The 136340-nt window shown below is 36.8% G+C and overlaps 11 protein-coding genes and 3 pseudogenes across 12 annotated transcripts; 9 read left to right on the forward strand and 5 right to left on the reverse strand.

Annotated features, from left to right (window-relative positions):
* The first annotated feature begins 81 nt into the window (after positions 1-81).
* On the forward strand, positions 82-3442 carry LOC147849420 (protein NRT1/ PTR FAMILY 2.9-like). Its single transcript, XM_087337540.1, has 3 exons — positions 82-721; positions 1679-2219; positions 2845-3442. Exons 1-3 carry the CDS (start codon positions 177-179, stop codon positions 3166-3168), a joined length of 1410 nt encoding a protein of 469 aa, XP_087193666.1. The 5' UTR covers positions 82-176; the 3' UTR covers positions 3169-3442.
* An 8303-nt stretch (positions 3443-11745) lies between these two features.
* Positions 11746-16828, forward strand: LOC147849421 (uncharacterized). 2 transcript variants are annotated; one of them, XM_087337532.1, is made up of 9 exons: positions 11746-11945; positions 12023-12093; positions 12480-12575; positions 13379-13462; positions 13562-13659; positions 13761-14125; positions 15410-15641; positions 16060-16270; positions 16432-16828. In XM_087337532.1, the coding sequence occupies exons 2-9, from the start codon at positions 12052-12054 to the stop codon at positions 16516-16518; spliced, it is 1215 nt and encodes a 404-aa protein (XP_087193658.1). In that variant the 5' UTR covers positions 11746-11945; positions 12023-12051; the 3' UTR covers positions 16519-16828. The 2 variants fall into 2 exon arrangements, with proteins under 2 accessions (XP_087193658.1, XP_087193657.1); XM_087337531.1 differs by lacking the exon at positions 11746-11945 and having other exon boundaries at positions 11957-12093.
* Positions 16829-19935: 3107 nt separating this feature from the next.
* On the forward strand, positions 19936-23189 carry LOC147849422 (ras-related protein Rab11A-like). Its single transcript, XM_087337537.1, has 2 exons — positions 19936-20487; positions 22552-23189. The coding sequence occupies exons 1-2, from the start codon at positions 20273-20275 to the stop codon at positions 22988-22990; spliced, it is 654 nt and encodes a 217-aa protein (XP_087193663.1). The 5' UTR covers positions 19936-20272; the 3' UTR covers positions 22991-23189.
* A 4873-nt stretch (positions 23190-28062) lies between these two features.
* LOC147849423 (protein TIC 100-like) lies at positions 28063-34462 on the forward strand. The gene is made up of 11 exons (XM_087337535.1): positions 28063-28667; positions 29863-29934; positions 30035-30124; positions 30239-30409; positions 30871-30961; positions 31069-31131; positions 31321-31387; positions 31499-31602; positions 31691-31817; positions 32282-33054; positions 33826-34462. The coding sequence occupies exons 1-11, from the start codon at positions 28063-28065 to the stop codon at positions 34168-34170; spliced, it is 2508 nt and encodes an 835-aa protein (XP_087193661.1). The 3' UTR covers positions 34171-34462.
* Positions 34463-45757: 11295 nt separating this feature from the next.
* On the forward strand, positions 45758-50065 carry LOC147849424 (pentatricopeptide repeat-containing protein At2g03380, mitochondrial-like). Its single transcript, XM_087337538.1, has one exon. It carries the CDS (start codon positions 45955-45957, stop codon positions 49111-49113), a length of 3159 nt encoding a protein of 1052 aa, XP_087193664.1. The 5' UTR covers positions 45758-45954; the 3' UTR covers positions 49114-50065.
* A 1849-nt stretch (positions 50066-51914) lies between these two features.
* On the reverse strand, positions 51915-59229 carry LOC147849425 (4-hydroxy-3-methylbut-2-en-1-yl diphosphate synthase (ferredoxin), chloroplastic-like). Its single transcript, XM_087337539.1, has 19 exons — positions 58964-59229; positions 58232-58389; positions 57312-57418; positions 56779-56879; positions 56599-56675; positions 56328-56447; positions 55968-56198; positions 55322-55438; positions 55116-55190; positions 54949-55026; positions 54773-54832; positions 54632-54694; positions 53826-53970; positions 53608-53746; positions 53425-53502; positions 53074-53233; positions 52602-52700; positions 52421-52525; positions 51915-52221 (listed from the first exon to the last, which is right to left on the reverse strand). The coding sequence occupies exons 1-19, from the start codon at positions 59163-59165 to the stop codon at positions 52120-52122; spliced, it is 2217 nt and encodes a 738-aa protein (XP_087193665.1). The 5' UTR covers positions 59166-59229; the 3' UTR covers positions 51915-52119.
* A 5551-nt stretch (positions 59230-64780) lies between these two features.
* Positions 64781-66957, reverse strand: LOC147849426 (ubiquitin-conjugating enzyme E2 8-like). Its single transcript, XM_087337541.1, has 4 exons — positions 66810-66957; positions 65511-65638; positions 65180-65284; positions 64781-64961 (listed from the first exon to the last, which is right to left on the reverse strand). The coding sequence occupies exons 1-4, from the start codon at positions 66877-66879 to the stop codon at positions 64818-64820; spliced, it is 447 nt and encodes a 148-aa protein (XP_087193667.1). The 5' UTR covers positions 66880-66957; the 3' UTR covers positions 64781-64817.
* Positions 66958-71364: 4407 nt separating this feature from the next.
* On the reverse strand, positions 71365-105596 carry LOC147849427 (uncharacterized). Its single transcript, XM_087337536.1, has 10 exons — positions 105537-105596; positions 80428-81408; positions 79818-79924; positions 79627-79721; positions 79168-79258; positions 75735-77847; positions 73358-73510; positions 72429-72500; positions 72128-72313; positions 71365-72032 (listed from the first exon to the last, which is right to left on the reverse strand). Exons 1-9 carry the CDS (start codon positions 105594-105596, stop codon positions 72194-72196), a joined length of 3792 nt encoding a protein of 1263 aa, XP_087193662.1. The 3' UTR covers positions 71365-72032; positions 72128-72193.
* On the forward strand, positions 82996-83091 carry LOC147849428 (U6 spliceosomal RNA; annotated as a pseudogene).
* Positions 83193-83333, forward strand: LOC147849429 (U6 spliceosomal RNA; annotated as a pseudogene).
* Positions 105597-106571: 975 nt separating the features above from the next.
* On the forward strand, positions 106572-107156 carry LOC147849430 (3-ketoacyl-CoA synthase 11 pseudogene; annotated as a pseudogene).
* A 4360-nt stretch (positions 107157-111516) lies between these two features.
* On the forward strand, positions 111517-115148 carry LOC147849431 (tropinone reductase-like 3). Its single transcript, XM_087337544.1, has 6 exons — positions 111517-111687; positions 111857-111973; positions 113299-113433; positions 113527-113652; positions 114274-114375; positions 114734-115148. Exons 1-6 carry the CDS (start codon positions 111532-111534, stop codon positions 114881-114883), a joined length of 786 nt encoding a protein of 261 aa, XP_087193670.1. The 5' UTR covers positions 111517-111531; the 3' UTR covers positions 114884-115148.
* A 4386-nt stretch (positions 115149-119534) lies between these two features.
* LOC147849432 (uncharacterized) lies at positions 119535-120241 on the reverse strand. The gene has a single exon (XM_087337534.1). It carries the CDS (start codon positions 120125-120127, stop codon positions 119567-119569), a length of 561 nt encoding a protein of 186 aa, XP_087193660.1. The 5' UTR covers positions 120128-120241; the 3' UTR covers positions 119535-119566.
* An 8036-nt stretch (positions 120242-128277) lies between these two features.
* Positions 128278-131676, reverse strand: LOC147849433 (uncharacterized). Its single transcript, XM_087337542.1, has 5 exons — positions 131445-131676; positions 130305-130585; positions 130132-130221; positions 128796-129127; positions 128278-128706 (listed from the first exon to the last, which is right to left on the reverse strand). Exons 1-5 carry the CDS (start codon positions 131644-131646, stop codon positions 128442-128444), a joined length of 1170 nt encoding a protein of 389 aa, XP_087193668.1. The 5' UTR covers positions 131647-131676; the 3' UTR covers positions 128278-128441.
* Positions 131677-136340: the final 4664 nt, after the last annotated feature.

Consider the following 136340-nt stretch of genomic DNA (forward strand, 5'->3'; position numbering starts at 1 on the left):
AAGAGTCGATGTTTTCCTTTCGACATTGGCTTGCAAAAAATTCAAATAAAAGTGGATGTTTGATTACAAGAAGCTTTGCGCTTTAGTTCGAATAATTAGAAGCTCAATTTATTGTGAATATTGATTTGCTTATGAAAACCATGTCTCATAATCCCAAGAAAATAAATGTGTAGGGGATGGTGTGCCTCATGTTGACGGCGGTGGTTCCTGGCTTGACTCCGGAGCCATGTAGCTTCATGGCCCGAAAAGAAGGCATGTGCGAGGTTGCGAGCAAAGGACAACTAACAATCTTATACACATCACTTGTACTAATGGCCATAGGGGCAGGTGGGCTACGCCCATGCTCCTATGCATTCGGGGCCGACCAATTCAAGCAAGAGACGGAGCATGATTTGAAGCAACTACAAAGTTTCTTCAATTGGTATTATGTAGGGGTTATGTTCGCCCTTCTTATGTCTTCAACAGTAGTGGCATACCTCCAATTAGAAGTGAGTTGGACATGGGGCTTTGGTGTCCCTACTGCCCTTATGGCCCTCTCCATCATCCTATTTCTAAGTGGGTCCCCGCTCTACACCTATGTTGCCCCTTCGGGTAGCCCCATCATTGAGCTCGCACAAGTTGCTGTTGCGGCTTTTCGTAAACGGAATGCCCCCCTTCCATCCGATCCTTCCAAGCTTCACCTTTCCGACGTCAGTTGCTTGGTCCACACCCCCCAATTCACGTAAGTTCCCATCACCATGTTGTGTATATATATTTTCTAGTTATAACCTTGGGTAGACTTTTTTTAGAGTTATTTTATTTGATAATTGTTTTCAACGCACAATATTAAAATTGAAACACTATCCATATTGGTCGGCCACAATTAGCAAAGTACAACCCATGCAATAGTGTGTGGGGTTTGTAGGAAGGGGCCCAATGTTAGACCTTTTTTTTGTCAAGCTAGTGGATTGATATAACGTTGACCTATTGACATCAACAAAGTCATGTACGGTCTTGTGCATAGTTCTAATCGAGCGATTGCTCTTGTTCACATCATTATCCACGCCTAGCTCTCGTCATGCCTTGAATAATAACTTTCGTGATATTTATGTCATAATGGGACAAACTATGGGAATTCTCACATTGGTAGGTGGTGAAAAAAACAATTTCTATGGGGCAAACATAATATAAGTTTTATAAAGATGACAAGTCATAGTTTTGAACATATTCATTAGAAAAGTAAAGTTCGCGTTTTTCCATGTATTCATTAGAAAAGTTGATCTCATTCAAGTACCTACTTGGATGCATTTGAGTAGTCTAACGTGCAAGTGCACACATGCATGGCCATTGTGGTCCCTATAGATATGAAATGATTGGTAGGGTTCAGTAGATCATAAAGGTTCGGGGATCAAATAAATTGTATTTCACCTAGGTGGTATTTGTGACTCATGTAGGATTCAACATATTGACAATCAAACTTAAGGTTTTGGATTTGAATCATCAACAATGGGTGTGTTGTGTTGTTCATTATGTAATTTATTCAGAAGTCAAGTTTTGGATACATGCAAACTACTAGTTGTCCCTAAAATATGGCTTTACAACATTGGAAGTGTGATACAATTTCGTGATGCAAGCACTGAAATTGTTAGGAGGTAATATAATTATAGCAAAGACATTGTAAAGCACATTGAAAATGTAGGTTTCTAGATAAAGCCGCGGTGAAATGGAGCGAGCCGGGGGACAAAGAAAGCAAGTGGCAGTTATGTGGGTTGTCACAAGTCGAGAGCCTCAAATGCATCCTACGCGTTGGGCCCATTTGGGCATCGGCCATTATACCGGGCGCATATTTGGTACAACAAGGGGCGTGGGTCCCGCTACAAGCCGCCACCATGAACCGTCGCCTCGGCTCTACCTCATTTCACATACCTGACTCATCGGTTTCCGTGTTTAGTATCCTCTCCACCATGTTCTTCTTGCCCTTCTACGATCGCGTCGTCATGCCCTTCTTCAAAGATCGGAGGATTGGCATTGGGCGATGGAGGACATCGACACGTGGGATCACACAACTACAACGCATTGGCTTTGGCTACGCACTCCTCATACTTAGCCCGGTCATAGCAGGGCTCATTGAGGCCCGTCGTCGTCGCACACCGGGCGGCGCCCATCATATGTCCGTGTTGTGGCTCGCATTGCAGCTTGTTGTGTTTGGTGTGGCAGAGGGCTTGAATATAGTGGGCCAGGTAACTTTATATAAATATAAAATTGCCATTGTTTTTTTGGTTGGACTAGGTTGAGCCATTAATTTCATTTGGTTTGTGTTCCAACATCAATACCCATAGCACATGAATAGGACAAGTTTATTTGCCTAGGATTCATAGATGATTACAACATGTTTAATGGCATGGGGTGGACTTTGTGGTTTGAGCACACACTACTATAGGCTACACATACCCAAATAGTAGACTATGGGGTTAGGCCGGAGTATACATACTTAGTCACATCAACATCATGTGTCTATAGACTTACTCTGACTTGGTTAGGCTAATGTGGGATATAGAAAGGGGTATGTTTCATCAAACCTTGATTCTAACGAGGTCGGCATGTTTTCTTGTATACTCATCCTTTGGATCACAACGTAATGTACATACATATTTTATAAAATAGAGGAGGTTGCATTTTATGCCCATCATATGTACAAGGCATTGTGATAACTCCCATAGAAAACATTTGTGCTCCATTTTATTGTCATTTTAAGCTAATGTATATACATTATCGTTTTTTCAAATAAGTGTTGATTCTCCATTTCATTGAATGGATGAGTGGTTTTTATAAATTGTTTATCCTCTTATCTTTCGCTTGGTGCAGCTGGAGTATTTATACAAAGAGATGCCACCACACATGCGAAGTATGTCAGGCGGCTTGTTCTCTTGTGGTATGGCATTGGGAAGTTTTGCCGGAAGCTTTATATTGGCAACTGCACAAAGTATAAGTGATTCTAAATGGATTAACAATACAAACCTTAGCAATGGTCACCTTGACTATTATTATTACTACTTTGCCGGGTTTTTGGCTCTAAATTTGATCTATTTCTTACTTGTCTCCCGAGGCAACAACCATTATCGTCCACTTACAAATATTGCATTCCACAAAGAAAATGATGCGAAAGTTGAACCTTTATCCGAAGCTTGACAATAGTAAGTTCGGTCTATGTTTAGTCCCAAGGCAAAATATTTGTAAAAGCATTTCCAACACAATGATATCATTATGATACCTAATGGTGAGAGAATTATAACCTCCACATGTAAAACCGCTATTAGTAACCGTATAATAGGTGAACATAGAAATGGAAATACATTAATATCACATTAGATATTGATACATTCAAAACCCTTCGTTTTAATAATTTTGTATCAGTCATTGTTTATATTAGAACTTCAAATGACAACTAAGTTCTTGTGTCAAATCCAAATCCAAATTTAGGGGGTGCAACAATAGCATATAGGATTGCACTATCTCTTTTTAAACACCCATGAAGAGATGAAGTTTGTGTATGGCCTGCAACAAGATCTGAAAAGTTCTTTTTAGCAAAGTAAATATTCTCAAGTTGAGCAATGATGAAATTCATGGTGTGAAATATCACATGTGATGTGGCATAATTAATGTAAATATTCTCGATTTCAGCAACAAATGAGGTCATGGTTTTTATGGCACGTATGGGAATGGCCACTCTTGCTAATCGCAAGTTTTTAAAATCATTTTCATTAGAGTTTTTTTATATGTTCATCCATCGGTGTAAGTTACTTTCTTTAAAATAAGTGGTTAACATTTACTCCTAACATTGGGTTGTTGACCTCAATGTTGTAGAGTCCCTTCTTTAGCAACAATCTCTAAGTAGGCATCATCTTTGAAACTGGATTATAATAATGGATAATGTTATGACGAGGAAGCTCTTGGACTTGGCCATATCGTTATAAATTCTAATCCCAATTTTTTTTATGGGCTACTACATGTTTATTAAAACGTAAACGTTGGGTAATGTTTGAGCTATGAATCAATAATTAGTTAATGAAGGGGGAAAGACTTTGTCAAAGGTAATTAGGTACAAAAGCATTTTTCGAACTTAATCTCAATGGGTTCTATGTTAAGTCGAAAGTTTTATTTGAGGCTAGATTCTCTTAATATATTTGGGACAAGTACAAAATTCGGTCACAATAACCTTACCAACTGTAAATTTGATGAATCTTGGCACATATTGAAGATAACTTGGTTAGATAGATAGATATATTATGGGTTCTATGTTAAGTCAAAAGTTTTATTTGAGGCTAGATTCTCTTAATATATTTGGGACAAGTACAAAATTCGGTCACAGTAACCTTACTAGTTGTAAATTTGACGAATCTTGGCACATATTGAAGATAACTTGGTTAGATAGAAAGATAGATAGAAAGATTATATTATCGTCTTCGAAGGTCAAATATGACCTATGAGACCAAAAATATTACATTTCACGTGATATGTGTGAAAGTGAGTAGTGACTCTCGAAGTTCAAGAACTTTACCAATGAATGTTGCAATCAAGGGTGCACATTGTGGTTGTGAGAGAAATTCATGCAAGAATTGGGCTCGGTCGAAGAGATATGGAAAGCATGGTCGAATATGATCAAAGGCAGAGCATTGTATCAAAGTGTGATACTCAGACTCGCGAACTTGTTTAGGACAAAGTGTGCATAACCAACCACTCTCCTCACTTGTGCCCCAACGCCTTGTCTCACATCGCAATACATGTGAACTAAGTCGCATGGAAGCAATGGTTTGAATAATAGATAATGGGATGGGCTCTAACATGTATCGATGTGTACGGTTCCCCGTTCCGCAAAGAATTTGGTTTTGTAGTTAGGTGCAACATGTATAGTATAATGTGTGAAGCGTGAGCCTCCACATTTGTCCTATGTCATGATATTACATTGGCGTTGCAAAAAGGCCTCATTTATAGAGGAATCTAGTGATGCATCATGAAGCAAGTGTCTCACATCCCATCTACCAAACCATTTTTTTATATCTTGCATCCAACTAGAACACAAAGTTTTGCTTGAAACCGAACCGTGCCCATTGCTACCTACAATGTGTTGCGCCATCGAACAACACCCCCATCATACAAAGGCATTAGATAAAAGGAGTTCACACTAGTCGGTATCCAAGCCCCCATCCTCAAGTTATTTGCTACTTCACTTTTTTCGTACTATTAATCTTTTTCTTCTTATGTCCATCATTGTACAAATTTGTGTGTGTCTTTTGGCTACTGATCCTTTCTTTGCTGTAATCTTCAAAGAAGAAGTGCATCCACATCTCCAAATGTCAAACCTTGGATTGACGATCCCTGACTTGCCAAGCTTGAGGGGGAGTACAAGCGAGAACCGGATATCGTTCGAACCGGGTATGCGTCGAAGCGGACACCGGAGATCGTCCGAACCGGATACCAACCGAAGCGGACATCAATTGAAAGGAACCAACCCGAGTTGAGCTTGAGGGGGCGTGTTGAGAATCAAGCTCAACATAGCACAACGTGTGAACACACCTTTTGAGAATCTATGATTACTCAAAGGTCAAGAGTCACACCACTACTCTCTACACATTAATATGTGTCATAGAATCATATTCTATGACACATAACTAATGAGTTACATATTTCCCATGACTATGAGTATTCACATTCCCTAAGAGAGAGAGTGGTTGTTGTAAGTTAATGAAGAGAGAGGGTGACTCTATATAAAGCACCCTCCTCATACTTCATACTAAGTCGGTTGTGACTCCTTATTATGCTACATTTTGTAATTCTTATTCCACTTGTGAAATATACACCTTCTTCTTGAGTATTCCTTTTTCTATCTATCTTGTGTTCTCTCATCTCTCCTCTAATTCCTCTCACACATACACATAACACACACCTCTTCCATTACAGAAGAATCATACCCGAATCTTTACAATGGATTAGGTGGATCTTCTGATACTATCTCGGGTTTGGAATTGCGTGATTGGGAGAAATTAATTTTCAAATATGAAGTTACTGATTTGTGGCATATTCCTACCTTCTCTCACATGCTTGATTCCTTGTTATATTCACATTCCAATCGAAGAAGTGCCGCTCTCAATTTATCGAGAATAGATAGGTTTTATGCAGATTATTTCTTTTGGGATCGTGGAGGATATGTGGGTATTATATCGGGCACTTCGTTCTCTGATCATGCCCCGATTATGCCCAAATTCTATATGGACAACCATGCTTCTATTTCTCGATTGTATGTGCCAAGGTTTATTATTGATGATATGAATTTACAGAATACAGTTTTGTCACTTTGGAGAATGGTTGTAGGGGATTCTAATTGTCAAAAATTACAGAATGCTCTTCTCGTAGTTTCCAACTTCTTTATACAACAAGTTAAGATAAAACAAAGTAGTTACACTAGAAATTTGGTGAATGCTAAGAGAGGTTTGGCTTCTCTTCAAATTTTGCAAGAAAAACAACCTCATTCTCAATATATTCATTGTGAATTACAGAATGCTATGATGCTTATTTCTTCTTTGCAACAAAAACGTGCTCAATTCTTTCTTCAAGCATCTACAACGAGATGGTGTGCAAAAGGTGACACCATGTCAAAAAACAAAATCCAACATGTTATGCCTAAAAGAAATCAAATTCAGATTGTACCGTTGAAAAGATCGGATGGCATGGTTACAATGGATAGAGATGAAATGAGGCATATTGTAGCCACTTGTTATGAGCCGTTGTTATCAACAGATACTCCAAGTGTTGAAACTCTACAGATGCGCCAAAAATTATGGGCTGCTACTGTGGTTAAGGTAACATCTCGTATATCGCTTCAGCTTCTTCATCCATTTTCCTCCTTTGAAATATTACAAGCTATTAAAGATGTTGGGTCAGATGTGTCCCCGAGAGTAGATGGAATGGGAAGAGATTTTTTCATTACATATTGGGATTTGATTGCCGATGATCTACTAGCAACATTTCAAGAAATGTTCAATACAGGTATTATGCCACAAAAGTGGAAAGAGGGATTAATATGCCTCATTCCGAAAGGTGATGTTGTTACAGATGAGGTGAAGGGTTGGCAGCCCATTACTTCATTGAATACAATTTACAAAATTTATGCTAGGTTATTGGCTTTGAGATTACAACCTTTTCTTCCAAAGATTGTGCATGATTCACAGACAAGATTTATGCAAGAACGTAGTATTTTTGACAATGTTTTTCTATTTTGGGAATTAAGAGGGATGACAATGAAGAATAAAAAAGTTATTGTGGTACTTTTATTAGATTTTGAGAAGGCATATGACAGAGTTGATTGGGACTACATGGAAGGTTCGTTTTTGAGATTAGGTTTTCCTGCTCAATGGATTAGGGTTGTAGCTTCCTTGTATCGTGAGGCCTTTAGTTCAATCTTGGTCGCCGGTGGGCAAACTAGAAAATTTTCTATTTCGCGTTTTGTACGTCAAGGTTGTCCATTGGCTCCATTCCTGTTTTTGCTAGTAATGGAAACATTCTCAATGTATTTAAATTCTTCTCAAGTTTCTCTTAAGGGTTTGCCTTTGCCTGCCATGCAACAACTGTTGGATGCAGAATTTGTAGATGATACTGCAATTTATGTTCAAGGTAATGATGAAAATGTAAGTAAATTGCAAGAAGTAGTGGAGGAATTTTGTTTGGCTTGTGGAACAAAGATAAATTGGCATAAATCTCTTGGTTTTTGGGTATCACAAAATTCCTTGCCTGCCTGGATGCCTTCGCAGGAATTCAAGTGGGTTCCTAATGGAACCACTACTCATTACTTAGGTTGCCAAGTGGGACTTCATGTTACTGCAGATATGTTAGTTGCTCCTCTACTTGTAAAATTAAGGAGAAAATTGTTGCTTGGGATTCGGTTAACATGTCACTTGCAGGTCGTGTACTTGTAGCTAACCAAGTTCTTTTCGCTACTATTTGGTATATTGCTTCAACTACATTGTTTGCTAGATCATGTATTTTACAGGTGCAACGCCTCATTCGTAATTACATTTGAGGAGGAAAAACATGTCAAGGTAAAAGGCCTAAAGTAGCTTGGGCAGTATTGATTGTTCCACGACAAAATGGTGGGTTGGGGCTGGTGGATCTAGAAGCACAGTGTAAGGCTTTGCTTTCTAAATTTGTGTGTAGAGCTATGTTGCCAATCAATGCAAGGTGTTTGGAGTCGGTTGATGATGCATAGGTTGTCTACTATGTGCCCGACAATAGGAGGAAAGTGGCAACCATCATTAAGATGGGGCTTTATTCAGAATTTTCATTTGTTTAAAACAACCTTATCAAAAGATAGGTTTTTTAATGGAATTCTCACAAGTTGGTCAACTGTTAAAAAGTTTCTAGTTCGGAAGGTGCCTTCAACAACGGATGACTTGTTGAGACAACCCTTGACCTGGAACTTTCTCTTTTCAGATTCAAGGGGTTTTCTAGTTCGTACCCATCCTTGGTTGAATTGGCCTTTTGTGGATGCATCAATAGCAGGTAATGTTCTATCATGGGGATGCTATGTTATGAATCAACCTTTACAATCTTTCAGTTCGAGGAAGTGCTATTATGTGCAATGATATGCAAGAGGCATTGGGACAATTTATGGCTTCATGGTCCCCCTCTAGCAATCAGATTTGGTTTGGTTATTTCTCTGCTTTAAAAGTTATTTTAGGACCTACAGTAATTAACACTACGGGTGATGTAATATACTTTAACGTGGATGATGACAGTAGGTTGTGGCATGTATTTTCTGAATCAGAGGTGTGGATGTTCGCCAATGTTTCAGCGATTTGAGTAGTTGCAAGATCTGGAAAAAAATGGTTCTTGGATCCACCCTTCCAAGAATGCTTACGGTGTTGTTCATTGTGGGTTTTTCAAAAAAAGCTGCTTTATAATTTGGATTGGGATCCAGCTGATTATCAAAGAAAAAAACCAAATGCTAGTGGAAATGGTAAACATTTGGAGTTTTTCTAGTATTCAGTTAAGCTAGGTAGAAATCTATTACTGCAATCAAAGTATAAATTCCCTGCTGCCATGAAGCATTAGACTGCAAATAATGTGAATGCATTGCAACTTACAAAATTTTGGAAACGGTTGTAGAGAATGCAGTTGCCGAAAAAAGTGATTTGTTTTCGATGGTTGTTGATGCATTATGCTCTTCCTCTTGGTGATTGGTTGAGGCAAAATCAGCAATATGCTTGTGGAATGCATTGTGGTGCATCTACAAAATTTATTTTGCATTTGTTTTGTTTATGTCCCAAAATCAAGCAATTCTGGAGTAAGTTGTTTTTATTACTAAGACACCATTATTCTCGTTCTATTTTCTCGTGGGGTGCAGTTTTATGAGGTGTCCTTCATGGAGATGTTATGAAGTATGAAAATATGCATGCTTCTCATGTCTTTCACTTTTCCAATGGGTACATCTATCTCACTTCATTTCCATCTTTTATTCCACGGTTTAGAACTGAAAATTTGGTTATTTGGCGTATTATTACGTCATTAGCTCTTTGGACAATATGGAAATTGAGATGTGAGGCTGTTTTTAATAATGCTCACATACATCTTAGTACTATGCTTATTGAATTCCGGATGTTATTTGTCCATACCATACGTGGGCAATATGATGATCTACAAGGTTCAACTGATGCTCAAAGGCAACGTCAAATGGACTTTAAGAAACGGTGGCAAGGGCTTCACTTATTTTCAGATACAACTTCTGGTATGAAGTGGAATTATGCCATACTTTCTTTTTTATTGCATAGCTTGTAGATTGTGCTCCATTCGTTTCTTATATGATATCATCTATTTGATCAGATGTTGGTATTAGCTTTTGTATTACAATAGAGGTGAGATGAAATGTCTCCTTCTGTTTTCTATATGTACATTTCTCAAGTAATATACTAAGTTGTATCTTTCTTGAGAAATAAAAACCCAACATCTATATTAAGTAAGGTCTCTAATTATATTTAGCTCGAACCTATACAAAACTACCTTGTACATACTTCTACAAAAATCAATGAGTTGCAACGTGAAAATAGCAAGCTAAACATTTAGACACTAAAACCCATATTTACACTTTGACAAGCATCTAGCCCAAGTGCAAGATGTTGAGTGGGGCATTCCATTATGAACTTGGCCGTAGATCTCCATGATCAAATAAGATATTTGATGAACACAAAGCTCAATGAAAAGTGGCACATCTTCATGCTAAATTAGGTAGTTGGAGTGAAGGACCTCTAATTAAGATTAGCAAAAGATAACACTTGTATTAAAATTACCCTTTTTTATCTACATATGATCTTTTGTTAAATCTCATTTCTCGAACGAGTTGTACAATGAATATTATCATGATCTCGACATTTCACACTGGCCACATTTGGAGATGTGGATGCACTTCTTCTTTGAAGATTAGAGCAAAGAAAGGATCAATAGCCAAAAGACACGCACAAATTTGTACAATGATGGACATAGGAAGACAAAGATTAGTATGAAAAAAGCGAAGTAGCAAATAACTTGAGGATGGGGGCTTGGATACTGACTAGTGTGAACTCCTTTTATCTAATGCCTTTGTATGATGGGGTTGTTGTTCGATGGCGCAATACATTGTAGGTAGCAATGGGCACGATTCGGTTTCAAGGCAAAGAAACCGAACTGATACCATTTATATAAAACAAAAACCAAACCAAACTGTTTATTAACTCTTAAGTATGTATTTAAACCAAACCATTTAGGGAAAAGTTGAAACCAAACCGAACCATTTAATAAAAAATTGGGAAAAGTACCAAGGTACCCTTGAAAGTTCATCTATTTACCATAATGCCCTTGGAAGTTCCAAATTTACCAAACTACCCCTATATCCAAAAAATTACACTTTATAAAGTAATTATACACTCAAATCTTTGGTAAATAGGGCTAGTTCGGGTCCATTTCTTCCATCTTTGGTAAATAGGGCTTGTAGATTTGAGTATATAATTACTTTATAAAGTGTACTTTTTTGGACATAAGGGTAGTTTGGTAAATTTGGAACTTCCAGGGGCATTCTGGTAAATAGACAAACTTCTAGAGGTGTCCTAGTACTTTTCCCTAAAAAATTTAAGCCTAACCATTTAAGTCAAATTAATTAAGCATTTAAGTTAAATTTATTAAATCAATAAATGAAACTTTAATTGAACTATTAAAATTAAATAAACATTTAAGTTAAATAAATTAAATAAATAAATAACTATTAAGGTAAAAAAAAAAAAGTTAACCAAAAACCTATAAACTCGAGTTTCAAAACCAAACTAAACCGTTTATCGAAAATCCAAACCAAACCATTAATTTTTTTGGAACTAATAAACTGTTAAACTATGGCTTAACGGTTCCATTCCGTTCGAGCCAAAACCATGCCACTGTTAAACCATGTCTTAACGGTTTGGTTCAGCTTGAGCTGAAACCATGCCCATCGCTAATTGTAGGTATGGGCCGCTTCAGAGAGCCTCTAAGTGTGTGCACGTCTTTCTTGTGATTCTTCTAACTATGGATTAGACTGGAAAGAGGAACGGTGTATATGAAGCAAAATAGCTTTACCCAAAAAGCTCCTACCAAAAGTAGCGCCCTTACTAAATTGAGTAGGAGCGTGTGTCTAAAGTCGGTATTATTTATATTGTGAAAGGTTTTAAAAAAAAAGGAATTTAACAGAGTTTTTTGAGTTGTTAAAAGATCGCGACCTTTCGTGGCTTTTCCTCTGTTTCGATCGAGAGATCGCGTCTCTGATTCCTCCAAGTCTTAGCTCCCATGGCGTTTCCTTGTAATCCTTCCTCAAATCGATGCTCGTAACACAAGAAGAACTTCTCCCTCCACCAAATCCCACCAGGACTGTAGCTTCTTCTGTAGACTGTCACAGAATCCAGAAGCGATTTAAACAGGTTTGGGGGTTGCCCGTTTTAACCATTTCCCTGCGTGTTTTCCATCAACGGTTCTGTGGAGTTGTTTGATGATTCAGAAGGCGAATCATCTGAGGAAGGAAGGAAAATGGGCCGTCCTTTGCCATCAGACCTTGTCATGCTTGATTCGGTTAGTTCAAGATACCTTGCTGGTTTCTCTATGCTCTAATTATCATTGTTTTAATGTATCAAATATTTCTGTTGTCTTACTGTTTTCTGTGACAGGCATTGTTGTTTCAGTTAACAAAATTTGTTTGATATACAAAATATTTCCGTTTCAATGTACCAAATCTTGCTGTTTATGTTTGACCTCTCGTTGTTCTATGTGCCGAAACATGTTGTTTTGTGAACGAAAATTTGTTTTTATAATGTACCAACTATTGTGGTTTTATGTGCAGAATTATCCTGTTATGAACCTAACCTGGTCTTGTTGTTCTATGCGCTAAAATATTTCGCATTACGTACCAAATGTTGTGCATTCTGTGCTAATGCATTGCATGTGTTTCGTACTTGTAGGAGACAAAGGAAGTGATCCTTGGAATGCCTGGACCTTGGGCAGAGGACAATCTTGAATCCAGTGATCATTATACTACGAAAGTTGGTGGCCTCCCAGTGAGTTGCACTGCACTTATGCATCTTTACAAGCACCATTAAATTGTTGGTTAAGGTTTCCATGCGATGTCATGCCTATCAATGTGTATTAGCATTTTGGATATGCATACCATGAGATGTCATTCATCCTAATGAACATTATTTGATGTCATTCATTGCAAGCATTAGCATATTGGATACTCTTGCCATAGCATGCAATGCACCTTAGTCAGGAGTATTGACATCACAGATAAAGCCTATGTTTATAGATAAACATCAAGTTTGTCATCAGATATCAAGTATCTTAATCAACAGTATTACCATGTTGGATATGTTGAACATGGGATGCCATTCATCTTATTGGATAAAATTAGTGAGGAGTATCTGGTTAAACTTATCCAGTATCCTGATACTGCTAATTACAGCATCCCTTGGTAAGGTTACCCAATATGCTAATGTTCCTTAGTGAGATGCATGACGCCTGATGTATCTCATGTTATGCTTATCCAACATTACAATGAATGACTTCTCATTGTAAGCTTACCAAAGATGCTAATGCAGGTCATTAAGATGCATACTCAGAATAAGTGTATCCATGTTAGCATGCTGGGTTAAGCCTACCATTAGGTTCTCTGCTGATCTTCATGAGCAGTATTAGCAACTTAAATAATCCTAATATGAGATATAGTGCAGCATTATTAGCAGATTCAATAAGCTTACCATGACATGTCTTAAGCACATCTAAGAGAAGATGGATCTACCATATACTACTTTCGACTTTCGCTACTTTTCAGTCTAAAAGTTTAAAGAGATTCTGTAAACAGGATTGGCCAATGTCTGCTGCGGAGATAAATAGTGAATTATTAAAATGCGGCTTATGTGGGGGCGAGCTAGGGCTAGTTGCACAGGTTCAACTGCTCTGTTTAGTGTTTATCCAGGATACTACTTTGCCCCACTTTACCTTTTCTCCTATATGACTTCCGATTTTCTTAAAGAGAATATTGTAGGTATATGCTCCCTTAACAATCAGGGGTATTGAAATTGATGAAAGGACACTTTACGTCTTTGGCTGCCCATCGTCGAGTTGTGGTATAAGCCCATTGAGGTTGGCACCCTGTTTCAGAGTTTTTATAACGAATTTTTTATAATCTCTTTCTTGGTATTAATTTACCTCATATTGCATAAGCTTGAAACCTGCTTTTGTAGCTGGAGAACTCTTCGAGTTCAAAACACTTGTCAAAGTAAAGTGAGTACCCCTGGGTCTAGTAGAGGAGAGTCAAATTCTGATGTTGCAAGATATGGATCAAGGGAACGGGGTGAAGGAAATGATTCTGACAATCATCGTCGTGGTAACCAATGGTGGGATGATAACACTTGGGGCCCTGAGGTAGTTGAAAGAGATGAGACAGATCGAGAAGAGTTTTTGGCAATGAATGAACTTGAAACAGCACTTTTAGAGGCTGGATATGCATCATCCCTTCCATTGATAACCCAGAGCCATGAAAGTGAAGAAGAAATTGTACTCATTGATGAGGATGGTACGGGAGACTCAGATGATTATGGTTTACCTGGTAACTTTTCTGGCATTTATGGTTCATGGATTGATAATGCTAATATGTCTGGCCATATCTTGCAAGTTTCATGTATGTTGCTTGTCAGTAGCCAGATACATAATTTCATCTCCATACAATCCCATCTCTTTTATAAAGAGTTTTTGCTCCAAGAAAGGGATTAAGCTCTTGAACATGTTGCCACTTACACATACTGAATGCAATATGTTGAAAACACTACCATTTCAAAAACCTTTAGTTTTACTATAGCTGAGTATATATGTTGAAAATACATAATGGGATCGATAGTAGGGTATAGATAATTAGAAGGCCATGTTACAGCTAAGCGTGCTTTGTTTTCCGGATGTGTAGATACTTATTCATGTATACCTTCATTTACCTTCTCCTGAACTCGTTTCAGCTTTATTTCTCTAGCTATCAGACAAATAGGTACTTCTAAAAAGGTTGTTATCTTCAGCAAGTAACAAGGATGACAATCAGAGAACATCATGGATATAGAATGTGTGTGGTATGGTCTTAGTTTGAGATGTAGTCTTGGGTTTCTCTGTAGAGGCTAGGTAGAAGCATTGTGTGAAGAGGAAGAAAGGTATGGTGGAGCTGTCAAGAAAAACAGGAAGCAAAAGAAAAACATTGGATACTGCCAAAGCAGAATGCAAAATTTATGTTGATTTGACATAAATTTATGTTGAGTTGACATGTTACGGGTTAGGGCAGTATGGGAAGCCAAAGAAAGAAAACGTTTCGCATAATTCTGTGATTATTGAGACACCCAGTCTTTGTTTGAGCTTGGTGATTATACATGCAGCAATTTGAGCATCAATGTGTCATTGGATTTTGGTTTCACAAGTTTTGGAAATTAATGAATCTAATTTGGTTAGTCCCAAATCCAACTGTTGAAGTGAGAGAGTATCCAATTGTTCCTTTGAGAGAGTATCCAATTCTATCTTGAAGAGTGTTGAAATGTTTTTATTATTATAGGCTCAAGGGGATGTTTCCAGGATATGCTATTGCAAACCATATTATCAACTTACATAATATTTAGTTATTACTTGATCATAGCTTTTTTGTGCTGCATGCCCAATAATTCTATCTCAATTTTGAAGATTGCTGAAATGTTGTTATTATTAATTGTTCAAGCAGGTGTTTTCAATTGCAAACCGTATAGACTTACATAACATTTTATTACTACTTCATCATAGCTTTTTTGTGATGCATGTCCAATAAACATAACAATATTTTGTTGGGTAATATCCACATATAACATCTGTTCCTTTTTCTTTCCAGTTCTTCCTTGTTTCTATGTGTATTCTCAAAAGGAGTCGCATCCTTCTCGTGGAAGCCGGGCAGTATCAGCTTTAGAAAATACCGAACGTTTAGAAGCAGCAGGAAGGGAAAGTGCAATGAGGGAGGAGGCTTGGCAAGGAGAGGAATATGAGCATGATAGGGCTTTGTCTGCAGATCGAACTTATCTGAAGTTCAAAAAGAGATTGGATTGTTATCCTGAGCAATGTTTCAGGTATGCTTCATGGCACACTATACATATGGATGTACATATTTATGTGACACACATCTAGACATGTGTGCGTGTGCATCGGCAAAACATAAGTTTACATTCATGTGCATACATTCGTTGCTAAAAGTATGTGTCTGTGTATGTGTATGTGTATGTTATATTCCTAACGAGTGTGTATATCTGTATGTATTATTTATGTGTGTAATATGAATGAATGTGTGTTATATGTATACATGTATGCTTATGAATGTATGAATGTATACATGAGTATATATTTATGTATATTGTGTTGCTAAAAATGTAATATCTATGGACACATTGCAAAAGAAGTGTTATGTGTGCTTATGTATGCATACTTTTACATATACGCTTAAAATTAACTAAAGTGATGACTGATTGTGTGAGATGCATGTGCTCCTAGGTATTGTTTTAGGGGGAAACCATTGTGGGCTAGTAAAGATGGAACTGATCCAGGTGTATGCTCCCAATGTGGAGGACCAAGGGTCTATGAGATGCAGTTGATGCCACCACTTCTCTATTACTTGCAGCAGGCCTGCAAGGATCTTCCATCAACCTCGTATTCACCTAATGACTGGGAGTGGCTCACTTTGGTTGTCTTCTCATGTGCCCAGGTATATCATGTTCTTTATTGTTTACATAAGCACATGTCCATCTTTATCTATCTTCAATATCAGAACCAGACAACAATCACTATATCTTCATAGTTCCTTATCAATTGTTATATCTTCATGACATGTACCGGTACTATATGGCTTTTCTCTTCCACATCCAGAGTTGTACTTCTGCTGGAAGCGCATATATGGATAGCAAACAATGGATTAGTGTTGAAGAGGCTACCATTCTTCAATATGAAACTTGATTTTGCCAGTGCAAAAATGGCATGTAATTAGATTGGCAGGAGTTATTATACGTTTATTAGATCAATTATTCTTGAGAGGTGACAACTGAATATGTGTGTATCACCAGGTGACCATATGATATCACAAGGAACAAATGTGCTATTTGCAAACATAAAATGTCTGTATCACCTAGGAGTAAACAGTTTCAGCCATAGCTTCAGTTTGTATGTTGTATAGTTGGAGGAACTTGGATCTTGTGTATAGAAATCTCGTTGTACTTTAACTGTCTATGAATGTATCTATAGTTAGTTGACCTTTGTTTGTATGGTAAGATTTGTATCGGTCCAAGTTTTTGTTGTTTTGGATGTGTTTTGAGTATCTCTTTTACCAACGTAAATCTACATGGTTCCATTGCTTTTGAATAATAGAGTTGGTGAAAAGTTCTGACTTGTATATCCACGTAATTACATTGATTTTAATTCACAAGAGTTATTAAAAGTTCTGGTTATGTATTTGAAAATTTGAAGACCTAGAAGTTTTATAACTGGCCATACAAAGCATTTCAATCGATGGAAGGTTCCATCTTCTCATATAGTATAGTGATGAGTGTAGACATTTATGTGGAGATGAAAGCATGAACTGGAATGAGGTAGTGAATAGCCACCACACCTTTGCATCAATATAATGTTGTCATGAATACTATTGCTGTAGTGTTTTTTAATAAAGGAACCTAAACTGAAGTTCACTCTGCTTGAAAAAGTAAGCTATAGGATAAGGCAAAGCATAAACTTGAGATTAATTTTACATTATTTGTCTATTTGCATATATATTGATAATCCAAAATGAGCCATGTGGTTGGTCTCGGAGTCTTGGATGGATGGATTGGCCATATTGTATGTAATTCTAGTTGTTCCATTTCTCACTTTCGCAAAATGGTTAGATAACTATATTGTGGAGCAAGCATTTTACATGCGTCTAATTAGTGATTTATTCTAATGGAAGCATGAAAATAAAGAAACATACAAGATAATGAAAAGAGAAAGAGAGAAAGGAGGATGTTGATCCCCTCAACCACTCCTGAGCCAAGCGATGGAGATGAACCCAAGCCTTGAATGGTGTCCCATACCACCGCTATGGGTTGGGTTTTGAGTGGTACATGGTATTCACATGTGCTCACCACTTGAGTGTGTTCATGACAAGTTCATAGTCTCAATGTTGTCAACTAATACCCCTAATGACGATAACTAGGCCTCATATTTATAGCTAAACCCAACGCCCATAGGCCTTGGCCCTGAACAATTGTCTCAATCCTAGGATTAAAAGTAATCCTCCTTTCTTTACATAGTTGATTAAGCCTCACACTCTTATCCTTGTGTGCGGAAATTTGCAATTGATGAGATTAATCAAGGTTATGCCTGAAACAAGAGGCAAAGCATCTTAAAGTAGACTTATGTACAATTTGGCATATCGATTCCATGTATATAATTCCTTTTTTAATTATTGAAAAGCATACCTTGACAAGGAAGTTTTATGTTTAGTTCAATAAATTTTAAAAAGTATATAGTTTGTCCATTACACTTTCAAGTTGTATTTATTATATGGTCAAACTTACTTGTTAGTTATATCTTACGTGCACATTGGATAGACAATTTGCAAATTAAACAAGCACAAACTACTAACAATAAGCTTTTGAATTGTATACAAGACTACCTTGAGTTTTATCGTGAATCATTCTTGGGTTGGGAGTTAGAATAATACTTTTGTGAAATCAAGAAAGTGAAGTCCAAACGTGAGAGTAAAACCAAGTGTTCTAGCTCGTAAAACCCGGACTTTGTATTGTTATCGGGTTGATATTAAAAGATATTTGACATACATCCTCGTTGATGGAGCAAAATTAGACCTATAAAATATACATGCTTTGACATTCTTTAGTATTTGTTTTGATTCTCAGAGTTTCAAGAAGGGGTCCTTGGGAATGTGAATATTGCTTGTGATGGAAACCTTAAACCTAAATGAATGCAAAGTCTTGCGCATTAAGCTTCCTAAATACTATAACAAACTGTGATTCCATAGAAAATTAAAGTAGTTTATTTCTTCATTGCTCTAGTCATTAAAAGACCCTACTCTAAACAATTGAGTACTAAACTAATATAATTTGGTGACTGCTTGTACGGTTAAGACGTATGTTCAGGCACATTAGTAACCCTAGTTACTACCACATAAAAATAGTTCATAATCCTAGTCACACGTTCCATTACTCATTATTCTAAGAACTTTTTTTCCTCATCATAATCACATAATGGAGCTTTTATCACTTTCACACACTAATTAATAATACTAATAATGCGTTTTGTCCCACTACCCATGTAGCGACAACACTAAAATAGTTGTAGCAACATTGTGGTGTTTTTACATGCAATTAATATATAATCATGTGTTTTCCTTGAGAGAGATTGTGTGTGCGTGTGTATTCTAGGGGAGCCAAGGATGTTTAAAAAAACGAAAACAAGGAACTATTATGTACTGTTGTATTAATCACAATGGACTACCAAAGACTATAGAAGTACTACATAATATTCAGATTTGTATCATGTAATGGCCAACACAACCAATGAATATGATGTCTTACCATAACACACATGTGAACCTCTAGTGTCAATAACAATCTTGAATTATCCAACACCAAGAAATGCAAGAGCAAACTACATTTCAACTTCTAGATACGTCAAAGACAAATTTATTTCACATATGCCAAATTCGCCATAACCCCCAATCTCTCAAGAAGTGAGCATTTATTTGAACTTGTGACGATGGCCACTCTAACAAAACCCAAGGAAACACCCATTGAAATGGGGACTTTGAAAGCTAGGTAACGGAAGCCCACATTGCATGTGTGTGTGTGTGTGTGTGTGTGTGTGTCTAGACATATCTTGACACTAGTCAAATGATGTGTGATATTTTCTAAATGACACGATACACTCTGCTCAGCACGTATTGGGGGCTTTCTAATGCCTCACACCCTCATAGGAGGTTCTCCTCCATCCACTCCCACCCGTAAAGAGATTCAATGAGAGGCATCATCCAGTTTTTTTCTAGTTGCTTGCAAAATGTCCGAACAAACTAGCTAGATGACTCTAGGAGTTTTGGAATTAGGTAGGGTTAGGGTTAGGGTTAGGGTTAGGGTTAGAATGGGGTCACACACGCATGCACAAATACATACACACCCACGCACATAGACATTAGAAGAAGAAAGGGGTATCTATTGCAATTCCGTGAAACCGATAAATGAGAGAGGGGTATCGTTTGCAATTTCGCGAAACCAATTAATAAGAAGAGGGCTATTTCCGTAATTATCGAATATGTCGTCTTCTTCTTCCTCCTCCGTCCTTTTCTACTACTGCTGACAAAAGTGTTCTTTCTTAGGGTTTCGTTTTCTGTCTGGCATCTGTCTCTCTCCTGTAAAGACGAATTAGGGTTTACTGCTCCCTCCCCGAGAGATCTGACGAAGCAAGCAGCGGCTCCTCCTCACTTTTCTTGAGATCTGACGGAGCAAGCTACTGTTTCTCCTCTCTCCCTGTGAGATCTAACGAAACAAGTTAGGGTTTCTCCTCCTTCATCCACCTTTCTTCCCTGGAGGAAGCGAATCTTGTGTGTCCTTCTCCGCCAACGACTAGAGATACTACGTACGTCTTTTTCTTTCTTTTCACCCATGCTTTGATCGGATCGAATTCATCAATCAGGAAGCATAGAGGAAAGGAGAAGGAAGAAGAAGAGATGTCGGATTTCAACCAGAAGATTGATTACGTCTTCAAAGTTGTGTTGATCGGTGACTCGGCAGTTGGGAAATCTCAGCTTCTCAATCGTTTCGCTCGGAATGAGTTCTCTCTTGAGTCTAAAGCTACCATTGGAGTCGAGTTTCAGACCAGGACCATTGTGGTTGACCATAAGACTATTAAAGCTCAGATATGGGACACTGCCGGCCAAGAGAGGTATTTTCCATTTTTCTTGTTTCTCTGACTGATAGATTTAACTCTTCTCCTCTCTTTTTTCTCTATAAGATGCGTTCCATGCGTCCTCCTTGTTTCTAAGAGATGTGTATTCTCCATTCTTTTCGTTGTTGTTTAAAAGATGCATTGTTTCTTGATCTTGTATCAAAAAACATTTCATTCTTCTTCTGGTTTCTAGAAAACATAGGTTTCAGTTTTCTTCTTTCTTTTGAGCCAATACGTTCTCAAGTGCTTAATTGCTGAATCACAGGTGCGCAGGAGAGTACATTATCCCTGAAAGTCGTTTCTGTCTTAGAATTGTGGTTCTATTCCTCGTGTTTATTTTGATCTAATGATTTGAACAAGTAAAAGTCGTGGTGTGAGAAGCAGCATCTCTGGATACAATGTTATACCATTTTGAATGTGAATGCGTTTTTGTTTGAGAAGACGTTTCTATGTTTTGTAGGCTCAAAGAGACCTTTTTGTTGCACATTGTGTCTAAGATTGCGTTTCTATTTATTGTAGGCTGAAGGAGACCTTTTTGTAGCAAATTGTGTCTGAGATGGCGTTTCTAATTTTTGTAGGCTAATGGAGACCTTTTTGTACCACATTTGTCTGAGAAGGCGTTTCTATTTTTTGTAGGCTGCAGGAGACCTTTTTATAGCACATTGTGTCTGAGAAGGCGTTTTTCTAATCTTTCAGATGCATTTCTATTTGTTTGGATAGAGTTATTTTGTCTGAGAAGGTATTTCGAAATAACCGTTTCCTCGTCCATTGATGTTGTCCATAAATTCGACCTGGAGAATGTTTGTACTCAGTTAAGCATTCTAAAATTTGTTGTGAATTTAACTCTACCAAAAGGATGACCAAGCCTTTGTTCACCATATCCAATCCTTCTTAAAGTTTATTGAGTGTAATTGATGTGATCTACGTAGATGATTTGGAGAAGAAGAGAAAATCCCGAGAAGAGTATATTAATGTATCTGAGGAAACATTTCTGTTTGATGAGACCTTCTCCTTGAGCACTCACATCCATTGATCTGACGTACCTAAATGGCTTGGAGAATGTTTGCACTTATTTCAGCATTCTCAAGTTTCACGTGAAAAGTTGGAAATTTGTGTGTTTATTTGCTGTAACGTATTGTTCTTAAAAGTTTTGGAAGCCCATTGGTGTGGTCTATGCTGATGTTGTGGAGAATGTTTGTAGTTAGCTTAGTTAGCATTCTTGGAGTTCTTGTAAGCGACTGAGAAATAGTGTCTTTATTAACTATATCATATTGTTCTTAAAAGTTTCACAAATCTGCCTAGATGACTTGGAGAAGTTTTGTACTGGTTGAACATTCTCAGATATCTTCTGAAGAAATGCAATGCATGGCTTTAATAATTGTATCTATAATTTAAGAATAGATGCCTTGTACTACAGAAAACTGAAGAACAATAAAATTCAAGATTCTGAATGAATTTGTAGAATGAATTTGTTTTGCCCTTGTATGTATTGAATTTTCTGTTGAAATGCATATGCATTTGCCTGTCCTACATATTTCTGAGCTGTGTTGATGATGATCTTTTTAGAAATATTTGAAAGAACCAAAGCAATTGTGTGCATTGTAAAAAGTTGGTGAACTTTTATATAAAGTAGGATATTTGTTTGTGATACTGCAGGAAAGAAAGAAATAGTGAAGTGAAGTCACATTTTGTCATAGTCTTGACTGTTATTATAGTTAATTGTTGTTGAGTTTTAAATACAGATGTGATAAATAGTCTATTGAATAGCAGTATTTCTGTACAATAGAGCTATTGATTGGACTGTTGTTATGTGAGTATCCTATCTTTACTTGTGTTCAATATTGTAATAGAAAATGTTTTTTATATGTGTCTTATGTCATTTTGACTGCTTCATGTAAAATGTGTACATTCCATAATGAAATATGTTTCAAGTAAAATGATCATTTAAATCTTCATCTTCAGGTATTTTGTGCAGAATGTCTTCTATAAACTGTGTATGAACCATATTGACATCCTTTTTAAATCAAATCCTCATATAAACTGTCCTTATTAATCTGATAGGTACCGAGCAGTGACAAGTGCTTATTACAGGGGTGCTGTGGGTGCAATGTTGGTATATGATATAACCAAACGTCAAACATTTGAACACATTTCACGATGGCTAGAAGAGCTGAGAAATCATGCCGACAATAATATTGTCATAATGCTAATAGGCAATAAGACTGATCTTGCCACACTTAGAGGGGTTACTTCAGAAGATGCAAAGGAATTTGCTGAAAAGGAAGGACTGTTCTTTTTGGAAACATCTGCGTTAGAAGCTACTAATGTGGAGACAGCATTTCAATCAGTGTTAACTGAAATCTATCGGATAGTCAGCAAGAAATCGTTGATTGCGAGTGAAGAGCAAGGTAATGTGGGTTCATTGAAAGGAACAAAACTAGTTGTTCCATCAGATAATAACCAGGAAGCTCAGAACAAGAAAAAACCATGTTGTGCGTGATGGATCTATGTGCAAGTAAGTGTGATGGATTCACCGTTATATAATCAATTTGTAGTCCACTGCATATTGCTTTTACTTTCCCAAAGCATCTTGCAGATGCATGAGAACTCTTATGTGATATTGTTCTTGTTCCTGTTCATATTTTTTGGAAAAGTTTTGAGATAATTAATGGTACACCTTCAACAAGAAAATGTTACCTTATCAACATTAGTCAGTTCAGACCTGGTACTTCTAAACTGAAAATTCTGTTGTGTCTTTTGGTTGTTTCTTTGGAGATGGTAAATTTGTAGGAAAACTTTTGATGAGCGGTGGTTCATTTATCAGTGTATAGGAAAACGGACAAAACATGTAACCAAATGAGTCCATGACGTAAAATATTATAAACGATGTATGTTTGGCAGAAGAAAAGAGTGCATAAATCATAGCAACAATGTATGATGACCAAATTCATTGTGTGTTTTACCAAAAGCCATGTTCTTGATTCTTAGATTTCATAAAAATGCCATTTGATTGCCCATTGGTAATTCTCCTCCTAGCAGTTTTTCATGGAACTTTGTCAGTTTTGTTAAGTCCATTATTTCAACTTCTGTTTGAGTCAGAACCAATCTTTGAAATGGTAAGCTTTTTGTACACTTCAAAGTGGAGCCCAATGATTGCCCATGAGTTTTACAAAAGATCACGTGAATGTAATTTCTGTAACAATTAGTAAAGGGCAAGACAGTTAGATAATGTATGTATGAACCTACGCAACTTTCATGTGCAGTAATGGATAAACCTAGTGTTTCACATATTAGAAAATAAATGCATGAGGATATGTGCAAAGCCAAGATATTTGATATATAAGTAGGGTTCTTGACATGAATTTCGTCTCACGTTTCCAAGAACCAAGGATCTAGTTACAAGTTATAATCTAAAGTTTGAATGGAAGCACATGATTGTAGATGTGAATCCTTGGGTTTGTGAAAAGGTATGTGGGAAGGGTTATGTGGGAATCCTCATTGTGATAAAACAAACTGAACATCAATCAAGAAGTTACATTTAGTTATTTTTGTCTTTTCTTGGTGTCTCCTTTATGGCTTCATCCATCTAACACGAAATGGTTGAGTCAAAGAGTTCTAATCAGTGGACTAAATTTTGAAAAGAAAATCAATTGATACATACTCTTAGCTAGGCCATGTAATAAGCATTTTAATACAAACATAAGTTCTCTATGCGAAGGTGATGTATATGAACTGTCAAATAATAATTGAAGAGTCTTGTGGCACACAGGATCCTAACTCAACTTTTGTGTTGTCAAGTTAAGCCATGTTTTTTTAGAAACATTGCATTTTACAAAGCAAAATATTAAAGAATTTGATATCAAGTCAAGCAATTATGTACCAAAAAATCTTGTAGTGTCATTTTAAGTAAACAATTATAGTTTAAGATATACTCGTATTTCTATATATTAATAATGTACACAAGAAGACTTCACAAACATCATCATGTCTATGCGTTAATAATGTTTGAGCATGATCATATTTAAAAATACTATCTCAAAAGCATACAAGCTTCATGCTTTTTAAATCACAAAATCGTTTTTAATGGTAACCTCATTGAGAATGATTTTTTCTAAAATTTTAAACTATGACATCAAGGCAATAAACCTTGTATGTCATGGTTTTAACTAAATTTATAGTCATCATTGGGGATCATAAACAATCCATTCCTCCCCCATCAAGCGATCATCGGTTGGTACATTTTGCAATTTTTCTATAGATAAAATCAAACAAGTATTTGTGATTGTACACATATGTGTGCATGTAAGTCTATGTGCATGTATATAGGTACACTATGCAACTATATGTGTTGCATGTGTATGAATAGGTAAGGTACACAATGCTAAATCACTTGGGAGATCATCTTTGGGTAGATGGAGGACAAAACATCAAATTGTCATTTCATGTTTGGTGTGATGCATAGTTGTAAAAAGAAATTGTCATTTCATGTCTTATTTTAGAAAGAGCAACTCGCAACCACCACCACAATGCAAGTCGCAACAATGGCCACCTATTAACATTGTTCGATGCCCATGGTATAACCATTTAGAAATGCGTTTAGTATGAAGTTTTGACATCTTCAATGAGCACACATATTCATACCTTCCTTACATTTGAATTTGTGAAATAATTTAGAAATGCATTTCATGTTTTTTTCAGATGAAGTTCAACATCTTCATCAATAGCATGGACACTTACCTTCATTATATTTGAATTATTAGTTGCGTGAGATACAATGAGTTTCTAACCCTTCTTGCCCATTGTTAGGGATGTGTGGATACTCGTGATAAATGGTATATAGGATGCAAAAATCACTTTTTTATATGATGAAAAGGATGAAGAATTAGTTGCCAATCAAGGAATGCTTGTTTTTACAGTGATACTTTTGATTGGGATGTTCTTGAAAGCCCAAGATTATTTCCATACTATGTGAAAGTTGTGGAAGCATGGATGAAATATATTGCATCTCTTTATGGTGTTGTGCATAATCTTGGTTCAAGTACAACATATTGATATAACAAATTGCTTATAGGTATTGGCAATTGCATAGTATTTATGGTTGTTTGGTTGCATGAAAAGCCAAGCATAGCATTTTTTTAATAATACAAATACTTTGCGATAACATAAAATTTAATCATTAATAAATTCAGACAAACTGCATGTGATATATAATTTGGTTCAAGTTCTCCTTTAGTTAATCATTCTAGGATTGCTACTTATTGAAACAAATAGAAGAGAGAACTTACATGCTATTCGTTTAATTTTTTAGTTAGATATTGCGTGGTTCATTAATCCTTTGATTACCCACAATTAATTATCATTGTTTGTCGGGTTTTCCATTCCCTACATGCAATATATTATATAAGCTTTACAAGAGAAAGTATACATGTGAAACAAATGTTCTATTTTTCCATCGTTGAATGTGCAATTTATATATACATCCATACAATCAGGTGTTTGTGATTGTGCACACAGTGTTGTACCTATGGATATGTGAATGTATATTTATACATGTATGTGTGTGTGTGTGTGTGTGTGTGTGTGTGTGTGTGTGAGTGTATAAACACACACACATGTTGCTATGTTTGCGTTATGCTTTGGCATGTAATGTTGTAGCATATTTTGATGTTCTTGCCAAAAGCTACTTCTTACTTTGGTGTTCTTATTGAAAACTACTTCGAGGTTAGCTTGCAAAGATGTACAACTATCTACCCTTTCGTTAGCAAGATGGGTGAGAGAGGGTGTCAATCACTCTCAAGATACTAATGTGTAAACTAACTACTAAAGCAAACTTTAATCTTGCTCTACAACTTAATCACTTACATATGATTAATTAGATATTTACTTATGTGAAACTTTACCACAATCCCAAGACTCGATTGGAAAGCAACAAGGCAATAAATCATTGACATGGTTAAGCTTCCAATTGTCCACACTTATTTACAACTTACAAGTGTAAGGTAATTATAATGATTAATATTTAAGGAAATGATTGGGGATAAATCCAAGTTTAAGCTTTAGCTCTAGGGAGTATAATGAGGAAGAACCCTTACCCAAGGTTTACAATTTCATCTTTATAGTTATTCCTTATCTAATAATATTACAAGTTACAACTATGTTCCTTTCACTTGGCATGGTAAAATGATTTATAAATATAACCTTCATATACTAGTAACTACATATTCAGGGGAACTTTAATGTATCCTCGTACTATAGCATCAAAGATATGATATCTAACTAGCGCTCCAATAAGAAGTTTATAACAACATATGGTGTAGGACAAGGAATGAGGTGATGCAATGCTTTAGGGTAAGTCGAACCGCAAACCAAAGATTTTAAGAGAAATTGGAAACAAGAAGTATGGTACATACATATATTTGTGTAGTTACTTCCACACCGGGCATTAGCATATAATGCCTTTGTTATTGAGTTGTTCTTATGCATCTAGCACCTTGATGATAAGTTTATTCAATTATTCACAACGCAGAGGCTAGGCGCAACGAAGCCAATGTAGATCGAACACATCATGACATGAAGCAAAAGTGTAATTACAAGTCGAATCATAAACCAATGATTTCAAGAGGAGCTATAAACGTAGAGTAAGCTACATAAATATATAGAGCCGATTTCAACATCGGGCCTTAGCATGTAATGCCTTATTTCATTTCTATTGGATTCTACACAAACATTTATAACATGTTACAAAAAGCGTGATTAAGGGCTAAGAGGTGAAGGACACTCTGCAAACTCTCTTTAGTAGTGTGAGATAGAGAGAGAAGGCAGCTTGCATGGTGAATTGTGTTTCTATCAAGCGACTTGGAGGCATATTGAGCAATGTGACAATACGTTTTATAACAACGTTTGGCATAGGGCAAGAATGGGGAGGCGAGAGAACAGGCGAATGTAGATAAAACACGACAGAAAAGGGTGTGGGCAGCAAACAACCATGATAATGAACCGGGGGGGGGGGAGTGGGGGTTTAAGAGAGGAGGCGTGGCCCTCCCCCCCCCCCCCCCCCTTGTGTAAAAAACCCTAGGGGCACTGGGCCATCTTGGTAGTGCTCGGCTTTGTCCGAGCAAACTTTGTATGCTGGGCCTGGGCTCATAGCGAAATCGGGGCCTGAGCTCTCAAGTGAGTAACAAAGAAGAAACAAAGCAAGAGCAGAGAGGAAAGTATAGTGGTACTAGTGGGGTAGAGGAGGAGGAGGAGGAGGAGGGTTTTAAGAAGAATTTTGCAAAACTTAAGGGGAGGGGTAATTTGGTAAAAATGAATAGTTTTTTTGTGTGAGGATAAGGGGAGAGAAACAGGGGAGAGGAGAGGGTATACACAGCAAGGACTTCTCTCTCTCTCTCTCTCTCTCTTTTTACAGTCTTCTTTGCCCATTCTTTCTACGTCCTCTACTCGCTAAAGGAAGGAAGCAAGGAAGGAAGGGCTTGCCAGGGATGGATTGAAGCAGCAGGGCTTCACTCTCCTAACCCTCCATAACCTTCACAGGTCTTTTCTCTTGCTTCCTTCCTTTCTTTTCTCCTTCCAATGGCGAAGAAGACAAAAGAGGAAGCCCCCCCACCCCCACCCCCCCCTCCGAAAGAAGAAGACGAAGGAGGAGGAGGAGAGCAAGAAGAAGAGTATGGCTCGGATTACTATGATTCTTCCGACGATGACTATGGATACGAGGGCGAAGAAGAGTTTTTAACTCCCGAGGAGAGGGAAGAGCTAGAGAGGCAGCGAAGCGAGAGGAGAGAAGAGAGGAGGAAGAAGATTGAAGAAGAAGCCGAGAGGAAGAGGAAGGAAGAGGAAGTCGTGGAAGAAGACGAGCTATGGAATTTCCCCATCGATAAAGAGAATTGGACGGAGCAAGACCTTGGCGAGCATTGGGAAGATTATTGGGGAGACATTGAGGAGGTTGGATGGGACCCAGACACGATAACCAAAGAAGAGTATGATAGCTATGAGAAGCTACGGAAAGAAGGAAAACCAGGCCCTCCAATGACGCCATATTACGTCCCTTATCGGAAGTTTTATCCACCCATTCCGGATAATCACCATGATATACAAACTCCGGAGGAGGTTGTTGAAGAGCTCGAACGCATGGAAGAATTCCTTATTTGGGTTAGCTATGTTTTCGAAGATGGGTCTAGGTATACGCCTGTTTATTTTATTTATTTATTTATATATTTTGTATGTTTACCTCAAGGACTAAACCATACGTTATAATCCTTTTTAAATTGTTTTCGTTTTCTTATCGTAGTTTACGTCTAATTGCACAGGAATAACCCTAGTATAAATTGATTTATTATGCATTTGTTAATGTGTTTTTAAATTTCTAGCTCTAGTCATACTCTAGTTCATGGTCCTTTTTTCCTACAGTTTTTTTCATGGATGTGTTTCATATGTCTGTCTCAAGGAGTCACCGCAGTAATTTGACGTATATATCTTGCCTTAAGTTATGTGATTGATGTGTATTTTTTATGTCTACATAAAGGAGTAACCTTAGATTATCCATTTAATGATGCATTTTTTGTATGGTATTTGTATGTCTAGCTCAATGAGTAACCCTAGTTTATGGGGTTTTCTCTCTTAATTATGCATCAGTTTCAGGGTATTTTGTATGTGTAGAGAATGAGTCAACCTAGCTTAAGGTTCCTTTTTTCTTCAATTATCCATTTGTATTGTATCTTGCATGTCTATTGGTATAAGGTTACTAGCATATCCTTTTTCCTCATGCATTTATTTACGTGTATTTCCTTGTGTAGCTCATGGACTACCCTAGTTTAAGGTAATTTTCCCTTACCCTATGCATTTGTTTACGTGCATTTTCATACCTAGCTTAAGGATTACCCTAGTTTAAGGTAATTTTTCCTTACCTTATGTATTTGTTTACATGCAATTTCTTGTGTAGTTCAAGGAATACCCTAGTTTAAGGTACTTTTTCTGTATCTTATGCGTTTGCTTATGTGTGTAGATCTTAATTCAAGGAGTAGCTGTTGTTGAAGATATTAAATTTCAGCTTTAAAGAAAATAATTTGATTACATAGATATCTTAAACTCATTAGTATGCATGATAATCTTTTTTTTTATAATTTGATTAGTACGCCTGAAAATGAACTGCCAGATTCATCAAAACCAGAAACATGTGTGAGATGAAATACCAATATATTAAAATCTCTTAACCATAGGTCAAACGAAAGGTTAACTATCATGCTATATATAAATGAGTAGATGTTGATGAGAAGAATTTTTAAATCAACGGTTCATTTGAATAAAAGTATTCATCTTATAATTCATTAATTTACTCAGCTTTTAGTTGCTTTATCGACATGAATTGTGCTACAGTTATGAAGGCACTGTGTGGGATGATCTGGCACATGGGAAGGGAGTTTATACTACACCATTTGAGCTGTGCAGGTACCTGGTAAAAATTCTGGTTAAACAAGTATTAAAAGATGTTAAGTTTTCAAAGAGAATATAAACACAGAAAAGTTTTGGGTTGATTTTTAATGTATAGATATGAAGGGGAGTGGTTCCAAAACATGATGGAAGGCCATGGCGTGTTGGAGGTTACTATTCCTGTGAAAGAACCTGTGCCAGATACTCCGTTTGTATTCTTGCCTCTTTCGTGATTTTTATAGTTACTATTTTTCATGTATTCATTGAAAAAGCTTTTCAGGAAGTGTTGAAAGAAAAACTTATTTACATTGCTTTTTCATAGAGCATACTTCAAGGCAAAGAGAGCGAGAAAAATTATGAGAGCAGATTACATGAATCCCTTCGATCGAGAATGGCTGAAGAGGCATGCTCTAGAATTATTCCGGAAGCATGGTCAAGCCATTGATACTTTTGATGAGGAGGGTGGATGGGTTACAGGAGATGGAAAGTCGCCGTATGTTTTTCTCACTTTTCCTATGTTATAGTCATTGTTATGAGACTTGCAGTAGAGGATGCATTGATTTATATTCGCAGTTCCTCTATGAATTTTCACTGTTCCTGTATTATAATCATAGTTACCAGAGACGCCTTTTATGGCATGGCCATTCCTGGCATGGGAGATTGCATCTCCAAAGATCAACTATTCATCTTCATATTTTAGTTGACCAGGGAGTTTGGTATCTTAATATCCTGCATTCAAGTATAAGTTTCTAGAGATATCAAGTCATAAAATGAATGTAACTTTCAAACATGGAGGAGTCTTGGAAATGTAGTCCTATGACATCTTTTTCTTTGTTTTCTATTTTTTGGTAACTATGATTATATCACGTGAGTCTTTAGAAGATTATCTGGTGAAATGAAACAAATGAAAGGGGGTTGGTTAAGGTTTGAATGGTTATTTGTTCAAATCTGCAGACCAAAAGGGAAGTATAAGTATTCAGGCCAATGGAAACATAGCCGCTTCCATGGGTGTGGAGTATATGAAATTAATGGGCTTACTATCTGGGTAAGTACTCAATTTTTGTAACTAATTTCACAAGATATTTTCTATTTTCTATTGGCTACCACATTTCTAGATAAGCATGATATTGAAGCATTTTGTTTACCTTTTAGGGGAAGTTCTATTTTGGAGAGTTATTACCATATAAGGAAGAATGTTCTGCCCAAACTACAGCTGTAAGATTCCCTCTGAAAAGAGATTCAAATGCCCATGTTGAAATGGTTTGGGAGTGCGATTAAGACAATGATGATAATGACAAGGATAAAACATTAACATAGATGTTAATATTGATACTAATGGTGATTAGATAATAACCATTATTATGATGATGAGCTTTAACCAATAGTTTATTGTTATCTATGCAGTTGCATTCGTCTTTGGCAGAAGTAGCAGCTGCGAAGGCAAAAATGTTTGTGAACAAACCAGATGGAAGTATGTGCTCATGGCTTATAGTCAAAGTTTGTCTATTCAAACTTTGTAAGATAACATTCCATTATGACATATTGCTTCAATAAGATTCTATCTTTGCTTCTGTAAACATAGTGGTTCGAGAAACAAAAGGACCATTTACTGATCCATCACACCCTTATATGTACGAGGAAGAGGATTTATGGATGGCCCCTGGATTTATCCATGCATACTATGAGGTGATAGCTTGTGCGTTTCACATTATTATACGACATTTTTTGCCAGGAAGTTTGAGGGAAACATTGTGTTACGAATTATATGGGTCAGGTTCCAGCTGAATGGAAGCGATATGTCGAAGATCTAGACAAAGAGAGGGAGATGTGGTTGAATTCCTTCACAAAGACACCTTTTACAATTCCTATGCCACCAGAATTAGAATATTGGTGGTCACATGGTAAAACACCAATGGGTCTCAGGGCTTCTCAGAAACTACTAGCTACTTGACATAATTTTAGTTCATTTTCATTTAAATGGACATAATTCTAGCTCGTAATTTTATTTTTCTCAGTATCGATTTAGTTCTTATGCATTTATACACGCATCATTTGAGCTGTTTTTCATTTCTATAAACATCATTTTATTTCTGATTCATTCATATATACACATAGTTTTAGCTCTGATTCAATTGCATCAACGTCATTTTAGCTTTTAATTCATTTGTATGGTATCTAGATATATTTTAGTGTTTGTTCATTTATATGTTTACAGACAGAAGTCTAGCTATTATTCATTGATTTATTTTCTTGGCCTTTGTGTTGCATGTTGATGCAGAGGATGAATTTATATGTTTTACAGACATAAGTCTAGCTATTATACATTGATTTAGTTTCTTGGCTTTTGTGTTGCATGTTGATGCAGAGGATGAATTTGTCGTGCTGGGAAACACACCTTCAGTATTAGGTGATCTCAACCCACTGAATAAGGCGAGGGCTCGTAAGGACCGTCAAGGGGAAGTGCTCCTCCATGTTCCTACTGGAAGGATCATCAATTGGACCCACGATAAGGAAGGTCATCTTCGTTTCTTTTACCAACCTCTTACTGAGAATGGCAAAGTGATACCTGAAGCAGCGATACCATTGCCTCTTGGATTTGATGAATATATGAAGGATGAGACTGTGGATACTTCAAAGGATGTAAAGAAAAAGAACTTTTTCCAAAAGTTCAAGGAAGCTTGGGAGAAGACCAAGGATGAATATGAGCAAGATAGGAAGAACAGGAGAGAAGAGCTTGAGAAAAAGTGGAAACAAGAAGATGAAGTAGCAGAGATCCAGCGGAATCTGAGAAGGGCAGAAATGTACCTAGCATTTCAGATAGAAGAGGAGGAGCTACTTGCAAAGCAAAGGGAAAAGGAAGGCATACCAGATGAGGAGGGTGATCAAGAGCAAGAAGCTTCTCAAGATAGAAATGGTGAGCAAGGAGATATCGAAGAAGCTGGTAAAGCAGAGCAAGAGGATGAAGAAAGCACTTATAAAGAAGGGGAAAAGGATGAGGATGAGGAGAGTAAGAAGCCAAAGAGTTTTGGCAAAGTTGCGATGGTTGGCATTGATGAATATGGGCAGCCGAATGGCAGTCCTCAAGAGCAAGGATCTGGTTTTCCTACAGCTTTTGCCTCTCTAAGCATGGGTCCAAAGGTAGGTGTATTATAGAATAAAGAGGAAAATCTATATTAAACATCTATTATCAAAAGAGTGAGTTAGGTTAAATGTCTACTAGTCGAAAATCTGGCATACCAGATAAATTACAGATGTACATTAGTATGAGATAAATTCCACAGTGCGAAATATGCGTTCTTTCCCTAGGTTTGTTCCATGAATCTGGTTCTGTGGTCAAGTAGATGAGCAAAGACCATTCCTAGTGTAGTTGGTAATGGTTTCATCCTTGTTTGGAGCTCTTCAAAAGTTTGTACAACCTTGTTGTAGGTTGCATATCTTCATATCCGAGGCATTCGGAAAGGACTTGTTCTTTTGTTACTGTTGTTTTCAGGCAACACAGGTTGCTTAGGGAGGGAAAAAGAATATTAATGACTGGTAGAGAGAGAAAGAAAGAAAGAAAGAAAGATATATTAACGTCTTTTAAGAGGCCAAAATGGCCTATAAGACCGAATAAGAGATTACATCTTAAATGTTTTCTCGTCTTTGAGAACAAATCAAAATAAAGTAAATATTACACAATAAATATAAAAGTAAATAAGATGAAGAGGAAAGAGACGAGAGAATCTGGTTTTTGGCACATGCGAGATTCTCAAGTTAGGTGTATTGTAGCCTTTGTCTCCGAAAGATCTCTATCATAGGTCGATCTAGAATGGAAATGTCTCCATAGAGAGAGAGAGAGAGAGAGAGAGAGAGAGAGAGAGAGAGAGAGAGAGAGAGAGAGAGAGATTTTGATAATGATGAATTTTATAGATGGTTCTCAATGATGTGTTCACCTCGAGGTTTGGCCAAAGGTTATTAAGTTTGCTTCCACAGACTCGACATATGCCACACCAGATAAATGATGTAAAGGTTACAGATCCTACCATCAATTTCAGAGAAGAAATCAGGTTTGAACAAGCAAGGCACTATTACCACCTCAGATTGGCAGCATCGTGTACATCATCTCGGAAATTATGTACAGCAATTACCCGAAAAGGTGTGTGTAGAGCTCAAAGGTCATCATCCAACAGAAGGATGAAATGCATAACATATCAAGGAATTTGGTCCAAGCCCGAAATCGATTTGCTTTCCTTGGCAATCCCTGTAAAGCAGTGATACAAACTACTGCTACGACTCCGACAGCCTTAGCTGAATGCATTTTTATTTAATTCTAGTTTCTTTCCAGTCTTTCATTCAACTAGGAAAGTAGGTTTTCTAGAGTCCGAAAAAAAAAGAGAGTTGAAAAGGAGTGAAGAGTTATTTTTCTGAAGAGGGGAAGCCACCATTTGAGAGGTGCAAAATTGTGAGGATTCCGGAAGTATATCATTGGATATCGGCAGAAATTAAAGACTCCATTGCCATTTTTTACATTTTTCCTTTGATTCAAATAATTAACAAAGTTTCGCAATGCGTGTGTGCACAGTCTGGCTACTTACGACCATATTCATGCACAGGTGAATATGCATGAGATGCACTTATTTTGTTTTATGTGAGGTGCATATATCTTACTTTCATTAATTTGAAGTATTATTACAATGAATTGCATGTCATGTTCACAATGTCGATTTTATATTTTTAGTGAAGTAATTAACATTTTGACATTATTTTGGGTGCTATAGAGCCATGTCATTATGTTATATTATAAATATGTTTTTCTATGCATGTTAATACATATTTGTAAATCCACCTGATTTTTGAATTAGACATTCGTCTGTGTGTGTATGTACATAGTATTTGAAGAAGACAAATATTGTAACAGATTGTGTGGTTGTGGAGTACTTTACCTCGAAATGGGTTTGTATTGTAACAGATGGTCTAGTTGGGGGGAATACTTTACCTTGAAATGGATTGGTTTGGTCTAGTGGGTTCTGTATATTTGATCTGTTATGCAAACATATTTAATAGGGTGTATTTTCTTTTTCCTGCATATTTGTCGCTGGCCCAATCATTTTATGTTTGGCATTGTGTACATGGACCTCTTCACAATGTTCATAATGAGCTGAGTATAATCTCTACATGCACCTCTTTATAATTGACCTATGCTCACAATGAGCTGAGTTTAATAATCTCTTTGAACTTCATCCATATGTGCATTTCACACAAGCCCCTTGCAAAGTAGTAGCCCGCCATGCAAGTTTCCTTGATGGTATTCCTAGTAGCTCATAATGTGATGTCCAAACCTTCATGTTTGGTGATATAATGGAATGTGCTAATTTCTCTTTATTTCTTTTTGTAGCTAAAATCACTATGATAGCAAATTTTGGAAGATACTTTAAGTCAATATTATTCAAATACAAGTGTCTGTTTTATTTCATTATGGTATCCCAACCACTTGTTCTTAGAATCCCAATATCAATTCTAGTTCATATGATTACTAGAAGAATGCTTGGCTGATAACTTGATTGACATGAAAACAATGGTGAACAAATTTTGTAAGACACCTTGTCAAGGTGACTTCAATTAAAAATTATTTGGGAAGCATTCACATTGCTTGGTGTAGAAGTAAATGCACTTGATTCACATTCATCACGACCAATGGTGTCATGGGGGCTATTCTAAGATGCTCCTAAAGGTGATTGTGTAGGCGAAGGGGTGGACATGTATATTAGTCCTTATGGATGGAAACAACTATATAATTGCATTTGTGCCACCAAAACAGCACCATAAGCTTCAAGACAAAGCAACAAAGTGCATTTGTTGCCGATTGTTAGGCTTGATCGTTTTAAAGCAAGACTTGTCGCAAAAGGCTGTTCTGAAAAAGAAGGTATGGACAAGGAAGAAACCTTCATCCCCGCCTCAAGGATGGTTGCAATCATTGCTATAGTTGCTACATCTGCAAATAAAGGATGGATGATTCACCAATTGGACATATAACACCGCCTTAAATGTCGATTTAGAAGAAGAGGTTTATGTAACTCAACCTCCCAGTTTTGTTATTAAACATGCAGAAACTAACATTTACAGTATGGCTTGAAGCAAGCACCTCAAGCATGGAATGCAAAGATCCATGCTCATCTTCTTCAACTTGGTTTTGTGGACAGCCCAACATAAAGCACTCTATATGTCCAAAAGGATGGAGAAAAATTATTAATTGTTTGTTTTGTTAGAAATTTGTTAACCACAGGACCTAATGAGAAAGAAATTTCAGAATTCAAGGCTGCCCTTAGTAAGACTTTTAAACTTACACATCTTGGTCATCTCCATTACTACCCCGGTATTCGACTCATAACTATTGAGGGTGGCATTTTCTTGAGTCAACGGCAAAGGCACTATGGATTTCAGCCTATTCTATGGACAAGGCAATTGATCTACTTTAACAGCCTTCACTGATAGTGATTGAGCTGGCTGCTACAACACTCGTGTCTCCCACAACGGCAATTGTTTCATGATCGGCCATTCTTGTGTTTCCTGGCTCAGCAAGAAGCAGCCAACAGTGGCAGCATCAAGTTGCGAAACCAAATATAGCACAACATTCAGCACTACAGTAGAGTGTGTTTGGCTCAGGAGATTATTGTATGATTTGAAACTCGAGCAACCATCTCCTACTTGTATATTTACAAATAGTCAAAAGTGCCTTGGCTATTGCAAGAAATCATGTCTTCCATGCACATACAAAACACATTGAGGTGGATTATCATTATGTGAGGGAGCGGTTACATGCTAAAGAGATACACTTGGTCTATGTACCAACTCATGAAAATGTTGTAGACTACAGACAAAATTGTGAATATTTTCACGAGGAATTGGGCATTCTTTCAACAGCTGGACTGTCATGATGTTCAAGTTCACACCTTTCACTTCAGGGGGGTTCGTTACACTTGATGTGTATCCTGATGAAAGCTTTGGTGGCAACATAGTTAGAATAGTGTTAACCTAAATAGGTGACTGTTGCGTTTCCATTTACCTGTAAATATTGGTTATATAAACCAGTCTACATCTTTGTAATCACAAGTTGGTTTTTCCTAATCTACAGATTTTTCCTGAAGTCTTCTATGTAACCTTGCTGTATGAGAGTTAGTTTAAGATCCTGCATATTTTTACAATAATATGAATAGAATTGATCGTCGTTTGGTGGGTCTCTAGCGAGCAAGTAGTCAGTTTTAATTAAAGAAACAGGACATACCACAAAATTCAGAGAGAAGAGAGAACACAAAGTGGTCGATCTGCATACTGTATACTTTGGCATTAAGGAAGGAGTTACAATTTGAATCTCTCTTTCGAAAGTGGATTTACTGACATCAAATGCTTTTTTCATTCAGTCACTTCCCGCTTCTACTTTCCACTTTGCTCAAGAGGAAAGGAAAAATCTATGTTTTGTAAGTTCCAGTATTAGGAACCAGGTTATGAGGGATATCCATGACAGTCAACTTGATCGACATCCAGACACGAGGAAAATCATAAGAGTTGTGCTACTATTTGTGGCCAAGTATGGAAGAGGATGTGTGATACCATGATGCATCATTGTCAGATCCCTTAATATGAGAGAGCCAATTATCCTGGATTGTTGCAACCTTCGCTTATCCCAGATGGGAAATGTCAAAGCATGTCCATGGATTTCGCTGTGGGTTTGCCTTGTACTAAAGGTCAACACAACATGGTGTTAGTTGTGGTACACCAGTTGACTGAATGGTGTATATTTTATTCCCACAATGACAAAAGCACTTCCTAAGCAGGTGTCTGATTTGTTTATTCAACATATATTCCATATTCACAAGTTACTTGAAAATATTGTTTCACGTTGAGAGATTCGGTTGGTTGGAAAGTTTTAGTCTAGTTTATTTGCAAAACTAGGCATTGAACTGAAGTTAAGTGGTGGAGAACATGCTGAGACTACTTGTCAGATGGAAAGGGTTAATCAAGAGTTGGAAGATATTTTGATGGCATATGAATATGTTTGTTAGACAAACCAGGCAAGCTATTTTCCATTACTTGAGTTTGCATTTAGGTCACAAAAGCATTCCACGACTAATTTTTCTCCATTTGAGTTGAATTATGGGGTTCAACTTGCTTGATCATATTCAATAACGATCTCGTCATAATCCAAGTGCCTCAGAAGATTTGAAGGATATGAGAGACGTGTTGGATATGGCTAAGAGAAATATTTCATCTGCTATTGGCAGTGATGTTTTTCAGTAACAAGAAACATACTCCGGAAAAAGAATGTATTCATTTATTACTCCCTGTACTGATTCTACTATTAATCTGCTCAAACTATCTTTGAGAATTGTGGTTCATGGATAATAATAACGAAGATTTACAAGCAGGAAGGCGCATCCATTGTGTTTCATGTTAGTACAGTGAAGAAGTGCCCCACTAGATAAAGATAGCATGGTAGATGGTACTGTGGATATGTAAAGTGCTTACCATAGTTGACTTTAATTCGAATTGTATTCTTTATAACCGAGACAAGAAATTATTGAGGGATCATAATTTCCATCAATTTCTAGTATCTTGGGAAGGGCGTTTTCTGTTGGATGATACTTAGGAATTTGAGCATAAGTTTTGAAAAGCATTTCCAACCTCGAGCTTCAAGATTATGAAATATTGTTTAGAAGGGATGGTATGCCATGATCGAAAGTGTCATGGGAACCATTCTAAGATGTCCCAAGGGGTGGGTGGAGACACACAACTATTATGTTGCGTAGGCAAGGGGTTGGACATGCATCATAGCCCTGATTCATGGGATTACTAAATAAACACATGCCCCATCATTGGAAAATAAGTCTCAAAACACACACGCCATATTCTTCTTCATGACACCTCTTATAAAAAGAGAGAGCATATACGGAATGCATGACAGCTCTACTCCAAGGTATTCTCTTGGTAGAAAACTCTATTTTATCAACAATAATGCATAGTAAGCATAAATCAACATGCGAATGTCATTGTTATTAAGAAAAATAATAATGGAAGTTTGAACACTTCACAAGCTGACTTCCTCAATTTTGTGTGTCTAACATTTTGCTTACAGCCTTTGGGCATGAAATTTCATAACTTCCAATTTGCCTTAAACATCTTGTATGCTGCATGTAGTTTAATTTCGATTTGATCTCTAGGATATATTAATCTGAATGGATTATAATCTCATTATTGTACAATGCTTCAAAGACTATAAATGGACTATAATCTCATTATTCTACAATGCTTCAAAAGCTATTGAAGTAAATTCTAAAAGAGAGAACCAATTAATCTATCTGTTTATTTGGATTCTCAAAAAAACTCTTAAGCTTTTGCAAGTCCATCCATCTCAAAGTAATCACTTATTGTATACTATGGTTCAAGATTGTTTCAAGATTATTATGGATGTCATAACTAGATGTTACTTGGTAAATCTAAACTACCCCTTCCCATTTTGTAGACTGTATAGAAATTATACAAGGTTCAGAATAGAAATTTAAAAACTCTAGTTAGAATGTCTAGAAAATGAGTTTACTCTTAAAATATATTTTTCTTGAAAAGGAAATACACTTTTGTGGTTAAACACAATATGACAATTGACCTCCATATAAGTAGTGGCATCAGATTTTAAGAACAAGAGGACTATCATTGCAAATATTTTCATACATTTCTCGACTTTGTTACAAATTGGATGGTTTAAATGAGAAAAAAACACTCATTAGGATCTAGAATGAGCGACCATGGCAATTATAAGATCTTTTTTGCTGACTTTCTTTCTAATAAACAGTATATAGTTTCTTTCAAGATAAATTCAATGATAAACTTCTGAAAAGCTTATCTTTTCTATTTGGGAATGATAATCATGAATAAGCTCTCCAGGAAACATATAGAGCCCAAGAAATATTTGTAATCAATAACAACTCCTGGTTAAAAGACGTCATTTGTTCACAAGCATATATATTCTTTGAAAGCAATCCAACAATAACATGTCCTGTTGTTTTACTAGATCACCTAGGAAAAAAAGTAACACAACATTGTTGAGTTTATTGAAGTGGCTTGCATCTTGCTAATGACCCAAATGAAATTATTAAAAGGTGAAAATCAACTGAATGGCATTCATACCAAAATCTTTCTTAAACATCCTCACTAGTGTATCTTACATTCATATTTTGATTAATGATTTGTCCTTATACAACTGAACTAAAATATCCTCAATTTAAAATAGCTAAATTTTCTTATTTTTTAATTGTAACCTGGTTGAAGCCACATCGTATGATGCATAAACGCATACACTTATCTTACTTCTTTGCCAAAAGGATTGGTCTTGTCCAAGGGGATTACCTGAGCTAGAAGGAAAGAATTTCCCAAACAAGAGCAAGAGCTCTCTATATGGCACAATCACGGAAAAACACAGGAAATGGATAGAGTGACGATAAGAGATTCAGTTCAACACTAAAATGCTCCACAACCGATCATCTTGTTATCCTTCTAGTCATAATGGAAGAGAGATGATGCAAGGGAGAGATTCTCTGATATTAGTTTGTGTATGAATGTTTGACAACCTCTGGAGTGCAGCAATGAACAAGACATCCTTGGAGTGAAGCACTGTCTCTATGAACATGTGGGGATGTATGCTAAAAAACACAACACAGTTTCTCCAGCCAATTTGGTGTACACCAGGAACCTTCAAAGTAAAGCAAGCCTGCCCCATGTATTCAGCATAAGAACTAACGATTTACAAAAGTTCATGATGTAAGTTGCAATCGTAAGCTGTGCTTCCAGGGACTAACCCTGGAAAAACATTTTGCTATTCTGCTCCTCTATGCAGATGAATATTATTTTTAACACCCACACCCACATGGTAGAGAATTTTTGTGAGGAGAGCGGTCTACTATGAACATGGGAAAGAAAAAACAATCATGGGTGAAAACAAAACAGCCAGAGGAAGTCAGTCCATGCGTCACTAATTAATAAATTCAAATCAATCAAAATGTGAGCTGTTAATTAAAATACTGGAGAATTTGATGTACAGAGAAACCACTGCATGTTGAAAGTTGGATGGATGAACTACCATTAGTAATCCATTGGTAATGGTGGTTGATAAAGATAAAAAATAAGTGCAATTGTGGTTGATAAAGATTAAACACTTCAATCCATTGGTAATCCAAGTTCCGCTATATGGGGTGGAAGTATATATCTCCTCCTGATGGAACACCATCGAGAAGGTGCAAAGGATGTTCCTATGCATGTAACTTTGGGCTCATTGCAATCGCCCCATACTAGTGATACTCCTGGAAGATTGCAATACTATTGCATTGACATCAACGCAACATGATGGGACACATCCAACTACATATTGCCTAATCCCCACACAATTCGATAGCTAGAAGGTCGATCAATATCCTTCTCACACTTAGCCATGGTATTGGAGTCAAGAATAACGCATGGAGAAAATTGCATCGACACACACTTGCCTCAATAAGGAGGCCATTACACAACTGTTCGGTGAGTATTTCTGACGATTGATCACCAACCAGTACACAAATCTGAACATTCCCTTCCAGTTATTTTATGGTATACCTGCTCATTACTTGAGGATAGAAGCTGAGAACATGAAAACATTTAAGAGCTATATGTGTCTGACCTTCTGCATTTAGCAGAAAAGACTCTCATAAAGTTTTATGGCTCCAATACGTAACACCCAAACATACATACATGTACATCCTACACACAGACTATACATATACACGTGTATGTAGTACATACACTTCAATGAGACATATATGTGGGTGTACATACATACATACATTCATACATACATACATATTATGTATGAGTGTGAGTGTGAGTGTGTTTATGATGTGTTTTGTAATCAAGTCTGAAAAACTGAAGACACCTCTCCCAAACAACAAATGATTTACCTTTTATTATGGAGATATTGGGTACAATCTAACGATTCCCTTCTCAATGATGAAAAGAAGGAATGGTCATCCTTGTAAGTAGATCTCAGACACAGAAACTTTGGCATTCAAAGGGAGACCAAAATGAGCTCAAACACACAAGTGTTATTCTAATATGTATGTAAATATATACATACACACATGCATACGCAACAATCAGATAAAAATCCGTGTTTATAAGATGACAGAAGAAAGAAAACAAATGAGGGGAAAACTGCCAAATAGCGTTGGGTTTTTCTATATTTTTTGCCCAGATGCCCTTGGGCAGATCTGGGTACTATTGATGGGAGATCATACCTAGAAGAAGAAGATGATCATGATGATCATTGGTCATGAAAATGGAAAGAAGAGGGAAGAGAGGATAAAAACCTGATGAAAGGGAAGAAATCCATGTCATGAGAGATCTGGGTCGTGTTGATGGGAGATCATACACGAGTCGAGGTTCCTCTGTGCTTCTCTGCACTGTTTCCTCTTCATCTCTGTGCCAGAGCTGGAGCAGAGGGCAGCGATAGCGTCGATCTGGGAGGGGCAGAGGGAGGAGAGGATGCAGAGGGAGGCGGCGTTCCTGAGATGGTGGCAGAGGAAGCGCTCGTTAGGGTGCTTGCGCTCGCAAGCCGCCGCCATCGCCAGTTTCCTGTGGCATCTCCGCTCCGCCCCTGCCGCTTCTTGTGGTCGTGGTGGAGGAGACATCTCTGCTATGAAACTCAAAGACTGATGGATTGATTGATGGATGGATTGAATGAATGGATGGATGGATTGATTGAATGATGGATGGAAGGATTGATTGATTGAATTATGGATGGATTGAATGGATGGATGGATGGATTGATTGAATGGATGGATGGATGGATTGATTGAATGATGGATGGATTGAATGAATGGATGGATGGATTGATTGAATGATGGATGGAAGGATTGAATGGTTGATGGATTGATGGATGGATGGATTGATGGATGGATGGATTGAATGAATGGATGGTCCATCTTCGATGCTTGATCAACGAGATCTATTGGTAAGGCGCTCTTTTCAGGGGCGCTTGCTTCTATGCAAATCTCACATCTTGTTAGGAGCAACCCTCATGTCGGTCTGTCCCTTGTAAATCATGATTGATGAATTTGGTTTCTTGGTGGTGGTTGTGATGTGCTCTAAATCAAGATGGATTGATGATCGGTCTTCTTTCTATCGTTAAAGATCTTACTAACCATGATGTGATGATTGTTTTGTCTTTTTTGGCATTGTCACCTTAATCGTGATGGATTGATCGATCTAATCAGTTTTTTTTTTGTGACGTTGTAGTTTGAAGTGCAAACAAATTGAATATTGGTCTTTTTGGTGGCATTATGATCTAAAAGAGTGATGGGTTTTGAAAGAGTGGTGTGCCTTTCGGACTTGGGGTCATTATTCACAAGTTGCCTCTTACACTCAATAGTGAACACAATCATCCTCTATGGATTTATGATGGTGGCGGTGAACTCTATTGTATGTGATGCATTTTGCCTTTGGGACTACAACCTTTGAATCAAGAGTCAAATATTACATACATACATACATAGTACAATAATCAATCTTTGTTTATCATTTCTTGTTTCTAAATGCATGGTCATCATTAACAAAGAATGTTGTAATGGATGTTCCTAAAACTAGAGCAAAACATTTCTAAAGGTCATGCCATTATGATTTTCATAAAAATCATACATAATATAACACAAATCAAAATTAAAGGAACTATAGTATCAATATCTCTTGTACTATGGTAAAGATATTGTGGACTTCAACTTGGCACTCTTATGACAAATCAACCTATATCACATCCTCTACCTAGGTTTACCTAATTAATTATAACAAGGGAAAAGTACCAGGATACCCCTGGAAGTTCGTCTATTTACCAGAATGCCCCGAGAAGTTCCAAATTTACCAAACTACCCCTACGTCCAAAAAATTACACTTTATAAAGTAATTATACACTCAATTCTACAAGCCCTATTTACCAAAGATGGAAGAAATGGACCTGAACTAGTCCTATTTACCAAATATTTGAGTGTATAATTACTTTATAAAGTGTAATTTTTTGGACGTAGGGGTAGTTTGGTAAATTTGGAACTTCTAGGGGCATTCTGGTAAATAGACGAACTTCCAAGGGTATCCTGGTACTTTTCTCTTATAACAATGAGAACAATCATAAACTGGGCTTGTACTGCAAATCCTAGGGTTCTCTAGGTAAGTATTATGTATTCCTTTAATAGAAACCTCAACCCACAATTTTAATAGGTTGTGAAAACTTGTCTAAATGTATGCAAAGCACACAACTTTGCATATGGGTAAGTTCAAAAGTATCCATATGAGTAAGCCACATCTGCATTGATATAGTGTCAAAATAAATATACTTGTGAATAGTATTTAGGGAAAAGTACCAGGATACCCTTGGAAGTTCGTCTATTTACTAGAATGCCCCTAGAAGTTCCAAATTTACCAAACTACCCCTATGTCCAAAAAATTACACTTTCTTTATAAAGTAATTATACACTCAAATCTTTGGTAAATAGGGCTTGTAGTTTTGAGTGTATAATTACTTTATAATGTGTAATTTTTTGGACGTAGGGGTAGTTTGGTAAATTTGGAACTTCTAGGGGCATTCTGGTAAATTGACGAACTTCCAGGGGTATCCTGGTACTTTTCCCTAGTATTTATTCCATTCTCAACGATCTCCAAAGAGACTCCTCGTGCGGAAAGTTATATCACTCCCATCCTCGGGCGATCAATGCATGGGTGGTAATATGAGCTTGGCAAGCATATTCAAGTGTGGAACTACTATGGTCAGAGTGACCAACCGACGCAGTGGATGTCTCTCAGAGAAAGAGTTGGTGGAAAACTACTCTGGCCAGAGTGACCGAATGACATGATGGATCGTTCTCGGACAAATAGTATGCCAAAAAACGACTTCGATTAGAGTGACCGATCAGCGTAGTGGTTTCGCACTAAGAATCTACCAAAAACTGAGTGACCGACCGATGTAGTGGATCGCTCACGGACAATAAGATTGCCGAAAACCGCTTTGGTTAGAGTGACCCGGCCGACGTAGTGGATGTCTCTCGGACAAAGAGTCAGCTGAAAAACCGATCCAATTAGAGTGGGCAACTGATGCAGTGGATTGCTCTTGGACAAACAGATTACGGCTTCAAGGGGAGTGATTGACCGATGTGGCGGATGTCTCTCGGACAAAGAGTTTGCCGAAAACCGAAAACCGAAAACCGAAAACCGCTCCGGTTAGAGTGACTGACCGACACCGATTGTTCTCGGGCACCGACACCGCAAACAGTCTTCGGGCTGCCGGAAATGAATGTATACTTCCTACCTTCCTATCGTGTTGTTGATGAGGAAAACCTCTTCTCCGTCTTGTCGGCCATGTCTTCTTCCTCTTCATCACAGTAAGTGGCTGCCTGCTTTACTTCCAGATCCATATTTTCTATTCTTTTCAAATAAGTTCTCTTTCAACTATCTATCTACTCTACTCTCTATGTATGTGATCTTCAAATTACATATGCTTTCCATATCTTGTGTTTGATTTAGAAACAGAGTCGTAATTTTGTGCGTGTTCATCTCTTTGTTTTTGTTAAGAGGAAATGCATATCCATTTAGAGAGAATGGTTGTGAATATTGTATTTTCACATGAATTGGCCTGGCCTTGCTCTAGGCCACATTTTTGTGCTCATCTCTTAGGAAGCACATATAGTTTGAGATGATGGTCACTTTTATTTTCACATGAATTGGCCTAGAAATCATCACTTTGTTTTATGTTGAGGGAATGCATGATCGTGATTTTTTTTTTCCCTCAACTTACTGAGACAAGAACGTGTTCCATCAAGAACCTAATACACCTCTTGTCTATCAATGCCTTATGTTATTCCTGTCATTCTCATCATAACCGATGAAAGGGCATGTGGTTGGCCTTGAATCATGCTTCATCTTGGTGTACATATCCTTGCTTTTTGTTGAGAAAATGCAATCAGTTAGAGAAAATGGCCATGAATATTGTAGTCTCAAATGAACACGGCAAGAATGTGTTCTATCGAGGACTTAATACATCTCTTGCACATATGTCGTAAGGAGAAAAATCTTGATCAAGCTTTTCGATTGCATTCTTATATACATTTACATGGACTTGAGTCTCATGTACTACTTGGAAATTGTCTTGTTGCTTCATATGCGGGGGCTGGTGGCATGGATTGTGCTCGGAATGTATTTGATAAGTTGTCATGTCACAATGAGTCGGCTTGGAATAGCATTATTATTGGATGTGTTAAGATTGGAAAACCACAAGATGCTCTCCTATTATATGATAAAATACATAAGGAAGGGTGCGTGAATCTTAATGGCTATGCCATTGTGGCCTTGCTCAAGGCTTCAGCACAGTTGAATGATTTAGAAAGAGGTTTACAACTAAGCATTGACATTGAAAGACAAGGGCTTTTGGAGAGAAACTGTTTTGTTGGAAGTGCATTGGTGGATATGTTTGTCAAGTGTGGCTCTATTGCCAAAGCACAAGAGGTGTTTGAAAAACTTTTAGATCGGGATGTAGTCTCATGGAATGCTTTGATCTCTGGGTTTGCAAAATATGGATATGGTGATTTAACTTTGAAATGTTTTGGATGCATGACAGTGGAGGGTATCCCTCCAAATAACGTCACATTTATTTCCATTTTGAAAGCTTGTGGTTCCATTGGTGCCATACAAGAAGGATTAGATATACATGCTGAAATTGAGAGAAAGGGATTGTTGGAAACTTGTCCTGCAATTGGCAGTGCATTAGTAAACATGTACTCTAAATGGGGCTGCCTTGCTAAAGCACAAGATGTCTTCAACAAGCTTCTAGAACGTGATGTGATCTCATGGACTGCACTTATTACAGGGTACGCTGAATATCAACATTATGAGAAGGCAATCCTATGTTTCCTAGAAATGCAACTTGAAGGTGTTTCTCCTGACATTGTCACTCTTGCTTGCTGCTTGAGGGCTTGTGGGAGCCTAGGATCTCTGGAAAGGGGTATAGATATACATCAAGTGATTGAAAGAAAGGGAATTTTGGAAACGAACCTTATTCTAGGTAGTAGTTTGGTTGATATGTATGCTAAATGTGGTTTGCTTGATAGAGCACAGAAATTGTTTGACAAGCTTCCTATTCATGATGTGGACTCATGGAATTCACTGATGATAGGATATGCTGAAAATGGTTATGGTGAAGAAGCCCTCAATTCCTTTGAACAGATGCAAATTGAAGGGATCTCTCCGGATGCGATAACATTTTCCTGCAGCTTAAGAGTCTGTGGGAGCTTAGGAAGCATTGACAAAACGCGTAAAATACATAATGAAATCAAAAGATGTAGGCTATTTGAAAATGACATTGTTATTGCTAGGTCCCTGGTTGATGTATATGGCAAATGTGGCGCGTCTGGAAAAGCACAAGAAATATTTGACAAGCTACCAGTTCGAGATGTGATATCCTGGAATGGATTGATAATGGGGTATGTTGAGAATGGACACAGTGAGGAAGCTCTGAAGTGTTATGAATGGATGCAAATAGAAGGCATGTCTCCAGATGCAGCAACCTATGTTTCTGTGTGCAAAGCTTGCGGAAGCATAGGAGACATACAAAATGGTGAACAAATACATACTGATATTGAAAGGAAGGATCTTTTGAGGGAAGACATGGTGCTTGGAAATGTATTGATTGACATGTATGCACAATGTGGTGAACTTGCAAAGGCACATCGCATGTTCAACAATCTTTATGTTCGAGATGTTATCTCATGGAACACACTTATTGCAGGATACACTGAACATGGACATGACAAGGAAGCACTTAAAATTTGTGAGCAGATGCAACGAGAGGGTATCTCGCCAAATGCGCTCACATATCTTTGTATTATAAAAGCTTGTGCCAACATTGGAGCTATCAAGAAGGGGCAGGAAATTCATGCTGAAATTAGAAGAAATGGCCTTGGAAGTGATGCTGTTATAGGCACTGCATTACTCAATATGTATGCTAATTGTGGTTTTCTACATGAAGCACAGCAAATTTTTGATCAGCTCTCAGTTCAAGATGTGACAACATGGAATGCGTTGATGGATGGATATGAGGAATGTTGCTATGGTGAGAAAGCACTGGAAGTTTTCGAACAAATGCAACTCAAGGGTATCCCTCCAAACACAGTCTCATTCATATGTGCCTTGAAAGCTTGTGGCACTGAAGGAGATGCAGAGAATGGTAAGCAGATACATGCAGAAATTGCAAGGAAGGGATTACTAGAATTGGACCTTATTGTTGGGAATACCTTAATTGATATGTATGCCAAATGTGGCTTGTCAGGCAATGCTCAAGAAGTATTTGACAAGCTCCCAGAGAAGGATGTTATCTCATGGACTACACTAATTGCAGGTTATGTTGATTGTGGGCATGGGAAGGAGGCACTGGAGTGCTTCAAAAACATGCAAGTTGATGGTGTCCTTCCCAATGCTATCACATTTCTTTGCAGTTTGAGAGCTTGTGGTAGTCTAGGAGCTACTAATAGGGGTCAAGAAATACATGCTGAGATCGAAAGAAAGGGCATGCTAGGCAACAATGATGCAATTAGCAGTACCTTGGTGGATATGTATGCGAAATGTGGGTTGCTCTCTGTTGCACAACAAGTTTTCAATAAACTTCCAGTTCGTGGACTAGTTGTTTGGAATGCTTTAATCTCGGGATATGCACAGGCTGGAGAAAGTGAATATGTTTTTAATGTTTTTGATAGGATATTAGAGGAAGGCATCAAGCCAGATCCTGTTACTTTTCTCGTTATTCTGAATGCATGTAGTCGTGCTGGCTTGTTGAGTAGATATCAAATGTATTTCGAGGCAATGAGCAAACACTATGGCATTATACCAACAACTGAACATCAGAATTGTATGCTTGATCTCCTTGTTCGAAATGGTGAAATAGAAAAGGTAGTATCCATGTTGCAAAAGATGCCATATTTTGCTAATCTTGCAACTTGGCATATGTTGTTGGAAGCTTGTAGAAAATGGGGGAACCTCAAGCTTGGAATAGGGGCTTTTGAACATGCATTAAGCATAGATCAAAATGATGGTGCAGCCTATGTTTTAATGTCTCAAATTTATGCTAGTGTTGGCATGCAAAATCTTGAGAGAAGTAATCACATATAGAGCCAACCATTTGTTTACGTTGAATGCATGCTTCTATGAAAAATTCTATTCAGAACACACAAACACACTTCCTCGCATCTGAGGTGCCCCATAGCAATGATTATGAAATGTACCGAGCTATGATGTAATGTCTTACATATGCCCCTATAATTGTTTTTGTGGAATGAGACTTAGGTCTCCATATCGTAGACTTCTCTCAACACACTATTTCAACCAAAATTTGAGTTCAGATGTATGACATGTTCAACAAGATGCTGTTCAGCAAATCTTTATCGAAATTGTTAATCAGATTTTGTCACAAAGGGATTTGCATACAATCAAGGTAAGTGTAGCTCATCCAAGTGAAAGCAAGTCAAATGAGATAAAAGGATATCACAAAATGAAAGTAACGAGACTGATATCAGTTGTGAATAACAAGGCGCATAAATGTTGTAATGTGTTATGCATTTAGAAGCATCCAAATGTCCCAACTTATGTGGAGTTAAAATAATGGTCGATGAATGCAGTGTGGGAATTTGTAATGAAGAAAAAGGTGAAATGATGCATGATCAGATTTAATGAAGGTTAAAGCTGGCATTCAAGTGGAATAAAGAAGAAATGACATAACCTTTTATTAAAGATGTCAGTTAAAGAAGAGATTCTGTTTGTGCGCTTCTGCACAACACCAGGCTTGTGTTCTCCTTGGGTGATCTTCCTTGTTGTCGTTATCTGGGTCCCAACTAATCCACTTTTGGATATCTTGTCTTATCTCTATGACCTCAAAGTACAAGGAGAATACATCCATTCTCAAGTCACTGGCTTGTGATTCTTTGTCCGCGTAAACCATATGCAACTCCGCTAAACAAAGCTAGTAAGGCAGACTCAGCCTGATTCTTGGCCGCCATGATTTCTGTCCACTTGCTTGTTGAGCTTGGCTTTGCTGACTACATATGACTTTATAAGTGTAGTATATCTAGGATCCAATCTAATCCATGGTGAAGATATATCGGAATGGAAAATGCAAGCAGATAGATAAGTAAAAGAATATCAAGCTAGAAAAAATACCCAATTCTATTATAGCAAAAACTTCAGAATGCAGCATTCTCCAGCAAATTGGGGAGAGCTTCCTTATGACTGAATGGAGACTATTGAAGATGCCCCTGACCATCGTTTGGTGTAAAATCATGGACAATTTTACATATTTCATTATGAGTTTCATGAGAGGATAATTATGGATGTATGGATAGACATATTGGCAACTTGGGGACAATTGTCTAGAAAAATATAAAGAAGCAATGCTAAACTCAAATAGGCTTTCTCCATGTCAACAGAAGACATCTTCATGGTTTAGTGTAGAATTCTTGTTAATTTATTATTTAACATGTTAATCCGTAGCCTAATACCTTAATGTTTCTCTAGGTCATTCTCATCATGACTTGAAACGTTTCAATTCCTAATTGATGTATTCTTGCGCACTTGTTCAATTTCTATGAATCTTCATCAACTCAATAAAGGCTTAACTACATACTCTTCATGAACAATTACTTTTAGAAAAGGTATGAATTTCGTTTTGGAAAAAGAAGCAAGAAGGTATGAATTTCATAAATTGTTATATGTGAAACTTCACATATAACAAACCAACATTGCACTAGACAACAAATTCTCTCTTCTTAAATAACACATGCCAAATTTATGAATATAATAAATTGCCGTATGTGAAACTCCACAATTCAAACCAACATTGCACTTGCCAGCAATGTCTCTTCTCTTAAATAACACATGCCAAATTTATGAATATAATAAATTGTGATGTGTGAAACATCACAATTCAAACCAACATTGCACTTGACAGCAATGTCTCTTCTCTTAAATAACACATGCCAAATTTATGAATATAATAAATTGTGATGTGTGAAACATCACAATTCAAACCAACATTGCACTTGACAACAAATTCTCTTTTCTTAAATAACACATGCCAAATTCACGATGCAGTATTTCAAGCCACAAGATAAACCAAATCAATTTCTAGAAACTCGGCTAAGACCTAAGATGGCGAACTCCATTTATATATGCTTTCCATGTGTAATTTGAAGCCACTACAATAAAAAAATACATTGCTAGTTTTAGTTCTACAGGTCCATTTAGATCAAATGAAAAGAATAACTCGTGCATTTAGATTATTTTGTTCAAGAAATTTTTGTTACTCCCTTGTCTATATTTATCTAGGCTAATTTTGGAAGTTTCAAATAAAAATTTGAAAGATGATTTCCAACATTGGCAAGGTTGCTCTTTCCTATCATTCACTTACATTCCCAATTGGGGGGAATATGAATATTGGGAGATCCATTTGCAGTGCACTCATTCATACATAAAAGATCAAAGCATGAATTCATCAGCTTAAAAATCTCTAGATTAAAGCCGCAATGCTATCTTTAATACCTTTGAAAACTAGCCTTCATAAATCTCTTTGATTTCAAATAATTGTTTAATTATTTAAAACTACATCTTTGCTTCTTGTGTTTCATTGTTGCATTCACATTTCTCCTTCATTGTGAAATAATTTTTTTCCCATGAGAATACACATATTTACATATATTAGGAGTTGGAATATTGAAATTAGAGATTGTAGAATGAATGGTCACGAACAAATTTGTTTACAACAAGATATATATATATATATATATATATATATATATGAGATTTGCTCATTAAAATATTTTTCTTTAGCAAAACCTTTCTCTTAGTATTGCGCTCATCAATTGTCAATCAGATTATTTAATAGATTGATGAGATAAGGTATATTACTAGAAGTGGTAGGCTAGAGAATAATGGTTCAGTACTAATTTTATATATATATGGAGATGTTAAAAGGATTTACCACATAAACACAAAATCCATCAAGTCTCCTTCATTTTCAATAATAGGACTATTTTATAAAATATGTAGAATAATGAATCGAAATGGTAGAATTAGAGTAAGTCAATCTACAATGGTTGAGGACTAAGTTTTACGACTATGATCTTGTCATTCTTCAACTGGAGGGTCCACCCATCTTCCATGATCCTTGATCAATTGAATCAATGCATCAGTTGCCTTTTCCATTTCGATGCCTCTTTTGACAACCGTCTGTGCAAACATTGAAATTAGTGTCAAGGCACAACATGCAAAATTAGAATGTTTTTATGGCAAGAATAATTTTAATTTTATGAAAATAATAGCTTAAACTGAGAACCAAAAAATCTACAATTATCTTTAACTAAAAATGTTTTTATGACAAATAATAACTTAACTTGAAATGTATTTATAACAAAACCAATCTATTTACCTTTCCAACATAAAGGTCGATTTTGCCTGGCGCACCTCCAACATATCCAAAATCAGCATCAGCCATTTCTCCGGGTCCATTTACTATGCAACCCATTATAGCAATCTGTGTAATCATATGCATTATGGAGATGAGCTTGCCCATTTGAAAATAAATGACATTTGAGATGCATGAACATTACCGAGACACCAGGCAAATGTGATGTCTTATCTCTGATTTCAGCACTCACGTCCTGTAGATCGAAAAGTGTGCGGCCGCATGATGGACATGAAACATATTCCTGATGATGAACAAAAACACATGATTGTCCATAGAGCCTTTATTTTAATTTTATTGTATCTATAATTGGATCTAGTATTATCACATGTATATATGTATATAATGTGTGTACATATTCATACATATATTACTTGGTCAGCAAGACTTCCATCTTCTATCTTGTAGTAGTGATCAGGAAAAGTTTCTAGTTCAGAAGCAAGGTTTTACATAACATCTTGTATTAAGATAAATTGGAATTCTTATAGCATTACACCGATATTCAAATTAAATCTAATACTAAATTACACAAATTATCAGAGAAAAAGAAAAGATGGTAGCAAAGTTCTTTGTTTCCCATTGTAGTGATGATTACATGATAGAGAAGAGATACATACAGTCTTTGTGTTTCGCATGCGACATCCCTGGAGCATGCCAAAAGCGGTTGTTCGGAGGAATTCGAAATCCTGATCAGGAGCTTCTAGAAACACTCCATCTCCTAGGCCATCTACAAGCAATGCACCAGCTTCACTTCCTGCAGTAATGACTAGTTCATCCCTGCATATTAAATTCGAAGATCAAATATCAGCAAAATGCCTGATTAAAATCATCTGAAAAGACTTGACACACTTTTACAATTGACTAGAAAGCAAATGGTTTCAAGGTTTTTCACCATATTTCCCGTCCCTTCCCTTACGACACAAAATATAAAAAAATCAAAGGTATGGTATGCACTTAAGGCTTGAAACCTGTTGACACCAGGGCCATATTGCAAATGATGAATAACAGGGAAGTTAAGTTTGTTTTCTTGAAGGTACTCGAACAACCTGGTTAAAGAAAATATCAGATCATCAATAGATCAAATTTCTAATTGTCCTTTCTATGAGCTATATATTATATGTGTGTGTGTGCGCGCACATATATCCATCCACCTGCGAGAAGCATGTACTCGGCTAACTTTCTCATCATCTCGAGGCAAATTCAGCAGTAGCATCACAAGTTCTTCTCCCTTTAATACAGACAATTCTTCATATGATTCGTCTCCCCTAAGGGTTACCGCAATGCGCGTCCCTGTAACATAGCAGAGTTATCATTCAGAAAAACTATGTATAACAACATTCAGAAATTAAAATATATAGAAATATGCTACCTGCTGGTAATGACTTGTGGGAACCAGAGGATAGCTCTTCTAAGGTAACAAGCACCATTGCATTTGGAAGAGGCTTGGACAATTGCTCTGACAGAGGAGTTAAGACTCCCATGCTTACATCTGTAAGCCGTTTGATTGCTAATCTCTATATAAACTTGATGAAAATCAAGTTAGAATTATTTGAAAACGAGAAACAACCTTTTAAAATGCATATCAAAACCGAAACAAATGAAACTATGTTTTATATGAATGTAATGAACAAGCTATCTGCATTCTGCATGTAAAATGCGGCATGAGTTGTGCTAACAAAAGGGATAAGTTTATTATCTCTAATGAATGTCTATATTTTTGGCAATAATACAATATTTCCCTTGCCACTTATCAGGAAACATGCACTGATGACACTAAAATTCATTTGCTATAAAATTTCCTATAAACATCCATTCAGGTAAATTACAGCTTCACTTTCCAGCATAACTTTGCATGAAGGTAGTTTTTCAGCCACTAGTATCTTTCTTATTTGAAATCATATTTTGGGCTCTTCGGTATGGGTATACCACAGGCAAATTCACTCTTTTCAAGATCATTAAGGAAATTGCAAAGTAAATGAAAACGAAGCAAAACACCACAGTTCTTGATTCCGAAGGTTTTCCTTGACAAACATTGGAATCTAATAATAAAAAGCTGATGCATTCTTTCTTAAAATATATGCATATTTCTTGGCTCACGTTTGCTTGGGTGTTCAGCCTTCAAATGTATACAAGGCATCAATTAACAAAGAAAGAGAAGGGGGAGAGAGATAATACCGCTTCTCTATCTTCGACTGGAGGCAGCTCTCTCAGCAATATAGTGTCAACAGTTGCAAGATCCTATTATGTAGGTCATGTTCATCACTAAATGTGCCAAAAAGACATGACTAATGAACAAGAAATCTTGTCACCAATTACCTTAAATGGCATTCCCACTATCAGCTTAGTCGCCAAGGATTTATACAACAACTCAGGTTTCTGATTAGACAAGCAGAAAATAAAACAAGATTTACAAAAAGAAATAAATTAATTGCATTAAAGTTACATAAAAAGCCATACAAGATGAAAAGAAGGAAGGTGAACAGAAAGCAAACCTTCAACTGATCAAGAGAAACTGCCATAAGCACAGAACCATCACGATGAAGTACACCTCTGTAATCAACTTGATCACCCTGAAAAATATTATGGAATTTAATGGATAAATATCGCCTTTGTTCTGCATGTATTATAAAATGTTGACTCGGGAGATTTTCAAACACACCTCCCGCTGTGCCGGAAGTTCTCCTGTTCGTCTTTGAAAATCAAAATAGTGACGGTGCTTCTCCTCAAATGGTTCCTTCAAAACAAACAAACATACATCTTTCCAGTCACAAAAAATCATTCTTGCACAAAAACACTAAGCTTGAATGGGCAAATATCTATATGTCAACACAATATTGGATTCAAAAAGAGAGTATAAAAACTTACCACTCCTTTCTGAAGCCGATTAGCAGTCATACCAATATTCGCCAGCGTTGTACAAGGATCAATCTCATACTCAGGCTCTTCGGTGAGAGAAACTCGGATGGTGTCACCAAGTCCATCCTACTCAAAACACAAGTAATCTCTTGTTTTAGATAGTACATTCTATTGTTGTTTTCAAGTTAAGAGCGGATTTGTTTTGGGGCTAAACACAAAGATACCCTTAGTGATTTGGATATTCACCAGAATACACTGAATTGCTCAAAACGTTTTACGAGAAAACTCCTTTATAGCTGTAAATGTTTGCACAACAAAGGGGTATTCTGGTAAATTTTGTACTATGCAGGGGTATTCTGGTAGTTCTTTAATGATGAGGGCTATTTCGGTGTTTGTCCCTTTATCTTTTCTTTCATTTGAGACATTTGAGACCAGGAGTTTTCCTTTAAGAGTATTACAAGACATTAAACGTATCAGTGTGAGCTCAATTCTTAACCTGTAGAAGTGCTCCAAGTATGACATAATGGGGGATATCTTACCCGCCACTACATTGTATTATTATATGTCTTGTATATGCTTTTTGGATTGGTAATGGAAACTATGGTGTAGTTTTAAAAATAAAAATAAAAATAAAAATACAAATACAAATCTTAACCTGTAGAAGTGCTCCAATACCAATGGCAGATTTCATTCTGCCATCTTCGCCTTCGCCAGCTTCTGTAACCCCCAAATGCAAAGGATAATCCCAACCTACTACATTCATCTCTGCTACTAGCAACCGGTATGCTTGGACCATTACTACCGGGTTGCTAGCTTTCATGGAAAACACAAAATTGTGGTAGTCCATCTTTCTGCAAATGCGTGCAAACTCGAATGCCGATTCTACCTGGAATTCATGCATAGATAATAGTTGCAGTACAGTCTCAAATTTTGTATTTCATATTGTTTTTTCCAAGGAACCATGCACAAAAAACATAAATATCAATATTAACAGAACTCACACATCATAACATACCATTCCTCTAGGAGAATCCCCATAATAACTCATTATACGATCTGAAAGACTCCCATGGTTTGTGCCAATGCGCATCGCACGGCCATATTTCTTGCATTTTTCCACAAGTGGTGCAAAGACCTGAATGAAAGAAAACGCTGACAATGTTATAAATTATAATTCTTACATGCATTCACAAACGGAATCCATAGCTTGAATAACTTTATTGAAGACAAAAACGATCATTTAAGGGTGAAAACGTGATTACCACCATCTATGAACTGACACAGACCTGTTCAATGTGTTCAAGTTCTCTTTCATAATCTTCTTCAGTGAGTTCCAAAGTCTCAAACTTTGCCCGACTATCAGCTGTCAATAGATGCACAATTTCATCATGGTAGAACCAAAAATGCATGGGTTATTGTACTATGAGATAGCTATTCTCCTAGTTAACAAGCAAAAGATTGCATACCAAAGTTGCCCGGGTTAATACGAATCTTATCAAAACATTCAGAAACCCTCAACGCAATAGATGGAGCAAAGTGAATATCTGCAACCAAGGGAATTGGGTACCTGGAAAGTGACAATGAGTTAATCCATCAATGGAATGGATGGACAATTACTTGACCACACAATTTGAAATCTTAAGCTGGACAAGGTACAATAAAGACCATGGAAATTCACTCAAGAGGAAACTAATCATCAAATTGTTTCTAGATGGGTAGACACGTGTACATAAGTAAGCTAGATTCGGCAGGGAAAATTAGCTTTTAAGTGGGATCTTCAATAACAGTCTCAGATGAAGATTTCTTGGGTTCATATATCTGATAGCCAAGAAGAAGAAAATCAAACTCACATTTGCATGCCTTTTGTAATATTCGTAAAAGTTACTCATTTGATACTCAACTTATTACTCTATTCATAGAACTTGAGTAAATCATTCATGGATGAAAAGAACGATCCTAAGAGTATATCATTCAGTGATTTACGAAAAAAAGAACTCACCCCTTTCGAATAAGTGTGTCTTTGATTTCATAGCAAGCATCAGCCTCCCGCTTCCCTTGCACAGTGATTCGGACAAAGTCTGCCCCTTTATCAGCAATCCTCATGACCTAGAAATACAGAAACCTTTCAAAATCAGATCTCATAAGGCTAGGGTCTAATACAAATTATCAAAAAACTTAACCACCACTAATCTCCACTAGTTTGAAATTATATTCATTGGGCACAATCACATTGTATTTGCCTTCTAGTGCAGTAGGGGTTTTATGAGTTTATTACATAAAAAACAGCATGGAGGTGCAGTCTTCCTGGAGCATGGGGAAACTATAGAAGTACATGTTACTCGCCTTTTTACCCAATAGGAGTATTTATTTGTTTTTATGATAAAAAAACAGCATGGGGACCCATCAAATACATGTTCCCCTTCTATTTTGTAAGCCACTTGCATGATAGGAATATTTGTGACAACAAAAGAAAAATAATGTCAGAATTCAGAAACAAATATGTGTAGTAATATTGGTTGACCTTGTTTTCTCTCCAGATCATTCTTCCACAAATAGGGGTATTTATGTATTTGTGATACAAATGCCCATTATCCCTTGGCTCATTCTTTCACAATAAGGCCATTTATGTATTTATGACAAGAATATATGTTCACCCTCTGATCCTTCATCCATGCTAGGGCACTTTTGTGTATTTTCATAGAAACAAAGAAAAACCTTCGAAACACCCCAGATTTCTTTATTTCTGCAATTCTCCCTAGATTTTCATTCCTTCCTGAAATCCCCTAGGTCTTCTTGCCTAGCCTTAATGTCCATAGTCAACCTTGAAAAAGAGAGAATTAACCACATAATTGCTAAAATAGCACCTGTAGTGGAGACAACCATAAAATAGCATGGGAGCTCAAAAATAGATGGAAATACCTGGTCCACTGTAGCTTTCACATCAGTGGTATCAGTAGTGGTCATGGTCTGAACACGGATAGGATGATCACTTCCGAGAGGTACATTGCCAACCATCACTGTTCGAGTCTTCCTTCTCACAGTCTTGTGGATAGCATCACAATACTTCTGCCTTGGAACTATAACAAAAAAAGAGAGCTCATATCCACTAGACCACAGAATTGAAAGGATAGTTTAAAGATCTCATTGGAACAATCGCACTATAACAATAAAAGAGGGCCCATTAAGCCTTGGAATGAAAGGATTATTAAAAAGGAACTATTGGAACTATAACAAAAGAAAAGGACGAGACCCATTGAACCTTGTTTGAATCACAACAAAACGAAAGAGATGAAACCCAATATGAGACCCAATAAACGTGAGGATGGAAGGACCAAATAAAGAAATCAGACACATTAAAACTCAGAATCAAATTAGTACTAAAAGTACATCACTTGAATCATAAAAGAAAGAAATCGGAGTCATTCAACCTCAGAATTAAATCAGTATTAAAAAACCAATTTGAATTACTACAGAGTAAAGAAATCAAATCCATCAGACCTCACCATTAAATACCTTATTTAAACGATAAGAAAAGCATTAAATCAGGTCCATTAAACCTCAGAATAAAAAGCTATAGCAAATGAAAAAATTCAGGCAAATTAAAGTTCCAGAATTAGAACCCTATTGAAAGACCCACGAGTGGAAACTGACCTAAAAGAGGGCTTGAGGAAGTGGGCACCTCGGCAATATCTGTTCCTTGGCTTCTAATCGTAGATAGAAGGATCCTTCTTTTGGAAATATGAGAAGTTTTGGTTGATTTTGATGCCCAGATATGGGCAGCAGGATTCGACCCACGCGGAAATTCATCAATCTTCTTCAGCCCAGAGAAGGGATTTGAGAGAGAAGAAGCCATGGACGCTTAGTGGGCGAGATTTGTCTGTGGCGATCTGAAGAACGAAAGAAATGAGAATTAATGATGAAAGAAAAAGGAAGATTTATATATGTATCTATCCGAGCTGCATCAGTAAAATGGCCTGCTTTAAATTCTTTTTTCTATCCACAAATAATAACAAAATAACAACACCAATAATAATAATAATCAATAGGGCTTTCTTTGTTTCCTCTGTATCTTCTTTCTCTATGTATTCTTTTCTGTTGTTCCGGGAATTGGGTGTTTATTTTAGAATTTTGGATTATTACATTGGCTTTACCCCTCTCACTCTCATAATTCATTATCTATCCAGATTCCATCCATCCATCCATCCATCTATCTATCTATCTATCTATCTATCATCCACAAATGAAAACCTTGTGTTTTACTTAGGTCCTTGGAAGAGCTCTTCTTTACATAAATTTCAAAAACTATCTCCTTGTTATTTGCCCCAGTTAAAGTACTTTCGGAAATAGCCCCATAGCCTCGACCCTCAACAAACATCAAACCATTGAATCAATCGTCCACACATGAAAGGCTTTTGTGTTTTACTTGGTGCTTAGAAGGGCTCTTCTTTGCATAGAAAATTTGCAATTTATCTATCCCCCCCTTGCTATCTATCTCGGGTCTGTACTTTCCGAAGTAGCCCTCGTAGCCTAGACCCTTGACATCTCGCACTCTCGAATATCGAACTATCATATCATACTTTTCCAAGGGCAATAATCCCAAACGTGCCTCGCGCTTTAGCCTTCCATCGAGAAATATATCGCTATCCTACTTCTTGTTCGATAATAAGTATAAGTAATTTATCTCACCATGCATAGTTGATTAAAATGAAAGGGCTAGAGTCTCTGTCACCATACAATCTTGTCAATGTTCAACCATTGGTTCTAGTATCGATTAAAGCTATTGTCTTCTTGCTTTTCGTTACCCTAATTCAACTTGTTATCGTTTGTTGATTCTTAACACGAGAAACAAGCTTATAATCACACTTGCAATCTCACTCATAACCATGCATGTATTCAACATACTAAACATTACCTTTTATCAGGGGCCCTATCATGATGTGAGTGATATTTTTTAATTTTCTCAACGAACAATTTTTGTGTTCGATGCTTTCAGTGGTTCCTAACTACTTTACAATGAAAGTAACAAACTCAACTCCTTACTTTTCTATCTAGACAACATGTCTTACAAAGTAAATATGCACAACCTAAGCAAATCTATAAATACTTGATAGTAAAAAAATCCAATTATGTGCTCAAATTCCACTATTTACTTGTATACATCATTCTTGCATTTGATATTGTGCAAGATATCCGAGAGATTAATGAAATCTATCAATATTTGATACAAGGTAACGTCAAAGGTTGTGCTTAAATGATAACTTTGACTTGTGGGCATTGCCCTTGGCCTAGGTGACACACTTGCATGTAAGATATGTCAAAGATAAGCTAATTTCTTAACCTTCGATGCAATTCATGGTTATGGAAAAATGGCACCACTACGTGTACAAAAAAAGTGATATGGCACGAGGAAAGGTGTGTTCTCTTAGTGAAGATACTATACTCTATTTTATTATAAGTAAGAATTGGATCCACAACAATTGAAAAAAGCATAGTTTGAGTCTAATCGAATCGAGCCAAAGAAGCCTAAGTTGCTTGACTTGAAACCAAGCTTGAGCCAAGTCTCTTAAGTTGAGCTACTCTTGAACGGTACTTGACTCATGGAAAGGAGGCAAGGCCAAGGGTAAGCAAAATGGCTTTATGAAGGAGGCAAGGTTGGACACTTCAGTTTAGCTAGCTTGAAAGTCAATTGATTTTGAGCCAAGCTGATAATCATGGCTCAAGCCATTGCTTTGTCAATTCCTAATTACAAGGCATTAAAATAGTTTTGCGAAGTTACATACTTTCTAGAGAGGCCCAAGTAATTAGTCATGACTAAAGAAGGGAAAATATGAAGTGTAACTAACTGTAGGACGCCTCTTTGCATTTCTTGCACAAGTGGGTATTGTTGGAATGCATGTATCATCAATGGTGTTGTAATTTAAAGCACAAAGAAACACCAACTCTCCTCCCAACCTTTGAATATATTTCTTTAACACCATGTCCCATTTTTATTCCTGCATAGGGCCTATATTTGGCCCTTGATGGTCATGTGCATAATTGTCATGTTGCAATTACCTATGTCCGTCCACTATCTCCCCTTGCCAAACAATTTCATCCTTGAAAACAAACTTGGAAATAATTTACGAGTGTGATTTCGTCTTCCCAGATAGTTAAATTGCCTCATTTCTATGCACTTGACACAACAACAAAATGTGACGAAGATTGGGGAGAGGGCAATACGATGACAAAGAAAGATGTTCACTAAGTATAAACTCCCAACTTTGATATTGAAGCAAGAGTGGGAGCATGAAAGGAAAATCCAAAACATGGAGGAGTTTCAACCGTAGAGAAAATCCCCAAACCAAATTGGAATGTGGTAATACGACAAATCGGAACAACATCACATGGTATTGTTGCAAGAAAAAGAAAAATGCGACTAACTCGCCAATTGTGTCGCCAACTTTGACCATAATGATCACATGGTGAATTGTTCATAATGAACCATAAGACAAAGTTCAATGATGATAAGGACTAACAAAGTGGATGATGTGTGATTATGACGAAACGTGCCATTTTGAAAATTTGGTTAAATTATTCCATGTAATTGTTTGTCCATCATAAAGGAAGAATGGATTTGCCCAACGTCCCATCGAATATGGTGGGGGGTTGGCCGCTTGTTGCAATTATGCCAGGTGCAAGGCTCAATCAAGTGGGGAAATATATGTTGGCTATCATGGCAAACCGCAGTTGGCATATACAAGCATCAGGAGGAGGGGACGACTTTGGTGATAAAAGCACAAGAGGTCATTTTCTCCTCCAACGGCAATGTCTAGTCCACTCCTCTTAATGAGAAATCTCAAGAGGTGTTGGAATTGGTCAACCCAATAACTCGTTGGATTCTATTGGAAACAACGATGTAGGCGAGTCTTGTCCAACCAAACCGCACATCCAACAAGGTTACTACAAGAGATATGGAGTGAAATTGTAGCCACTCTAAAGAGCCAGTATGATGGCCTCAAGGGCGGCTCCGATGGAGTTGAAAGACAATGAATAGCCTTCATCCAACAATGGTCGTCCTCTCCCTTTCTTGAGTCAGTGGGCATCCACATAAGATGGAACTATCGCGTCCCTACAGGGATTTGTACATAATCGTCTCATTTGTAAAAATTTATAACTAATGGAAGGAGTTTTTTTTGGAAAGAAGAAGAAGAAGAAGAAGAAGAAGAAGGAAGAATGGACTTTGGACACATTTTGACTTGCTATCACGTATGTAGAATCATACTCACAAAGCTTTCATAACAAATGCAAAAAATGGGTAGTAATATAAGTAAACAACCAATGGTGGCATGTTGTGTGGTTATACGACTAAGGGCACATGAGACTATGTTATATTGGTTCTTCCAATAAATACACAACTTACAATTAAACTCAAGAAGGATTTTGGTCCATTGAGCTTTTTGACCCTTCAAATCTGCTTGATTAAAATTTGACTTCAAACATCTATTGTCAAACAAAACTTCAAAATATAGCATAATAGAAATAAGGATGTCATTGTTTGAGAACATGGATAGTAGAAAATAACCCACATGTAGCAAAAATTTGTTCCTCTTTATTCAACTTTTTTCTTTTTTCTTTGAACATAAAGATCTCCTATTTCGAATTGGCACAACCTCTATTTCAAACACAATGGCCTCCAATTCCAACATAAAAGGGTTTTACTGGGATCCACAATATGCAACAAAATTATGAGAATATGCCCTTAATAATCTATCGTCACCCATGAATTCATAATGGTGTCTCCCAAGCCTTGTTCACACATTATGGATTATCTCTATGTACATTTCTCATGTAGCATATGAGTATGTTAGTAGTCTAAGTAAGGTATCTCTCACCTTATTTTCAATAACAATATCATGAATAATGTATTATAAGCAAAGTTATACCTAAACATTGCCTAACTTTATGCTTGAATACCATTGCATTTGAAAAATGCCACCAAAACTAAATATATAAACATTTGTAATCTCATCAAATCTAAAAATTGGATGGCAAGTTAAACTAAAACTTGGAAAGAAAGTTATGATTAAAATTGTAACGAACACATAACAACTTTGAGATCCAAGATTGTCTACTACTTCTTTTTGTCGATACCAACACGCATTGCACACTTCTCGGTTGTTTGTTACGAATAATTGCACAACAAAGAATGAATATGTTGTATGTTCAAACTATCTTGACTATTTATTGGCATACAATTATTGCTAGAAAGTTGTAACGTACAAAATGGTGAAAGTCCATAAACTTGTTTCAATACCACCACCACATTTGTTTTCATAGGCTGCATTCATGTTATGGTTTACTAGATTTTCTTATTGTTCTTAGAAATTAGTATATAGATTGTTCAAAGGGCTCAGTTACATTGTAGAAGAAACTACAAGTAAAGGATATACAAACACATGATAACATTACTTTACTTAACCTTGTAAATATGAAATCTATACAATTTAATACCTTATAATGTAAGAATGGAAATGACTAATCTGACTAATCACTCATTAATGTCACCAAACTTGGCATCCATTTTCTACAAGAAAGCTAATTATATACGTTTGAGCACCAAAGTCTTCTAGTGTTAAAGCATGGTTAAACCAGCAATAAAATGAAAATAGCGAAACCAAATTATAATGGTAGTACCAAAAACCATACAGAACACATAAAAACAATAAACAAGATCAAATAGCAAGATTGATTTTGTTTCAAACAAGAGCGAATACCAATATTGCTTTTCTTTCTCTTTTATTCAAGACATGAATTTCTTTTAGGGGATTCATTTTTCTCATTGAGCCTTTTACTTTGTTGTAGACTATAAGTTTGACAGCTTTTTCAATCCACATACCAACCCTTACATTATAAAAAAGCTTCATACATTATTCAACTATGTCAAGGCTTTTCTCTCAAGGGACAAAACTATGAAAATGCATCTCTAAAACCTATATTCAAATCTACAAAAATTACAATTATATTTTTTGTGTTGTTTGTGACCATATTTCTGAAGCCATTATAGCTATAATATCTTCCAAATGTTTTTACATTCTTTACACAATTGTAATGACAGAACAAAACTTTGATGGGACACCTTATATATAAGGGTATAACCCAAAAATGAGCAAAATGCGATAATGCCAGCAATTCTAAAATTACATGTGTATATCATCATTCTCTCTATCATTTATTGAGAATCTGTTCATCCAGAAAGCCCAAATCTGTATGTAAGGTACAAAAAAGAGAACATAAAACACAAACAATATTGTTGCTTAAACATGATGCAAGTAGCAGAGCACATGGTACCTAGTTGCATTCAAAAGATTAAGTAGAATGAATCACATTTATATATATTACAAGACTTATTTTTGTTATTCAAATCACTTTTGGTATTAAATGTGGTCACTTTTGGTATTAATTTTAATTGTTGGCAACAAGCAAATCATGTAGCCAGAAGAGTAAAAATATTAATAATTTAAATTGATCAGCCCATAGCATATTTCATGGTCCAATTCCTTGCCGTTGCTTCATATTTTGCCCTATCGGTTTTGTACATTTGAGCTATCTCAGGTACAAGGGGATCATCAGGATTAGGATCGGTGAGAAGGGAGCATATTGAAAGCAATACCTACAATGAAGTAATTAAGAGTATCAAAAGGAATCTGAACCATTATTAGAGCAAAGTCAGAATATTCACAGAATAGGAATCTTAATGGAATCATTAGGCATTGAAGGACAATCTGAAACTTGAAGGAATTCTAATATGTGACATTGTCGTCTAAACTATTAGTTACGTAGAAAGCAATGCCACATTCTGTATAAAAGTACGACGAGTGTTTAAAATACCTTCGAAATGGTAAGAGCAGGGCTCCATTGCTCCTTCAAAATATCCAAGCATATGCTCCCACTGCTATTGACATTCGGGTGGAAGACCTTAGTCCGGAAAGATACCTTGCAAAGATCCAAATTTCAATTTAATGCCTCCCATTCATAGATACCTTTGCGCGTGACACATACGCAGATATACATAGATACCACATGTGCATCCATACATTTACACATGAATGTGTTTCATATGTACATGTAAACAGATATATAAATATATGTACATGAATGGTTGATGATGATTGCATATATTGACATATATGATTATTGCTTAGATTGATATGAGAGATACCTTTGGGGGTTTGAAAGGATAATCGGGAGGGAAATGAATAGAGACCAAAAACACACCACAAGAATATGGACTATCTTGAGGACCCATTATAGTTGCTTGCCAATGGAACATGTCTTCACCAACAGGCCCTGCCATCGGATTAATATCAATGTCAATATATAATACACAAACTGTTTCTCCCAAAATGCCCTTAGTCAACACCACTCAAACTGATTATCTTTGATCAATTCCAATCTGAATGAGTTTGTCCAGACATTTGTTTCAACACTTGGATGACGTTATGATAGACATACAGATAGATGGAACTGTTTCTCAATTGGTCATGATATAGTAATGGAGAACCTCCAGATTCCAATCAATACCCTCAGGTTTTCTTAATTCCCCAAAATGCCCTTAGTCAACACCACATAAACTGATTATCTTTGGTAAATCCAATCTGAACGAGTTTGTCCAGGCATTTGTTTCAATACTAGGATGATGTTATGATTTAGACAGACAGACAGACAGATTGATAGATAGATACAGTTTAATTCCACTTGATAAACATTCAACTTTCCATTGGGTTCATTAAACAAAGGCAACATGCAACATATATCATATTACCATTCATTTAGTGGGTTTTCATTCCATATTTTACATGAACCATATCGTCTTTAATCATTCAAAACTTCAAATTACAATTCATTCTATGAGATCTTTCCATGGTCACTGTCCAAGAGGTTAGATAGCACTCCAGTGAACAAATTTTGGATTTTTGGGCATTAACCCAACGGAATGTTTCCTTTGGGTTCGTTAAACAAAGGCAACATATATCATATTAACATTCATTTAGTGGGTTTACATCCCCTATTGTACATTAACCATTTGGTCTTCAATCATTCCATATTGAAATTACAATTCATTCTATGAGATCTTTGCATGACTGTCCAAGGGGCTAGATAGCACTCCACCGAACAACTTGAATACATGCATATATTTGCATCACAACCACGTATATACATACATACACATACAAATATGCATGTATATTTCCATCGACATCATATACTAAATTTCTATAAATATCACATGCCATCTATCTCAAATACAATACATTATTTTCCTTCAATAGAAAATAATGGATTTCTGACATGGATTTGAACCAGAAAACAAGCATCACCAAAATCACTCGGATCAGAAATATAGATCCTTTCTAATTCAACCGTTCAGAATCGTGAAGCCGTTTCAAGGTCAAACGGAGTTCACAAGATGAAAAACAAAAATGGCAGACAAATGGAAACAAAGAAAATGAGTACTTACCCGCACTACATGATGTGGGGGGGTCTTTCTGCAGGTCTTTGAGTTCTTTCAGGATCCTCCTTGAGGCCATGAAGAAGAAGAAACCCCTCCCAAAAAAGGAAGAAGAAACCCAGAAAAGAAAAGAGGGGGTTTAAAATAGCGGAACAAAATGTAACAACACAATGCCTGATGTGGGCGAGCGAAGGAGTATCTGAAGGAAAGCAAGGGGGAAATCGAATAAAATGGAAGTTTGAAGGAGAGAGAGAGAGAGAGAGAGATTGCTATGGCTATGGCTATGGCTATGGCGAAAGGAAGAAGAATCGCCCAATAAGGAGAATTGGGCGAAGAGAAGAGAGAAGGTGGGGTTATAAAGAAAGACAGGAGGAGGATGGATGCATAGATTGTGCTTGCAGTGTTGAGGCGGGCATTTCTGGAAGGGAAGCAAAAACTCAGAGGAGGACTGAATTACTGCTTCAAAGTTCACCTTTTCCTTAGGGAGGGGTACATCCTGTAAATAAAAAAAAATTGTTAAGGGGTAGGCCTCATAAATACTCTAAACCTACCATCACTACTTCTAGCTAGAAGTCAGGCAACGGGCTCGGCTCAAGCCTGAACCGAGCCGTTGAACCGTTTTAAATGGTTCAGGATGGCCAAAGCCGATACCGAAACTATTTTGGGATAAACCAGTTACCAAACTAGTTAAGGCTTAATCAAGTTTGTCTAAAGTAATTTCAGTTTCGATTCAAGTTTGAAAGCTCCCAAACCGGTTAAGTTGAAACCAAATTGTTGCCGATTCCTACTTCTACCTACATCTATCACTAAATCTATCTGTATCTAGATCTTGTAACTGAAATAAAAAAGGGTTTGTTCGAAGAATTGGGCAATTTCTTCGTGTTGATCCGTTTGCCCATCATTGCACACCCCACCAGACCAAAGCCTCGTGCCCGTCCGGACAAGATAGTTGACAATGGATTTCTATTCCATCCACTATGTGAGCTTGCTTTATTTCGTCTTGTCCTCCCTCTTGGCTAGTTGGCCTTGCTTGGGTGGAGCTAGTTGATTGGGTCAAACTTGTGCTTTCCTTTTGTTTTTGTGTTCAATCATGTGCTCATTGAGCTCTTCACTTTGACACATACAAAGATATATACATTTTTCTTCCAATTCCATAGGTCAACAAACGATTAAGAAAAACCCAATCCTCCCTCTCCCTCTCTCAACCACATGATTATGTTATTTGCATAAGAAAAACATTACATGGTTACTACAACCAATGTAGTGCCACCACTACATGGGCAGTGGGGCACACTATAGCGCCATGTAGGCAAGAAGAATTCTTTACATAGGAGAGAATTTTGACTTGCTCCAATAAACAAATTTGTCACATGAGGACTCCCTTAATCAACTTCCATACATATGCTTTGAACTCCAAGCCTACCATCGAACATGAACGCATTGTACATATCTCAATTATGATGCAAACTACAATAGCTTGAAAAAAAAGAACAACAATCTCAATCTTTTCTTTAGGTCAAGCTATGTAAATTGTTCAAATACACTTTATTTTGTTTTTAGATAGCAACGTGGCAAAACATGCCAAATTTGAAAAGTGTAATCCCAAACTTGATGAGAAATTGAACACTATATGAAATGGTGAGGACTATCTTCCTACTGAAAAATGTTTAAGAAAAAACACAAATGCTTGTTACGGATCTACATCCATTAGAGTTAACCCCGAAGTAGACTCCCAATTACCACTCCAAACAAAGTCATTTAGTAGAAAATGGCAATCTAGAACACCAACTAGGTTGTAAATCTACCACCATCCATAATCAAAGATATAGTAGATAGGGATCCAATCTTCTATCAACCCACCAAGAAGCCCATCAAGGATCCCATTGCATCCTCATATATGGATACATCATAAACCAAAGATGTCATACGAGGTAACTACTAATGCAAATGGTGAACACGATGTTGTGCATGCCTACAAATCCCTAATTCCTCTAGTGTCCAACTCCCTTGAAGTCTCTAACATGGAGAATTGCTATACCAATATTTGTTTTATTCATCAAATTTGTTTTTGAACCCCATATTGAGCATTAATCATGCCATAATCCCGAATATGTAATGACCTCAAACACATTAAAAAATGTAGACAAGCTATTCCTAACTTCTTGCACAAACACCAAAGAGTAAGAAGATTTTGGCACCCTTATGGAAGCTTACACCACATATAGGAAATTCCAAATAAATTGATGTCAATTATGGTCCTCTAGTGTGCAAAAAAACATTTTCCTTTGACAATACCCCATTGTTATGAAGCAATTGTTGGAGGTAATCCACCTCATAAGCCTCCAAATAAATATCTTAGCTTTGAAATGAAGATATATTGCAAACCGAATTACACCACAATCTACCACCAACTATTGCACCTTTTGATTTCCCATTCTTTACTAACCCATTCTACTATCCATGCATGCCCACTTATTAGATTATGATATTCATAAATTATTTCTACTTTGGAAAGGCTTTATGATTTGCAAATGTTTAGTCTTAGGCAAATCATATAGTTTGCCTCAATCAAATAGAATTGGGTATTGTAAATCTTGTATTTCTTTCACATAGGACTATATAGCTTTGTACACTATTTCTCCCCTCTCTCTGTAGCATTGACAAGTTTTTGAAGTAGGAAGGCATTGAAAAGGTCACAATTGGAAATGTAGCTATCATGCTTTTTTATTACAAAGGTTATGTGGTGCTTTTACAACTACTTTACAAGATACCCAAAAGCTTCTAAGTGTATTGATAAACTTGAGCATGTGTAGTAACAAAGTGTCAACAACACTAAAACAAAAAGGTTATGCTTATGAAGACTCAAAATGAGGATAAGCCAGACATTGTGTACAATAATGAGCAACTTGAAGTAGTAGAAAGCTTCAAGTACTTTGGGATTGAAGTTCTTTCTAATCACAAATGGAATAAATGTAATACTTGCCACTTGCAAGTGAAAAAGAGGTCTCACTATTTGTATCATGATTATATAATTGAACTACTTCAGTCTGCAACCCCATTCTCAAAGTGATTAATTTATTTTTATTTACGAAAATATGAGAAACTACGTTTTCAAAATCTTTTCCTTCTAATTAGTACCATGAAAGATTTGACGTAAATGTATTCTGGTGTGTTTAAGAATGTTTTTTATGTGGAACTTACTAAGGAGGGCAGAACATTCTAAAGAGGTACAAGTGGTAAAACACCAAATGAAATCTCAAAGTCAAAGATGGTAAACAGAATAAAAATAGGTTTAGAAATAATGTCCAAGGTCAAACGAGATTAGACTTTTCTAGTGTGTTTAAGAATGCTTTTTATGTGGGACTTACTAAGGAGGGCAGAGCATTCTAAAGAGGTACAAGTGGCAAAACACCAAATGAATCTCAAAGTCAACGATGGTAAACAGAATAAAAATGGGTTTAGAAATAATGTCAAAGGTCAAACGAGATTAGACTTTTTAAAAGTAATCTTCTCCGAGAATTCTTCACACCCATGACATTCATTTGCAATGACCTATTGGGTATTGTTTGATAAAACTCATGAGCCAACACCATTTCAATGATCTTGTCACATGAAACCACATGCCACATGCACCTTAAATACTTTCACATAACCATTCCTTCTAATTTAATGGTTATGTAGGTTATCGTGGGGATCCTTGACAATATAGCCTTTGTGAAGGCCATGTCAACTTCAAGGAAATTTGGATCCTAACATCAAACTTATTAGATAATTTCTCTCAAACAATTCCTCGAAAATCTTGAATGTTATCTTTGTTTCTAGTATGTCTTATGTTAATTTGATAATAATATTTCTAATTGGAAAGTGGGCATTGTACTAATCAAAACAACTAGAAGCCCTAATATTACTTCACGTGAAAAAGTCGGTAAGCATTGACCTCTATGATGTGTGATACCAAGAATCAATGCACATGTAATATTACAAGTTCATTTCTCTAGTAGTGTACCGACCACTACAAACGTAAGGATTAAGGTAGTTCCAACATGACAAATGCGCTTGTGTACAAGAGCTTAGGACGAAACTTTACGAGTTTACCAAACTTATTTCCATTTCCTTCCTGAACGCCCAACCATCATTGTCATCAATGATCAACATTGTATTGTATTTGTGGTGCTGATTGTAGATGTCATTTACTACTGGTAATGCATGAGGATAAACATGATCATAATTGGCTTGCTAAGATTGGTGTACCACATTATGTTGAAGGGGCTTGACATTGGAAAGTTAATACTTAAGTTGGAGGGTCTTGATGAGTTTTAGTAGGTACATGGGTTTACTCATGGCCACAAAATTACTACATGAATGTCCACACTCAAAATCCAAAGATGCTTAAAGAAGCCTTCATGTGCTTAAATTTTTCATCCAATTTACAGTGAACGAAAAATGTAAAGGAGAAAAAGTAGTTGAAAAGATTCAAACCTCATCTCTTCCGAAACTGCAAAGTCGAGACTGGACACTACTCAAACAACAAGGCTCTCTCAAGTACAAGAATAAGAACTCTGACTTGAATGAATTTCGTCGAAAATCTTAATTAAAACAAATGAGAAGATCATTACAACCTCGAAAAAGAAGGCCAAGAGACTTGGGCTAGCCATCTCAGGACCTCGGATGTTCCGTCATTGTATTGTGGGTATATTGCAATAAAGAAAAGGTGTTGACCAGATGGCTTCGGCCCCTGTTTTGCAAGCCATAGGTTGGGAGTTCAATTCCTGCTCCTCGATTTCCCTATTAAGAGGAAAAAATCGAAGAAGAATATATAAGAATTTTTTTTCTCTCCTCATGATTACCACCTCTTCTTCACACCAACAGTTAAAATTCTGTCTTCTTCCGCATAACTAGACTTGCTTATGGTAATTGCTAATCTCTTTTCTTGGCAATCTTCTTCTTTTCTCTTTTCTCTTTTTTCTTTACTGCCTTTCCCTTGCTTATGCTATTCCAGAGGAAGTTTTAATATACTGATGAGAAGAAAGTATAGGAGCTTCTGCTTCCCTTGTAATTAGGTTTCAATTAGAATTCTCTGGCATTTACGATATCATCATTGTTTCAAGAGGCTCATAAAGGAACACTGATGAATCAAGTTTCTATCACATCATACCAAAGCAAGTTATTCGATCATCACCATATTTCCTCAAGCGCTTCTAGAAATTTTGACTGGGTCTCCGTCATTGTTATCTAGATGAAGAAAACAAACCTCTAATAAATTTATCTGCCACATGTAAAATCATATATACTGGTTATCCTTTGGAAAGATTATACCAAAGGCATACCTTTGAAGGTGCACAATTCGTCAATGTCACTTCCTATGGAAGAACCAATAGAAGTAGAGCAATTAGTCACTTCAGGTGTGGCTTAAAACTCTTTTTAGAATATTTGGTAATAAATCGACGCAAGTTCTTCGCTTTTCTATCTGGAGTAAGGCCAGCTTGTATCATTCTGTCATAAGTAAATACAGCCTGCAACAAAATCAAGTACAAACTTTCAACATATTGTTACAAAATAATGTTATAATGATATTGTATGTTTTAATACGTTATACATCAGATATCAATGTTGTGTAAATAGTAATACCTCATCAAATTTCTCAGCATTGATAAAGCCCTTCATTAGGGTTGTATATGTCACCAGATCTGGAGTAATACCCTAGCCAAATAATCAACCACTAGTCTTTCAGAAACATGAATATACTCGATGTTTCTTTCCTTGAAAGATAATATTAATATAATGGCTTATAATTAAGAACTGTGACATCAGGAACATGTGCTAGCTTATTGGTATTTTCATTTTGTACACCAGCATTGTGTGCAGGATGTTGTATATACATAGAACTAGGCTGCAAGCCATTTCATGGAATGTCGACAGAACTAGTTGTTAAAGAGTTGGATATATCATATATTCGAATATGACTAATTAGCACAATACTGATCTTGAGAGGATGTTCATGCAAACAATGGCTACAGTGGACAACTTAAGTAAATGAAAAGCTAGAACGAGAGAGTAAGAGACAGGTCACAGAAATAGCACAAAGTACCATAGTTAAAATGTTAGGTACAAAACAGATACCTCACGAGGGCGACTGCCCATGAGTGAGGAATCGGGCTCATAACTAACATGGTTCAGAATGAATGTATAAAAAAAAGGGCCTTTTCATCAAGCTGAGTAAGTACGACACCAAAAGACAAGCTCACACTGGTGTGAGAAGACAAAATGACATGTTTGAGAAGGCCATAGATTAGGGCAGAAAACTCAGGTAAGACAAACAACAGCATGGGTTGCCAACCTTTAAAAGTTACATGCATTTATGAATGGTAACTAATCTGTAGACCAATTTTGTTGGTCATATGTGTATTAATCTATTGGGAAAAAACCAGGTCTTGAACCTACAATCAAATTCTTTGTTCAAACCTATGTAATTTTGGGAAGCCCTTGCATTGCTATATCTTCTGTAAGTTGAATTCTTCACTTTACATTTTAATGTGGCTGTTTAATAGAGATCTTACATTCTGATGCATGTATTCAAACACCGCCAGTCCCTCTTCTGGCTTAGCTGCTACACTGAAGGAGTTTAATACAGAATTCAACATCACTATATTTGTCTCAATGCCATCTGCTTCCATTTTTTTGAAGACAGCCATAGCTTGCTCACAAAGCCCCTGTGACATGACCAAATGAACAGAAAACCACAAGTCATTAAGGCTATTCTTACCAACCAAAGAAAACTTTGAATTATTGAGTTAAGGTAACAAATCCTAACTGTTCCTTTGATCTATTGATTCTAAAGAAGAGACGGAAAATAGTAAACAAAAAATCTCGAGTACAATTCTTTAATTTTGATAGTTGTTAAAAAACACGTATTCTACATTTTGAATACATTTTAGAATACTCTGAAGTATTCTACACTAATTCTACGTTTTCAAATTGCCATTTTTCAAATTTCCACGTATTCTACATAATCTAAAAACTTGACATATTCTACGTATTCTACATATTTAGCAAGTATTTAACCTTTCAAAAAAGTTTAAAACTTTTTTAATTATTACTTTTTATATTTTTTTATATTTTAATAAGTATTTAACGTATTTTACAAGTATTCTACGTATTTTAAGTATTCTACACATGCTCTAAGTATTTAATGTATTTTTTCTGTAAAATATGTATCTAAGCATTTTGTTTTTGAAGTTGGAATACTTGAAGAATACTTTAAATACGATAGACATTGTATGCTAAGTATTCTATAAGTATGGTCTATCTCTAAAGACTAAAAAGAAAATCAACTTCTTATTTTGAATCAAGATAATAAAAAACCCGTGCGCATAGCATACTGTTGTCAGGGGATAGCTTCAGTACAAAACATATTTTGACTATGAAGAAATGTTAGATGATGCTCTCATGCTACATGGATTCACCAATGACCTAAAAACACTCACCTCTTTCTCAATCATACAAAACTAAAATCCGTTTGAATAGCCAAAAAAATGACAGGGAATGAGAATGCAACAGCTGTGAAAGTTTAAGAACCCACTTAATCAGGACAAGAAGTATGAACTATTGTTTAAAATGATGAGGAATTATGAAATCTCCTACAAATCAACAAAGGTCATAACACCACATTGCCCCCCTTTCCTGCCATTTGATAGCCATGTCCTCAGAGGTTTTTTGTTTTCCGATCACCAACATGTCTTCTTTCATGCATATCGATATGATTCTTCATCAAGAGGGAATGGCATAAATTGGGCAACCTCATTACAACCTCAATGGGTATCCTCTTCAACGGAGTCATGGAATTGTTGTGAGCTCCCAATCACAAAAAAGTTAACTCTAGTTTAGCTGACTGAGAAAGAAGCTAGCGAACAAGACCTGCTGAATGTGTGGATTTGTTGTGTTCAATCACCTGCAGGTACAAATACAAAGTATGAACAAGCGAATCCACAAGTTCAACCAGTCTCATCAGCTAGCTTCTTATGCCATATTTCCTTTCACTTCATTTCCTCCTCTAAAACTTGAATGCACTCTATGCTGAAATTTGGTTTCTCTGCAATGGAAATTGATATGGGAAGCTTCCAAATCATTCTTCACTGACAATGATAGATAGTAAAATAATGCCGCCTCAGCACTCAAATTTTTGTACTCAAGAGTGCCTCTCAGGCAGCCAACCAACCACATACTGATCCTGGAGTCTAACTGTCATGCTCATCTAATCTGGACACCATTGGCTTCATTCACTTTACTTTGGGAATGCAATGTCATCTTGTCTATGGCATAAAACAATAACAAAAATTACATCTCCTTCAAACTGGCAAATAGATATTATCTTCACACGAGGCCAGTTTTGTATAAACTAAAACAAGAACAGACAAAAGGGGAATTTTGAGAGATAAAAAGAATCACAAGAAACACAGTCAAAAGATCATTCACATGCAGCATGAAACAAACTACAATTGCAAAGTCCAAAAGCAAAAGATCATTGAATTCATCATGCTCGCATGAACAAAAGCAATGACGTCCTTAGTCATGTAATGGGTGCCCACAAGTAGATATAGCCTTATAACAAGCACCGAACTGATCACCCACCCAACATCCCATTATTCCTATTGATCACCAATCATGGTGATGAAAATGAAAAACAACTGCAGAAAGCAAAAACCATGGCATTGCTTCCCAAGATTAGAATATGGCTCTGCATCATCCACACCCAACTTTGGGTGTAGAGTGATAACAAGTAACAACAAGCCAATACTGACACTTCTCCCATAGGTGATAGTTCATGCCGAAGATCAGTACTGAATACTCCAGCATAGATGCATGCAAACACAAACACTACAGAGGTTCTGGAAGTTTGAACAGATATATCACATAAAAGTACAAGAAATTACATACCTGTCGAGCATATGCATTTGCTAATGCACAGTACACACTTGCTTCAGGTTTTGTGGATCGAGTTCTCATCATCTCCAAACACTCGAATGCATCATGAAATCTACCTGATTGACCGTACACATCAACTAATGTAGTATAGGTAACGGTATTTGCAACCAAACCATTGTTCTTCATATCATCAAGAATGCTCTTGAGGTCTTTCCAGAGCCTAAGGCGCCCTAGGTAATCAATCAATATGTTATAAGTGTGGGAGCTCGGTTTACATCCTTCCAATTTCATAGAAGAGAAGGTTTGCAATGCTTTCTTCGTCTCACCTGCCCTAAAGTGGCATTCTATAAGTGAATTCCATGTTATTACATCAGGTTCTATGCCCTCAGACCTCATCTTCTTGAATATTTCACGTGCTTTTTCAGCCTTCCGATGCTTACCAAATGTGTCAATGGCAATATTATAAACATGCCTATTCGGATGAATACCTTCTTCTTTCATTTTACTCAAGGTTTTCATGGCACTTAACCATCGACCTGCCCCTTTGAAGGCAGTCATTAATCTACCGTACACAAACGCATCAGGTTGCAAACCATTGCCTTTCATTTCTTGGAACAAAGACCAAGCTTTTTCTAGTTCTCCAGCATTTACTCGATAATCAATGAGTATACTATATGTTTGCTCATCCGGTTCTACTTTGGCATCCACCATATAAGACCTCATCACATCTTCTGCTAAATCTAACTGTCCTTTCTTTGCATATCCTCTTATCAATGTATTGTATGTTCTAAGGTTTGGTGTCCGACCATAAGCTTTCATCTCCTTAAATATATGTTGTGCTTCATTCATCCTCCCCGAATAGCATAAAGCAAATATGATAACAGTATAGACTGTAGCATTCGGAATGAAACCGTGATTCTTCATATCTTCCAAAAGTCGTAAGCTTTGTTCTGCATCGGCTGAACCAGCTATGGCATAAGTCACATCATTGTAAAGTTTTTCATCAAAATGTATTTGATCGTCAAGCATATATTCATAAAGCTTCACGATTTCATGACTTTGTAACTTTGTTTTAATACACGCTTGAGTTGCAAATGTATAGAGAACACGGTCAGGTTTCATTCCTTCTTGTCTCATCTTCTTTATCAAGATAAGTAACCGAGAATACTCCTTCTTCTTCCAGCAGAGCTCAATCAATGCATTATAAGTCTGATATCCTTTCACTTCTATCTGATCTGCAAAAGACAATGCTTCAGAAAATCTGCCATTTTTACCAAGTCCTTCAATAATGACAGAAAACAGGTCATCATAGAAGACCTTAAACCTGTGTTTTTTTATCCAGTTAAGAAGATTAATGGCTGTTCGAGCTTCACCATTTCTGCATAAAGCTTTCAGAACAGTTATCCATAGGTTATGAGGAACCTTCTTGTATTTCATAGCAAGTTCCATGTCATGCAAACCCTTCTGAGCCGAAGGTATAACTCTAGTTCTTTCACCTTCTTCTATAGCGAAGGATGATCTTAAGTTCTTGTCAAGCTCTGAAATTACGCTGTTTACCTGATCTAATTCTTTGGATGAGCTTGTGCTCTCGTCAGAATCTGAACTAAGGCTGCAAACTACACTTGAAAGTTTGTTTTGACATTCGTCTGTTGACATATACGAAGTCATGTAATCATAAAGATTATCCTTTTGAGGTTCGACTTCCGCAAAAGAAGCATTCTGATATTCATTTTCACATGAAACTTCTTTTTCTTCGTCTGTCAGAACAATTGTTGTCACATCTGGTAGTCCTTCTTCCTCCTCTTCTTCTTCAGCAATGCTTTTTGATCCATCCAAATCCTGAATAAATCTAACAAGAACTGGGAAATCCCACTGTTCTTGATCTGAAGGTGGGGGATAATAATCAAAGGCCGAATGAACAGTAGACAAACCAGATGATAAAGTGGTGGCAAAAGGCTGCATTGATGCAGAACACAAGAAATACTTGCGAAGAAGGAACGTACGAGAATTGAGAGAAAGAATTTCGAGACTCCATGGCTGAGGCAGCATGCGGCTATGGCGGACGTGAGGAAAGAGACAGAGGTTCGTAGGGAGGTTGAGGAGAGGCGCCATGGCCATGGCCCATACACACCATGAATGAGCGATATATGGTAGCAGCAGCAGCAGCAGCAGCATTCAGAGTCATCCATCCATCCATCCATCAGCTGTGGTTAAATTCGGAGACGCTTAACCGTGATTAACTCAACCAGGGTTCATCTCTAACTGCGGTTACCTTAACCAGGGTTCATTTCTAACTGTGGTTAGTTTGAGTGTTCTCATTGCGATTGGCATTTGGCAATACGAACCAGTGAGTGCTATGGCAACCATCCATTGTGGTTCGGCCTGTGAGAAGCCATTCCCAACCATAGCTTGCCTAAGAGTTTAGCGCCATCTTGGGGTGCGGGTGTAAAGGACCAACAGATGTGTCCATCCGATTAGTAGTTAGAGAGTCACCCCATCGGCCAAATCTAGTTGTCCAACTGCCAAAACATTTGAGCTCCCTCTTGGCCTACTCTACTAACGGTAGCATGTTCGACTAGTCGCTATGACAATGTTTCGAAATTGTGAGATGTGTTTCTCCGATAAGAACTCTAAAGGCTACGTACTCATCACCCCCCCTAGCTAGCTCATAGATAGATAGACGATCAAACAACACAATTTTCAAGCTATGGCTTCGGTTTCAATGGGAATCTTGGTTCTACATGTCTACATATTCTACTTCAAATTATCATCGATTTCTTTGTTTCTCCTACCATTTGGTAGTATGAGACTGAACCGTCATTAATCAAGCAACAAAGCTACACTCCACAACAACCTATGCTTTCTTTTGTTATTTTCTTTGATTTCTTTGTTTCTCCTACCACTTGGCATTAAGAGACTGAATCGTCGTTAATCAAGCAACAAGCCTACACTCCACAACCACCTATGCTTTATTTTGTTATTTTCTTCTATAACTCCCAATATCACATTGTAGGTTATTTGCCAAAACTAGGGATATATCATTACCATTCATAGACTCACATATTGACCCACATTTCGGGTTTAAGGGGATGCAATTTACTCCCAAACACATGTCATTAAACGGGAACAACACCCTCCAATCTATTGAGGACCACTACTCAAACTGCCCATTGTTATATTCTGTCCAACTTATGAAGATATATTCACAAAATGAACAGGAGATCTGATTAACAAAACACAGTTTCATTCACATGAGATTCAAGTAGTGCTTGTCACTCATGCTTTTAATTCAGAGCATACTATGACAAGTTGCTTAGTAAACGAATTGTCTATTTCCATGCACATTGTAAAGAACACAATCTATCCGGAGACAATGTATCCACTTAGCTAAACAAGCATATGCCAAACACAACACTAACACAATACGTTGTCTTACAATAGATACCTTCGTTTCATGGTGGAACCTAATCCTTGTATTTCATTAAGCCAAAATGAGACCATCATTACAACAATTTTGATTTGTTCTTCTAAGGTCCCTGTGGTTTTTCATATCACAATTTTAAAATCCAATATTCGGGTCAAACTCATTCCAATGTACACACTTTGTAAAGCCATGCGTCCAAAGTGAAGGGATTTCCCAAGTAACCAAAAGACGGGAATTGGAACATTGTCCAATCAACATATGACACAAGGGATCAAGTTGAATGGCCATTTATTGAGTAATCTTCATCTATAACAAATGGAATATAATAATGCCCCATCAAGCTATATATGAGAGAATATAGCTCAATGAACACCATCAAAATATCAATCCACTCATTGGCTGGATATGACTGCAGAATTGTGTCCCCTTATATACATAAAGGACTAATTTATCTTTGTTTTCCCGAAGCCAGGAAGCCCTAAATGTCAACAGCATCACTCGATTTTTTGGCTATTTTCATCACATCGACACTCCCGCACAAGGGCCAACACTTGGTTTTGAGGCTCGACGAGAACCTGTAGGAGGAGAAAGCAGTGTATTCAGGTACAACATCAATAAAAAGCTCCAATAGGTGTGAAACGGACATTAGAAAGATAACGATGTTGGCATACCTCGAGGTGCGCACAATGTGAGCACAAGTAGACTTACATCGCCGACCGTCCGATGCATTATCCATGGCATCTTTAGCACAATTACTGCAGTAAAGCTTCGCACATACCTGTGTTCAATCAGCATGGAGGAATAACAATTAGAATAAAATGACCACATTGTTCCGTAAACAACTTCCATGACACTTTAAAACATGGCTTCTTCATCGACCAATGTCCTACTTAGGCAGAACATTCACATTGTCCGGTCATTGGACTCCCATAAATTCATACCACTTAGACCCACATGAGAGGCATCTCCCTTGGGAAGATATATGTACTAGGGTAACCAACGTTAGTCCAAGGACCGATTGTCTATTGGCATGGGTCAAGCTTAGTCAAATTCCTATGATGCATGATAGGAATTTGACTAAGCTCGACTCCTGCCAATGAGCATGTTAGGGATTGGCCAAACCCTAAGGTATACTTGACTTGTTGGAAAAAATACCTCCTTTGACGTAGACTGACGATTCATGACTAAGGAATGAATACATGGATCAATTATAATGGCATTCTGGACGACTTGACCATCCTTGCCTAAGCTTGACCATGAGGCTATGGATTCAATATTTACCGTGCATCGCGACTTGAAGAAGACAGTGTATGACGCGCAGGACGAGCATTGGCTCGACGGATGGACACGGCTACTGCTACCAATTCCGCCGCCACCAGTGTATTGGGATGTAATGAATTTCATCTGATTCTTACTCTTCTGCAGTAATTGATCGGACTGCTGCGATCTGCTGCTGGTAGTCGTTGATCGGCAATCGGAATTGCTGTATCTCTTGGAAGGATTGGATCGGCTTGATAAGGAGGAGGAGGAGGAAGAGGAGGAGCTTGCAGATCGGTCCATCTTCGAGCTAGGCGGTGCCGCCGTTGAAGGCGTTTGGCGGAGCAAGACGTGATCCTCAGACGGCGGCGATGGCGGACATTGGAGTATATCCACAGACTTAAGGCTTGGAGATGAAGATGAAGATGGCGACGAAGTGTTGTAGATTACTCTTAACGGCGCCACAGATGATGCTCCGGAGCTGCCGGAGCCGCCTCCTATGGACAGGAAACTGCAGGACATGGCCGGAAAGGAGAATCGCAGGGCTATCCTGCACTTCGTCTGCGATGCCGAAGCCGCTTGAGCTGTCGAACCTAGCGACAGTGGCAGCAGCGGCGCAGATTTGTGGCAGCTTCCTTTCACGCCACCGTATGATCGAGCTGAGCTCAGCTTCTTCTTCTTCTTCTTCTTGGGATTCTTGGTTGAATCCTTTTCTCTGAATCTGCTGTCTATCTTGTTTCCGTCTGTAGAGTTTCTGGCGTCTTGACTCACGACCAAGACCCCGTCCGCGCGACATAGCTGCGGATCCTGCTTAGCTATCGAGGAAATTGGATCTACCACTGGCTCTGAAGTCTCGTCGCCATCGCCGGAGCTCCCCACCACGCCTTCACTTTTCTGAAGGTCCTGATCCAGAAGCGTGTGTTGTGCATCCACAATGTCTCGGAGAGAGAGGTCGTAGGAGCCTTCGGAGAGAGCGTCGTAGAGCCTCTGCAGTTCGAGCTTCGCCTGCAAGAAGGAAGGAGGGGAGGCAGTAGATTTCGGCGCAGCAGAAGTACAGGGGTAGGCAGTTGATCCGGGCCGCCATGGGGTAGCAGGAGAATCAGGCGGGGAATCGAGAGGAGAGATATAAGCAGAGAACAGCGGAATCGAAGAGCATGCAGAGGAAGATGATGATGAAGACGACGACGACGACGACGACGACGACGACGAAGAAGAAGAAGAAGAAGAAGAACGAATAGGATTCATCGTAGGATGGAGGGAGAACAAAGTAGAGGAGGAGGAGGAGAAGGCTCGATTTACAGGCTAAATACAGAGGAAGTTCGATATGCAGGAGAAGGAAGAATGTATGCAGAGGAAGAAGAAGAAGAAGAAGAAGAAGAGTCACAGAAGGATTCGATTCGCCATAGCTAGCTAGCTCTGTGCACAGAGAGAGGAATTAGACAGGCAGAGGGCCAAGGATTTAAGGCACTAGATTAGCTTAAGCTATGATCATTTTTTCGTCTGCAGGATTATTATTATTATTATTATTATTATTATAATTAACGGAGTTTTTAACCGAATTGTTAAATTATTAAAGCCTGATATCTGGTTTTTTTTGTCTGGGGCTTTTTTTCTCCGTTTTTTCGGGCTAGAAAACAAATATATAAATATAAATACATACACCTGGAGAGCTTTATTTTAATTATTTTCTATTTCTTGTTTTTATTGATTTCTATATGTTTTTTTTTTATTTGTAGGGAAAGGATCAAATATAAAGATTAAATAGACAGAAAATTAGAAGAAGAAAAAAGGAAGGGGGCGTATTATGAATACGACGTAAGAAATTTAAATTCTTTATTTTACGTATTTATGAGGATAACACAAGAGTTATTTATTTTCGTTCGTTTTTCTCTTTCTTTTGGTTTTCGAAAGCAAACAAAAGGAGATTTAAATCAGGGGGGAGTTAATGAGAGAGGGCGATGAATAATAATAATAAATAATAAAATAAGAGGCATTTCTGTGTTGTATAACTTGTATTATTCATTATGATTGGACAACGGGTTCGTTTCGGTTCGTTTCGGTTCGGTTCGGTTTGGGCGGGCGGACATGCTGCCCAGGTGTGAACGCGCGTAGACGGCGCCACCCCCCCCCCTCCCTTCACACTTCCTTCTCTTCCTTCTTTCGTTTCAAATACATTTAAAGCTTCTTCTTCTTTTTGAATCCTTTTGAAAAATCTTTTTTTATCTAATTTATTCGTCATTCTGAATATTTATTTATTTGCCCCTCCTCCGTCTTCTTCTTCTTTTCGAATTCTTTTGAACCTATTCATCGTCCCCTTTTCTTTCTTTAAATTCCCTTTTTTTTAATTTATCTTTTTTAAATAGTGACTTTATAATTTAATTCTCCTATTGTGAAACGCATGTGTGTGTGTGTGTTAGTTGCTTTATTATTGTTATTGTCCATTGGGGGATGCATTTTCGTTGCTTGGTAATTCAAAGTGTTTTTGTTTCGTGTTGGGGAAATCATAGATTGGAGAGGAGAAGTGAAAGCAATGGAATATTCCCGTTAATTACAAATCTAGCCCTTCAATGCCTTGCTCCTCTCTCCCTCTCTATTTGCCTCTCTATGATAAAATTGGAACGATATAGAGAAGATTAGCATGGCCCCTGGGGGGTGCATTTTCGTTGCTTGGTAATTCAAAGTGTTTTTGTTTCGTGTTCAGGAAATCATTGATTGGGGAGGAGAAGTGAAAGCAATGGAATATTCCCATTAATTACAAATCTAGCCCTTCAATGCTTTGCTCCTCTCTCCGTCTCTATTTGCCACTCTATGATAAAATTGGAATGATACATAAAGAAATAAAGATATATTAACGTCTTCTAAGGCCAAAATTGGCCCATGGCCCCTGTGCAAGGATGACACGCACAAATCGAGAAATGGTCCAAAATTTTTAAGTCTCATGGGCCAATTTTGGTCTTAGAAGACATTAATATATCTTTCTTTCTTTCTCACACACACATATGTTCTTCGTATTGAGGTTGTATCTAAATGCATCGCATTCCCTACTTAGGTGTTGCTTAAGGCATATTGATGAAAAAAGAAGTGAACGGTGAAACATCAACAAACCCACTATAAAAAATAACAAGGGTACAAAATGTTAATGATTTGGGAACTCATTGGGTGTTGCTTAAGGCATATTGATGAAAAAGGAAGTGAAAGGTGAAACATCAACAAACCTGCTATCAAAATAACAAGGATACAAATCACTGACATTTACGATGCTTATTTCTACTAGTTTGTGCATAGTTGTGATCTCGATATGTTATCAACCCCTTGCCCTTAGATATGGCATTATGGATTCTAAGATTCTATACACAAATGCTCAACAATTGTTTGCAAGGATGTTCAAGTCTCATTCTCAACATTTGAATGTTAAGTTCATCAAGCGCGGATGTAGTCATGTTACTCTACATTTAACTATTGCAAATTAAGTAATCATAATGTGATGGTTATGTCTATCGTTTAGAGACCCTAAGTTTGTTGCTTCAATAATAGAGGCCATGAATGCAAGCACGATAGTGCACATTAGTGTGTGACTTACGACGTGTCTATGTGCATACTTACTTAGATCACGTGATTATATCATGAGTGGGAAGCATACTTAGCTCTATCTGTGTGTATTAGGATGAGAGTTGAACCATCAGAGGCCTTGTTGGGAGAAAGAGAATGTATTAGTGCTTGAGGATGGGTTTAATTTCAAGTCAAATTTGGGATGTCGTCAAGAGTGTGTTTGTCAATCCACGGTCATCAAATATCACTTGATTGGTTGACATGTTCTTTTCATATTACCTTGGGATGGAACATCATGGGTTTGGTTGGACAGTAAATATGCAACATGCACACATGTACATATATATATATGTATTGGAAAGCATTTGACTCTCTTGTTTGAGCCTATTGATACTTCCTATGTACTTTTTCTCTCATTCTTGTATAAATAATATTGATCCTATGACAAATAAAATACCTCTTCGATTTTGTTTTATGGCAAAAATGAGTTTCTCTTAAGCAAGTGATAGTTATTGTAAGATCGCATGGCGAAGTTTGGGAATGCTTCTTTCATTTTTACAAGTCACATTGAGTAGTTTGTCGTCATTGAAGAGTATGTGTGTGAATGTCCTCCTTGAGAAACATTCTCCATATTAGTAGTTTGATGGAATTATCCTCCTTTGTAGATTTTTCTCAATACTTGTTTATCGTCGATTCATGAGCTCTTTATGTCCTAGCGACAATGTGTATACCAACAATAAAAGATATTGATGGATATAAAGAGCAATTATGAGAAGTTGAGGAATTTCCACATCACAAAAGATTTCAATCATAAACGTCAGTTTTTGTTCTTTTAACGTTGCTTCCTCTTTGAATTCTAATCCATAATCGAAAAAAAAAATGCAAGAACATGATCCATATGCTCTAAGCTTCCTCTTCAAATTCTAGTTGATGATCGGAAAAAGAGTGCAAGAACACGATCTGCATCTCCCTGATACGGATCAACGTCCTATAAACTAGTACATTATATAACTATTTTGTTTCTCACAAATAAACATTGTCAAACAAATATTCATATGATTGTCCTAAGGATTAATGGGAGTGAGAAGCTCCATACAATAAATGATTGCACAAGAGAACGAATAGAGAGCAAGGAATAGTTTTTTGTGCTTGAAAAGTTTGTCTCATACCCAAGGGATTTGAATAACAAACCACAATATGTAAGTGATGTACTCGACTTCCCGTGATAATCAGTAGACTATTTTTTGGTGGTCGTTACCTTCTTCAATTGTTGTCCGCCTTTCCATTATTCGTTCATAGTAGGATATCCCCCCCGGGTGTGTTAGTATCCACATTGTTGTTCTTAGGTTGAGATAATGGTTAAAAATATATCCTTCATTGGCTTTTTTGTTTCTTGCAACCAAACTTGTGCTCATAGAGCTTTGCTTTGATCATGTGATGTTTATAGTATGAATGAGTGGATGGAAAATGGACAAAGGAGTTCGGATGGAATTTATTCAAATCACACTTTAATTACTTTCCCTAAATATTGTCTTCGCTCATTTTGCCTACATGTCAAGCCATTTCATAGTAGGATATCCCCCCCGGGTGTGTTAGTATCCACATTGTTGTTCTTAGGTTGAGATAATGGTTAAAAATATATCCTTCATTGGCTTTTTTGTTTCTTGCAACCAAACTTGTGCTCATAGAGCTTTGCTTTGATCATATGATGTTTATAGTATGAATGAGTGGATGGAAAATGGACAAAGGAGTTCGGATGGAATTTATTCAAATCACACTTTAATTACTTTCCCTAAATATTGTCTTCGCTCATTTTGCCTACATGTCAAGCCATTTCATAGTAGGATATCCCCCCCGGGTGTGTTAGTATCCACATTGTTGTTCTTAGGTTGAGATAATGGTTAAAAATATATCCTTCATTGGCTTTTTTGTTTCTTGCAACCAAACTTGTGCTCATAGAGCTTTGCTTTGATCATATGATGTTTATAGTATGAATGAGTGGATGGAAAATGGACAAAGGAGTTCGGATGGAATTTATTCAAATCACACTTTAATTACTTTCCCTAAATATTGTCTTCGCTCATTTTGCCTACATGTCAAGCCATTTCATAGTAGGATATCCCCCCCGGGTGTGTTAGTATCCACATTGTTGTTCTTAGGTTGAGATAATGGTTAAAAATATATCCTTCATTGGCTTTTTTGTTTCTTGCAACCAAACTTGTGCTCATAGAGCTTTGCTTTGATCATATGATGTTTATAGTATGAATGAGTGGATGGAAAATGGACAAAGGAGTTCGGATGGAATTTATTCAAATCACACTTTAATTACTTTCCCTAAATATTGTCTTCGCTCATTTTGCCTACATGTCAAGCCATTTTAAGGAGCAAATTGCTAGCACACATCATCTCAAAGAGCAAAATTGTGAAGAGTTTCTATTAATGATGGTAACATCAAATCCACTCAACGAAACTTGAGACCACAACCTTAACTCCAATAACCCATCATGTTTAATATTTTATTTCTAGAATATCAACAAGGTCATGATTTTGTAAATTAAAACTTTTGAGACATTTAATTTCTATAAGTTGGCAATATTGCTTCAATATGTGATCTTTTGTTATCAATTGATGATGTTGTAAAATCTATTGGGGAACATGAATACAAAATATTGTTGATGGGTGTGATAATCCATCACCTTGCATACAATTTGTGTAGGTAATATTTCTTTCTCTCTTTCTAAAATTGTGTTAGACTTGGGATTATATCTAATCATTCGGCTATAACTAATCGATATCTCTTTCTACTATCAACTAAAAGAGTTGATGTTTGTTACTCAATGAATGGCAAATTCAATGTACTACTTCATGGGAGCCCAAGTTTCTTGCATATTCTTATTCATAATGTCTTCCATCTTCCATTTACTATTTCTTCTAGTGAGCAAGCAATAGGTGTGTTGTTTAATTGTGGAAGTGAGCCATTTTCCAATGAATGTGAAGTTTTGACCAAGATCGATAACCTCTTGGAAGTGTGATTTTCGTTTCAATGACTCATGCATAAGACATTCTTGACCATGGATGACTTATTCATGAAGCATTCATGATTGTGGAATCTCTGCATTAAAGAGTTTGCCACATTTCTCAATAGAAATCGTTATATTAAAGACTTAACATTTGAAATGTAATAAGAAAACAAACAAAAGCCTTTGTGTTATTAGAACTCCTCTAAATTACAATAACAGTTACTATGATGTTGCTAACCCAAGAGTCAACACATGATTACCTATAAATATATTGGAGCTAATGTATTTAATTGTTGACTAACACTTTCTCTTGTGAAATTGTTTCTTAAAAAGAGAGTTTGCATTTGTTGGTTTTTGAATTCTTTTTGTAATGTATTTATAAAAATACATAGGAATGACGATATCAATGCCGGTACGTGGAAAACAAGCGCCTTATCTTGCTACACATGTGAGCTAGGTCAAATAAGGTTTGTTATATAAATAACAAAAAATCTGGGCTCTTCAAGATGAGTTTTTTCATTCATGGCTAAACAAGAATTCTCTTTTCAAATTCCATTTGGTCATTGCAATAAGTGGTCCTTGAAGTAAATAATCAATGTATAAAAAATGTACTTGCAATAAAAGAGAGTTTATATCAGCAAATTAATATGTATGTTCTAGGCATGAGCCATGACGTTACAACCCAATTCGATATCTTATTTTAATGGGTTAAAGGTGGGATAGTTAGGATCCCGATTATTATATGAAGTCGGGACAAATCCACAAGGACCTATGACATCCGGTGGTTTGGGAGCCTTAGATGTTGCGGTAAATAAAGAAGACTAGTCACCCCCTTCATTGTGCCATCTGGAGACATTGTCAAACTCTATTAGTGAGGTTAAGCTCTCTCTTTTGGATCCGTTATTCAACTAGTATGGGTCACTGACAATATTTTACTTGTCTCTTGATGTTCTCTTGGGGTGCTTGGTGAAATTAAATACCCTCTATCTATTATTTTTTCCTTGATCTCTTATTGTTTTGCTCATCGATAGTTTGATTATTGATACATAACAATGCAGACATGTGAATGACTAAAAACTATTGTGTGGCATACAATGGCCACATTTTTTCGAACTATTTGCAAGATGACTATATATTATATTTCATGGGGGGAAGGGGTTGAACTAGTGTCAAATATTGCTTCTATCAAGTTACACATGCAAGCTAGGTAGAATTTCAATTGATCACATGTAGATTATAACATGGTAATAATTTTGGTGGTTGACATGTCAAGAGATCACAAAGCATTGTCCCATTTGTGTATTGTTCAATTTGAGCCCAATACTTTTTCTCACTCCTATACATTTTGTGGAACTCCCATATAATGTGCTCGAGAACAATGATTGATATCATGGACAATAGGCAACAACAATGCGTATGAGTGCACGACATGATAATATTTAGTTACATACACCATGACATTATTTTTGTATATGTGTACCCATGTGATTGACTAGGTTCTCTACTCATTATCATCAAAATGATAGGTTTGTCAATGCACATACCATTGTTAATGTGTAGCCATGACATTAATAATGACTCGTGCATTGAGAAAACTATAATTGGGATGATATTGGGTAGAGAATTGAACATAGACCTCGTCCATGTGGCATTACACATCGAAGTTTGGTAAAACTTCATGTAATTTAAGGATCTCGTGGACCATGAAGATGTGTAATAAGGAATGTGAGTCATGTTTTACTAGTTCTTGGGTGGCAAGATATCAAATGGGATACATAAAATTAGGAATGAACACCCAAAAAGTCACATTGCAAATGGTTGCACCCACAAAAGTATTGTATGGAAATACAAAAAAATATTCCATATGTTATAGTAATAACTAGAGTTTCAATAGCTACTACGAAGGGTTGACGGGGAACTTCTTGCAAGTTCGGAAATACAATATATGCCTATAATTGATAAGGATTCGACCGGTCACAACCGGTTGACACGTATGCGTATGCAGGTGCAAAAGGTTGAAACGACAGAAATAACAAAAAATTGAAATGGAAGTACAGAGAGACAAGTATTTTATGTGGAAACCCTAAACGGGAAAAAACCATGGGAGTCCACAAACTCCAAAACGAATCACTATGGTAGGAGGTATACAACAAGGAACTTCAAGGCAAGTACCTTTAGTTCTTCTTTGTCCACGGACGGTTTAGAGATACTTCACTCTCTCACACTCTCACTCTCTCTTACACTCTTTTAGTTACAGAGGCAACAACCAACAACAACTATTCATTCATCACAACTATAATGTTTTGCCCTAACTATATTTAAATTCATGTACATATATATGACTATTTACAAATCTAGCCATAATGGGCACAACTAGGCTATTTACAAATATAACCCAGTTGGATTCGGCCGATTTGGCTCGGTTATGGGTCAATTGATTTTTCGACCTCGACTGAGTTTCCTATCGACTCCATCCAATTCGGCTTGTGTTTTCCTTCCCGGGAGAACCTTTTTTCCCAACAATAATTTGGAGGCGAATACCATGTCGAGTTGAGCAAGAAGGCAAGTCATCAAATGTTTGGTGCATAATGTAGAGAAAGGCTCACTCAAGCAAGCCGGTTAGTAGGAGTTGACAACAACTAAACTCAAGCCTAAATCGAGATGTTAAACCATTTTTAAATGGTTTGACAATTCGGTTTGATTAGTCTTGAGATTCATAAATCGGTTTGAGCTCAAATTGGCAAAGCTCAAGCCGAACCAAAAGAAATTGGTTAAGGCTAAACATTTTGTCCAAACTAGTTATCCTTAACTGGTTTAGAAAACTTCCAAGCCAATTATGGCTTAACTGGTTTGGTTTGGACAAGGCCAAACTGGTTAAGCCGAAATTGAACTATTGATGATTCCTTGGTAAGTGCAACTTTCAGAGCATGGCAATATTTGTTGAGAGAGAATGCCGTCGAGTTGCAATGCCTGGTAGTAATTGACAACGCTTTGGTTTCGGCTTAACCAATTTGGCCTTGTCCAAACCAAACTGGTTAAGCCTTAACTAGTTTGGGAGTTTCCAAACTTGAGCCGAACAGGTTCCTAAACCGATTTGGCCAAGCTGATAAAGCCTTAATCAGTTTAGCCCAAATCAGTTCGGTTTGGCTTGAACCATCCCAAACCGAGCTCAAAATGGTAAAGGAAGCTCAAGCCTAAACCAAACCGCCAACTCGTTTAAAAACGGTTTACTGGTTCAGTTTAGGCTTGAGCCAAGCCATTGCCAGTTCCTACTTGAAACCAAACCACCTAAGGGAGAAACTTGATCAATCATGCTACCAAATTGCAACGTCAAAGCAGAGTAGGGCAACGAATCACGATCTTCCAATATGTTATAGTATCCATCTATTAATGTTGATGAGGGGTATTTGGGTAATTTCGGAAAATGTCAGGGGTATTTCGTGTAAATACAAATTTCCTACTGTTGTTCCCGCCCCAGAACTTAGAAGAAGAAGAAGAAGAAAGAAGAAAGAAGAAGAAGAAGAAGAAGAAGAAGAAGCAGTCGTAGACATGGTAGCGTTTCTTCTGTGAAGACGTATTACCAAGACATTTGTTAAAAGCTCACCATATCCTAATTCGATGGAGATAATAGAGGGGAGAGTGGTTTCACAGAGGAAAAACCTACATTTCATTCATTCTTCTTCTTCTTCTCCGCCACTTGACCATGGAGAATTTATCAGAATGTTTGAGGTATTTCGCGGGTATTTCTTTACCTTTTTCAATCTATGACTCTGGATGGTTTAGCTATTTTTGGAGTCTTTTTGGTTTGATTATTTGCGTGTTACAGCTTATTCAATTCAGGATTGGTTTGTTTCGATTTCTTTGCATGCAACTGCTTGTTTTTGGGGTTTTAATTTGTTTGATTCATTCGTGTATATTATAATTCATATCTACGACTTTCCCCACCCCAAGTTTACCCTCCTCTCGAGGGATCAAATATGCTAAGTATTTAAGCAGTTCTGTCGCCAATCCATCCTCGTTTTAGGGGCTGGACTTATTGCAAAATAACGAAACGTAGGGGTATTTGGGGATACCAAAAAACTCAGAGATATCGTCAAATTTTGCTGTGAAATTAATTATCAAGGATAATGTAAAATTAATGAGGATAGCAAGATTGTTGGGAAAAAGGCTGTTAAAAACTAATTGATAAGTACCCACAACGAAATGAAATCGTTTCTTTTTCCCTTAATTTCTGTTTATTAGATATGGGAATGAAAAATACAGAGAAAACCCTATTGTATTTAGGGGACACTAGTCTTGCAAAATGATTGACAATGTCAATCTCCAAAATTTCTTCAGCATCAAGTTGGTTTCAAGTGAAAACACTTTCACCATACATCTGGAAGCAAAGGATACTGGAATTGGTGGATGTTTGGAGCACGTCTCCTTCCAATTACATCAGAATGAACCACCCTCGATATCTGTTTCTTGTTATCCTGCTTCTACCTTGACTTAACACTAAGAAGAAGGTATGAAGGTTTACCTGTATGTGAGCAATGCGTGAAATTGATGGAGAACAGAAGTCTTCCACAAATAACAGTAGTGGGTTGTGGTGCTTGTTGAGATCACCAGTCTCTCAAGCTTCCTCCACTTCTGTCCCTTGTGCCCTTTTTAATTGAGCTCTCTCTCTCTCTCTCTCCCTCTCTGTTTTCCTCTGTTTTTCTGTTTTTTCAGCCAAAAAGATGCAAGGGTTTTTGTTTATTTTATTTTCTTACTCTACCCTTCGGTAGTGGCATATGAACAATAAGTAAAAGGTAGTGCAACGATTACACAAATGACCCCTAACTTTTTACCTATAGCCTTTTAATTGTGGGTTCCACTTGAGTGGAAAAAACCCCACAAAGATTTACCCCTAATATCCTACCAATATAAACTCTGGACATTTGAGTTTGTCAATAGGGATGATTTCTCGACATCATTATCTTTATTCTTATGATTTAAGGTAACATATAGTCCTTTAGTGTGAGTTAAGTGGCGTGATCTCCCACTGGAGTGAAATTCGACTCATCCAGTCAAGAGGTTTTAGAGCTCAAGCCTGAATTGATAGTGAATTGAAACCCCCATATTGACAAGTGAATTCATTCAACCTTTGGTTATCAGAGATGTCACCTATTATGTGTACACGCTCTGAAAAGTTCCCGGGTAGATGATTCACATCCTGTCTCTGTCTCCCCATCACATTTAGCATTGTGAATTCCTCACCTAGTACAATGGAAAAAACATCAAACTAATGACACAATAGAAGCGAGTCTCATCATTCACCAGGAATTTTTTTCCTTGAGTGGGACAATATCTGGCTATGCATTTCCACATTTCTCTATTAGCAAGGATTGAACCCTTTGGGGCAGTCAATAATTTCAATATTTTATGTGATATGATTTGGATGGACAATAGGGGTATTTGTTGGATGCCATCTAGTGGTTAGTGAATTGGTCCTTTTTCATGTTCGTCATATGTGAGTCCTAAATTGAAGGATTTTATATGAGGGAAGGGAGAGGAGTATACATAGAAACGGGGATATAACTAGGAGGAGGGGATGTATGCATGTATGTGCATGATATTGTACTGTGCATGGACAAGCATGGACAATACCGAAATGATACAAAAAGAATGATACAGACACAAATGGAAGAAACATAGGACCCATAGATAGCAGAGCATGTGAGAATGATTACAATAGAGGATACAATGGAGACATACACCCATGTGCTCCTAAGTGAGCATATGTAGATATAATTATGGCTTGAAGTAAACCTACTTTAGTTGGCTCAACAAAGGCTGCCTTTTATGCACAGTTTTACTAACCCTAAGAACCGTTCCACCTTAAAAACTGCACCAACTCAGTGGTCACCTACTTTGAATCTGTTTAGAGAACACTTGAATCCGCTTCTTGTAAGAAATTGATCCATCGGTTCATACAAGGTCCTTGGTCCCTGCTCAGCCCATACAAACATCTTGCAACCTCAAGACTCGAAATTTTGATGGTGTCTCTACAAATACCTCCTTCAGATATTTATATGCATTAGTTATACGGGCAAGTTCCTCATGCTGACATCACTAGGACTGTCCATGCCTCCATGACAACACCTCCCCATAGACGGATATGACAATCATACACAAGTCTAATTAACAACCGAATGGAATAGGATGGGTTGATACATAAAGCAAATAGTTGTTAAGTGAAACCTGGAAAAGAACAAGTCTGTTCAGAGATAGTGCAACCAAACACACAGGTAAACTCAATAGATTGGCACTATGCCAACAAAACACCTCGACAATTGAAGTGATTTATGTGAACTAACATCAACCCAAATCCGACATCATGACAATTGGGGCCCCGGGGACCTGGCTGAGGTCAGAGGGCACGAAATGTTACAAATGGAACATCCACTCAGAGCATTTTGGTGGCCAAGTTAACTGTCCACGGCATCATGGTGAAACCAATGCATTTGACCTCCAATTGAGGGCATGCGATGTTTGAAAAGTGCTTGGACGTAACAAGTGTTCGGTGTAGAAATATGATGGTGCCAGAGGAACTGACCCTAGGATATCCACCCCATATGTTTGTTCTCATCAAGAGGAACTATCATAACCTCTGTGTTCCAAAACGTAAAGAGATCAAGCAAAAGTAAAGAATAACGATGCATGGGAGTGAGTGCAGGCAATCCCAAGGAAAACCCCGGTCATTGAGAACCGGCAACTAAAGAGCTTCAAGCAATAAGTGTGGATGGCATGAGAATAGACGTGGTCCCATTCGATTATCATGCCACTTTAGGGATGCCAACTCATAGAAAGCTATAAAAGGGCAAACATTGCAAGGAGAAAGAGAGCAACAAAAGAGAGGTTGAATGCAATTCAGATTGAAGAACAACTTAGTACACTTGGAAGATCAGTGGGGAGCCATAAAATGTTCAAGTGATTCATCCCAGTGTAATAAGGATGTACTATCCATTGCAGATTGTGAATATAATATAAGTTTTTATGCATCCCTACTGCCTTGTGCGAGAGACAATGTATGAGCATAAGGGAGGCATCCTCTTGAGGTGTTACATCCATATTAGAGAGAGTGAGCATTCATGGAGGCATCTCATTGTAGCCATATTATTAGGAATAAGAGAGGTGCATTTGAGAATCATGGCAGCAAGCTTCTTAAGCCTTGGCTACTGGCCAATGCTCAGCCACTGCAGGTTCTTGCAGGCCACTTTGATTGATGACCTATTCTTGCCGATTCTTGCAGGCCTAGAACAGTTATACGTAAATAATTGAAGATTAAGGGTGCAAAAATATCTACAAGGTTAGGGTCAGAACATGGATAACTAACCAAAAAGGGCAATGTATCAGTATCACCTTGGTGTTGATGAAGAGGAGAGGATGGGGAACTCCTCACATTGATAATGCTCTTTTCAAAGTCAACCTAGGCAAGCAATGACAATGATCCAGTTTGTATTTTGAGAATGACAAAACTATATTACATTTGAGCAGAGTGGATGGTTAGCATTGTTCTTGCCAAAAAGTACAGTGCTGACTAATACACAAGGATTGTTCTTGATGTGTTGTTATTTGCTTTCAGAGCAGTATTTGAATCAAGTGTCTATGCACGAAGACACGGACATTAAAGACCTTTGGCAAGACTTATTCATGTTTCTTGAAATAAGTATTTGCACATGATAACATTGCTTAGAGAAATTTGTGATACAACTTGAAAAACTTGCTTTGAGAACAATGTAATCGGAATTGAGCATGATCATGCTAAAATAACTCGGTTGCTACCATCAAACAATATAGAGGACTCTTGCTAATTACCAAACATTGTGCTGCCAACTTTTAAAGCTCAATGTTTGCAAAAACTTCTAACAATTGAGGCAGACAATGCTAGACACAATCAATCTTCAGGCAATAGCAAATAGCATAATGCAGCCGGAGGAAGATATGATTTTTTTGGGTCTCCACATGAAAGCTAAAAGGGAAAGCACTTCTACACATCATCAAAGCATTCAATAACATATTATGATTTGAAGCACTAGTCCTACACAGTTATAACATGTTTTAAGTCTGATTTTGACATAACTACCTCATCTCTTTCCACTTGAAGCATTTTCCATTCTCAATGTTCATCATATGAATGGCTTGAAATCTTGGACCAACGCATAGATAAGCTTGTCACACCTCCATGTTTGTTATATTAGTACATTAGTTTTGCCAGTTACATTCTTCTTTTGACTATTGAGTATCTCACTTATGAATATTCAGGACTTATCCTCCCATTTCATCAAACTTTAGCTATCATGCGAAAGGTATCTCTAATGCACAAGATTGACTGGTCAAACATGAAATGGTTCTTTTCTTGCCCAAATGAACAAATGTATTGACCCTAGAATCAATGCATGAAATTCCAAACCCGGAAACCATTATAAAAGTGTTGAAAAAGGAGAGTTTGTTAATGGGACTTGGCTTCACAACATGGTTCTTGATTGCGTAATGAGCAAATATTGGAATGCTATTGGGTTAAAGAGTGTGCAAATCATACAATTTGTTTCCGGCACATTTTGTGATTAATTGTAAGGATGCGGGGACGACCACAAGTTCCCTCAAGAACCCTTGCACAAATATACACACATTTATAGAGTGTGCAAATCATACAATTTGTTTCCGGCGCATTTTGTGATTAATTGTAAGGATGCAGGGACGGCCACAAGTTCGCTCAAGAAGTTTTAAAGATACATATGTGCCACTTTCATGATGCAGTTTACTTACCATTGTTGTTATTTAATAAGATATAATAAAATAGTTCCAATCTATTAGGGTTGCCTTTTAAAGCAATGTGTCATAGAGAGCAAACCTATTTATGTGGACATTATGTTTTTTAAAGTATAGTGAAGACACAGTGGAACCCACTCTTAGAGACGTCAACCCTTGGTTGTAATGTTTTGATCCTTAATGTTAAAAACTATTCTAATTATTTCGTGTTGTAATTATAAATGTGTGTATATTTGTGCAAGGGTATTTCATGCATGTCTAGATACAAAGGAAAATGCTCCTAACTTTGTCATAAACCACAAGAATATTTTTACTCTCCAACAAGGGGCATTTTTTTTGTAATTATTAAGAAACTTCAAACAAAGTCTTCAGAGTTCAAAAAAGGCTCGATAAAGAACCCGATATATAGCTTTAATTTAAAAGGATTCATAGTACAAAGAAGAAGGAAACACCTTCCGTTACACATTCTTGTCTATCTTCGATGTTTCTTTATTAGTATACAAAATGGCCACATGCTATACTAAAGATGTAATTTGGAACTAGTTTAGATTTGTTGCTCTTGGTATGCCCATGTTGTGTTATGTTCTATGGTCACAACAATCACATATTGGTTAACCTGAGTTATTTTGCAAATTCCAAACATTAAAAGGTAGGTGCATGGCAAGGCCAATCGAGAATGCAATAATGCTACAACCCATTCCAAACAAATTATAGCTTGACATTGGTTCGCATTTTGAATTAGTTAACAATCACAAAGGAAAGTGATGGGATCGGCTCAAATAGGCTACAATGCACTATAAGGATGTCCATCTCTTTGGGGTCTACCATTGTTTTTACAAATAGTTGAGTGCATTGAATAAAACTTATATTTCCTCGTATTGGGATCATAACATGCTTATTTTGGGTGGCTTTGCTAAATGAGAAGTCTTGACTAAACACGCCTACTTGCAAACTCTTTCATAACATCTCTTTTTGGTGATAAAATATCTCAATTAGCCGAAAGTTGAGAGATAGTTGGAATTGATGAGATACATGACTAAGTTTTGGTGCTAAACTTGTGACACCAAAAGAAAGGAAACATTAATTAGTGAGGATGAATAACAAGGTGGTTTGAGAGGGGGATGCTATGGGTCTCCTCTTTATCTCCATAAAAAAATGTGAGATAATCAGGTATAACTTTAAGATGCATTGCGACTAAGTAATGTCCCTAATATCGGGCCAATGCTATTAACGTACCAAACGAAATGAATGTGAACAAATGATTCAAACATGGGCAAAATAAGACATTCTAAATGAATAGAATCTAGTCAAATAGAGAAGAAAAGTAATTGAGTTGCTTTCCATATAATGAATGTAGTACTACATTTGTGAGTTTTCATAGGAATCATATTCATCAACCACATTTTGTATTTTGTTTTCCCGGACAAGTTGTTGATTGTGGAGAACATTTGTACTTTGTAGTTATTCAAGTACATTGACCTAATTTTTATAGGCCAAATAATATGCCCTTTCATTTTATAAACATATTCAATACCCACATTTGTCCATCATTCAAAAATTAGCATGCATACATTTGACTAGGCGAGGCTTTTTAGGCCTAAAAATAAGCCCTTTCATTTTATAACATAATCAATTTCCACATTTGGCCATCATTTAAAATTTAGCATGCATACATTTGGCTAGTCTAAGTGATGCGAGTATTCTTCTTTGCTAGTGTTTTGTTTTGAAGATGTCATTCATTTTTATTGTAACATGTCGTAAATTTAGACTTCATTTTTATGTTGATGATTTTATAGGGCCCACATAAATATCATGTACATAATTAAGGGTATTGGAGCGTTATTTTTTTGAATTGTTTTGCATCTTGCTACCAATTTTTAATATGAAAGGAGCTTTCATACATATGCATGCAGTGAAAATAGACTTGTTTTATTTCAAGAATTATACAAAGCTAAACTGCTTTAGGTATCTCTAAGCGATCTTGAATCCCAAATTTCATTTTTTTTTTAATTCAATGTATTTTCACAATGAACTTGTTGTGTCTTAACCAATAAATGAAATATACATATATATAATAATGTGATATTCTTTCATTACTCAACCGTGAATGCTCTCTTGTTGAAGAAGCCATTATGTATAATAACGTTATGATGATTCTACTTTGGTACTTTTCTATGGATAAATGCATCACATTCATAGAAAAGGAAGGTATATTTAAGAGCCTACTCGCAACTTCAACGAAAGGTATTTGAAATATTGCTCTCTCACAATGCCTATCTCATTTATTTACACCACGACCCATATTAGAGAGAGTGTGTGTTTTTCAATTTTCGCCGCGGCGTGGCCCTTGGGTGGCACCATTAACTAATGTAGATTTTTTTTCGAAAATGGAAAAGTCGAAGGCTCTAACTTCTTCATTGGTCTTGTTTGGACAATAGAATATGGCAATCTCCTAAATGTCTTTGTCGAAATATCCATATGATAAATTAAACTATTGATGAACTTGCTTTTTTTCCTCTTTCAAAGGGATTTAGTTCACTTTTTGCTTTATAGCATACGTACCTTTACAATAGTTCATCTTTTGCGGTTTTTTTAAAGATAATGGCTGAGGATTATTTGTATTTTGCACCTTCTAGCATGCAACATGATCAAGTGTAGAGTATCAAATTCTCTTCGGATAACCAAGGCTAACAATACTCCTAAAATGTTTTCTCTCAAATTTGTAAATGTTTATGCACAATCCACTTTTCTCGCCTTTTTGGGTAACGCTACATTTGGAGACCTTAATGGTAAAGTATATGTGGACTTTGAAGTTTGCAATATGTCAAGAATATAGCATGTGAGAACGAAGGTAAACTCCAAACAAGATGTTCATACATTGTATGAAAACTTAATGATCAATCTATAACATGCCTATGTGAAACGTACAAAAACGCTTAGAGGTATTAGATGTTTGGAACACAAATTTCCATTAGTGTCTTTGTAGTTTTTAGGGATAAGGAAGGAGGTGCAACCATCATGGGAGATATTGAGTAGTGCTATTACATATAACATCTGGAAGGCTTGATGCTCTCTTGTTTTCCATCAAGTTAGAGTCTCACCAACTTAATTTGCAAATAATATTTGGTTGGACATGGTTCATACTTTGAAGGGTCAATGGGATTGTATAATTTGAGATTCCGATGATATAGCTGCTCAATGCCATCAATGTCTTACTTTGTGGAAAGCTACTCCAGTGATGTTCTCTTGTGGAAGGCTTGATGCTCTCTTGTTTTCCATCAAGTTAGAGTCTCGCCAACTTAATTCGCAAATAATATTTGGTTGGACATGGTTCATACTTTGAAGGGTCAATGGGATTGTATTATTTGAGATTCGGATGATATAGCTGCTCAACGCCATCAATGTCTTACTTTGTGGAAAGCTACTCCAATGATGTCCTCGAAGAATGGCACTCCTTTTTGGCACTTTCAGCCACCACGATGGTTGTTCCCTCCTCCGATCACATAGAAATCAAAACTTAGTAAAATGTTCACACTAATGAATGGATATATTTTCATAATAAAAAAAGGCTTCGTCTAGTCCCAACATTTCTAATGGAGAGTTTGCGAGAGTTTGTATTGTTAAAACTATTCTCAATAAATATATAATATTTATTTGAATAACTTTATAGTCTATGAATGTTTGTTGCATATAAATATTTAGACGAAACATCCTTACCTAGTATAACATAAGTACCTTCCATAAATAATTAACGAGCTACGTATGTATTTCCACTTGTAATGGATAAATATAATAAGCACGTGTGTGTTATGTGTGTGTGACAAATAAGGAAGGAGGGAGAGAGAGAGAGAGAGAGAGAGAGAGAGAGAGAGAGAGAGAGAGAGAGTTGGAATTTGTATGTGAAATGCTTACATGCTTGATGGTAGAGATGGACCTAATGCATATACCATGAAGTTGAAAGCTATTCTTATCTAGCCTTTTTGGATATTGGAGATCGAGGATTGTTTCCTCAAGTGCATATTCAAGTTTTTGTCATGGTTTTAGAGAGTGTCCCTTTACCTTAAAAGAGAGGGTTATGTTATCATTTTTACATGCATTTAATATACTTGTATGGTTTATCAAAGAAGGGACAAAGATAAAAAAGGCTTATTAACTTCTACGAGAGACCAAAATCAGCTTATAAGAATTTTGGGTGAGGTAGTGTTGAGATGTTTGGATGAGGGACTGTGAGACTGTGAGACTTTTGGGCGAGGGAGTGTTAAGTTTATGTGAGTGAGTGAGTGAGAGTGTGTATGTGTTTGAGTGAGAGAGACCAAAGACCATAAACTATATTAAGTAAGATGGGGGAATATTGCAATGAATCAACTATAATCAACACTTTACAAGAGAGGGACCTCGGCTATAAGAATTTCAATGCAATCTAGTAATCATAGGAGAGTGATTCGGATACCTAACCTATCTAATTCATTCAATGCGAAGGTATTTACCATTCATTAAGTAAACGGTGGACTTATAAACACATGCGTGCACGCACGCACACACATGCACTAAGGAGTGTGCGTGGTTGAGCTTCTTATCTCAACATGCACGACAAACACTATATAGCTCAATTTAGAGCTATTTAGAGGTTGATGAGTGGCCTACAATAGTTGTCAAGCCTCAAGCACAATGTTTTTTCCTCCCTTTGGGGATTTATGCGGAGTTGTACTAAGGCAACCAATGTTATGTGAACAGGAGGATATTACACATGCTCTTTCTCTAAGACATGGTTTGATTGTTGATGCGAAAAATGAAATATGTCAAGTGGTATGCAGTATTACATTTGGTATATTTGGAAGACCAAGTGCTTGAAGGTATTACAAAATTTGACAAAATGGCATGCTCATACAATTACTAGGATTTGGACAAAGATTGTGCATAATCTAAGAGGTTATTTTGAAGGGTGCCACTCAACGTATGGAATTGCAACATTTTGAGTTTCATGACGTTGGGATAAAATCATATTTTGTAGGCAAGTTTTTGACAAGGTGGATTGGTTTTACTCTACACCAAAGTATTTATTTAAGCAAATAGTTAGAACTAAACCTTTGTCTTCAAATACGGGTAATTACATGTATGTACATATTCCATGGGGTATTTCTTAATTATCTTATAGTAATTCTCTCTTGAACAAAAAACATTAATGTGGAAACCCTTGCAATTTGAGTATTGTCTACGACTTCCTTGGCTTTCTTGTTGACTTTATCTTTTACGTATGCCTCTGTCAAAGATGTTATCTTGATTTCAAGTGGATTCTAGTGGCCAACTTGAATTTCAATTCAAACCCAATAATTCACTTTGATTTGATCCAAACACTATATCATTAGTCTCTATGTTTTGTCACCACTTGGTTAAAATGCACTATTTTTTTCGAATAGATAGAAAAATGTCAAAAAGATACTGTGAAATTTTGTCCTTGTAATAACTTCAAAAGAAACTAGTGAAATGAAGCAACGCCGAGCGTCTGCATAGAAGTTATTTTCTATAATCCTGCTATAGAAATTCTCGTACTCTCATCATCATTTGTAAAGAAAAACAAATATTTTCAAATCATCCACGAATTTTATTATTTCTGCGATGTTATCTAACGTGGTGATATAACTTTCTCCATTTTGGTATCTTGTGGTTATGTTTTTAACTCCAAACAAGTATTTGTGCAAGTACATCCTACATATCTTTTTGTCATACACTTCTTACTATGTAAAATCACAAAGGTAGTTAATGTATTAGAAATAATTACCATAGTATCATAATCATTCTCCAATCATATATTTTCTCTAGTGGCTCTATTTATTTTTGGTATTAGTGCCTCCTTCAAACCTTACTTTTCCTTGCATCAAGTCATCACCTTTCTCACAGTATCACAAAGATTTCATGGGTGCAAACACGTTTTAACTTTATGTTTGTAATTTGAGCATTTATCTTTCTTGAGTTTCTCTAATTTGTATACTTGCACGGACAATCTTTTTAATTCTCAATTCATACCTCAATCAATATAGACGACACTCACATGCACAATAATGAGACTCAAAGTCTTTCTTTTCCGAACAACATTTGTCGTCATCACATAAAATGATATTTACATCAATTCAATGTGACTAGACACTATAACATATGTATATTGCATCAAACCGAAACTCACATCAAACCTTTAACTATATGATTGTAATTAGACTTGGAATTGAACAAAAGCCATCAACTAGCACGTGCATTCACTAAAGTTGATCCATTGAGCCTCCTTTATACATTTGTGTCTCGACTCTCAAGTGAACACACGACATGTGCCATGTCACTTGTCTTATACATACTCCATCTTGATAGATCCTAGATATGATGCGACAAGTAAACTAGCTTATGTACCTTTGATGTATGAGTAATACAATAACAAGGCCTTTGGTCCAAATTTAGACAAAGTCTCTTCTAATTCATATCATTACTACTTGCAATGACAGACTCTCGTTTTTATTCATAAGGTTTATTTTAACTAAATTCTTGCAATGATTGACTCTCTAGCCACACATTATTATGTTTGTCACTCCTAATTAATGGCAATATATAGAATTTCAGTCCTTTCATACAAATTTGATAGTGATGATTCCTTTGATGTAGATGATATTTACTTAGGAAATATTGCAAGGACTTCCAAGGTCACAATTTTGAAAGTCACCCCTCAACACTCCAAATTGTTTTGTCGGGCATGGATTGCAACTTAATGGCAAACACATGATGTACATTTTCTTAGTTTGAAACCCTATGTGAAGAAGTTTGAAAAGGCTCCTAGATTGTGGTACAAATACCAAAACCTCGACGAACAATTTGAAAATTGCACAAATTGCTCCATAGTATCGTCACTTGCCGCTTCATAAACACTAGTTAACATCCTCTCCCAACTTTTTAGTTTTCATGAATCATCATCACTTTCTAGAATAAGAGATTATCATTCTAACGTGATGTTTAACTCTCTAAATATCTTATATACATATGCTATAAACAACATAATTCATTTTGCATATAATGTTAATTTTTGTGAACGTGAAATTCATTCTATTATTTTGTGCGTGGAGGTCAAATATGACATATGGAACCAGAGTACGCAACACTTTCCATGCTAGTGTGTAGAAACTGATAATTGACTCTCATTGTTCAAGATTTTTTTTTTATGCGCATTACAATTCAGATGTGAACATTACGAGCAAGAGAGAAAGGTGTGCAAGGATATGTTAGGGCCGAAAATTCATGCAGAGAAATTTTTAATGCAATCAAATGTGGTGTATTAATTACAACATAATCTTAGATTTGGGAACTTGTTTGGTGCCACCGATGATCATGTTGCATGGGATAGTATGATCTATGGAAACAACTATGCAAAAATTAGGGAAAGGGATAAAAGGGCATGCACATGCATTTGTGATTGTAGTTTAGAGAAGAAGATGGTTTTGCAGTTTCTCGTAACTCATGTAATATAATTGCGTGAAGTTTAAGCATTTGATCTCTCCTAATTTGTCATACATTTGCTTTGGAAAAAATGTTTTTTCCATCAAGAAATCCATTGTGCATGATAAAACAAGTGCCACAATGTAACACAAGCACGTAGGCTTCCTTTTTTTCAGGGAGGGGTGGGATTATCAAAGCCTTAGCATAGCACATTTTAAATGAGGGACTAAGCTTGTGTATTGTAGAAATAATGCAATAGCAGATAAAATCAAGGAAAAATGATGGTGAGCACTAAGCACTAAGGACTGTAGTCTGTGGGTATGAGTACATAAAACTTCGTGGTCAAACCCTTATCAACAATGGATATGCTTTTCACAATAAACCAAGGTAGTTAATAACGGTAAAGTGTCATGAGTGAAATCCGTACATTTACATGGACAACTTACGAAATCTCCTCGATGAAAGTTATTTATCAAAGATAAATTTGTTACATTTATCACTGTAATATATCATTGGCATGTATGAGAGACGGAGGGATGGAGAGAGATCTTATCCACATATCATTGCGTATAGAAATACATGGTAATAAATCGTCATGATTTCTGCCTTTCATAGTTGGAGTTTGGATTGTCTTTAATCACCATTATTATATTTAACATTTGCTTTTTATCAAGGAAAAACCAAACTGTGCATAATATATGTAGTAGAATTTGGATAACATGTATGTGCCCTTACTTTTGAAACTTCTGATAGACAAGCTTCTAATCACAACTTAGCTTTTAATCCTAAGCGAAATTAGCTAATTGGTCATATGTCAGGACACTTTGCCCACTTTTTGAGGAGAAGCGTAATTTAACGAAATTAGCTTAATGATGTATATCGATGTGCTTAACCTTATAATTTTAAGGGAGTAACAACCTTTGTCTCCCTTATGTTTGTACATCTAATTATGTGAAATGTATTCGTACCATTACTATTGTTGTTGTTGCTACTACTACTATGTTTCAAATTCGTCCTGTTAGTCTTATTTAACTACTTAGGACGATAATACAATCTCATTCATTCAGTTTGTCTTCCTCATGTTTGCTTTCTTGACATGACAATGCTTTTGACTCAAAGATATTCATGAGAGGATAGTGACTATATGAAAATGTTCAAGCATGGTGGCATTGGCCAGAATTTTGACACTTTGAGGAAGATAATAAGATCTCCCTCTCTCGCTCTCTCGTGTGTTGGGTGTAAAGCATTACTCTAAGAAGTGGTGGTTGTTCTCGATGATTTCATCAGAACAAGAAGAAGCGAAGCGTTCCCAAGAATGCTACAACATTGGATAAAAAAGGGTGAGGTGGGGGGGGGGGGGGGGTTGTGTGGAATATGGAAAAGCTTAGGGGTATCGAGTGCAAATAAAGGAAAACCGAGAGGGTATTTCCTCGCTGGATAAATTAAAGACAAAAGAGAACGCGGAAAAACAAAACAAGAGAAAACAGTCAAAAGCAAAAAGCAAAAAGCAAACAAAGAACAATGCATAAAGAAAAAAAAAAAGATGAAGCCCAAAAAAGTGTAATAATGGCGCGGGCGGGAAAGCAAAGGGACACGTCACCAGATTGGGCTTTTCCTTAAATTTGGGAGGATATAAAAATAAAATATGTATGCGAAATAAAAGACATAAATAAACAAATAAACAAACAGATAAACAAATAAACAAACAAATAAATAAATAAACAAACAAATAAATAAACAAACAATTAAATATGTAAATAAGTAAATCAATAAATAGCTAAATAAATAAGTAAATAGCGTGCAAGAGTTGTACTAATTAAAATATGCATGCGAAATAAATAAATAAATAAATAAATAAATAAATAAATAAATAAATAAAGAGTTGTACTAATTAAATGCGGAGTTAGTGCAGGCAGTCACGTGAGATAGTAAAGGGAGGAGACGTTCTAGAGAGAGAGAGAGAGTGTATGTAGAGAGAGAATCTATAGATAGAGACCAATCATAAAACGGAAGAAAATGGGCCGACTTGTTTACGACAACGACTTGGCACCAATACATACACATAACATACTAGCATCGCATTTATGTACGTACGTATGCATATATACATACATATACGTATATACGTACGTACACCATGAAACCGTAACACAATACATAACATTATACGTAGAGCAAAAACCCTATTATACTATACTACTTACTATACATATGTATAGTACATATATTACACACTTCCTCATAATACCATATGCATGCATATATATAATATCCATCCATCCATCCTGCATATACATAATACATATACGTCGCTGCTCGCTCAGAGGCCATCTCCATCTCCATCTCCATCTCCATGGTCATACATACCTTCGATGTCTTTCTAGTCTAAGCTCTCGCTAACACACACAGATCCTCACATCTCTGTATCCACATAAACTCTCTGCATCTCTCTGCATCTGTCTGTCTGTCTGTCTGTCTGTCTGTCTAGCCATGGAGCTTACTCCCATCAGAACTAACCATGAGCTTCTTCCCCCTCCCCTCACATCCTCCTCCTACTCCTCCTTCCTCCTCTCCGTTTATTACGCCATTCTCCCTGCCATGCTTCTTTTCTTCTTCTTCTTCTTCTTCTTACGCAGACGGCATCACCGTGTCTTCATGCTCGACTTCACGTGCTTCAAGCCACAGCCGTCGGAGAAGCTGAGCGTGAGCCTGGCGGAGATAGAGCGGCGCCTGATCGCGACGGGCATGTTCAGCCAGGCGAGCCTGGAGTTCCAGCGAAAGGTCCTAGAGCGGTCAGGGCTGGGGGACGAGACCTTCGCGCCGCCGGCGCTGATCCGGAGCTACCCGAAGCCGGACATGACAATGCGGGGCTCCAGACTGGAGGCGGAGATGGTGCTCTTCGGGGCCATCGACGACCTGCTGGAGAAGACTGGGGTGAAGGCGGAGGAGATCGACGTGCTGGTGGTGAACTGCGGGCTGTTCGCGCCCACGCCATCGCTGTGCGCGGTGGTGGTGAACAGGTACGGGATGAGGCCGGACATAAGGACGTTCAATCTGTCCGGGATGGGCTGCAGCGCGGGGGTGGTGGCCACGGACCTGGCGAGGCGGATCCTGAACGTGAGGGAAGGCGCCATGGCGATGGTGATCACTATGGAGAACATAACGCAGAGCGGGTATACGGGGAACGACAGGTCGAAGCTGCTGCCCAACTGCATCTTTCGGATGGGCGGGGCGGCGTGTCTTTTGAGAAGTGGACATCGGAGGCGGCCGGACAAGTCCAAGTCGAAAGCGGCGGCGAAGTATGAGCTGGTTCACACGGTGAGGACGCATATGGGCGCGGACGACGGGGCGTACCGGAGCGTGTACATGGAGGAAGACGAGGCCGGGCAGGTGGGCGTGACGCTGTCCAAGGAGCTCAAAGTGGTGGCGGCCACGCTGCTGCGCACGCACATGGTGACGCTGGGCCCAATGGTCCTGCCGGCGGCGGAGATTGTCCGCTTCGCCGTGGGCTTCGTGGCCAGCCGCCTTGGGATGTCCGGCAAGCTCCGCGTCCCGGACTTCACGACCGCGTTCCAGCACGTGTGCGTCCACGCCGGCGGGAAGGCGGTCCTGGACAAACTGCAGGAGAGCCTCCGGCTCGGGAAGTGGCACATGGAGCCGTCCCGCATGACCCTCTATCGGTTCGGCAACACTTCTTCCTCCTCCCCATGGTACGAGTTCGCGTACCTTGAAGCCCAGGGCCGCGTGTCCCGTGGTCACCGCATCTGGCAGCTCTCCTTCGGCTCAGGCTTCAAGTGCAACAGCGCCGTCTGGAAGTCCCTCGTGTCCGTCCCCCCTAAAGACCCTCGTAACCCGTGGTCTGACTTCATCGACAAGTGCCCCATCGATGTCCCGTCCATTAGACCCTTGTCCTAGTCTTATTACACTTCTATTACTACTACCTAGTCTACTAGTACTAGTAGTGTCCAAAACTCCCCCCTGCTGACCGGAGAGACCCATCCGATGCCCTTGTGCCTTAATTAAGTCTCACATCGCACCATCCAATGCGAATGCCCTTGTTGTGTGCCTTAACTAAGTCTCACATGGTACCATCCAATGCCGGACTTGTGTGCCTTAACTAAGTCTCACATGGCACCTCCATGCCTCCCCGTATGTTTAATTTCCTAGTTTGAATCCCCCACCAATGCCCACGATATCGACATGTGCCTTGTCAATCAAGCACATTGAATGCTCCTCCTTCCTCCTCCCCTTCCCTCCGCAGCGAAAACTTTTTTTTTTATATTTATTACATTTTTACCACTATATTGTTATGTCTTTCGTGCCTCCCCTAGTTATTGTTATTAGGAGTTTGGAGACACTGCCCCCCTCTTCTCCTTCTGTTGAATGTGAATTGCGAATAAATGAATATGAATGGTGTGAGTTGAATTGTCCAGCTTTTTGCATGTGTACAAACACTTTTTGATGTGAAAGTACGATGACTTTCCTAGATTGTGCTGGTGCCTTGGTTTCCATCATTGTTGTAGATGCTATCCTCATTTGTTGATTGTGAATCGTAAATAATTTAATGTTAATGGTGTGAATGGAATTGCTTTCAACTGCCCAGCCTTTTTGTATGTGTACCAAAACTTTCAGAAGTACGTTGTTTTGTCTATGAAGTCCTAGAATGTGTTTGTGCCTCGTGGTTTAAAACTATGCGGAATGTGTTATGGTGCTCCTAAGAGAGAAGTTAAAGGTAAAATAGTCATAAGGCCAAATTCCCCGTCGGACTACTTGAGAGGTGTCTTTGGCACCTTGCACTTTGTTACTGTTTCTGTTTCGTCGTTTGTCCACTCTATTTATTATAGCTTATTGATTAGTCAAATGTGAAATGTTGTGGAATTTTCTCGATGACACAAGAAATGGCCTCCCTTGAAGTGAGAACATCTCTGGATAAATGTTCAATGTCATAATTGACTGGAAAACCTTTGGCAAATCAAAGTCACCATTGATACCTTTTGTCAGAGTTTGATAAAAATAACTGTCTGGATAGGCTTGAGATTGATATAGAGAATCCTTGACAATGAATACCCTTCCATAAATGTCCTTGTGCAAACCTGTTGAAAGTAAGGTAAGGAGTATGATTCGACAATACAACTACTGAGGTAATTGAGCAAGGGGCCAAAATAGATCATAAATTGAACAAAAAGGGCACATGCTGTTGCCCTGGACAACGGTTTGACTAAACATCATATGGACACATCATGAAACTCACAAACGTTTTTGCTGATCTTTTAAATTTCTCATTAGCTACATTTTCTGATTGTGTATAGTGAAATCTTTGTGGTGTTTGCTTGTGTGAAAGGGTATTTTATTTTGGTCTCTTCATTTACGGAATTTGAATCCTCTATTGTTACGATGGCGTAAGAGACAATGATTCAAGAATCCATTTGTAGTAAAACTTGATGGAGTATATCTATATGATGTTATCGATGATCTATAAACATTGGTTCTAAGTTAATCATAGCGGTGGGGTTCTTGTCTTCATTAACTTGTTTGTCAAACTTCTGCATATCCTTTCACCTCTGGACATTACCCTAGTTTAGGAACAATTCTGCAATTAAATGATAAGTTATACATTTAGAAACTTGATATTTCGCTCAAAAAGCAATACATCTCAAGAGCTTCGGGTAGGTTTGTTCATGAAGTTCCAAATGTTTTGCAAATACTAAAGATGCCCTTGCAAAATATAGTAAACCTAAACCCAAACGACTTTTGACAAATGGGAAGAGAATACGTAGGAACATGTGGCTACTCACTCTAAGGAACTTGACAAATTGACCCTTTTAAGTTTGGGTGAAGGGTGCTTTCTCTAAGGGGAGGTGTGAAGAGTCTATTACTAATCTATTTACCTTATTTTACTTATTTTGATCTATTGATTAGTAGTAGACTGTTAGGCCCCTTAAATAGATGTGCCTTTCTAAAAGACTCTCCATTCATTGGTTGTCAAGATCATGATAGTGCATGCACCTATCGCTCATTCTATCTAGTCACATTAGTCCCTTTCTAATATTCGTGATTATACCCTTCACTTATGTAAATATTAATGACCTACCCTCACCTACGTTATGTGTACATAATAGGCGGTCATAATAAGCAGGCCCAAATGTTTATTTACTAAAACCATAGGCCTTCATGAAGATTGTAAGCTGTTGATAGAGACTCCTTTGAATGAAAAAACCCACAACACCCAAGGAATCCCTTTGTGCAACATCTCGATCTTCTAATTATCTTGTAGGTAGTGTGTGATGTTTCGATTTTCAAATTGGCAATCTGGTTAATGGTTGCCTAGCCTCCATCATCAGCCTTTGCTATTGCAATATTCTCTCAATCATTGCTACCATCATATGTATCTCGCGATCATGATTCTCCATATCTTTGCCAATTGTTCATATCGAGTTCATCAAATTTATCTTGACGATTCACTACATACGGTTGCATGCATGTGTGGCTCTGTCAAGATTCTTAACCAAGAGAGAGATTAAGTAGTGTATGAGCAAGTGGAATAATAAGAATTAGAAACAAGATAATAGAGTAAGTAATAGAAATTTGATGATAATAAATTATAATAAAAGACTTTGTTTAAAATTGATTGATTGTAGGATCTATAGTGAAGATTGAATAGAAAAGATATTGATTACACTAGTTTGATTGTGTGATTGGTAGTAGAACTTGACTAGCAAAAGAATATTGGTCCCTTACTACCTACTTGTTTCCTCACCTCTTTTGCTTGAGTTTGCATAGGTTCCTTTCTCTCTAACTTTACCTTTTTTTAAATTTGGCTTGAGAAATCTATTGCAAGGAGGGAAATACTAGTAATCATTTGGCATCTTAAAGTCGAGAAATATACATGTGTTTTGTTGTTATCCAATTTCTAATCCATGTGTGAATGTGTATTTATGATTTCACAATTTTACATTTTGATGTGCTAATGTGCACGATTTCATGTACATTCACTTGTGATCTAAACCAAGCTTGTTTTAGATATAGTTCACACTATGTGCCAGAGGCAACACGACAATTACAATGCTTCCAATTTGTCTTGGGGCGGGGTTCCAAAAATGGACGCATGACAATAATAGGTGGATGTGGATCGTTTTCTAAGAAATATAAATATTGCGATTATAGGAAAGGGTCTAAAGTAACTATACTAGCATAACCTAACCCTCTTTAATAAATAGTGATATGAATATTAATCATATCATATAAATATGATGGTCAATGTGTATATAGACTAGAAAGCAAATAAATAGAAAAGCTAGAATAAGTCACCCATGTCTCCATGATACAATCAAGGCATTTTAGCTTCTAAAAATATTAGAAACACTCAAAGCAAAATCAATATTCACAACATAGGTTGCATGCTCCCACGAATGGGAGGCACTTTTTCCAGCTATCAAAGAAGCATCATTGGAATCAAAGATAGATAGATTGCCATTCTATTGATGATTGATTGTTCATTCCATGTGAAGTATGTAAAAAAGACTAGAAAACACGAACGTATTGTGAACTTTGTCGATTATCCACATAAGATACTTGTAAGTTCTAGAGTAACATTCGAGTAATACCCATAACTAGTAAAAAAATCCATGGGAGTAAAACATTGATTGGTTCAACAACTTAAAAAAGGGAGGTTCTTTGCTGGAGTTGGGGTACAAAGAAAAGTGATTTTACATTGTGAGTTCAATGAGGTTCACGAGTTCTTGGGTCGAAAAGTAGAGGATTTATAATCACCGTCAAAACAGTTGGCACCATCTATATTGCCACCAAGACTCTGGTTATACAAGCAGTTTCATGAGGAAGCGCACGTTTTCCACGTGATCTAACAGACCCCAAGGAAAAAGCACCACGTGTCCCTGGGTGTCCGATGGAAAAGATTTGAAGTTACCGATTGATTGCAAGTGGACCAAAATCCAATGTCATGCCGGAATGAATGTCCGACCAGACCGGCCTTCGGGTTTTTTTGGCCGCCTTTCGGCCAACGAAGAAAAAGCACACATCAAGTCTCTTTGGAGAGAGAGAGAGAGAAGAAGAAGAAGAAGAAGACACACTTCATATTCTTCTTCTTCTTTTCAATTTTCTTCAAAAGGTTCATCTAAAATTGTACAGAAACAGAGTACACACACACACACACACACACACACACACACACACACACACACACACACACACACACACACACACACACACACACACAGAAACAGAGCCAGAGACAGAGACACACAGAAACAGAGCCATACAGACTCTCACGCACATGGCCCCTCCTCCTCCTCCCTCTGATGCCCCCCTCCCCCATCGCCTCCATGGAAAAGTCGCCATCGTCACAGCTTCCACTCAAGGTATCGGATTCGCCATAGCTCGTCGCCTCGCCCTGGAAGGAGCCTCTGTCGTGATCTCCTCTCGCAAACAGGTTATATATTAAAAAACAAAGTTGACAAATTTAACGACCCTGCTTCCTTCGTGATTACTACTATTATTGTTATTATTATTTATTGGTTCCTTCGTATATGGTTTTAGGAAGGGTTTTACAGCTCACTTTTGTTACTCTTGGGTTTTGATCTTCTTTTCGTGTGCTTCAGAAAAATGTGGATGAGGCTTTGAATTTGCTTAAAGAATCGGGTATATCTGCTATAGGAGTGGCTTGCCATGTCTCTAATGCTGCGCAGAGGAAAAATCTCTTCAAGACCACTATAGATGTAAGAACTTGTGACTTTCTCCCATTAAGGTCCTCATCAAGACCACTAAAGATGCAAGAAAATGTATATGTTGAATGCTTTTATCCATCAATAAGGGCATTATAGATGTGAGAATATGTACACTTATATTCAACATTAGTACTTCATGTGTAAGTTTATGTATCTATCGTGTATGTTTTGTATTAACAATCTCATCAAGATTGCTAAAGATGTAACTATTCATATATGTTGTGTTTGTTTGAGCTAATGCATCCAGTCAAGAGCTCTATTGTTCTAGGCAATTGAATGTTTTTTTGTATTAAAAAACATCTTAGTGGAAGGGACCTATTAAACCACGTAACATTATGTTAGCATGAACTCTGAAGTCATAGTCTTGTTGTCTCTTGCAACCATGTTTCATGAATTCTGATGAGCCATGTCGGATTATGTCTTGGTTGCATTAAGGAAGGAAGTTTTGACCTAAATGCTTTCTTTGATTTGAATTTATGGAAGAAAATTGGGAAAGATACTTCTAATACATATATGTGGCTTCATTCTACTTTCCAAGAAGAATCATCTTTTTTAATGATAATCACTCTTTTAAAACTCTCAATACCCGGAAGAAATTGAACATCTAATAATAAATTCTAGAGAATTTGTTCTTAATATTACTAAACTGTAGGTATTTTTTAATGGGTTAATGTTGTGCTAATTTTAATACGTCTCAATTACATCTAGCAAAGCCCAGAAGGGCAATGCATTAAAATGCAAAGTAGATAGTGCCAGGTATTAGCATAGAAAAAATGTTTCCTCATAAAGAGCAGGTGCATGTTCCTAGATTTGTGAGAGCAAATTTAATGATTATTTGCAATACTGCAAAGATAAGTATGTATAGAAAGGATTGAAGATTCATGGCAATGAAAGGTAAAGGATGTATTATCTTTTAAGATTTCTTTGTTGGGTTTACATTTTATTGAGTCAATTGGCTGAGTCTACATCAGGTTTTTGACAATTTCAATCTGTTTAGCAGGGCTTTGGCACTGATCATGAAGTCTGATATGAGTACTGCCATGATTTAATTTGCCTTACATGCACTCTTAATGAGGAACTTGATACACTGTGAGATGTAAATTATTTTTCGGACATAAGTTCTCTTTTTGTTTTTATTGTAGAGTTTATAATGTGTTGGTTGTTAGATATGTGTGTCATTTACATTTTTGTGCTGTGCAATACAATGTTTTGGTGGTGCTTGTATTTACTTATTTTTAATTGTAATTCTCCTTCCCAAAATTAGTGCTATTGTGCTTTGGGATTTGTACCTTATAGAGATTTGGGGGTTGTGACAGAAATTCGGACGTCTAGATATTCTTGTTTCTAATGCAGCTGCAAATCCTTCTGGTAACTCAATCCTAGACCTCTCTGAATCTGTATTAGACAAATTATGGGAAGTGAATGTTAAGGCTGGTGTTCTCCTTACTCAGGTATGCTCTGGCTTCTATCTCAAGTCAAATTCCATATTTGTTTTTAAAAAATTACTCAAAATAGTCTTGAACTAACCATTTCTGACATTTCAGGATGCGGCACCTTATCTTCAAGAAGGAGGCTCTGTGATTTTAATTTCTTCAATAACAGGGTTCAACCCCCGGGGGAATCTTTCCATGTATGCTGTCACAAAGACAGCTTTGTTTGGACTTACCAAGGTAAATTTAAAATATATGGTTCAGAATAGATTACATTATGGAATATGTTGATTTACAAATTAGATGAATGGGTTTGAATAGGATGCATTGTGGTGTTTAGATTGATATACTTCAAAATAGAGATGAATGCATAAGAATAGGATGCCTGGTGGGATTTTGGGATATGTATTTTGATGTCTAATTAAGTATTTAGGGATGAATAGTTGGTATTTGTCTTTAACTCTGTTTTTGACAAACACATATCTCCTATGCTTAAACTCCCATATCTGGAGATAAATACAGTATGTCTGACAAAGATTTGTCGATGGAAAAACTGATAAATTCAAATGTATAGATATGCTTATTGATCAGGAGAAAATGTGACTTTTTATTGGTATCTGATGCTTTATGCATTGTGAATTCACTTACCTCCTGAACAAATCTCTTCTACAATTTCTTAAATATAGTATTCGGAAGATACTATATCTACATCTGTGGCGTACGTGAATGCCTATGTGTAATGGGTATGTAAGTCTATGTCTGTTTGTCTATGTCTCTGTTTATATCTAAATATTTCTCTCTCCAGATAAATATCGGCTACACTTAGAACTAGTTCTTTGACAATGGTTTAGTAATTTCTAGGCTCTTGCAGCGGAACTGGCACCTAATGTTCGGGTTAATTGCGTAGCACCAGGCTTTGTACCTACACATCTCTCCAAAGCACTCATAGAAAATGAGGAATTGGTAAATAGTTTATGCAAATTTAGGTTAAACACTAAAATACCCCTTGTTGGATATCTACCTGAATACCCCTATGTTTTCAAGCATACTGTAATATCCTGATGAATGCCCCTAAGTTTTCAAAGGTACTACAACAGTATCATGCCAGAGTAAATTTTGCATGAACAAAATGTTGTGCTGGTGAAAATTTTATAAACTTATGGGTATTCTAATGATACTTTAGAACTTACGGGTATCTGTTGTGAATATCCAACAAAGTTAGTGGTATTTTGGTCTTTTCTTGTCTTTTTAACTTGATGTGGAACAAACAACCAATATCTGTATATTGTTATAAATATCAGTTTATATTTTATATACACAGTCAGCCGAAGTAAAGGCGCAAACATTGCTGGATAGATTTGGATCAGTAAATGATATGGCGGCTGCAGTTGCCTTCTTGGTTTCCAATGATGCTTCTTATATAACTGGAGAAGTGCTTCCAGTAAGTGGGGGCATGCAGTCTAGACTGTGAAATACTATTTTTTTGTTTGGTTCGAATACTTTTATACAGTAGCCCTGTGGAAATATAACACATATATGTTGATAGATAGATCGCCAACATTTGGAAAATTTGTATTTGAAATAAAGATGATATTGAATTAAATTAAATTTATGCACATAAACTATTGTTCGACTAAATTAAATTGGTTTCCGATGGCACTTTCTATTCGGCTAATTATTCTACTTGTTATCTTTAACAATTTGGTCAATATACAGACACATTATTGAGACACTCTCATCAAGAACTAGAACTAGCTCTAAGAAAATGCCTTGATTGCATTATGGGGATTTTGATGGCTTGTTTCAAGCTTTCTTCGATTTTTCTCTAGTTTATGTAGAAGTCAATTATATTCATGTGATATGATAACTGGTTATGTTGCGCTGTGTCAAAACATGAACTCCCTTCCCTCTATTTATGGAAGGGGGTGAGGTTCTCGCACCGTTACTTGTATTGTTTCACAAGGTTTGTATTTCTTAGCATATGGTCCAAATTCACTTGCTGGAATACCTTCTCAACACAATGTGTAAGCATTGCCATTGTACACAATACTGGTTGGCTGTGTTTGTGCCTTTATGCAGAATACTGATCGGCTACTTGTTTGTGGACTCTTTACACATAGTGCTAGTTGGCGACATGTTCATATTCAGATGTATATTTAGGGGAATGTAGTTTAATTTTGGATGTATGTTATGTAACTTTAGGGATGATCCCTCTTACTTCATCCACTTTAATGCCAACCAATCGTTGGAAAAACTTCAGAACACCCCTAATTATATCTTTATTTTTTTAGAACCAGTGAGTATGAGTATAGATTCCCTTGGTCAACCTTTAAAAACAGAAAAAGCAATGAATTGACCATATGCTTGCTCGTGTATATCATTGGAGCCAAAGAAGAACATTTGGGAGAAGTTTGAGAACTTACGGATATTTGTTGAAGGAAATAAAGTCTTAGAGTATACTTCCATTTCACATTGAAAATGCTATTTTTCATACTAGCTGAATTTGCTATGAAATTCTATAGCATAGGAGGACGATTTGATACATTGGGAATTCTATAAGGATGACATCCCGATTTGAAGACATGACATAGGTGAATAGAAATTGGCAAGAAGTTATAAGAGAAAAAGGTAGGAGTCAGGACCATACTTCCTAAACAAATAATTGTTTGTCCAACCCTTCAGCCCTCTTGTCCTCCTTGGCAATCTAGTATAGGCTAGATTAGTTCTCATCTAATAGAAGCTAATCCCAATCACCCACATTTTGCCAACATGTGTTTTGATTTGGAAACAAGGTCCTTCCATCGTGTATCCACAATCCACACAAGCTTGAATGCTACCGCCTTACATGCTAATTGGTCTTAGTAACAACTGCAAGTGAACTTGAATCATGTTATTAAAAATTTACATTATCTACATGAATTTGTTGGGTTTGAATAGAATACCCAAAACTTCGCTATGGGATGGGCAACTTGTCACACCCACTACATATGAATGTGGCTTCCAATTTGATTGGCTCTAAGACAAGTTTTTATTACTATTGATTATTCAGTACCTTTATGTATTTAAATCTTAATCTGTCATGGGGAATGTGAGACAAAGGGAGAATTTATAAATAGAGTTTGGAGGTCAAATATGAAGTATGGAACCAAAGTCGAAACACTTTTCTCGCAATGTGTGATTTACAAATCCAAACCTCCATCGTCTAGAATGTCATATAAATGTATGTGCATGTGTGTATGCATGCATGCATGCATGTATGTATGTATGTATGATGTGTGTGTGTGTGTATTAAATATGAGCTATGGAACCAAAGTCAAACATTTTCCTGCAATCCACACCTCCATTATCTAGAGTGTTATATTATGTGTGTGTGAGAGAGAATGTGTGTGTGTGTGTGTGTGTGTGTATGACACATATTTGTGCATGTATCATCTATAGACTATACCTATGTACATGCAAAGACAAATATAGGTACATAATACACAATACATGTGTGTGTATGGAATCCACTTTCTAGGATTCCATTTGGATGTCTCATTAAGGGGTATGTGTAGATGGTTACAAGTCCCTTATCATGCATTAAACACATATTAAAGGATGGAGACAGAGGGTTCATGTATCAACCTATCACTCAAAATGTTGTTATACAACAAATGGCTAATATCTTTGGGAATCTTCGTTTCAAAGAGAAAACGTCAAAATCATTTTGGAGAAGTTTATGAGGCGACAATAATGGATTGATTGGAAGATTTTTTTTTGAAAAATGACTTAAAAAATCCTAGGGGATGTTATATGTTGCACGGGCATTTAATAAAATTTATGCTTCCGTAAAAATATTTGCAGGCTTTACGAGCAAAACCCTGATCTCAAGCTCTTGAGATTTTTTGACTTTTTGAGAGACATATTAAATCTCTAAATATGTGTTAGGGGACTAGGGTATTATCTACCTCATTATTTTACTGTAGACGTGCTTCTAAACTAAGGTTAGGCTTGTAATGTGCATTACCTAGATAATATGTTCTAATACTAGTGAGTTTATACTTTTCAATAAAAGCTATATGAAATTTTCTCTTCTATACTAACATCGATGGGGAAGATAGGGATGTGCATGCACATTGCACATTCCAAAGATTGCCAATGATTAAAGCTTTTAATAACATATCTTTTGAGGTGTTTTCAGTAAGGAAAATGGCATGGCTTGGAAAGTGATATGTGTCACACGTCCTGTGTTCTTGCAAGAATATGTGCCACATCCTCCAACCACATTTAGAGATGCATTTCCTATATGAAGTTAAATACTTGGCACTGAGTCAGTGAGTTGGCAATGTTGATATTTTTGAAGGCATGATTTATGTGCACTTCCTGCTCCCATGTTAAGCTACATTGGATCCTTCTTTCACCCCCAATCCTCTTTGTGACGGACTTAACAAATAGGCTTACTTTTAGAAACAAAATATTGTTCACTGTGAAATTTAGTTCTCCTAAAGTAGAAGGCCCTTTTCACATATAGTGGAAATGAATGAAAAGAAAGAGTGAACCAATAAGTAGTTTGTTGTTTTCTAGTGGTTTTACACTTGGTCACTAAAATTCGAAAAAATAGTCACTTACAATGGTTTTGTCCACAAAGATTATGCAAAGAATAGGGAAGTTAGGTAATTAGTTCGTGCTTATTAGCCAAAACCAATGGAGAGTTATCCATTTGAGACCCCTTGTTCGACAATGTGATGTCCATGTGGGTATCCTACGTATATGCTCATGATTCACACATATCTATACAAGCCAATGATTATCTCTTTGAAATGGTAGCCTCTTTCTTAGGGACTCGAAGCAAATTATCTTGCATTTTCTCCATCTTGCACAAGCTACAACTTATGAAGATGTGTTTCTACAACAGGCCAATTCAATGTACAGCCATGTTTGTATCACATAATACATTCGCCCTACAATGCTGATATATGTTTGATGAGAAATGTCTATCATTAGAAGTATACACAAACATGGTCGTACTAATTATATTTAGTCCCTAGCAATATTCATCAATTGTGTGAATGATTTAGCACTATCTGATTGGTTGAGTAGCAATTAATGCCAATTGTTCATTATTTATTAGCTGATAATTTTATTGTGCAAAATATGATATATGGAGGCAATGCTACATTACCAAACCTATCAACTTTACATGAAAGTGGATTGTCGAGAAAATTGTTGTAGGAATCTAATGTTGTTTCTCTAACATAGAACATTCATTAGAATAAGTGGTTCATAGACATGTAATCTAATTGAAATTGGCATCAACGGGGTTGTTCATTATCTCAAAGTGGCATACCATTAGTATGGGACTTTGGAAACATACTAATGAGAATCATACCTATACTTCAGCTTTGAGGTTATTCAAACAAGCATCCACAAAATCAATCACTGGCAAAGTCATACCATTGTGTATGACACTATGTAAACAGGTAATAAGAATCGTAGGAATAACAAGAAACATACCAAGAAGCCCATAAAATCACAACATGAATTCAACAAATTTGTGGTTCATGTTATGGAACCAAAATCAACATCACCAAATGTTTCATGCTAGAGATTTAAGACAATCATTAGGGTTTGGATTACTAGTACAATATACAAGGGATCCTCAAAAGGTCAATGTTGGTGGGAAGGAAATAGACGGTCTTCTCTATTACCGTATACAAAAAAAGGATGACCTAAACCTAGTCTCATTCCATGTCGGCATAACAAAAATGACAGATTCACTCTTTGACCATGCTAAAAAGACCAAAATGTAATGCTTTGATACCATGTTAGCAAAACATATGGGATGGAACCATTGGCTAGGATACCATGTTTACAAGCTATTCACTCAATATACCATGCCATTGACAATTGAAGTGTTACACGGGGACATTCTCCGATATGTGCCAAGTTAATGAGCCAAGCCAACGCACACAACACTCGGGGGTTAAGGGTTTTCCGAGTAACATGAAACAAGCTATGCTTTACTATGAGCACACAACATTGTTAACGAGCCGGAACAATGGATGGATGTGAGGCACTGATATTGTGTGTGCAATGCAGTCCGCGAGTCCGAGGAAAGAAATCGTGAGATGAAAAACACCATATTCCTTCCTTCCTTCCTTCTTTTACATTCTAATTAGTTGTGCCGAGGCGGGGCGATAGGGCAAGGGCCCCGAATGGGGAGAGGATTACCCTTATCATCATAGAGAATAAGGCCAGAGAAAGTGGGTCTCTTACATCTTTCACCCATAAGGATTGTATGCTGCCAAACAGGGGATCTAAGCTGAAATTGTTGTTGTTGTTGAAGATTAATGTTGTTGAGAGGCTCCTCTGTTTTCCTTGACCCATTCTTCTTAGGCCCTCCTGTTTTCCTTGACCCATTATTAGTGACTTCCCCTGTTTCCCTTGACCCATTATTAGTGACTTCCCCTGTTCCTCTTGACCCATTATCACTGACTTCCCCTGTTCCTCTTGACCCTCCTTTCCCTCCTATCTTTAGAGGAGAGTTAGAAGAGGCTCCATCCCCATCACTACCTCTATCTCCCACTTGTCTCCTTCTTGCACAAACACCCAATACAAACATCATTGAAATTAGACCCATCAATATACCTCCATATCCTATCACCATCTCTAAGAAGCTATAGCTCCCTCTTCTAAACATAGTATTAGTACTCTCCATATGAACCCATCTTGCCATGATGGTTCCTCACAAAACAAGCTCTCCCTCTCACTCTCTCTCACACACACACACACATACACGCACAAGGAGTAGAAGAAGAAGAAGAAGAAGAAGAAGCTCTCTCTCTCTCTCTCTCTCTCTCTCTCTCAGATACCCATGCTCTGTTCTTCTTCTTCTCTTCTCTCAGAAAGACAGGGCCCCATCAAATGATGTATAAAGGTGGATTGGATAATAATAGAGCAAAAGCCACATCTCAATAGCAAGATGGGAAATGCATTATGGAAGCCAACTGTCCTACTTGTGTTGGGCCACTCATGATTGTGATTCTTGTTTAGATGCTCTCTCTCTCTCTCTCTCTCTCTCTCACACACACACACACATACACCACACTTTTGCAAGGTAAAATTTTGACCTTACACTAAAGGGTACATAACTATTACCGAATCACGATATTTGTTCGACCGCATTCTACCACCTCACCACTCGAGACCAAACCTCACTAACTGTATTACTTTACCTTGATGGATGCCACTCTTGGGTGGAGTGGAGAGAGGTGTTTAACTCATCATTACCTTCGGAAACACACGTTACTAGACTGCCAAGGCTCATTGAACACAACCCTCACTCTCGGTTTCAAACCTTTAGATGCTGCTTAGACTCTATCGGTGTTGCTAATCTCTGTTCCTTGGATCCATTATTCAATTACTAACATATAAACATAAGATAATATTTGGTGGTATAGGACATTGATCATATTTTATGTTTGTCTCATGTCCTTCCCTCTTGGGTTGATTAAGCACCCTCAATCCATTAAATATACTTATAAACTTGGTCCCTAAGGTTATGTTGGTAATAGTTTGGTAGTATTCAATATGTATATGTTCTCATGTCAACACATGAGCAAATTGACGACCATGATAAAGTCTCTCTTCAACTAGTTTCCCATTGGGTCATGGACGTTTGCTTCTTCTACCTCTCATGTGTATTTTAAGAGATACACCTTAACCTTTGAAGTATAACTTTGATTAAGAATCATTGTATAGTTATGAGTTAATTTTAATTGGAGTTTAAATTATTATTTTTTGTGGATATAATTCTCCTAGTGCTTGCATGGAAAATATGAAATTGAGATAATTTAATGAAACATAATGTAGTCAATAAAAAGGTCATGTATCTCATCAATGATCATATAACAAAAAGACAGGTTCAGACTTGGACAAACTTGTGTGGAAATATACTTATCCTATTATCTCCATTTATAATGATCGTGTGTAGCCTACAACATGAGAGACAGGGTGGGAACCTGGAAGAATATCCAAAACATTGTGATTATAGTGATAATACTCGAATTAGTTTTCAATAATGCAAACAACATAGATGTATACATATGTGTGTGTGTGTGTGTGTGTGTGTGTGTGTTATACACATAACTATGGAAATGTAAGAAAGTGAATTGAAATTAACCATCAACATTGGGAGAAGGATGACAATCGTTTATTAGACTTATGTGGTCCGAGGAAGAAGTGTGCGCTCATGCATACATGACAAAGGGGTTACTTCAAGTGAACGCAACAAAGTTTCTTCAATCAATGCTATAGAGAAAAAATAGCATTAGCTTTTATGCCACTGAAGTACAAGAAATTTACGTGTTTATGGTAGTCTTGTTTCTTGATTTCCTTTTAGAGACACCGAATCTATTGTCCTTATATAGAAATGATTTAAAACCTTCAATATTAAAGTCGACTCCCATATCAATTGGGATGTTTTCAAAGAAACCAACTTGTATGTTGGTCTTTATAGCTAAACTACATTTTTTTCAACCGAGGTTGCCCTAAAAATTTTAGCATGTTGTTGGGCTCAACAATCTTGGCAACCATAAAAAACAAAGTCTAATGCCATTATCGAGACTCTGTGATTTAAATAGAGGCCATCCTCAAAAATCTTGATAGCTACCTTTTCCATCTCTTTTGAAGGAGGTAAGAATGATGTCTTGAGTTGGATATTGGAGGCTTGGCACAATACATCCTATCATGTGTTTGCGAAAAACGCGATTAAAATGTGGAAGATCTAAACATGTATAAGTTTTCAAGAAAGGATATCGACGTTCAAAATATGTATCACAATGATGGATTAATGGCCTTATATGTTCACTTAATCACTATGAAGACCTCAAGTTTTTTATAAAAATGTAGCAATATTAGTTAATAAGGGCTAGTTAACATATTTGCCATTCTAATTTATCGACAACATTATAGGCTCTAGTTGTCCTTGCATTTGAGTTATGTTCATGCTTTTAAACGAACAATTTACACTAGTCACTTTCAAATATTGAAAGCAAGCCATAGGAGCTTCTATTTCACAAACTTCAAATCATTGAAACCAAACCAATGTGCGTATCCTCTATATATTATTCCTATGGTATTCATCGTGGAAATGAAATAGGCAAAACATCGGAGGAGCATTACACACAATTAGCTAGTACAAAGATTTTATTTAGGAAGTGCACAACTAGTATGTAGGGTACATTTACATCATGAACTTGAAGATATGTAATGGCTAAACCAAATTGGCAATTACATATGTTTCTTATATGTAGAAAAGGGCCATGTTTTTGTAGTTCCCCATCAATAGAGGATGAGCAATTCATAAACACAGTAGGACTTTGTAACACCATATCTTGGATGATAAGCAAAAACACAGTGAGGTAGAAAACATTGTTGAATGATAAACTAGATGCAAAGCACAATGTGACGTGTCTTTTGACATTGGATTTCAATTTTATGGCCCATCAAAATATATCTTGAATTGAGCATTGTCGATTGGCACAAATTTCAACTTTTCTCTCGACATTTTCATTATTATTGCGTCTTCTTACATGTAGGCTTTACATCCAACTTTTTTAATGGGCTTTTAAAGATGGTGTCTTAAGGTGTCAATAAAAATGTACATGATGTGATGTTTACGTAAATGCTATACTAGAATCAAATATTCATAATGATATACATGCTTAGAGTTCGACGTTTTATAATTACAGCAAGCAAGACTCTTAGGAAGTTACCCCAAGGGTAAGAGGGGAGTTTCTCTAGATAAGTGTTTTCGAGTTCAAACCTCAATGCTTCTCCTTGAGATATCTTCCCAAGTCAAAGCTCAAGCGAATCAATAGATTTTATGTGAGCAACAAACTCAATGCTAGGAAACAAATATAGGAAGTCACTTCAAAACACATTGGTGGAGTAAGAAGATGAATTTGCTTTTCTTTTGATTCAACCTCACGTTGCATTACTTTTGCCCTTATAGGAGACACTTCTTGTTGGAAGTCGAAACATTTGTTATTTCTCTTTTATTTTGAGGAACCATAAAATAAAGTTAAAAGATACATGGAATATGGGTTTCCCACTTGAATGTATGATTTGCTATGGTGGAGGAAGCCTAAAATCTTTTGAGAAGTTCCCAAGTTTTGATCATTGTGGTGTGGAACCATTTTGATCTTTACATTTGTATAGTCAACCAAAAAACCCCATGTTTGTATGAGTGTCCTATTTGAAACTTTAAAATGGTTGATGTTTATTTACCAACGACAAAGAAGTGATGCAATGAATGATATGAGGTGGAGCATGTGTTCAGTTTCGGGTATGTGGAGAAATAAGCCAAAAAAACATCGTTGAGACATATTTTAGATAAAAAAAAGTTCCTAGGAGGAATGCCAACTTCTATATTGATGATAATTTTTTGCCTAAATAATGTTATTTAATATAACGCATCAAACCTAAAGGTGGAAATGAATCACGATAAACAAATGCATCGGATTTTTGGTAGAAAGCAATATGAGTGAGACAACATTGTAGACACAAGTAATGAAAAGTTGATAACCACATACATTAATTACAACATTACTTTAGATTGGAGATTCTTGATGTTAATTGATGGTCATGTTCCATAATATAACCTGAATTGTGGAGCTTGTTTACGGACAAGATTGCAAATAATGCATTTTTTTGTCTATCATAGGATCTAGAACATGTCTTTTTGAAAGGCATAAAACAAGATGTACATTTACTGACGTGAAAAGACTGTAGTTTCATATTTTATCATATGAAGACAAATACTCCAAATCTGGTGTGTCTACATGTGTGAAAATTTCCGATTACATCAACAACCTTTGTGAACATTTGTCCCTACTCGTTATGCACCCTTTGGGATCCAATCACAATCTCAAAGTTATGAAGCATAATCTTGATCAAAATTGTAATATTACTAGATGAATGCACGATGAATGCTACGATTTTATCGTTCAATCTCTCCTAAGGCTACAGACAACGGGAGGACAAAATGTAAATGACAATCATGGGTCAAACAATGGTCAATCATAATTATATGTATCACTAACAACATATATAGCTTAAAAAGCTCAAGCATTGTGCTTGTTTGTATTTTAGAGGAAATGTTTCAATATGGGCATATGCGATGGGCACATACGTGAACAATTTATGGTATACATAGAGCAAGTATTGATTGATTGATTGATCATTGATGTGAGCACTTGCTTTGTCATTGATGAAATGGATTGATTTCATTGAACGATTTCTCAAGGAGCATCAAGGTTTGACCGCACAAATACGTATACATATGTCTATACTTTCCCTTTTAGCCTTGGTGCATGTAAATGCTTAAGAGTGATGGTGGTGACAAGTTATAAAAATTGAACTTTGAATTTTACGATTTATTAAATTAAATTTACTGATTGTGACCAATTGTTTCCATGTCTAGCAATCGTTGTTGTCAAGTTCTTACTGGTCACTTTTCACCATTATTTTGTTGTCTATTATCATCTCTAAATAGCGCACAGTTGAACCCAAGGGAACTATCGATACAGATATTCATATCGGTATAGTCAACCCACACATTGAATATGTACAATTTACCATTAAGTAATTTCTTATTTAAACAAGAGATTTGTATGTACTTTGTCAATATTGTGCACTCACAAAAACGTGAAAGTGGTTAATGTGTCAATGAAACACTTCACAAGGTGCATGTCATTGATATGGGTATAGAATGGTTTGTAACAAGTAAGGTGCATCAAGTCGATATAGAATAAATAGTCTGAAACACGTGCTGATACTTACTAAGCAAAGATTTCGTTTGTCACGTCTCAACCCCAATCTCACAAAAGTAAATGCATCATTCATTTATGCTTGGTTAATGCCAAACTTATGTCAATCCGATCAACATTTACTAGACTCATGTGTGCTTCATTCAACGTTTACCACATCACGTTCATCCAAGCAACATTTGTAGCCACATGGGCCACTAAGTTCTAATAATCTTTTGCTCTTTTCATGGGAAAATTACCTAAACATATTTCTTAATGTATTAAGTAGGCCAATAATCCTCTAAACTTGTCCAATTATGAAATTGAGTCGTATAGTAAATAGAATTTACTCACTAATTACTTTGAATTTATTTTCATACATTGTCATTACTTGTCCTATGAAGTTACATCTTTTAATGTGTATTATGCACTTGATCTTAAATTATGTGTAATTAGTAGTGAAGACTTAAACCATGTGCACATTTCCATTTTCTAATACATAACCATATTTAGGTATTTTTGTACAAGTAGCAATTGCAATTTTTGCCTAGGGTGAGAGTTTCTTTTGTTTTTGATTCATTTGTTTATATAAAAAGAGAATATATAGAGTAACAATGAGATAGAAGAGAATACAATCCTTCATTTTTGTGCGCATGAATTTTCTGGCTATGAGACGAGCGTCATTAATCTATTACAAAATTATCATTCTTATTCATCATGGTAGGATTAAGATTCCATGGCGCAACCTCAGAGTTCATGCTTTGCACACCTTTTGTTATGTGAACTGCACCTACCCTTCCAAGAAATATTGTTGATTCTTTCAATTGGTAAGACATTCTTGACCTAGAACATGCAAACATTCACAAGATTGAGCCTACACCTCTTTTTGATCTTCTATGGAGAAGATACTGTTGTTAAGATTGGGCATAAGTAACTTGCTAGGTTTCTTTGTTCAAGTTAAAAATAAAGTAAGGGTTAGGTATTAACAACACATTATTCATTTTAACACAATTTTATTGTTCATGTTTAAGTAAATAAAAAGAAATCTTGTGGTACAATTTTGTCAAATGTGAGGGTAAAGAATTGTTGATAGGAGATTTCACTAGTTTATTTCCGATCTCCGCCATATCTTCAATCTTATTTTTTCTTTTTTTCTTTTTTATAAAGGATAACCTTTCATTAGTGTAAAAAATTTACAAGATTTCAAAGTCTATATGATCAACAGAGGAAACAACCATTTTGGAGGTTGAAAGTGTGAATAAGGAGTGTCATTCTTGGAGGTCATGAATGGAGTAGTTGTCCACACACTAAGAAACTCACGACGTTGAGTAGTTTTAGCATTAGAATCTCCAACTATACCATCCCATTGACCCTCCAAAGTATGAACTATGTCCAACCAAATATTTGTAACCAATTCAGCTGGTGTTGCCTTAACTTGATGGAAAACGAGAGAACACCAAGCCTTCCAAATGTTATATACAATCGTACTACTCAGTATCTTCCATACTGGTTGGATTTCTTTTATTATCCCTTAAAACTATAGTGACAGCAATGGTGGTGTACGAACACTTCCAGATTTAGTGTAACATCCATAGTCCATAGATTCGACATCATAATGGAAAGCATAACGAACAAGAGATGTCGAAACCACCATGCCCCATGTGAAAACCAATGGGAGAATAGTTAGCAAAGATTCTACGGAGGCGTTGCCATATCAACGCCATATTAGTAAATGACATCGAACACAACCAGAACATACACCCATCTTGCGCAACCATGTGCCAAAAGGCAAGGCTTGGTGTCCAAGTAACCACTATACATGCAATATTTGTTATGGTTGTTTTCTTGCCCATAGGTTAACCTAGAATTTTGCAAGGAATTGGGGAGTAATAGCTTGTTGATTCCAATATTGAAATGCAGATGGTAACAGAACCCATCTATTTGAAAGCACAAGTCTTCCCAACTGTACAAAATATTGGAAGAAATTAAAGTTGTTACCCATAAAAGGATCAATCCACTAATAACTAACTGGGTCCAAATCTAATCTGAACACCGGTTTTTTAGCCAACACCCACAACTTCCAATGTGTCCTTATATCCTCTATCAGTGGATTAATATACCATTTATGATCGGCATACCCGATGACCCTTATCTTGCATTCAATAGCATTAGGGTAATTTGCCACCATTTCCCCTAACTGAGACAATTGATTTGTTTCATCCACCTCCAAAAGCCGGTGGTAGGTCTTATCCTCTAAATACCCCTTAACAAACAAGAGTACCTCCAATCTTCAAAAAACCCTAACCCATCTATGGTTAGAGCTATTGGGTAGTATGGTGACTCTACTCATAGCTTCCTGCATTTGATGATACATTATTTGCCCTCCATGCATCATCTTATCAAGTATTTCTTTTTTAACTTTCCATGAACACAATAAAAAATCCTGCCATGTCCTAACTGATTCGCAGGACCTTCTAACATTTTCCCCCACGACAAACATTAGCTAGAACCCAGCACTACACCATATCTTCAATCAATCAATCCACTTCAGAGCTATTTATTCACCCTGCTCTGTTGTTAATTACTTTTCTGTATATCTCAGATCTTACAATCATTAAGAAATAATTCGCATGCATAATCATTCACTTACAAGAAACGTTATTCTCTGGTGGACCTATAATTCCACAAAGGGCATCGCAATGGAAACAGCATACTATCACAAAAAATAATGGGCTGCACCATACCATCATAGAACTGCAGATGGCAATGATAAGACACATAATTCCACAAAGGTTATCACGATCCAGACAGACACTAACACAAAAACCAATGGATATACCCTCATAGAACCATGCATCAATTGAGATCGTGAACCTATAATTACGTAATGTCAAGTCCAACAGTTAAAATAGAACATGAATGCACGAAATCATGCAAACATACTATTGCACATTATTACACATTTGGAACCTAGTTAAAAACAAAATTGCATTCACACCATTTTGGTTACGGCTCACCATTTATGACTTATCCACTGGTTAATATCTGTTCTGAATGAAACAATTTAAAAACTGTGGAATAAAAGCACATTGCCCATACTCTATGGTTAGTTTCTTTCAATTCTGAACACAATATCTTTAATGTTAAAGTTATGAAATGCATAGTATACAAAGTCACTTTCCCATATATTTCTCTGATTATAAAAAATGAAATGCATGCTATATCTTTCCTCACATATAATTATCCCAACCACTGTTCAGCTGATCTGTCTCCAGTAGCACCCACCGAATGACGAATGCTTATCTTTGCTTGTGAATACTGACTTTGTAATCTCTCAAAGGCAGTCACATCCAACTTCCCCGTGGCACTCTTGCCTTGTTTCCTTCGAACTTGTTGATCTCGTACTGAAGTCCATAGCTTCTCAATTGCATCTCTCTGATGAACTGTAAACTTTGATTTGTTATCAAATGCATGCTTCACCAAGATGTCTATTATAGTATGTGCCCTTCAAAAACAAATAAGGAGAATATTACAATCAATGATATAAAATCTTATGAATTAATTGAAAAAGCACAAAGCCAAGTCTCTATATACCATTGAACTCTATAGCGGCCTGCTGCAATTTCCAAGCATACCATCAAAGCTTCTCGCTGTTCCCTTAGCAGTTGTTCTTCATACTTCTGTGCCTCTCTGATTGCAGCCTCCTCCTCTTTCTTCTTGCTAAGCTTTTCCTCCTTTTTAGATGGCTGTGAAAATAACTCATTCAATCCAAATGGATCACTATCTACTTCACTAGCTTGCAGCGACTGATTCGAAACTTCTATCGACCCAGTTTCATTATCACCTACAACAAAGGCATCATCAGAAGCTGTTGCCTCTGGGAGTAGATTGATGTCTTGTTTCACCTTGTTTGCAGCTTTGGAAAACTGACAACATAGCAATAAACAGATATTGAGCCTTTTAAAAGGAATAAGAAACTATGAGAAATATTTAGTGCTCCTGTCTGACATATATTTAGGGAACCATATCACCAGGTAATACAAAGCATAATCAAAGAAAATTAGGCCTTGTTCACATGAGAGGAAAAGAAAATTCCTAGGTAGGACAATATTTGAAGTGCCTTCAGTATGAGTGCTCACGTCCTCAAAAGAAGTTCATTGGAGTGCCGAAATTTTAAAAAATATGTTTCTCACCAACCACAGGCCTTTCCAGACTGGTTATTTCAGTCCTTTGTTTTCATATTCTTGTTAATTTTGTTTTATCATCAATAAATTTCAGGTCAACCAATAGGCACCTTGAAAATATGCTAATATCAGAACTGATGAACGAGTGTAGGAAGAACCAAAATAATAAGACCATCTTGTCCAATGCTGACAATGCCCAGGGTACAGTTTTAATACCGGAAATACCTGATCCCCTATCAAAAATCGCAGTGAGAAGGATCAACAATCATTGCAACTCCAATGGGCTTTCTCTCTTGAAACAAGTAGGATCTGAAAATCAATAAAATAACCTTGTGCAAATGCCAACAACTCAGTGCTCAGTGGCGAGTACCAGCCCCTGAATTACTGAACCATTATTAAGTTTCAAGCCATATATAACCTCCCATTCACAGCTAAATAGTTCGTGTGAAGGGATTAAAGTGTGATCATTCTCAGAAATATGGTATTTTTCCAGGAAACTACGTTCTCCTAAATTTTCTGTAGTGAACCATATCCAACTACTATGGGAATAGTGTCATTTAAGCATAATGTTAAACCTTGCATCTAAGTATAAATGTTTTACATCAATTTACACTTGCACATGTCTATAAACGAGAACGCAGCATTTCTAGATGCATGAAAAAACTTCATGTTTGCTTGTTCATTTTAGCGCTCTAGAACAAAAGAATAATAAAACGTTTACAGGAGAGGTTGCATTTCTTACCCACCACGAAAGTGTCATCTGTAAAGAAATCATTTGCAACTTGTGCCCATAAATTCCAGACCTTCAACTGAGCTTTTTGAGGAGGACTGAAACACTGCAAAAAAGTGTTGGACTTTAAATAAAAAAAGAAATGAATCTCCATATTACATTTCAAACTTCTCAAAAATGGATATCCACCTCAAGAAACTCAGTGACAACAGAAAATAGTTGCTGATAGCCCTGTCTTAGTGTTGGTTCAGTCACTGATGCTCGTGACGCCATTGCAGCTTTTAAAATATCAAAGAACAAATCAGATGTGTTTTTGGTTAGGCTTCCTGATTGCATCAACTGTACAGCAAGTTTGGAAGCTTTGCAAAATTTTGCAGAATTTCCAATATGAGAAGCAATCTTGTGCATAGCATCAGTAATTTGTGTAGAGCTTGCATCAACTATCGTTTTGAAACGCACTCGCTTTGCACCTGCACCAGTAAATTATGATAAATAAACTGGTACCAATCATGTTTGTATTCAATGCTATCATTAATAGAAGCAAGTTAATGATCGTTTAATCCTAACTGTTAAACAGATGTGCAGCTGATAAAACATGGCACATAGACGGTAGATATCATTCTTTTATTTACATCATACCCAATGCAAGCAAGGACCAAACTTCTAATACAAACGGTTCGATAAACAGGTTTTCCTTTCACTTTCCTACTTTGAAGATTTTCAACATCAAAGCTGCATCATTATATAAATGTAGATTTTTAACCTAAAAATCATCTTCATGAAGGTAATGAGCTTTACATTTCAAGTTCCACTCTTGTATTAAGAAACTCTTTCTTTGTCATATGTTTTCCTAGATTTCATTTTAACCCAAAATCTTGAATCTCCATCATCATCTGCAGCAGAATCATTGTCATCATGACCACCATCATCAACATCTTCAACAACAATAACAATCATTCTTCTGTTTTAACCCAAAATGTTGACTTTCCATCATCATTGCCATCAGTCATCATCACCATCATCGACAACGATAACAATCACTCGAATTCATTGTTACTTACTATCTGGATTTAGTTTTAACATAAATTATTCATTCTCCATAGTTATGAGCACAAATATATCTTCATCGATGTTGACAGAAGGCATCATCATCATCATCACCAGTAACAACAACATCTATCCAATTCGATTAATTTCTTAGATTCTACAAATCGTTCCAAAAACTACCCCATAATAGTCGCAGAAGGAGAAAAAAGTGACACAGAAAAATGTTTTCAATATATATATATATATATAAGAGAGAGAAAGAGATAGAGATGGAAAGCTTACCTTCATCATGTAGTAGATCTGTTGCTACTTCTTCTTTTCCTTCTTCGGCAGAGGGACGCTTCAAAGAAGATTTTCGAGCTGCAGGGAGGGGAAGAGGAATCCTTTCTGAATCTTCCGGACCAGAGGAAGTAGCAGATACCGACGAAGCAGAAGCAGAAGAATGGAGAGGAGGAAGGTCGTCGAACAAACCCTCGCGCACCATAGCGTCCTCTGTGTGAATGACAACAAATTTGGAACCGTAGAGAAAAGGAAAGACTACATATATATATATATATCCTCTTCTTCTTCTTCTTCTTCTTCTTCTTCTTCTTCTTCTTCTTTGCCTTGCCTCTTATTGACTTGACTTGGCTTGGCTTGGCTTGACTTGACTTGGCTTGACTTGCCCTATGTTCAAATCCTTACGAGTGAGATGGATGATTGGTTCAAGACTACCTCTTGTCTGTCCGTCAAACAAATAGAAACCTCACCGAATGATAAGTTCATGAAACGGCTGATTCGCCACCATTATTAAACTACACGTCTCGTGAGACTCCACATTACTTACCCCTTCCTTATCGACCATTACTGTCTGAACTGACGATTGATAACAAGTGCACGTTAATTTGGGGACACCAAGTTTCTTGAGGTGGGAAAAGGTAAACAACCTCTTACTCTTCGATTTAATCAAATGGCAAGATTAGGTTGGTTAAAGCGAAAGATCCTATCTTGGTTTCAGAAAGAATATGAACAACATTCCGAACACCAAGATCAACATTTCATAATCTAAAAGGTTCGAGATTTATTTGGAATAAGCTACAAGGATTATTATCGATGCATAACCCAATTCTTGATGATCGCCTATGATATCAAGAAATATGCTTATCACAAATTAATCAACAAACATAAATGGATTGAAGAAAGGGTTATGAAGGTATGGGATTTTCATAATCCCATCACCTAGTGGTTTTACGTGATCAAGGTATGTGTCATTAACATTTATTTATTATGTAATTGAAATGTGCTTCTTTTGTTTAGTGGAGCTAGAACATAATATCCATTGATTTGAAGGCATATCAATTTAGTGTGCATATCTTTGACTCGAATATGACTATCTTCATTCATTTGGGTTTTTGCAAATATGGAAAACAATGGAGTTGCCCCATTTCTAAATTATTTTTGAGATCTTGAGGTATTGGGGGCTATGGTTCAATTGGAATATGAGGAATGTCTTCATTTTTTATTCACAAGTTGGAGTGAGGAAATATGTTGCAATGTTAAAAGGACTTTGTTTGTTGCAATTGACAATGTTAGAGAAGTAATAAAATCTCAACCACGAAGAGAACAAAATTGATAGACCTAATACCGATGTTGTTGCTCATAAAGATTGGCATCATGTAAAGAACAAATCAAAAGGAAATCAATGAATATACAATGTAATAGTTTGCCCACTTCGTGATATTACTTAGCAAAGTAGTTCATGGATAAGGGAGGGGCCTCAAAAAACTCCTTGGCCACGATAATTGAGAGATAAGGGATTACCCCTTCAACAACTTTAATTTAATTCATTGGAACACGTTGTGAATCCATCAAACCCTTAAGGTTTTCAATGCAAGACATCGTAGCAATCATGGTATATATGGATTAACTAATGCTCAATGATAAATGGGCCTTCTTCAATGATTCTCACAAGCTCTCTCTAGGTGTATTGCATGTATTATTCGTACATAGACCATTAGATGAGGAGGTTTTGGGATATCAAGAGTCAAATGCAAGTAAATATTTCTGAGTTGCAATGTCAAAGCTGAAAACACGCAATTATATTAATAAATGTGTGTGAAGCACACTACGTACAATGGGTACCACAATGGAGTATGCTCGATAGAACACAAGTACTATAACATGTTGAATGACATATAGGCAACACAAACACTCCACCGAGAAAAGAGTTTCTACTTAAATAAATAAAATTGTCGTATTAGTACTCCCTTCAACTTTCATAGATATGCTTTCACTCCATACCTACAATCAAATACGAAACCATTGTGCATATCCCAAATAAAACGTAATCCCCAATATATCGTAAATAGGAAAACGATTTTCATCTCTGATTTTGGGTCAACCTGTATGAATTGTGCAAACACCCACTTTCTTGGTGTCAAATAACAATCTAGGAAAACTTGACAAACTTGAGAAATGTAACTCTAAACCTAACAATCAAGTAGACATTGTATGAAATGATGACTACTATCTTCCAATTGAACAATGCAAAAGAAATGGTTGCATGTTGCGTCGAAGGAGAAGTTTTCCTTGAACCAAGATTCCTCGAAAAAAGGGGATTCACCATAATAGTGGTGGGTCCTTACATGTGGAATAATAGTATGATAAATAAAACTCTAAATCAATCATAAGTAGGCCAATATACAAGAGAAGGGGGCTTGGTTTATAGAAGACTTCTATATAAGTGCACTTAGAAATTGGGATCAATCGTGTAATAATGGGCGAGTGAGTAGGATATGTATATGGAAACTATCCATTTCATTTGATGCAAAGTATCCCTATTCATAAGTTCAAAGATGGATTCTAAAACAGGTGCATGCTCTAAGGAATTTGTTATATGAAAATATATATTGTCATGGACATTAAATGAGCAAGAGCATCCGAGTCAATATAGAATCAAACGTGTTGACAATCGAACTCAACTATGTTCAATGTAGTCACAAAGTTACACGTGTGCATGCAAAATGTGAGTGGGACCATTAGGGACTTCAACTAGGGAAAACAATATTCTTTTCTAGGAAGAACAATGCGTAGTTTTTTACTTCTATCACGTGGAATGCTTGTACTTTGCAACCAATTCACATAGGCTAAAAGGCAAGGAAAATGCAAGAAAAGTAGTTTTTTTTCATAGCTAAACCATTTTCAACTATCTCATTGGGCAATAATGTGCTCATTTTTCTCTTTTCCTTTGGCCAAATTCTTACGTGTCCCTCAACATAAAATGGTATGACTTGATGATCCAAGAGACTGAATACGTAAAGGGAAGGTCTCCTTACTGATTCAAATATTGTTTAGATTCCTTGCTTAATTGGTGCAGATTTTCCATGACTATATTTTGTAGCACATATCACGTCCATGAACATATTCATTTCCACAAGCAAAAAAATCTATCGAGTTTAATTGCCTTTGCAAATTGTAATTCATTTTCTTAAAAGAAACATATTATACTTTGTGTCAATTCAAAAGAGTGCAACAATGTATTACAAATGTACATATCTATATGTTTGCAATAAATTGATTTAATTTGTTAGGAAAATCTGGAAAAGGCCCGTTACTTTAGACCACATGGTAAAGCTTTCATGATTTAAGTATAGCATTTATTATAGTAAAAGCAGTGAGTTATTTTTCGTTGCCTAGTCATCTAGTTAGAATTATGCCCCTTCCAATTTCTTCATTACCATTGTATTACATACTTATTTTCCTCGCATATTGCCAATGATGTTTCCACAACCACATGGGAGAATGTCTACATCATCACATCTTTTTCTCCCCACCTTTGCTATTTCATAATCAAACACATGTATATGGACAGATAAATAGTTGTGCCCCAATTTTTCGTTTAACTTTAATGTCAAAATCGATTGTATTATTGCCTCATATAAGATCACAACTCAACAACAAACATTACAACTATTTTAAAGTGCATGCATATTTATTCCAAGTTTGGTGATAAATCGCGTTGGGACCCTCTTGTCTTCTGGAAGGTTTGATTATTAATGAGCTAAAACATCATGATGTAAAGTTGCAAATGCCTAACAACTGCAACGGTGCATCAAGAGGAAAACCTTTGGTCGCACATAGTCGGGATTGCTACAATTCGGACATACACCTTACCTTTGAAAAGCATGCAAAATCGAGGAACCCTTTTGCATAGTGGTCCTTTCCAACGAGGGATCTTCTCTATGTTGGCGATATTTGTGACTTTATCGATTTGATTGTCATATGTTAATCCATCACGTTCGGTACATTGATCAATATTGATAAGGAATCAAATGTTAACATCATCACAGATGGGAGTGGAAAATATATAATTCTCCTAACTTCGTAATAATTTGAAACCCCTAAAAGAAAAGGTAGTTGATTTGGATATTGAACTTAGTGAATAAGGTACTTTATTAAGGTCTTTGCAATCAACCTTGGATTAGTCATACTTGTAGTTGTTAGGTAGGCTTCAACATCCTTGTTTGTAGCCTTTCACCTAAAACTTTGTTCATGTCCTAGATTCGGGAAACAAAATTACTTGTGGTTGGTTGTAGACTACTCAATTCTTCAAAATCCAATCGATCTTTGAAATAATGCATTAGAGCCTATGCATGTGATCATAACACTTCATGGTCCTCTCAAGTCCACAACGCACATAGCATTCGGCCATGTTATTTTTTGATTTGTTTTCGTTTCACTCTAATTGTAACGTTAAAGCACGTTATCATAATTATAATATGTAATAGTCCCTTTTAATATAGTGTTCACATATAGCTACACAAGTTGGCATTAAAATGCTCACTATTTTAGAGAATCACAACACATTTTGAAAGGACGATGCGAAGCATTCAAGATAAGGCTGAGATATAGTCTCATTTGGAAGATACTCGTGTAATGATGGGAACAATGAGAACAAGGTGAACCAAGTCTTGAAGATTCTCACACATATTTGAAGGATTGTGCTGCACAAGGAAAGAGGAGACAAAATGATGGTGGCCGTCATTATACAAGAGAGAACAAATAAACAAATCAATCACATGAAAAGGTAGAGAAAGATATACAAATGATTATGCGATAGAATGAAGGCAGACGGGATGGAAATAGATACTACGGAACAAGGATTCATAAGAAAGGAAGAAGACAAAGGAGATATCTATT

The sequence above is a fragment of the Azolla caroliniana genome, unplaced genomic scaffold (genome assembly GCF_043228905.1).
Source record: "Azolla caroliniana isolate FFs.n. ecotype wild unplaced genomic scaffold, voAzoCaro1.0.p SCAF_67, whole genome shotgun sequence".
NCBI lineage: Eukaryota > Viridiplantae > Streptophyta > Polypodiopsida > Salviniales > Salviniaceae > Azolla > Azolla caroliniana.

Bases quoted from the DNA above. Each gene is read 5' to 3' on its own strand.
- LOC147849427 (XM_087337536.1), bottom strand. From the start codon at position 105,596: ATGGAGATGGAGATGGAGATGGAGATGGCCTCTGAGCGAGCAGCGACG. The intron at 73,511-75,734 runs GTATGTAATTTC...GTCATGTCACAG, and splicing joins CAAATGCATATGCTCGACAG to GGGCTTTGTGAGCAAGCTAT. The intron at 72,501-73,357 runs GTAAGATCTCTA...TTATTTGGCTAG, and splicing joins TTGAATACATGCATCAGAAT to GGTATTACTCCAGATCTGGT.
- LOC147849431 (XM_087337544.1), top strand. From the start codon at position 111,532: ATGGCCCCTCCTCCTCCTCCCTCTGATGCCCCCCTCCCCCATCGCCTC. The intron at 111,974-113,298 runs GTAAGAACTTGT...GGGTTGTGACAG, and splicing joins TCTTCAAGACCACTATAGAT to AAATTCGGACGTCTAGATAT. The intron at 114,376-114,733 runs GTAAATAGTTTA...TTATATACACAG, and splicing joins TCATAGAAAATGAGGAATTG to TCAGCCGAAGTAAAGGCGCA.
- LOC147849425 (XM_087337539.1), bottom strand. From the start codon at position 59,165: ATGGCTTCTTCTCTCTCAAATCCCTTCTCTGGGCTGAAGAAGATTGAT. The intron at 52,526-52,601 runs GTAATGTTCATG...ATGATTACACAG, and splicing joins CACATTTGCCTGGTGTCTCG to ATTGCTATAATGGGTTGCAT. The intron at 52,222-52,420 runs GTAAATAGATTG...ATGTTTGCACAG, and splicing joins TCGACCTTTATGTTGGAAAG to ACGGTTGTCAAAAGAGGCAT.
- LOC147849421 (XM_087337532.1), top strand. From the start codon at position 12,052: ATGGGCCGTCCTTTGCCATCAGACCTTGTCATGCTTGATTCG. The intron at 13,463-13,561 runs GTTCAACTGCTC...AGAATATTGTAG, and splicing joins AGCTAGGGCTAGTTGCACAG to GTATATGCTCCCTTAACAAT. The intron at 13,660-13,760 runs GTTGGCACCCTG...CTGCTTTTGTAG, and splicing joins TGTGGTATAAGCCCATTGAG to CTGGAGAACTCTTCGAGTTC.
- LOC147849433 (XM_087337542.1), bottom strand. From the start codon at position 131,646: ATGGTGCGCGAGGGTTTGTTCGACGACCTTCCTCCTCTCCATTCTTCT. The intron at 130,586-131,444 runs GTAAGCTTTCCA...TTACTGGTGCAG, and splicing joins AGATCTACTACATGATGAAG to GTGCAAAGCGAGTGCGTTTC. The intron at 130,222-130,304 runs GTGGATATCCAT...ACTTTTTTGCAG, and splicing joins TTGTCACTGAGTTTCTTGAG to TGTTTCAGTCCTCCTCAAAA.
- LOC147849432 (XM_087337534.1), bottom strand. From the start codon at position 120,127: ATGGCAAGATGGGTTCATATGGAGAGTACTAATACTATGTTTAGAAGA.
- LOC147849420 (XM_087337540.1), top strand. From the start codon at position 177: ATGGTGTGCCTCATGTTGACGGCGGTGGTTCCTGGCTTGACTCCGGAG. The intron at 722-1,678 runs GTAAGTTCCCAT...TTGAAAATGTAG, and splicing joins GTCCACACCCCCCAATTCAC to GTTTCTAGATAAAGCCGCGG. The intron at 2,220-2,844 runs GTAACTTTATAT...CGCTTGGTGCAG, and splicing joins GCTTGAATATAGTGGGCCAG to CTGGAGTATTTATACAAAGA.
- LOC147849424 (XM_087337538.1), top strand. From the start codon at position 45,955: ATGAACACGGCAAGAATGTGTTCTATCGAGGACTTAATACATCTCTTG.
- LOC147849426 (XM_087337541.1), bottom strand. From the start codon at position 66,879: ATGGCCTCAAGGAGGATCCTGAAAGAACTCAAAGACCTGCAGAAAGAC. The intron at 65,639-66,809 runs GTAAGTACTCAT...ATCCGATGGCAG, and splicing joins CCCCACATCATGTAGTGCGG to GGCCTGTTGGTGAAGACATG. The intron at 65,285-65,510 runs GTATCTCTCATA...GATCTTTGCAAG, and splicing joins ATCCTTTCAAACCCCCAAAG to GTATCTTTCCGGACTAAGGT.
- LOC147849423 (XM_087337535.1), top strand. From the start codon at position 28,063: ATGGCGAAGAAGACAAAAGAGGAAGCCCCCCCACCCCCACCCCCCCCT. The intron at 31,388-31,498 runs GTATGTGCTCAT...CTGTAAACATAG, and splicing joins TGTGAACAAACCAGATGGAA to TGGTTCGAGAAACAAAAGGA. The intron at 31,818-32,281 runs GTAAAACACCAA...ATGTTGATGCAG, and splicing joins AGAATATTGGTGGTCACATG to AGGATGAATTTGTCGTGCTG.
- LOC147849422 (XM_087337537.1), top strand. From the start codon at position 20,273: ATGTCGGATTTCAACCAGAAGATTGATTACGTCTTCAAAGTTGTGTTG. The intron at 20,488-22,551 runs GTATTTTCCATT...TTAATCTGATAG, and splicing joins GACACTGCCGGCCAAGAGAG to GTACCGAGCAGTGACAAGTG.